The sequence below is a fragment of the Felis catus genome, chromosome D3, assembly GCF_018350175.1.
Source record: "Felis catus isolate Fca126 chromosome D3, F.catus_Fca126_mat1.0, whole genome shotgun sequence".
NCBI classification, from domain to species: Eukaryota; Metazoa; Chordata; class Mammalia; order Carnivora; family Felidae; genus Felis; species Felis catus.
This window is the reverse complement of record NC_058379.1, coordinates 60,407,154-60,522,213: the sequence shown is the minus strand read 5'-3', so window position 1 is coordinate 60,522,213 and position 115,060 is coordinate 60,407,154. Positions and strand designations below refer to the sequence as shown.

At 37.7% G+C, this 115,060-nt stretch overlaps 2 long non-coding RNA genes across 2 annotated transcripts; one reads left to right on the top strand and one right to left on the bottom strand.

The window, feature by feature from the left end:
* Nucleotides 1–14,418: 14,418 nt before the first annotated feature.
* On the bottom strand, nucleotides 14,419–35,643 carry LOC109493424. Its single transcript, XR_002147649.2, has 3 exons — nucleotides 35,068–35,643; nucleotides 25,153–27,521; nucleotides 14,419–15,536 (listed from the first exon to the last, which is right to left on the bottom strand). It is a non-coding gene; the product is annotated as an uncharacterized LOC109493424 (long non-coding RNA).
* Nucleotides 35,644–43,074: 7,431 nt separating this feature from the next.
* LOC111557326 lies at nucleotides 43,075–87,790 on the top strand. Its single transcript, XR_002737329.2, has 7 exons — nucleotides 43,075–46,522; nucleotides 71,191–71,271; nucleotides 74,842–76,541; nucleotides 77,000–77,109; nucleotides 80,840–80,985; nucleotides 81,860–81,943; nucleotides 87,665–87,790. It is a non-coding gene; the product is annotated as an uncharacterized LOC111557326 (long non-coding RNA).
* Nucleotides 87,791–115,060: the final 27,270 nt, after the last annotated feature.

Sequence of the window (115,060 nt, the reverse complement as noted above, 5' to 3'; positions counted from 1 at the left end):
ATGTGGTATGTGCAATATTATTCAGCCACGATAAAAAGGAAATATTGCCATTTGCAACAACTTGGATGAGCATTAAGGGCATTACACTAAGTGAAATAAGTCAGACAGAGAAAGACAAATACTATATGACATAAGTTATATGTGGAATTTAAAAAAGGCTGAACCCAGAGAAACAGAAGGCAGAATGATCCTTGCCAGGCACTGGGATAGAGGGACATGTGAAGATATTGCTCAAAGGGTACATAATTCTGGTTATAAAGTTATTAAATATAGCATGGTGATTATAGCTAGTAATACTGATTCATATATTTGACTGCTTCTAAGATAATAGATCTTAAATGTTCTCACCACAAAAAGAGAAATTCTAATTATATGATGGGATGGAGGTGTTAGCTAATGCTATAGTGGTAATCATTTTGCGAATACATAAGTTTATGAAATCAATATATTGTACACTTTAAACTTACATGATGTTATATGTCAATTATATCTCAATAAAGCAAGGGAGGAAGAAAAAGGGAATTTGAGCCAAGCATTCTCTTCACTCCCTTCAGTCCTTCCTAAAAATGGTCTTAAATGAGGTATATTATTTCCGAAGGCTCATTGCTGATCATGTTTTGCTATCCATGCTTGAAACAGATTTTTTTCTTTTTAATTTTGTGTTATTTTTTCCATATCTACCACACAGCTCTTCGCTTCTGAAAATACATTTCTTTTCTTTTTTGCCCACTGCAAAACCAATTCTAAACTCCGCCATTCTTTCCTAACATTCATTAAAAAGACTCACAAGAGGCCACCCTTATGCAAGCTTACACACACACACACACACACACACACACACACACACCTCTTCTCCAGAACACACATCTCTAACTCAATGTAGTGGTGCCTTCGCACTTCAGGCAGGGGTCCTGACACTCAATCTGCATAGCTCTTATCTGTCCTACACAGGAGGAGGCAAAGGGGTCTGGGGGCAATGAAGAGAGAATATTTGTTGCAGTTCAAAGCAAGCCGTCTTTTTCTTTCTTTCTCTCTCTCTCTCTCTCTCTCTCTCTCTCTCTCTCTCTCTTTCTCCTTCCAAGATAAATAGAAGTAGAAAGGACAAGCAGTTTTGATTAGCATTTAAAATGTTGTCAATTTTTAATGAAAGCGTAACCTCAAACCATCAACTTCACACAAGCTGGAGACAAGGTTGCAAACCGAATGCTAATATATTTGGCACACTTTCTCACACTTGTCCTTCCGTGAACTTTTCTTGTTGCTAATTTGTTATGTCAGCCCATATTAGTAGGTTTCAAAAGTCCAAACTGGCAAGTGTGGTGACCCAAAGAGAAGCAGTCTTCGGAAGATCTTTAAATCGCACAGGAGTTGGGCAGTTTATTAGCTGTGTACCTACAGTCCTGTAGACACGACTATTCGCTTGGAGGACTTGCCAAGTTTCAGGAGTCATCTTCAGAATCTTTCCAAATCTGTTTCTGAATGTGACATTTTTATTCAGGAAATAAATGCTTGCCAGTGAGTCAACAACATTCACTGCATGCAAATGATATATTTGTTCTACCTTTTATTAATAAAGCCCCAAACAGCAAAAGGAATGCAGGATACCAGGGCACCTGCGCGGCTCAATCAGTTAAGCGCCCAACTGTTGATTTTGATTCAGGTCATGATCTCATGGTTGGTGAGATTTAGCCCCGCGCTGGGCTCTGCGTTGACAGCATGGAGCGTGCTTGGGATTATCTTTCTTCCTCTCTCTCTCTTCATCACCCCCCCTTAAAAAATAAATAAGCAAACATTAAAAAAAATGCACGATACAATTATTTCCTTCAAGGAACTTACATTTAAAAAAAAAAAATTTTAACATTTGTTTATTTTTGAGAGACAGAGAGAGAGAGAGAGAGAGACAGAACATGATTGGGGGAGGAGCAGAAAGGGAGGGAGACACAGAATCTAAAGCAGTCTCCGGGCTCTGAGCTGTCAGCACAGAACCTGACGCAGGGCTGGAACTCAAGGATGGTGAGATCATGACCTGAGCTGAAGCCAGACACCTAACCAACTGAGCCACCCAGGTGCCCCAAGGAACTTACCTTTTTAATAGCAAAACAAGAAAAAAAAAGTATGAAAAGGACAGGAAAATACTGAGAAAAATATATAAATAAGTATGAAAAAATAAAGAACACACTTCTGAGGGGAATTAATAATGGCGCTATTAAGGTCCATATATAACTTAATGCATATTGGAATGTCTCTCTCAGAACAACCAGGGACTTCATGAGCTAGTACACACAGCCTATGTTCTCCCACCATTAATTTACTTAGAGGAAGCCTGGTAATAAAACAAATATATCAGGTTATCTCATAGCACAAAATGGAGAGGGGAAACAATGAGCCACATTACACAAAAAACATGAGATATTTGACCTTTGAGAGCTTTGCTCGGATCTTATTTAAAAGTCAAGAAGGCAGCTAAACTAGTTTCCACTTCAGAAAGATTAAAAAAAATGTATTTATTATTTAGGTCAACTCAGGTTTACTGTTCTCTCTCTCCCTTTTACTATTTCATTTTCTCTCTTTCTCTTTTAATTCACACTCTGCACAAACGAGGGCTGTTGTAGAGCCCACTTATAGCCAGCAGTATGTAAGTTCTACAAAATAGGTAGATTTAGTCAGAAAGTTTGTCAAACACAGGATGTTACTCATTCCAGTGTTTTCCTGGGGAAGTTCTCATTGCCCACTTTTCCCTGGAAATGGGGATTGAGGAATACTACTTTCCTTAGGTACAAGACATGATATTTTCTCTTGTTGATTCTGAGTAGACCTACAGATATCAGTTTATCTGATTTGCTTTGTGTTTGTGGATTTTAACTGGAATGTATGGGTCTTTCTGGGAAAATACATATATATCTACTTCCTTAGATGCTATTCTTTTCAAATTCTTCCACCATCTTTTGGGGACTCTTACACTCTGGAGAAAGCTTTTCCATTGTTGTCATGGGAGAGTTTTCTATTAGTGACTCATGCTAAAAGGAAAACATCTTGTCAAAAATAGAACTTAATGAGCTCTGCATTTTATTATGAATTGAAATATGCAAATCAGTAGAAAGCAAATCAAAGGTGGAGGCTCTTAACATTATAATGTGCCCCTAGCACACTTTAAAAATAACAGTCTCTTAAAAGTATACGGTCATGAAGGTAATATAGATAAACTTACAATAAAAATAAGTATATTTATATTGTCATTTCCTGGCTTCCGTATTTAACTCTAAAGTGTTAATGTTGTATTAAGTGTCTAGGTTGATTTAGGCAGAAACACACACACACACACACATACACACACATCTTTATTAAAAAGAGGAATTACACAAGAAGATTTGATGGAAGAATTAAAACTAAAGGTCATGAAATTTGATCATCTCCATATTTAAGGTTACTCTAAGTACTCTGCAAATAACAAGGTGCTTTAATGCCGTGCCTGCACTTTCGTCTCATTTAATATGAAACCCATGAAAGATTGTTCCTGAAGTCATTATCTTCAACTGTTGAGAGCATAGATCATGACTAAGTGACTGAAGTGCCGTGGGAACTCTCAATGGGATCCTGTTCAGGATCTGATATATGTCTCTTGGTATCCATCAAAATCAAATGATGTGCAAAAGAAAAGAAAGGCAGAACTTTAATTTTTTTTAAGTTTCCATCCTGCTTGCAAAATGCAGGACCAAGGTAAGTTGAGAAACTGATGCCCAAGAAAACTAAAATATAATTTTAAAACGTCATGTGAGAGGAGTGCCTGGGGGGCTCAGTCGGTTGAGCATATGACTCTTGATTTTGGCTCTGGTCATGGTCTCGTGGTTCCATTTGTGAGTTTGAGCCCTGTGTCGGGTTTTTGCTGACAGTGTGGAGTCTGCTTGGGATTCTCTCTCTCTCTCTCTCTCTCTCTCTCTCTCTTTCTCTCTTTCACTCCCTCTCTCTCTCTCTTTCCTTTTCTGTCTCTCTCTCTCGCAAAATAAATAAATAAACTTAAAAAATAAAAATAAATCAAAAAAATAAAAAGTCATGTGAGAGAATTTTTCAATATTCCCCTTGAGAAAATTACATCTGGCTTCTTCAAAACCGTAAACTGTGCAAACTTTTGACATAGTAAAGGTTCTGTGAATCATACCTTATTTGTTTCCTTCCTCTCTGCAAAAGAGAGCTGGACATAAAATAATTTTGACTTCAAGAAAAGGAGTAGCTGACTTGGGTGATCAGGGATGGCATCAAAGGTGAAAGAATTACATCAGTAAATCCACAAAAGGGGAGATGAGGAGGCTTGATTCTAATACAGGAGAAAATGGTGTGCAATTGAAAAAAGTTGAGGCTACTTTAGCTTGATGAAGATCTACCGAAGTGGACTCAGGCCCTTGGGAAGCCCACTGAGTGTTTTGAGGAAGAGAATGACACTAACCAAAGTAGTCTAGAAGAACGGCTGTAGTGGAAGTGAAATATGTGATAAATTAGAATGGGGAGACACTGGGGGCAGGGAAGTTCAAGAAAATAATTATAATATCTACTGTGGTGGATTTGAGAAAGACGAAAAGGAGAGCATAAAAAAAATCAAAGGAAGACTTTCTAGACAAGTGAGGGAAATTATGGACAATAGGGAAAGGTCTCTGTCAATGTTACTGCAGGTGCAAATATGGGTAATAATGAGAATGATGGATACTTATGTATCTCTCTGAAGAGAGGAAGGGGTCTCTGCGTTAAATTTAAAGCATTTTCAATTTGCTTTGAGCATATCATTTGAGTGGAGCTGAGCCAAAGCTATATGGAAAGTCAAGTTTGGATGTTAAATCTAAGACCTCCACTGGAGATTTAGAATACTGGACTCCCGAATAAAGAAGGCAATGGGACAGAAGATATTGTTACTGGACAGAGAGCCAGTTCCAAATTTGGGTTCAGCTGCTTGTGGCTCAAAAATCAATACTCAAGAGACAAGTGAGGGTGGGAAAGGAAAGTTGCTTTATTCTGGAAGCCAGGAACCTAAGAAGACGCTCTTCCCTGTCCAGGTGAAGTTGGAAGGTTTGAAAGGGGAAGGAGCAAGAAATGATAGGAGCTATGTGCAGGAGAAGCCTTGCTCAGGTGGTTAGTTGTAGGTCCTCGGGAACCTGAACATACTTGCTGGCATCAGCTGACTTTGAATGTGGTCAGGCCTTATCTGCTGGGCAAGTTTGGTCTTTCACTCCGCAAGGTCAGTGGTCTGCAAACCTTAAGGAAAGTTGGTTAGTTCTACTATAGAGCAGGAGACTTAGGTCAGCAAGCAGGGAGTGCAGAGGCTTGAAACAGGTTAACCCCCTAAGACCGGTTGGAGTGCTGTTACGATATTACCACAAAAGGGTAAACACAAAAGAGCTGAGAAAGCAGGGTGTGGTAGAGTGAATAATGCTCCCAAAGATAACCATGCCCTAGTCCTTGAAACCCATGGAAGTCACCTTCTATGGCAAAGGGGCTCTGTAGATTAGATTAAGTTTAAACTCTTGTGAAGGGGAGATTATCCTGGTGGGCTGTAAATGTAATCTCAAGTGTCCTTGGAAGAGGGAGGCAGAAGGAGATTTGCCTGCAGAAGAAAGGAGGCTAGAAATTGGGAGTGATGCAGCCACAGGGCAGGGAATGCTGGAGGCCTCTAGAACGTAGAAGAATCAAAGGATAGATTCCTTCCCAGAGCCTCCAGAAAGAAGGAGCCCTGCCCATACCTTGAATTCAGTCCTGTAAAAACTGTTTCAGACTTCTGGTCTCCAGAACTGTAAGAGAGTAAATCCCCATTGTTTTAAACCAAGTTTGTAATAAATTCCTAGCGCAGCAGTAGAAACCGAGTACACGGGGCGTGTATAAAATGTACAGTAAAAGCAGAAGGAAGAGTAAGAAGTAAGTCAGTAGGGTTCAATGAGTCACAGAAATTAAGGGAGGAGAGAATTTTAAACGAATTCCCAGTATTGAAAAGTACACAGAAATTCTGTATCTCCCAGATTGGAAGTTTAAGATGCAGAAGGGTGAAGGAAGTCAGATATAAGGATTTTAGACTGACTTGCGTTCCTTATGCAGATTCATACAGGTTTGAGCTTTCCGGTATGTGGTCCCAAGGCTAGCTCTGTTCTGTTCTCTAATGTTTAAGAGAAAATATTTTTCTATGTATCTCATTGAGCTTTAAGCTTTTTGTATGCATATTTGGAGGCAGAATATAATACAGTGGTGCTCTCGCTGGGAGATTTCCATGTGAGCTCCAGGAAGCTGGTGAGCTAGCAGGCTGAATTACTCAGATGAAATGCTAGTTTCTGACTCTCTTTCTTTGAAGTTCTAAGAAGTCAGAAATGCAAACATTTTTATACCTAACTGAATAATAATTTCTTTCCAAGCCTCTATATTTCATAAAATGGTGGTTGAGATGCATATGTGTGTATCTGTGTGTGTCTGTGTGTATGGTTCAGTAATGATATGACAATAGATGGATTTACATAAACTCAGGTTCACACGTCTGTGTATGAAATTGTCCTGGCTCCCTACCTGATCTGACCTTGAGACTAAAGAATGTTTACATCAGTGATGAGTCTATCAGTTCTTGATGAATCACAATGCTTGCTTATGTTTAATCATTGCTGATAGTACCAGCTGACAGCAAGACCTGAGGAGAGAAAGGGGAAAAACGGAAAGCAATTGAATTCTATTTAACGGAGGAGAAAAAAATTTTTTACAAATGACTGTTTTTGCATATGGATGGAGTGAACTGAAGGTTATTCTGTGTATTTATATAAAGTACATGAAATTACAGAGGATGCATTTATTTCCTTTTGAAAATAAACCCTGTAAATGTTTCCTGATAAGCCTTTTAAATTAAGATACCAGAATGGATTATCCTTTGACTTTTTAGTGTGAGAATTGCTTGTCCTAGCATTCCCAAGGAGTGAGAGATTCTCTCCCTCATAGATTGAAAACTGATTTTGATGGGATAGAAGATAGAGAAAAGAAGGCAATGGTGTCATTAATGGTCTTAACCATGGAAGGTGGGCAGGAACAAGCAGGTTTGGTTTAAGTAGCATGTGCGTCCCTCAACATACAAACCACTGGCCAAAGGGCATGTGCTGAGCTCTGCTAGACAAATACTTGGATTTCATAACAAGGGAAACCTTCCATTTCTGTGTATTCAACCAGAAAACGGTTGTCTTTGCCAACACAAAGCAGAGCCAAAGAACACTCCATCACCAGCCTGAACACACAAACGTTTTCTTCTCCATAAATGTCTTTAAGGTGCTATAGATTTGTCTGCAAACCAGTCTGATGGGTCACAGCTGAGGATGTTTTCAAAGGAATGAGACTGTGTTGATGCACTAGCTTTTGTGTAACCATGGTAACAACAAGCTTCTTCTCCAGTGTCTTCATTTGGGAGAGGGCAGGAAATATAGCAGGGGACCTGATAGGGACTCTTGTTTCCAGCTGGGAAGGGAAGAGGAAGCTATGGGCATGGTATGTCATTTGTCCTTTTCATACCACATGTTACAAGAGTGGACCTTGGACAGCTTCTGCATTTTCTCCAGTCTTTGTCATCCAGTGGCACTCAGAACCACAGATTCAGTTCTAAGTAATGCTTGAAAAGAATTCCAAGTGATGTTTCAATGCCCTCTGTGCTTCTCCACTGGCTTAAATGCATTGGAACTTGGAGTTATCCTCCCAGGCCCAGGCACAAAAGCCAAGGTCCCAGATGAAGCTGCTAGGGCCAATGTCTTACTCTTTCATATTTCCCATCTCTGTAGTGTCCCTCTCTCCCAAGTAAACATGTCCCAGTTCTCCTTTTGTGACAACCAGACTCTGGAAACCCTGAGTCTTTGTAAATCACATGCCATTAACAGTCACTCTATTTTGTGCTCAGTAATAAGGCTGGTTTTAGTTCTATTCCACACCTGCTTAGTCCTACCCCCATTTCTGAAAGTACCCCTCCCAACTAGGGATTGAACATATCCCTCTCCTGCACCCACAGAGAGATGTCTAGCAAGGCATGAGTGTAGCTAGATGGTGACTATCTTCCTGTTTCCCGAATATTGGCTGTTGCATGGTCCTACTGTGCTGAGTGTGTGTTTGGAAACAAGGTCTGATACAGATACAGTTGTGGATACAGTTGCCCTTGCCTGGAAGCCAGGTCACGCTGGTGGCCTGGTTAATGGGGTTTTCTGAAGATCTCAACTCCCTCCTGTTTCCTCAGATCATCAGGGCTGAGGCACCATAATGCCTTTTTCCTCAGAGACTACAGAAAGTAAATCAAAACTCAAAATAGCTTTTATTTAGTTTTGTGCTTAACCTATGCACTGCCCACCCTTTGCACCGAAGTGGGAGGGCTGCAGTCAGCATGTGATCTGCCCGTCTACACTGCACTTCCTTGGGCTCCACGGTAGGTCTCTTCTGAGACAGATGCTGCCGGGAAGCAAAGACAAACGGTGGCTGTTTAGGCCAAGGATATACTAGGAGGTAGGGAAAGGCTGCTCATTTTTTTTTTAATTTTAATTTGTATCACAATAACTTTGTTCAAGGGATGCTCACTTGGGATGGAGGAACAAAGAAGCTGAAGACACCATGAGCCTTGGGAAGCAGGGCTGGAGCTGGTGCTGGACCCGACCGTGGGTCTAGAGGACAAAGACACCACTGGGCTAGATGTCCACTCCAGCAAAGTTGCTGCCCCTTTAGGCGCTGGTATAAAAGGTTTCAGGGGGAGTTCAGCCCTAAATGCAACTAATGCATATGTACTCATCTGAAAGATTTCTGCATCATACCGACATCCTCTTGGTAGCCATTTTATCTAAAGTGGAATATTTCCAAGAGCTGATTATAAGCATGTGAAAGAAGTCTTAGTTGCTATTTTTTCAAACTTCAATCAGTTCACAGGGATGATTATATTCAACTATTGAGGGAAGCGTTGACGTAATCTATCCAAACGTGCTCCTGAGTCATCGCTGAAAATGTGTGTATCCACGGTCTGCTGTATCTAGCCTTGCCGCTTCTTTCACTTTTAATTAGCAATCTTTCCCTCTTGTGTGTGTGTGTGTGTGTGTGTGTGTTTTCTTTCCCATCCATTTAAGGTTTATAGCCTAGAAAAGATTCCTACCAACAGTAACCACTATTTGAATGGTGAAATCAACAGCACAGCAAAGGTGGTCCTTCGTGACGTGAGACCTGTTGCCTCCTCAGTCTCATGAGAACTATTTGCTCACATACATATTTTTAAATGTTAAAAAAGATTGTGTGAAAAAAGCATATTAACTTCACCTTTCACAGATTGGAAAGATTCTCGCAGCTCTGTGCCAACATATTTTTATTTATTTATTTTTGCAAGAATCACTTTTATAGTTATTTTCTCTTCTACTTGGTTGCTCTTGCTCCTTTATTTAGATTCTTTGCCATGCAAATATTATTTAAGCCTTACTCAGCCTATGTGATGATTCTGCAATGTTTTAATGTTTCATTTGACATTCCCACCAGTCCCATTTCTTATGCTGAACATGTATTAACTCCCATATCAATATATATGTATATACATTCTTCTCAGTCAAGGGTATAAAACGATATTTTCTGTCCATAATTAGAGAAGTTATTATAAGTAGAGGATAGAAGGAGAGAGGGAAAGGAGGGAGACAAAAAGAGCAAAGGAGAAAATGAGAAGAATATAAAGCAAAAGAAAATGGAAGTAAGACAGAATTTCAAAACATGGAAAGAACAAAAAAGATGGAAGAGTGAATTCCTAAAGATGGGAAAAGAATGAAGCAAACTCAGTGACAGGGAAAAATAAACAGCAATTTGAGTAATCACCAAATAAATTATTAGGGAAAAGAGGGAAAGATTCAGATTAGGGACTGACAGCAAATCACAAATGAAAACAGAAGAGAAATTATGCTATTGGTAATGGGTCATGTCAATTTAACTGAAATGCTCTGATTTTCTAGTTTTATCAAAAATGTTATTCCCCAAGTATTATTCTTATTAATGTTCTCTTCATTTCTGCAGGAGGCATAAAAATAACTGATGAGTGTGGGAACATAAGCCGTGTGGTTAGTGAGGCAGGGGTGATAATTAGAACATGCTGTACTACGCAGTAAACAAAGCTATTATGAACGAGAGAGTTCTTTATAGAGTGTTTAAAAAGAGGATGGAAATAATATACTTTCCCTTGACTGGCTTAAAAGCTCAGCTGGTTTTTACCCTGAGAAATTAAAAAAAAAAAAAAAAAAAGTGGTTGGAGTTAATCGGCCAGTGGATTTGGAATCTCGTTAAAGGCAACTATAAATATTATTGATAGGTGTTTTGTTTCATATTAATTTTTTCTTATGCAATACCTTTCTTATCCAAACTTCTAGTTTTTAAACAATTGCCAAAATTTCATAAAGCTAAGTCATTGAATGAAAAACTTCCATGATTTTTAAACCCATATTTTTTTTAATTTTTTTTTTAACGTTTATTTATTTTTGAGACAGAGAGAGACACAGCATGAACGGGGGAGGGGCAGAGAGAGAGGGAGACACAGAATCGGAAGCAGGCTCCAGGCTCTGAGCCATCAGCCCAGAGCCCGACGTGGGGCTTGAACTCGCGGACCTCGAGATCGTGACCTGAGCTGAAGTCGGACTCTTAACCGACTGAGCCACCCAGGCGCCCCTTTGAACCCATGTTTTAAGAGGTTTTTGGTCTGTTTGTTTTTACTGATTTTTAATAATTCTGATTTAGAGTTCTCAAAATGTGAAATACTATTTGTAACCTCTGATTTTACTTTGGACATCACTTGTCCCACTTCCACTTATCTAAATCAAATAATTCTGATTCTGGAACTATATCCATTCTCCAGTAAGTACAATATTTCCCCTTCATCCATGGAGAATATGTTCCAAGATCTCCTGTAGATTCCTGAAACCGTGGATAGTACTGAATCTTATACTTACTATTTTTCATATATATATATGCTTATGATAAAGTTTAACTTATAAATGATTCACAGTAAGAGATTAACAATAATAAAATAGAACAATTATAACAATATACTGTAATAAAAATAATGTGAATGTGGTCTCTCTCTCAAAATATCTTATTGTGCTGTACTCACTCTTCTTGTGATGATGTGTGATGATAAAATGCCTAGTGATGAGATGAAATGAGGTGAATGACATAGGCATTGTGACCTAGTGTTATGTTACTGTTGACTTTCTGATGATATGTCAGAAAGAGGATTATCTGCTTCCAGATCATGGGTGATGGTGGGTAACTAAAAACATGGAAAGTGAAACCACGAATAAGGGGAACTGCTTTAATACCAGTATGTCTATATTTGGAAGGGTTTTTTCCCAGCTATATCAAATTTATGAAATATCACACAGTGTGTTTCCTCTCTTCATCCTTTCATACTCCCAAAAACCTTAGTTATACTAAGAAGCCTTTGTTATACTTTTGCCTTTTCATCTAGGTAGTTTGACCATGTGCCCCCATTTTTTTTCAGAATACAAGTTCTTTCAGCTATTGTGAAACACTGCAGTGTTATTTGGCCATCAAAAATAGAAGAGAATTGTTTATTAAGGAACCCTAATTTGAAATTGTGCATAATGCTTCATTTCTACAATTCCTTTCCTTATAAACAGTGCTTAATTACTTATTTGGGTTAGTCACCACAGTCCGGAGATAAAGTGATGTGTAGATGTCTTTTCTAGGACCACAAACCCTAGAGAAGGCCAGCAAAAGAATAGTAATTACTGATAAGACAAACTATAAACAAAGTAAGAAAATGCTTTGGTAACACAGGTAAAGTTACGAATGGCTTCATAAGAGAAGGCACAGTTTACCTGATTTGTGAAAATAGAGAGACAGATGTGGAAAGGGGAGATAAACTCGAGGTGAATTTTTAGACAAAAAAATTAACATAACTGCCTTCAAATGCAGACCTTTAAGGCTGACACTTGTAGAGAAATTCGGCCTGACTTCATTTAAGTATGCATGTGCCCAACACTGCAGTTGGTTCTAGGGACAGGATGAAAAGTAAGTCATGGTCTTTGCCTCGACAGAGCTGATGGTCTATCAGAAGTGGTGGAGATGGGCTCATAAGTGACTAAGTTCACTGGAAATTACTGGGGTTATAGTAGGAGGATGTCCAGAGGAACATGGGCCTGGAGGTTGGCCAATAGATCACCAAAGATAAGGAGTCTGGGACATATTCACCCATGGCAGTGGTCTCTTATTTCCCTGCTTCTGCTTTTTCCCTTATGGTCTGTTCTCCACGGGGCAGCCACAGAGATCCCTTTGAAAACTTAATGCTAATGATACCATCAGTCTGTTCTGGATCTGGCAGTGGCTTTCATCTCACCTTGAACACAATCCACAGGCCTTACCCTGGTATCCATACTCCTGCCATCTGGTCCAACCTCATGTCTCTCTTGTCCATTTTTCACTAAGATCCTTCTGCTTCTCCTCCAACAGTTTATTCAGGGTGTTGGGACCACACTCTCCATTCCTAGTGCAACACTCGCTTTCCTCTCCCTTTCTTCAGGTGTCTGCACAACTCTCTCTTACTCAGAGCGGACCTCCCTGACGATACTCCCTCTATCTCCCCTTTTCTATTTCTAATATTGCTTTCTCTCCACATAATGTATCCTGGTGCTATATTATGTACTAGTGTCCTTGATTTGTTTGTTTCCACACAAAGATTGCAAGCTCAGTGACAGCACAGTGTTTGTCAGTCTTCTTCATTGAAATATCTCCAGTATCTGGAAGAGTGAAAAAAAAAAAAAGACTTTCAATAATTAAAAAAAAAAAGTAAGTAAAAGAATGGAAAGGAGAATCCTAAGAGAAATTTAAATCATTGATGTAAAGTAATCAGAAACTAAAATTTGTACTCAATCTGAATCACTTTCCAAAAATTAAAGCTTTCCTCCATTAGTTTTTTTGGCCTCATGAGGTAGGATTTTTGAAGATACTTAAGCAAAGTCTGAGTGCTCATGTGTTAAGAAGAATTCCTCCTACAGAAAAAATCCATGCAATTAGACGCAGGGTTGGATTAAATGAGCTCAAAGTCCTTCCAACACTAATGGTTCATGATTCTATAGACAAAAGTACCTAATCACAGGAGGCTGACGGTCTAATGCAGGGTTTTTAAAACTGTTTCAGAAAGTAGTAGTTTCTTGGGATCTGAATCTTTGTGATAAATAAAAAGTTGTGATTCAAATACATTTGAGAAATTTCACTGAAATACATTGAAATAAGCTTCTGATAGAATGAACTTAACTATGTGAATGGGTATTATTAATCTTCAAAGCAGGAGTATCATTTGCAGCTTTAACCAGATTTATTTGAACATGAATATATTTTGTTGTGGAGCAACCTACATACTTAGGGAAACACTTTTCTAACAAAACAAACAAGTTAATAGGACTTAGCAAATGTGTGAAGTGCTTGAAAGTTTGCTTTCTCTGTCCCACACCTCTTTCTTCTGAGTCCCTTTCCACCTTGCAGTGCCCTCCCGTCTGAAGTAACTCAGAATCTCAAACTTTTCTGAACTTCACCTATCACAAAAACCAATCAGTTTTCAGTGTCTTCATTTTTAAAAATAATCTAAAATACACCTTGAAGATTATCCCACCTAATAACAGTAATATTTCATTTTAAATGGTTTGAACCACAATAAAAAACAACCCTTTTTCCCATAGTTTTTAAACAATAAAGTTCAAAGCGATTTAATCTTTAACCTAGAAATAAACAGCACATGAGAATCTTCACTTTGCCAAGGAAAAATTTAAGACTCAGAGAGATAAAATGACTTGTTCTTGTCCAAGAACTACTAAAGGTGGAAACAAGACCTAGCTGTAAATATCTTTCTCCTTCCATTCAACACCATGAACTCCTAATGCCACACCACCAAACATTGTCGTATCAAGGTACACGGTGGCATCTGTTGAATGAGGACACACAGATTGTCTCAGGGCACTGTCTCAGTGCACCACAGTGAATCTTTAAATAGCAGGTACAATTAAACTTGTCCCCCCACTTCACCCCCCGACTATTATCTCTGTAGGACAGTGAGAAGGTGGGCTCAGCTTGGGGACAGAGAGAGGTAGTTCCGACTGATGGGAGAGGTCACCATTCCACCTGTCTTTGTTCCTTTGCACTGAGTTTGACTGCTGTGCTTCTCCTCCATTATTGCTAGCAACACCTGAAGTAGAGGAATTGTTTTCAGTAGTAAAGACACAATGAAACTTAAATTTGGGAGGCTTGCCAAACATCTCCTCTTTCTGAGCCTCCACTGAATTTTTTTGCTACCAGCCATAGAGAAGGTCAAGAGAGAAAGGCATGATGATAAACTCACTTGTAAAATTGTTCTAACAAAGCATCTGTGAGCTACTGCTTGATCAAAATGACAGACATCAATCAGAATAATAACTTCAAATATGAGATTTTCAATTAGTGAGTGAACATAAATAAACGTGTCTGGAAAATCAGCATAAGGGATTTTAGACAGAGACAGCCCATACATAACAAGAGAGAGGCAGGCATCAGGGAAAAGGTGTACTGTTCAATAAATGCAAAACAGCCCCCCAGAACCCAGGGTCAAAGAGGAGCTAGAGGAATTGGCTTGCACATAAAGACCTATGCACAATTATCCTTGAGTGATGCTTTTGAGCTCATGTGTACCTTGTTATAGATCTGTAAAGATGATTAGCCTCCATTTTATAAGGGGGCAGAATACACCTTCCTCTGCTACTCAACAGGGATTTCCAGATTTCCCCAGCGAAATGTAGCAGATTAGACAAACACTCAAAATAGAAAGTGTAGCACATGTGAGGAGATACACTTTAGGGATGGGGAAAGGGAAAGAGGAATGTTATAAAGGTCAGAGAGTTTTCCGAAATGTTGAGTCTGGCCTTTCAGCAAACTAAATAATCCAGAGTTTGGTCCACAGTGTCTGTCAGCATAGTAAAAAGTGATTAACACAACCAAGATGTACTGAGCACGGCAGGCTTACTTTTCAAGAATAAACAAGGAAGGAGAGAGAAGGAGATGCTTGGCTGGCGGTATGCCTCACAGACTATACAACTATTGTAATTATAACACCAACAATGACAACAAAATAAAACATTCAAAACTGTATGTATGTTCCACCTTTCATCAGAAAGCCACAAAGGTCTTTTCAAACAATAACTCATTAGTCTTTACAATACCCCTGTGAAAGAGTTGAGGATGTATATGTTATTAGCACTTCGCACTTCCATTGTACTTTCCCTCCAAGGAGATGGAAGTAGGATGGATTGAAATTGTAAAGTAGAAACCACTTCAAATTGATGGATGGATTTAAAGGAGGGCTTTGTCATGGCTGTGAATGTGCTCTTTCAGCAGGAAAAAATTATATAGTACTATGGAAGGGAAAGAAGGAGAAAGGAAATGAGTAGGCATCTGCCTTAATGATCCTTTGAAGGCTCTTTTCTCTCATACATCCGTACACAGTTCAGCCACGGAACACTTGGCCCCATTGAGGGGAGTTCAGTCCAGTGCCTCATCTGAAAGAAATAGAAATCTGACTTTTAGGCCCTCTTGTCTCATAATGAATCCAGTGTCCCTTTGTAGTTCTCTAGTTACTGTTCCAAAGAACCCTATCACAGTTCCAGAATCCTCTGCATTGTTCAAGTCACTCTGGATGCCTGTGCTCCAGTGTTGACTTTCTTACCTGGTAAAGTCAAATAAGGACCTGAAAGAGTTTAACTGTAACCATTGTAGAACTTCTGCTTTCAATCTAATCAAGATGCCCTTGTCTTAAACAATTGTGCATTGCTAGATGCTGAATTAAAGAGTCCTTTTGGACATGCAACTTCCCCAAGGAGTTTCTTAGTGCTTGTGATCTCCTCTCCTTAACAAAAGGGAAAGAGAACTGTTCAGAATAATGCCAGTGAAACTTCAGTTTGGTTATCTGATTGTATCTAGTCATCAGTAAGAACTCTTTAAACTTTACAATTTGGGAATGCAATGTAAGATATATAAAATAATGGCTACAGAGCAGAGAAGGATTATCATATGTACAGTAACCAATGAATATACTTTAAAAAATCATTATAATCAATGATATAAGCTAATATCATGGACTAATTGGAAAAATAATTTTTGAAATGTGCTAGTAAAATGCCATGCATCATGGGAGAGTCTTTTCTTTTGTGTTGCTGTTTCTGACTTGAGAAGTAGGGTCATTCTTTTATACTCCACAGATTTATGATTCCTTTTTTATTATGCGTCATGAAAATTTTAAAACATGAGAAACTGTGTTCTATTATCCAGATTTGTCAAAAGTGAAATTGTTTTGAGGAGTATAATGCTGCAAATTCAATTAAAATGACCTTTACCACTCCCTAACTCATTTTGCTCCTTCCTTTCCCTGGGGTAATTGATATTTCTTAATCCGATGAGCATCTTCATATTTGTATTATTATGCTTTTATTACATATGCTTATATCCACATGCAAAATATAGGATTGTGTTAAATTTAAAACTTATACAATAGGCCTTATACCATAGAAATGTTTTTTCTTTTTCTTTTTCTTTTTTTTTTTTTAATCTGGCTCTTTTAGCCAATATTATCCTTTTAAGATAATGTTGATGGTGCAGACATTTTGCTGTATTTGTTTTGCACTTCTCCCTCTCTCTCTCTCTCTCACTTTAATGCAAAGATATATGACTGATAGAACTAAATCCTCACCCTCCAGTCCTTTCCCTTCCTCACTTTCTAGATATAACCATCTTGAAGTTGGTGTGTGTCATTTCCGTGGATGTTATTATAATTTTATTATTTATGTGTTTCTCCATGGACGTTAATATACTTTTTGAATACTTACAAAATGTTATCATGTTGAACATGTTCTTCTCTTCAGCAATTTACTATGAAAAATTTCAAACATACAGCAGAGTTGGAAGAGTTTTATACTCAATACCTACACAACTACCACTTAGATTTCATCATTAACATTTTACTATACTTCCTTTATCATTAATCTCTCCCTCCATGTATTCATCTCTCTATGCATCCATTAATTCATATTAATTTTTAAATTCATTTCAAACTAAATTGCAGAAATCTTTTGCATGTTCTTTGCAATTGCATTTTCACTTAAAATTGCATTTAATTGATTCTTTTTAACTGTTGCAAACTATTCTGTTATAAGATTAACAGTAGTTTGTCCATTTTCCCTGAGTGATTGGCAATTGGGTAGATTGCAATTTTGTATGTACTGCTAAGTGGGTATCCAAGATAGCTTTGCAAACGTACGCTCCCATATGGCAATGTAAGAACTTACATTTGCCCTCTTCCATCCAAACACTTGAAATTATCAGGGTTTTTTTTTTTTTTTTTTTTTTTTTTTTGGGACAGAGAGAGACAGAGCATGAATGGGGGAGGGGCAGAGAGAGAGGGAGACACAGAATCGGAAACACGAAACAGGCTCCAGGCTCCGAGCCATCAGCCCAGAGCCTGACGCGGGGCTCGAACTCACGGACTGCGAGATCGTGACCTGGCTGAAGTCGGACGCTTAACCGACTGCGCCACCCAGGCGCCCCGAAATTATCAGGTTTTTGTGTTTTATCAATATGATGGCTGTCAAATACCACATTGTTCTAATTGACATTTTTCTGATAAGTAGTGAGGTTCAGCAAGTTTCCATGTTAGACACTTGTTTTTGCTCTTTGTGGAACTGTTTAGATCTTTTTCCATTTTTGTTGTTTATTTCTTTTTAGAAAGAGCATAAGTAAATGATGGGTAGAGAGAGGATCTCAAGCAGGCTCCACATTATTAGCACAGAGCCTGATGTGGGATCAGTCCCATGAACTGCAAGATCATGACCTGAGTCACCCAGGTGCCCCTCCATTATTTTATTGTACTATTTTTCTTCTTTTCTTCTGATCAATTTGCAGGTATAAATTACACATTATGCACAGTAGTCTATTGTCATGTCTATATTCACTGTCAGTATTTTTCCTAATAAGGTGGCTTTTCTTTTTATTTCATTGAAATATCTTTTACCATACAAAGCTGAATTTTATACATTTACAGTTGTATTTTTGTATTCTTGAAATTTTTACTATAATAAAGGTCTTTTCCTATATCTTCTAAATGTTCCCAAGATCAGCTTTTTGGATATAGGCTCTTTTTCATCTGAAACTAATCTGTCTTCTTTATAACTTAGGGGTCTATATTATCTATCTTATTTTCCCTGTGAACAGCTATTTTTCAAGCAATGTTTGTTACAGTGTCTCCCACTGGTTTTTAATACCTCTTTTGTCACCCATCAAGTTTTTACATACGAGTAAGTCTAATCTGGGTTGTCCATTTTCTTCCAGTTCTGTAATATGTCTGCACTACTCCACCAGAACAGTGTTTTAATAAATCTTGGTAAATAATATGACAAGTTCTTATTCTGCCTCCTCCTCTACTTTTCTTTTAGAATATTCTTTGTCCTTTAACTTTCCAGATGGTTCATGGGTCAAGTTCTTTGAAACACCCTGTGCGATGCTCTTTGTAATTGTATTAATTCATATAAAATTTTTGCTAAAAATCATCATGTTTATGCAATTTTCATACATCTCTAGTTAATGTGTCTTTATTTTATGTTCTTCACAACTGTTTGTAGCTTTTCCCTTAATTTCTTAGGTCTGTTATCACATCTTTTGTCGGATTTATATGTAAGTGCCTTTTCATTTCTTTCATTTTTAATGGTGTCTTTTGTTAGTAATTTTAGATTTATTACTGCTGATATGGAAGGTTGTAAAGAAATGTTAGATTTCAGAAGGTAGATCTGGTATATATAGTAAATTACTGAACCTTCTCATTAATTCTTAACAGATTGTAGACTCTCTTGTACTTCACAGATAATAAAGCTTTACCATTAAGTTTTAAGTCGTCTGTTTGCTGTACCTTATCATTAGATATTCTTCATTAGGTAAAGGACATGCTCTTCTATTCTTATGTTGCTATAGTTTTCTGTTTATCATCTATAAGTACTTTATTCAATTCTTCTCTACACCTACTTAAAATTTCATCTATCATTGTTCTTTGATTGGTTCAAGAGAACATCGATTTTCTGGCATTAAACCATCCTTGCATTGTGGTATAAACCCTAACTCATTTTTTTTTTGTGTGTGGTGCTAAATATAGTTTTGAAGATTTTTTTTTAAATTTTACATTGTGTTCATGAGTGATATTGGTCAATCACTGTATTTCCTTACATTGTTTTACCTTATTTTAATAAAAGTTATCCTAGACTTATAAAATACATTTGTTATTTTTCCTACTTTCTCTAAGACATATTATTCCAAGTGTCTCTAGGAATGATGTATATAAAATTGGGCAGAGAGAAAATGAAGAGAGAATGATTGCTCTTTCAGTTTCTGCAATACATAGTTTCTGTTTACTTTTTCTCCTTGATTTATTTTTGCAGTTTACATATTTCTGTCAGATTGCTCATTTACTTTATGTCTCCAAATTTTTTGGTATCAAATTGTTCACAGTGTTAAACTAAGGTATTTTAAACATTAACATAATTTCTGCAGTTATATCTCTTTTTGTTCAGAAACTTGTTTAGCTGAGCTACTTTTTATTTCTTAAACAGTATCACCAGTGTTTTTAAAACTTTTTCTTGTTAATCTTCTTTAGGAAACTTATAATTTTATTATTACATTTTTGTGTTATTTTTCTATTTCATTAGTACCTGCTTTTAAAAAAAAATTTTTTTTGATGTTTATTTTTGAGGGAGAGAGAGACAGTACATGAGCAGGGGAGGGGCAGAGAGAGAGAGATGCAGAATCTGAAGCAGGCTCCAGGCTCTGAGCTGTCAGCACAGAGCCTGATGTGGGACTTCAACCCAAACCACAAGATCATGACCTGAGCCGAAGTAGGACACTTAACCAACTGAGCCACCCAGATGCACCTCATTAGTACATGCTGTAATCATTATTATTTCTCCCTTTTCCTATTTGTTTGTATTAATTATGGTACATTTCTGGCTTTATCATTTGCAAGTTTACTTGTAATTTTTCAGTCTATTTTTGTAACAGATAATTTTTTATTTTTATACAGGTAATTATTTTTAAACAGATAATTTAGAACCATATATTTCTTTTTAAATGTTAATTTAAATACCATTTTATCTCATAAAATTTGATGTTTAATGGTTTATTTGCTAGTAACTTCTGATTATTGTTTTATTTCTATTTTACCTTTTACTCAAGAACTAATATAAGCATATACACTTCAAAAAAAATCCAAACTCTTTATTATTTAATTTTGCATTTGTTGCTGCTGAAATGTATTGAAATGCTGTTAGAAAATATGACATTGATTCTTTAAAATATATGGAGACTATTTTTTTCACTAGAACATAGGTTTTTAAAAAAATAAATGTTCCATGTATGTTTGAAAACAGTCTATTTTTAAGCATAGAGTTTTATACATAGTTATAAAAGAAGTATGCTTATTTCAATCATTTAGATGTTGACCTTTTCTGTCTCCTTGGTCTGATATGTATTAAAATAACCAGTATGACTTAACATTTGCTTTTCCTAATTATATTAAATTTTGCTTTATATATTTTAACATAATTATTTTAGGAATATACAATCTTCTGTTTGTTTTATATTGTTAGGGTTGTTCCTTTTATTACTATATTACTTCTGTTCATTAGATACTGTTTTCTGTATGACATAATGCTGTATGAGTTTAATATTGCTGTATCATAAAGCATTCTTTTGTTTAGTTTTTCCTTCCATGTTAAATCTTCCCTTCTCTCTTTCTCTCATTTTTTTTCTCATTTTTTAATCATTCTGCATCACTTTTCTTGCATATACTTTTTACAAGCAGCATAATGGATTTTAAAAATCTATATTACATTTTCTGGTATTAATAAGAAATCTTAATCTATTTACAATTATTACGTTTGTTGATATATTTGCCATTTGATCCTGTGTCAACCATTGTTAGTGTTTTCTTTCTTTCTTTCTTTCTTTCTTTCTTTCTTTATTTCTTTCTTCTTTCTTCTTTTTTAAGTTTATTTCTCTAGAGAGAGAGGGAAGGAGAGAGTGTGAGTTGGAAAGAGAAAGAGGAGAGCAAGAATCTCAAGCAGGCTCTGAGCTGTCAACACAGAGCACAACATGGGGCTCGATCTCATGCACTGTGCGATCATGACCTGAGCTGAAATCAAGAGTCTGACACTTAACTGAGTTACCCATTATAACACTTATAAATTTCTTTTTATAGTATGTTTCTTTGTCACCTTTTTGTTCTCCTCCCAGGTTTTGTTTGATTATCAGAATTTTCCTCATTGATGTTGTTTTTTTTTTTTTTTCAATTACTCTTCTGGTTTAGAAGAGCCACATTATATTTTTGTTCTTTCAGTTGCTTAATCATGTATCTACGCATATATATCATAATATTTATTAAAATATAAATTATTCATTGGTTTCTCTTTCAGAATATGATAAGGAAAATTTCTATTTTAATAACAGACTGAAAATAACCTTCCGAGCATTCTTATTATTTATTATTTAGAATTTTAGTGTTGCCTTTAAAAGACACAAAGTAGTCATTACTTATTTTTTACATTTGATCATTAAATAACTTACTAATGTGTTTTATCCATCATCCTATTTCAACCCTTGCTGAAGTTTCCTCCTTTACTTGAACTTTCCGTGAAGACCTGTGGTAGTTAACTCAGCATTTACATAAGAGAAAATATAGCTGTTTTGCTCACTTTTCCACTATGCTGGGCATAAAATTCTAGACTGAGGACTTATTTGCCAATCTATCTGACATTATTATCCACGTTCTTTAGTGACATCTCCTAGGGGTAAGGACAAGTTCTACTTTTAGTCCAATTGCTATCTCTTTGTAATATATCTTTCTCCCTCAGTTTTTCTAAATTTTAATATTTGTTATTTTTACTATTATCTGTCCAGGGGTGGATTCTTTTTTTGTATATCCCATATTTAAAACTTGGAGAGTGATAGGATAGATTTTTGGGGAGGGGAAGGAGAAGTCCAGAAAATATTTTTCTGAGCACATTGAAAACATCAATCTATTTAAGTATCAGAAGACTCCTATGAGGTATGTTATGACCACATTATAGAAAAGAAAATGGAGACATGACCTGCCCCCCCAAAAGTTTATTTAGAACTTTCACTTTTTAAATTTTGAACTTGAATGTTTTCAATTCAAAAAATAAAAATAAAAATAAAACAATTAGCCCCTGTGCTTTGAATATTGCTTGGTTTCAATCTCTTTGATCTTGCCTTTGAGAACCCTTATTTTAAGTCACTGTGTTCCAAGGCCATCCCCTGCAGTAAACACATGGCCATGGTATGGATGGTATTAAAGGGAGGTAAATAATGTAGGCATGGACTAACTTGCCCTCTGTATCCAAGTCTTTTTTCCTCTCTAGTATTGTTTCTCTCATCCTCTGGTTAGTGCAACAAGGTTTGTATGAAATATGACCCTCATTCCTTTATTTCATACATTTCCAATTGCTGTATCCAAGTGTGTACTTAAAAGAATACACATGCTGGGTTTGATTCTGATTCTTTTATTTGATGCATTGGAATACTCTGATCTGCAACACGATCCTGCAACAAAGGTGCTCTGATGAGTGTAGAGCAATGAATTAACCTGCCTAGGTTTGTCTCCATTTTCTCATCTGTGATATGGATTTAACATTAGTACCTAACAAATTGAACACTTGGTGATATGAAATAGGTTGATATTTTCAATGTGCTTAAAAGAATGTTTACCAGAACTATCCTCATCCTCCCCACTCAACTCCATCCTATTATTTTTCCAAGTCTTATTAACATTAGTTCCCAAATACCTCAGATCACCCCCCTGCTATCTATCCTGCTGCTGCCTTAGCTCATCTGGACTCTTGTAATAATTTCCTAAATAGCCTATGTGCCTCCAGCTTCATTTTACTCTAATCCATCTTCCACCATGCCACCAAAATGCCTTTCTAAAGAGCAAATCTGTTCACATCACTGCTGTTCAAATTCTAGTAGCTTTTAATTACTTTTATGCACCTTAACATGACTTGTTTCAGCCTCTAGCCCCAGCTGGTTTCTTCAGGCTTCTCTCAGTCCATGATTTTCCACTTACGTCTCCTTTTGGTTCTCCTGATCTGTGTTCAGTTCCTTAGTTGGCATGTTCTTTCTCCCTTCTGTCCTTATGCTCATGCTTTTGCCATTTATGATACCCTGTCCAACCCTGTCCACTTGGCTGGTCTTCGCTCATCTGTCTAAATCAATATCTCCTTCTCCTGGCAATGTTTCTTAATCCTAGTCCTCAGGCTGAGGTCTAGGCTCTTTGTCTATGTTGTTGAATACAGATACTTCACTCCTCCATATTGTGATTATTTATTTTGTTGTCTCTTTCACTGATTCTAAAATGAGCTCCTTGAGGGTAGGAGCCACACTCTGTTCATCTCTGCATCAGAAAAATAACTACCTGGTTATATTTGAGTGAGAAGGCCCAACAGATATTTCCTAAACTCATGAATAAATGACTTGCTAATTGAATTTCAATAAATGATTCACACTGAGGCCTGTAGAATAAAGATGGCTACTATTAACGAATTAGAGTTTCAAAGACTTATTTTTAATATTACCATTTAATTTACAGAATTAGGGGCGCCTGGGTGGCGCAGTCGGTTAAGCGTCCGACTTCAGCCAGGTCACGATCTCACGGTCCGTGAGTTCGAGCCCCGCGTCGGGCTCTGGGCTGATGGCTCAGAGCCTGGAGCCTGTTTCCGATTCTGTGTCTCCCTCTCTCTCTGCCCCTCCTCCGTTCATGCTCTGTCTCTCTCTGTCCCAAAAATAAAAAGAATAATAATAATAATAATAATTTACAGAATTAAACAAGAAGTGAGTGCCTACCTGGTGGACAGCCATTTGCTAACAACTATGAGCCCTATTAAAGAAGATTATTTGGTTCACAGGATGTTTGCATAAATATGAAAAGAAACAGTTTTCACATAGTATAACATAAGGTGTTATTTTGAGCCTTAGAATCAACAACGGTTTGGGGACATTGTGATTCTAGAACTTTAAAGACATTTTAATCTATCTACTCCGTGGAAGTAAATGCCTAATAAAATATCATGGCCGCCACCCTGCCGGCCCACCCATCTTCGTCGTCTGTACCTTCATGCCCTCTATGCAGTACGGCCACCCTTGGCCCCTTGGCTCATGTGCGCAATTCCTATTAATTTCAGAAAACGGCCACCGCCAAAGCAATAAGAGTGAATTTAATTTAAAAAGTGCAATCATGTTCTGCCTTGTGCAGAACCGGACTTGGAATTATTTGTGACTGTGATTTAGCATTATTTCTGGGGGGAGAGTCACCCTGTTTAATACTAATAGTCTTCCCAGGAAGTTTCATTAGAGTGAACTGCAATTTTTATTGCTCAGGATTTAACAAACTCCAATCTAAAGTCTCACTAGAGACCTCGCGCCTCTTCCCCCCTCATGAGCGCCTTTCTCCTGAAATTTCTCTGCTCAACACTCCTGACAACAACCTGTCTGCAGATGCACCAACAGCTGCTCCTGCTGAAAAATGGGCTTGTCTCTCTCACGGGGGCTATGATTTCTGGCATATGCATGCCTCCTACTGTCTCTTTGGTTTTAAAGCAATTTTCAGCACACCTGCTTGCTTGAACTTTACTGACAAGCCCTCTTAAGAGTTCACTGAAGAAAAAAATATTCGTTTCCTAGGTACTTCCCTGTAATTCTAAATTTCACTTTAAATCTCCCAGTAAAGTGTTTACCCCTGTGGATGGAGAGACAATCTGTGTTGAGACAGTCCCGCTGCCTCGGGCAGGATCTCATCAGCTCTCATATCACAGCAGATAGAGAAAGGGATGATCCATTAAGGCAATAAGGCCAACTTGTTCCTACCGCCAAAATTGTTCCTTAGAGTACATTTGCTACTGCCATGTCCATTCTGGGCTTAACCACCACCTAAGAGATTATATCTCACTCAAAAAAATTCTCCAAATGGATGGTTCTATTCTTTTGGTTTTGATCCTGCCAGACTTTCAATTTGAGTCAATCTCATGAAAACATTGCTCAGTTCATTGTTATTCTACTTCCTGGCCTTACCTTAAGGAAGTTCTCCATAAAGTTGTACTTTTGATTATGTCTCAGGAACACTTATGTGGCCACTGCCTTAAGAGTCACCATTTAGTCTATCCATGGGTCATGAAAAAGTGGATACTTAATCTGTACACAACTACCCAACAATTTAAAGACTGTCATTTTCTTCCTTTAGTTCACCGGCCTGATCTTAAGGTAATTGTCTCAATGCTTCAAATGCTTCAATGGAGTCATTGTATGACATGTTCAGTGTCAGAAACCACTTTGATTATGACTCCTGTGGAACTGGTAGGCACTCTCAACTGTGGCCAAGGTCATCAGACAGACCCATCTCAACCATTGTGAGACCAGTGAATTGGGAGTAAATGAAAGTTTCTAAAGCAGGCTCAAGTCAGCTAATCTATATCCAAAATAGTGAGAAACAGAGGTCTGAATGCAATGGAAGGTAATTAACATGAAAGTAATATGAGTATAGACTATTTAGACATTCTCAAAACCAAGACCAATAAGCATTCTAAAAGTAGGTGATGGACAGACATAGATGGACCTTTTGGGCTTAGAATGCAGTCACAATGTCCCAAAGTAACATAAAAATACAGGAGAAGAAGCAAGAAAGTCCACACGGGAACCCAAGCCAGCACTGTTAATCTTTGCATATGGAATTTGGTCAATGATATATGTAGGTACTAATCATTCATTGCTTAAATAAATATGAAGAACTCCTTTTTCTTTGCTTCAGATCAATTCTTTCTTCTAAGGAAATTCTCTGCTTCGAAACATTAAGAAATAGCTTTTCCTGGGGTGAGCTGAGTGGAAAGTTGAAATAATATTAGCTAAACAACTATTATGTATTATATTTACTTACAATAAACCCTGGACTTCACTACATGTTGTTGCAATGAATATTATCTCATTCCATGTCTGGTTAGGCTCAAAATCAAGGACAACAGAGCTAGTCAGTGTAGGGTCAGGATATGAACCCAATTGATCCTGATTCTAAAGTCAGTATTTTTTTCATGGTGTCCTACTGCTACCAAGGTTTCCGTCTCCAGCTGAAGCACAAAATATCTCAGTTACCAAAATCACATTGACTCTAGTCCATTTTGCACTTTCTCTTCATCTTATTTTATTGTGCCTAAGTCTGTACAAGAAGGCAGCCGCCATGAGGATGGGAAGGCCATGGTGCTGGAAGGAGGCCAACTCCATTTACACTCTAGCTCAGCTTCATACTAGCTCTATGAACCTACACTAGCAGAGTAACCTCTCTGAAACTCGGGTTTCTCATCTGTAATGTGGGAATATAAGTGTTTAAAACTGACTTGCTGGGAGGATCAAATACCTGGCAGACAATACATGTGTGGCAAATATTAACTCCCGTCTCTTTTACTGTCAATTTGTCAGCTGCAGATTGGATACAATCTTCCCGCTTTGACCTTCCCTCTCCCTTTTTACAAAATTCAATTCCATTCACTTAGCATCTGAACATAATTGACACTTAATGAATACACGTTGAGTGAATGAAAGATCTCTTCAAGACTCAGATCAAATGTCCTCAGGACTCTGAAGTCCCAGCCCCACCCTTGTGAAGATTGGTGACAGCCTTAAATCCCCATAGTATTGGTTTCGGTATCTTCATTTGTATTAGCATGTTGTCTTATAATTATTGGCTCTTGGATTTTCTCAATAAATGGTAACTTTTTCAAGACCAGAGACTATGTTTTACTTTTTCTTGTAAACTTTGTACTCAGCAAATGTCTTGGAATATTTATTTGACAAATTATTGTTTGAAAGATTTAACCTGAATACAAGTAGTTAGTATAGTTAATACTGATTAATCTTGTCCATGTTTCTCAAAGTATTTAAATAAAAAAGGAAGTTGAAGAAATTCCAATTATAACATAGCCAGAATATGAGTATGTTAGTTTATTAAGATTTACATCATAGTTTGATTCTATACTTTGGCCAGAGTTATAGTCTACAATCTCATGTTTAAAGATAGGGGTGAAAAAGTATTGGGTGTAGAGTATCTACAGAGCTCCATGACAGGTTGGTGTAAAAAATCAAAGAATTTTACAAAGTAAATAACTCCCCGAGTCAACTTATTTATTAAATAGTAAGTTTTCATAAAATAGGGTCCATCATAAATGAGAGATTCCTGTAATAGGTAATCTTGAACAAAGAAGCAAACAAAATTTCACACGTACACACACCCCACCATGGTACCCGTCCTCTGAAGTAACTCTCTCACAGTGAATTTAGTTTGATGGTGGTGGCTGTGATGTGACTAATTTGTTAGGTGAGCCCAGAAACATATGCCTCTGTGTTTCCTCAGGAATCTCCAGAAAAGGGTAAGTTCTGGTTACCATCATTGCATCCTGGAAGACATAAATTTAACTTTGAATAGGCATAGGGCTCAATTATCTGCTTTAAAGTAGGGACTGCCAATCTCATTTAATTGTTTCACAGAATTCTGGGAGTGGGAAAAGCATTCCATATATAGGAGAGACTCATTGTGATCTTGTAGGCTTTGACCTCAACTCAATCCTCTGTCTTTCAAAATCACCAGTAAACAGTTTCCCTTCAGTCATAAAAAAACATTAAAGGGACCTTTTAAGATTCTTGCTTTCTCACTTTCCCAACTTGATCCCATCATTCTGCCCTTTGTGGCTGAGAGCAACTTCTTTACTCACGGACCCTCTGTTCTAACCTGGCTGTCCACTAACCATGCCCTCAATGATACTTGATAATCACATAGTATCTCCACTAGTTTTCTCAGGCTTGTTTTCAGCTTTCAATTAATTATGGAAACTCCTCAAGTAGAATTTCGCATTGTAAATGTAGCTCCACTACCCTCAAATCTCCCCCTAGGAATGTAGCTGAATACCAGGCTTATTCAGAAACCCAGCCCTGCTGAAAGAATATCCCACCTCTGAGAGGACAGAGCTCTTCGGGCTGAGCCAGAGGGTGAGACCCAGCAGAAGTGAAGGCTGAGTTTGACTTCCCTTGGAAACATTAGTCAGAATGGGGAGGCTGCCCCATTAAGACAACTTGGGGCTTTTCAAGGGTGACTCACCCCTAGGAAAACCCATTACTTTCCCAGAACCCTGCTATATTCTCAATTTCTCCCTTTTTATGGCAAATATAAAGTGGTTAGAACTCCCACACTGTTCCTTCAGCATCTCTGAAAATTGTTCAGTCCTGTTCAGGGCTTCACCAGTGATAAAAAGCTTATTCTGCATATTCCCAGACGGTGAATGACACAGAACGCACCTAATGTGACTGCCCAGTGCATTGACATTCATATTTAGTACGCAAAGGCAAGTCGTTTCTGAGACAGGGAGTCCGGTTTGTCCTGTAATGCCCTGAGACAGTCCTGTACCTCTTGCTGCGGCTCCTGACAGATCTTATAAAAGATCGTAAATTACTATCTGTTGAAATATATGAATTTAATGGATTCCATTAATGCACACCTGCACAGAAGAGATTTCAGGAGCCCAAAGATATGATCAGTCAAACAGCTTTAATAGTTATTAATTACAGAAGCGGACTATTTATCCCCTGCTTACATAGAAATCTGCAAGTAGTGTAATACTCACACTTCAAGGCTTTCTGGATGGAAGAAGGAAATGGGCTTTGGTTGAAAGGATCAAACACTTATTTTAGCTAATGCATTTCCATGCTGGGATTTTTTTATTTATTTATGGGAGAAAGGTCACTACTTTTGTATGTGGATTTTAAGTAATTTAATGTCATGGAGAGTGTGGATTTTTTAAGAAGAATCATAAAAAATGCTTTGACCAGCATTTAATATAGGCCACTTCCTTTTACATCCAAGTGCTTGAAAATCAAAATGTTTAGATAAAAACCGAACCGAACCATTTAGGAAAGTCCAAGTCAAATTCTCATATGCGGTTTTGGTGATACTTTGCTTGAAGTGGTTGGGCAGGGTGGTATGCATGAGGTTTTCCTAAACAGCCTTGACCCAATTATCCATGCACTGGGGACAACGATCTCACCCTCTTTATCTGATAAGAATCATAATGATGACAGAAAATAATTTTTGCCACATCCTAGATGTCTCACAGCAACTCTGTGAGGCAGATACTATTGTTGTCTCAACTTTATAGATAAAGAAATTGGGGCACACGAGGTAAAGTGTCTTACCATTGGTCCCACACTTAGAGGTTGAATATGAGTTTCCTGTTGTCTGATTCTCTATGCCCTTAAGTGCTAGGCAATGCTGCCTCCCAACTGTTAGTGAAAACTTTCATGTGTGACCTTATTTCTATTCTGATAATGACGACTATGTAAAATTTATAACACCAACTAGATAGACACACATGCCCTAAAGGAGGGTAGACCCTTATCCAATACAGAGTGAGTCTCTAAGTCTGCAAAATCTGATGATGGAATCAAGTGGGACAAGAACCATGTCTAATGACTGAATTAACTAACACTCTCTTCTCCAGTTATATAACCAGAAATATGTCTGTAGTCTGGGAGACTGAGGTTGGTTCCCAACACTCCACAGCAGGACAGAGGTGGGCCACGATAGTGTATGCTACTGAATGCTGTGTCCCATATTTAGATATTTGATTACGGCTGTGCCTCTACTTAGGCCTTTTGAATTTGTTTTAAAATTATTTGCAATATGATTTATCTTCCTGGATTAGCTAGGTTCTGTGGACAGCAAACTCTGTGTCCTAGGCAGCTTTCCATTTCCCAAAGGGCCTACCACAGTGCTATAAATGTGAGTAATATTCTATATACATTTATTCAAGCATCATTAGAGACTCTCTATCTCTCTGAATAGTTTATTTATTATTAAAAGTCCTATTGCAGTGCTCCTTCTTCTATGCAACTTTTAAAGACAACAGGGGCGCCTGGGTGGCGCAGTCGGTTAAGCGTCCGACTTCAGCCAGGTCACGATCTCGCGGTCCATGAGTTCGAGCCCCGCGTCAGGCTCTGGGCTGATGGCTCAGAGCCTGGAGCCTGTTTCCGATTCTGTGTCTCCCTCTCTCTCTGCCCCTCCTCCGTTCATGCTCTGTCTCTCTCTGTCCCAAAAATAAAAAATAAACGTTGAAAAAAAATTAAAAAAAAATAAATAAATAAAGACAACAGTAGCTCACCCTAGCTCCTTTTTTAGGAAACACACACATTCATACCACTGATTGCCCTTCTTGGGGATGGGTCCCAAATTAGCAAACATTTACTAGGTGCCCAGCACTGTTCTAAATACTTTCAATGTATCTGCACATCGAACAGTCACAACAATCTTCTAAAGAGGTACCATTATTAATCCCATTTTACAGATGGTTTGATTGAGGTACAGAGAGATAAAATAAGTTACCCCAAGTCGTAAAGTTAGACATGGCAAAGCCAGGAACCATACCTGAGCTTTTCAACACAGAACCTGAGGCTTCTGGAGCCTTGTAATTAAGTGGGGAAGGTTAATTGGAGATGAGAACAATGGGAAAAGATACAAACTTAAGTCTAGCAGTGACATGGTGTGGGTAACTGAAAGTTTGTTTTGTTTGTTTTTAATTTTTGTTTTAATGTTTATTTGTTTTTGACAGAGAGAGAGAGAGAGAGAGAGGAAGCATGAGTGGGGAAGGGACAGAGAGAGAGGGACACAGAATCCAAATCAGGCTCCAGGCTCTGAGCTGGCAACACAGAGCCGGATATGGGGCTCAAACTCATGGACTGCAAGATCATGACCTGAGCTGAAGTCTGACGCTTAACCACTGAACCACCCAGGCACCCCAAAGTTTGTTTTGTTTTTAAGATGTGTAGTCCTTAAGCATTTTAAAATCTGATAGGTTAGAAGCAGGGCGGAGACTGGAGATAGAGGAATAACTAAGCAGAATGCAGCCCTTCACCCAGTTCACACTGTCTTGGCCCAGGAAGCCGTTCTCATTTATGTGGGCTGTGATGGGAGTCTCTCAACCAGTGTCCTACTGCCTATTTCCATTTCTTATATCACCAACCACCACAGCCCCTTTCTAAAATCAGAAACTGCTCATGTCACTCCCTGGCTAAAAATCTCCAATCTCATTTCTCACACGATAAAGTCTAAATTCCTCCATCTGACTCCACATATCCTCTGTGGTTCACCCTTGTACGCTCTGTCTTCACAGTTCACTCCATAAGTTGAACATCCCCTCCTCTGACCCATTCTATGCTGAGATACTTTTAGTTCCCCATTGTCTGTGGCTAAGGAAGCTATTCTCCCTGTTGTCTGCCTGTAAAATCACTCATATTTTAAGAACCACATCAAACACCACCTCCTTCATAAAGTCTTTTCTTTCTCCCCAGGCAGAATTAAACATTCCCTTTTGTGTCTCCCTGTGTATGCTGCATATACTTCTATCATAACAACTATAATGTTTTATTGCTCTGATTTGTTTGCGTGACTGGCTTTCCCTACTAAATGGAAAGGTGCTTGAGAACAAGGATGACTTGTTTGGCCTCAATATTCTCAATGTAACCAGCACATAGTAGGTGGCCGGGGATTAATTGTGAATGAATTAATAAATGAATGTGTATTCAAATAAATGTAGAAAATATCTTGTTGGATGATGTGGGGAGAGGAAAATATGATGAAGACATTTTTTTCCTCCTCTAAAGAGCTGAAATAATGTACCTGGTTTATAAACAAATCATTCTTCTTTCAAGAACATCCCGGTAACTGTCTCAATAAGTGAAGGACATATATTAGAAAGGTATTACACTTGCTGTTGACATTTCATTTCCTGTCTTTTTTTATGTGCCCATGCAGCTGCAATAACCTTGCTCTTACAATCCCGGTGTTTGGAAAAACCATTTCTATGCATAAAGTTCCTACGTGAACAAGTGTGGGGTAGACCAGGTGGGTGTAGGTGATATAGTTGATGGCCATCACTGTGAGTTCCCCTGTTTCACCATTCTTGGTTACGTATGCCACAGAAATCACTAAATGAGTTTCACGTTGCACCACGTAGCATTCCACTCATGGGAAGAGCTTATTCTTTGCATAAACATGGTGGAGCAGTTTGACGCTGTTTAATTTGACCAGGAATGTAATCCTCCAGTGGAGGAGGCCAATATTGTATTACTCTCCATTTCATGGCTGTGAAAGCCAAAAAGGTGGCTCATGAGGGAGCCAGAACAAGCATCTAGCAATTCTGACTTCCCCTTCTGTTTTCTTCAATATGCAGTACGACTTTCCAAATGGAAGCTGTATTGGAGGGAACACCACTAGCTAAATTATTTAAATAATAAATATCTCTTGCCTTAAGGGTGATAAAAAAAGATGTACTTATTTCTAAAGTGCTCATACCAGAATTATATGAGTTAGAACATTTCTGTATGACTGGCTACTCGAAAAAGTTGTCATTTTCACCATTGACATCACTGTCATCATCAAGTTTGCTGGCAATTTTACGCTATTTCATAATTCCTGCAATACTTTCATTTATATCATGTTTCCTGACCCTCACAAAAGATCTGTGTGGTAAATATTACAGTTACAGTACCCATTTTACACATGAAGAGCTCGAGTCTCAGATTTGTTAATAATTTCAGCTGGTAAGTGGCATGGCTTGATATTGATCTCAGATATTCTAACCTAAATTGCATGCTCAATGAATACCTGCTGTGCTTTCAGACTTTGCTATGAGAGTCGTATACTTCTTTTCTGGTATCCTCTCCATGGCATAAAGAGATCTCCATAAAGCTTAAATCATAGAATTGTAGCAACACCCTTTTGTTGAATATTTATTATAGGCAAATGTATATGCCGGTCACCATAAGAAATATCAAGACGAAGAGGAAACAATTCTTACACTAAAGACACTTATGTGTTGTTGGAAAAAATAAAAATGGAATAAAAAGAAAGATCCTCAAAATTAAAAACAAAAGCAATCATGGCAGGAAAGAGAGAAATCCCAGTGAGATGTATATAGCAAGGACTGTGGAAGTTGAAGGGAAGCAATAGTCCATTATTTCTCAGAGTCATGGAACTTTGGGAGTTGATGAGACGGTTACAAAATTGATTAAGTTTCTCAAGGGTTCCAGATCTTTCTATGGCTTCCCACTGCCTATATTATAAAATCCTCCAAACTCAAGGTTTCCACATCCTGGCTTCTCTCCTGTCCCAAATTCCTCTCACACTATAAGAAAGCTCTAGCTATAAAGCATTTCTTACATTTCCCTAATCAAAACACAGAAAACTTATTTTTTGTATTCAGTGCCATTGCATATTCTGTTTCCTTTTTCTATAATAGTCTGTTCTTGACCTTGTCTTTCTTAGAAGTCCCAGACTGAATGTGACCTTCTCAGAGATAACTTCTAGCAACCCCCAGAAGAATTTATGTTACTCTCTTTATGTGCCACTATACATCGTCTCTCCCTCTATCATAGAATTTTTGGTCATCTGTTTATTTCCTCTACTAGAATATGAGCTATCTGAGGTATTTGAAGTGAGGGACTAAAACTTCCTTGATCTTTATAAACATATCACTGAACTCAATACTGTTCATATGTATGTTGAATGAATAATGAATAGATCCTGTCAATAGTAGAGGGCAATTCTTTCATTAAACCAAACACAGTTTCAAATATAGAAATTTCTTCTACATTAGCCCTGAGAGACAGCCATTTCTCCTTTACTTTAATCCCTGCCAATGTACGAGTTGCTACTGCTCCAAAACAAACAAGAAGTCCGAATTATTTTGTAGTTTCTCCTTTACAATCATATGCATGACACCCTTTAAAACAACTAAAACCAGTAATCATGCTCTTTCTAAGTTCTTCTTCATCTTGAATCAACGGCCATTTTTCATTCAATTATTTCAGATATGACATAGCTACACACATTTTAGTTCCTCACTCTCTGGTCTAGGTGAAATTTGTCAGTGTTCCATTTCAAATGGATTTCCTGGAGTCTGCTTGTAACTCTCCTGAACACTTCGTAGAAACAAGGAGAAAAAAGTCAGAATTGGCCTGGAGCTCAGAGCTGCCTTAACATTGGGAAAGGCTCAGAGGAGTCTTCTAAAAGTGAGAAGGGTAGATTATTATATTGCATTATTAATATGCAATGGATATGCATTTATTCATGTATGGTTGGCTCTACCTTTTCAACATTAAATTACTTTCTACCTTATGAAAACTTAGTTCCAAATGCTTTTCTGAAGTGCAAATTGTCCAGGGAGAAAAGATGGTTCTATTAGGTTGGTATTCGACACCAGCCCTAGGAAAAATAGTGAAGCAGATGAAGATTTTTATTGGTATCTTTCCGTCCTAAATTAAAAAGAAAAGACCAAAAATAAAGAAAATTCACTTTGCTAAGGGATCTGTTGTGCATTGTTCCTATGACATCCTATATGCACCCCAACTATTACACATGCACCCGCTGCTTCATTTGGGGGTAAGGATGAGATAGGCATATGCACAGCAACAAGAGACTCCAGATTTCAGTGTCTTAATACACAACAATTTATTTCATGCTCATGCAAATCTGACATAAGCCCAACAGCTCCACAAGGCAGCTATCTTCCAAGAGGTAACTTAGCAACCCAGGCAGCTTCCATCTTTTTTTCTGCCATTCCAACACCCAGGCTCCACCATTACATCAAAGGGGAAGAGAGGCTGTGAGGTTGTCTACCAACAATTACATTCTTTTGCCTGGAAGGGAGATTTATCAGTTTTCACTCACAGACCCTTAACTAGAACCAGTCACCTGGCTATATCTAATTGTAAGAAGGCCAGGAAGTGTCATTGAATTCACAAATATTTGGTGAAAAGTAACTATCCGTGTCTTGCTCTTGAGCTCTAGCCCCTGCTAACACAGAGTGAAGCAGGAAGAAACATTAAAACAAATCTTATAAGTCACATGAAAACATGAATCGAATTGAAACTTAACTTACTTAAAACCAGACTTACAGAGTCTCCATTGTCTGAAATACAGAGAGGTGCTCTTATGGAGGGAAGAGAAGCTCCAACGTGGTTTCTGGCATACCACTTTCTCCTGCATTACACTTGCCAAAGCAAGGCACCTGGCTTGACCCAAATTCATAGGGGGCATATGAATTCCCTTTTCAAGAAGGAGAAAGACTAGAACATTTGAGCTCAGCTCTGGGACTACACTAGCATACCTTGTGATGGAGAGCATCAGGATGGAATGTCTGCACATTTGAAAGGTTACCAGAGAAGGTAATTTAGTGGTCCATTGACAATAGTCTTCTATTTGTTGGCAGCGTGATGTCATAGAAAGCACTCTGGGTCAGGTACATTCTACTTCGGCTAACCTTGCCCATCACTTATCTTCTTTCTAGACAAGTCTTTTAAAATTCCTAGGTCTTACTTTCCTCCCTTATTGAAAGATGGAACAGACACAGATGATCACTACAGCTCTTCTCCTCTTTAAAATTCTGAAATTTCATGGTTTTGTATTTGCTTACTGTTTAGTTATCAGTTTAACTTTTTTCCTTCCTTCCTTTCCAAATTTTTTTTATTCTAAAAGCGCATCCTGAATGTTACCACACATTGACCTGTAAATGAGATACATTGAAAGATAGAAAACTGCTCATACTTCACGATGCTTACTGCTCAAAAAAAAAAAAAAAAAAAAGAGGAAATGGATATGCACATGAATAATACCAGTGCTTACCTCAAAAAAGAGTATACAGTACATGCATACCATTTACTAGGGCTTCAGAGAGTAATAAATCTGCACTTAGCTAATCAGGAAAGAATCCATAGTGAAAATGCCAATATTTGAAAACAAGGTGAAGGCTCTCTTGATGGAGATACCCAAAACGCAAAGCAAGAAAGAGTCTCCATCAGAGGGCACCAAGAGATGGACCAAAACTTACTATAGAATGATGCCAGGCAGTAAGACTGAGAGGCTGAGTGGGCTCGGAGTGTGGGGAACCTGTGAATATTATCAGGAAGTGGTTTGGGGACCCTCACCAGTTTTATAAAGGAAATACCATGATGAAAAATGTGGAACCGCTATTGTAAGTATTTAAGAAAATAAAATAATAAAAATGTTAAGAATGAAATGAAGAAGGGAAAATCAGGGTCATTTAGAGAAGAAATATATGTGAAAGGATTTACAGTATATCATAGGCTGCTTCACGTTTATGTGTGTGTGTGTGTGTGTGTGTGTGTGTGTGTGTGCTATGATGGTTACCTTTCTGAGTCAACATGGCTAGGCTATGATGCTCTGCCATTTCATCAAACAGTAGTCTAGATATTGCTGTGAAGGCATTTTATAGATGTGATTAGCATTTACATCAGTTGACTTTAAGTAAAGGTAGTGTTTCTCAATAATGTGTGTGGGCCTCATCCAATCAGTTGGATGACTTACTAGTAAAACACTGAGATTTCTCAGTGAGGAATGAATTCTGCCTCAAGATTATAAAATAGAAATTCTGCTGAGTTTCCAGCCTCTTGGCCTGCTCTACATACTTCAACTTTGCAGGTCCACATAATCACATGATTTAATTCCTTAATCTCTCTCTCTCTCTGGTCCCCCTTCACCCTCATTGGTTCCGTTTTGTGTCTGTGAGTGTGTCAGTGGATTTTTTTTTCCTGGATAAACTTGACTGAAACAGGTGGGAAAGAAGAAGCAAAGGGGGAATCTTCCATCCACTGCCCTGAGAGCAAACCCAATTATGTCCTTACATCCCTTGCTAAGACTGACAGATATGATTTAAATTGTTCTTGGTAAGTGATGAAGATCGATTCCAGAAACATCATTTCTCACTGGAATTCCTCCTCTTTCACACAGCACTCTGCTGCAGCAAATATTTACTTTACTTTTCTTTGGTTGTCTTAAAGTGCTACAGGAATCTTTCATTATTTAAATGTTTACGTGTTTACATCCTGTCTCTCTCACTGTACTGCTGTGTCATGTACAAAGCTTCCTCCCCACCAACCCCGTTCTTAAAGACATGTGTTTTTTGCCGATTGGATTGAAGAAGAACACAACAGTTGGTCCAGAATCTGAACTCCTGGATTGTGGCTGGACCTCTCCGAGAGCAAAGCATGGTGTGGCACAGGTAGCGTTGCAGAGGGCTCTCCTTGCTCTTCCTGCAGTCTGTCTGCAGTAGTTGCTGAGGCAGTGAGGGCCTCTTCCTCACACGAGAGGAACACCCATCTGTCTAGGTGTAGTGCAGAACCACTTCTACTGTTTCCCATGAGTGCCCTCATCTCACTGTGCACCGCATAAGTGATATGACTGACAACCGAGAAGCTCGCCCAATCCATTTCCACAGACACTTCAATTTGGACTACAGTATAATCATACCCCAGATCAGATTGAACAGTTTCCTGTCTCTCAAATAGTGAATATTCAGACACAAAAACGATCAATTTAGCATATGTTCTTTGTCTGTCTTCGCCTTTGTTTGCAAACTTCTCAGAGGCAAATGTGTTAAGAAAATTTGTAGTAAAGGGTGCCTGGATCAGGAGATTAGAATTGTCTCTCTTTTTAAAAACAGGTTCTTCATTCCATGTGTTATAATGAAGGCATTGGGAACAGCAACATAACGAATTAAAAGATTTTTGTTTTCCAAAGCCTTGTGCGAGTTATCTCTAGGTGTTTCCTTAGGACCCATGTTGTTTCGAGCTCAAGTGCTGCTTCTATCCCATTGTAAGAACGTAGTCTCTGTGTTACAAAGCACCACAGTACCAGGAGAAGGGCATGTTCTTATTCAGCTTTGCTGAATTAGTGACAACTAATGGAGCAATGGAAAAAGTTTTGTTTGGGTGGAGTGTGGAAAGAAAAGGCTTGAGTGAGGTGTGTCCAGAAAGAATCTTTATTGCCTGCCACAGAAGATTTACTTCCAGATTCCTTATCAGGAGCAAGTTTAATCTTCCTGTTTGTCAAAGAGCAACAATAACAATAATATTTTCTTGGTTAAAAAAAAATGGGAGAAAAGAAGTCATATTTCTTTATGATTAGTTTATGCCTTATTTAGATCCCCACCAAGGATATAAAAGCTCCAAAGTCTGAAGCAGGTTTTTAATAAGACAATCTTATTTTTAAGGCATTCCATAGCACATAGAGGACAGAGTTAGCATAAAACATCCATCTAAGGGAATTGAGACATTTTGGAAAAAGTTATCAGAACTGAATTTGCCCACATGGTAAGATGACACTTGGCATGGAGGACACTGACAAGAAATACTGTGCCATGCTGAATCACTAAGTTTGGCTCTGATTCTGTCTACCCTCCCCTCACACCTTCCTCTCCATCTCTTCACATCTCCCCGCCCTTCAGTGGCCTGCTCATGTCTCCTCTGAGCACTTCAGTGACTAAACCCTTTGAAGAGGGTCATTTATTCATGTAGCAAATATTTGTTGAAGGCTTAGTATTAAATTCTGTCTTTTACAAATCCAGACTGCATTCCATTTTAGAGTGTAGGTGTTTTCTCGTTGTTGCTTATGTCTCCTTGGTACACATTCTCCATGGAGAGAGGGCATGTTTATCTGCAACTCTGAAACTTTATGGTAGAGTTCATTATCCTAGCTTATAGTTTTAATAATCCTGCCCCAGATGCTAGGACCACATGTGCTCTGGGAAAATTAGAAAGGGGCAAATGCCCACTGACTCCCAAGGAATCAACCCTGTTTGGATTTCAGTATCATTCAGTGAGTCATTAAGTCTCTACCTTGTTCCAGGCAGAAGAATAGAGTTGGACATACAGAAGGTGAAGACACATAGACAAATTTCTCATCCAGAGATCTCTAAATAGGTAGACAGAGAACTAAAGGCATGATTTAATATAATGTGGGAGGTGCTGGGGTAGCAAGGGGCTAGTCTCTAATCTCCATGGTAGTATGAGATTCAGAAATTGAGTCTGCTTAGAAAGTATTCATTTTTTTACTTCTGAACGCTAACGTAGCTGGGTCTTCATGCCGTCAGATACCATTGAAACTCCCTGACAGTCAAGATCCATACCAACTCTCGGTCTCTTGTTCCTCTCTTTTCTGCTTCTTCCACCTTCATCTTGTTTTATCGGTTTAGATCCTAAACTTGGCTTTCTATTAGCCAATGCTTTCTTTACGTAATTTAAATTTTCCCAGGTAGAATGATCTTGCGGTTCACACTCATGTTCCAATGTGCCTGTCAATTTCATGGCACATGCCTACTGGGTCTTTAATTTTTTTAAATCCATCATGATTCCAGGGATCATCCTACTGCTGCATGAGCCTGTAGTATTCCTTTGGCACTGGTGTGTATTAAATACAATATTTTTTGATATCTATTATTTTACAAAGTGGAAAGATAACCAGAATTTGAATCTTATGCTGCCTATCTCCTATTGCAATCCATATTTATATATTAGAAAATATGTGTAAAAAAGGACCCTTAAGGCAACCATATATTATTACTAGCTGGGATATTGGCCTCCAAACTCAAGTTAAACTTTCATCCTTTTGCAGCAGGTAGGCCCTCGAAGACATCATTTGCTTCTTAACTAAACTAAATGTAGGCCTAGGGGGTTACTGAATGTTTCAGTCCAAAGAAACCCCCATTCCTTCGTTCCATTTGATACCAAAGGGGTGAGAATAGCTAATGTAAGAGATACCACTGGATTCACTGTAACTCACTGATATCATGAGATTAAAGAAAGAGGAAAAAAAATGTAGGAAAAAAACCCCACAATGCACAAAGAATCAAATAAAAGGAAAATGTGTTCCTCTCTGATTCGGTTCATATCTTCCCATTAAAATGTTTACTTGAATATGGTTATTTGGGACACTTAAAGATAAATTTGTTAATGCATATCAGATTCTCCTGCACAAGAAGGCTGTGTGTGTAAGTAGGTGAGGAGGGAGGGATCTGTAGATGAAGGAAAGAGAGAATAAAGAAAACTGTGCTCTATCCAAACACATAACATTCCTCTCAAGGTTGACTCTTTGAACTGGCATGGCCACTGATGTTTCTCTTAGTGTGACACCACAGTTTCTAGAATATAACCAAGAACAGGACTACAGTGAGGACAGTCTCTAATAACCAACTCCTTGTAAATACCTAAAATCTACCTTCACAAGGTACCTTCACTCAAGGTCTATTTAAATCATTTACTCAGAAGTCAGAAAATACTACCTTTTATCCATCACTCCATTTTTTACTTTGAGAAAAATTTTACTTTGTGAAATATTTTAGAAAACTTCAAACCAAAATAGTTCAAAATATTTTGATACTTAAAAGAGTTAATCTTAGTTATCTGAACAACATTCATGACTGGAGGTTTTTTTTTTTTTAATATTGATTTAAAATTTTAAAAGATTGTACTGTATACATGTTGCCTTGTTTAATTCTATTACCGTAGTAATAAATATCTTTCATAACATGCATGAAATGCTAACTTCTTAGCCATCGGCTCATGGGGAAGAATTCAGCTGAAGCCAACACTACACAGGTCAGGAGATGAGGCACTAATTGGCATGGCCTAGTCATTGAGAGCTTGTATTTAGACCCCAAATCTGGCTCACTACATTTTTGGGTAAATTACCTAAGCATGCTTGGTCAGATTTACTTATGTATAAAAAAATGGTAATAATTATAGTATACATTTCTTGGGTTATTATAAAATTAAGTGGAATAATGTACCCAAAGTGTTTAGAGCAACACTTGGCACATCAGTAGTACTTAATAAATATTAGCATTTTTATTGGATTAGCTCCTGACGAGCCAGAAGCATCCATTGCAATGCTCCAAGATGCGTCATTATCTCAGGCTTGATTTAGGCCAATATCCGTATCTGAGGGTGTCCAGCCCTGCCTGCTGGGGCACATAGCGGGAGGTTTCAGGCAGAGGCCATAATGACAATCAGGTGGATGGCAGCACTGTTGTTCCAGATGGTCCTTTGGCAGAGGGTCACATCCATGGCTGGAAATAGAGGTGATGGGGTCCAACCCCCAGGGGATGATAATGAAATTCTGAATAGGAATCCAAAGTGAATACAATGGTATTTAGGTGAAGTCTGTAGCTTGGTAAACAAACAGATGTCTGAGGTTCACTCTCCATACACCAAGTACTGGGCCATTGGCGACTGAGGACAATCACACTCCCCATTGTGTCTTCATGATGATAATATAACGATCTCAATTTGGGGGGCCAAGACTGGCTCAAAAAATGGATTGGACTAGAACTGCAGTTTAAAGTATCTGCAGGTGAGTGATTTGGGGAAAAGCCATTTTAGATCATACGATGGTATTTCAAACATTGTCTCACATCTTTCTCGGTTTAAAAATGTCAAGGTTGAGATTCAGGATACTGTTTTCAAAACATGAAATTCATAAGTGATGGAGCCATGCATAGAACATTCCTCTTCTCTTTCAGGATGGTGAACTGCTTGTCCTTTTAGTAGTGGTTTCCCCACAACTATAGTTTTATGTATATTGAATATTCCAGTTGGAATGTAAAGTGGATGATGTATTGGGCTACTTGTACCCAGCCAAGATTGCTGCACAATAGTGCTCCATCAATGATTATTGATTAATTTATAGATTACTTTAGTATGGTCTAATTACCTCATATAACTGTGTCCACTTGTGCATGTAATAATTATTGCTTGAAGAGAATGGTGATATTTAAAATTTTTAAATTTAAAGATTAGGTTGTAGTTGTAGGGCAATAGAAGCAAAGTATACTTATAATAAAAAAAAAAAACACTCTCCAATCTTTTTCTTTAAATTCTTTGATTTAGTCCATATTTTATGGGTTTAAATGTATAAATTATTCTGTATGTCTCATTAAATTCTGATGGCATTATGGAAAGAAAACAGTCATATATTTACCTTTCTAGTAGGGAGTGTCATAAATTAAATCCCAAAGTAGGTAAAACAGGTACATGTTTAAGATTGCTTCAGATAAATTAATGTGTGATAGATCCACTGTAGAAGCTTATAGTAGACAAGGTTCTTATTGCAGACAACAGAATTCACTCTGGTTTAGGTAGAAAGAAATAGACTCTAAACTGACCTCCATGAATCCCACTTGAAGCACTTTACCTCTGTCAAGGGCAGGTAGTTTCTGAATCAGAAGCCAGAGTCAATGCCACTTCTTTCCCATCAACTCTGCTTTGATGCACCACAGCAAAACAGATTCTCTGTACACTTCTACTTTCCCCACCTAATTTAATTAAAAATCAGTTTTGTAAAGAAGCACCTGATTGGTGCAGAAACTAAAAATATTTCACTCCAGCTTCATCAAATCCAGAAAATACAGCCTTATGTATTTTTTACTATAATGCTGTACTGGAGGGGTGCCTCAGTCAGTTGGGTGTCTGACTTCGGCTCAGGTCATGACATCACAGTCTGTGAGTTCAGGCCTCACGTCAGGCTCTGTGCTGACAGCTCAGAGCTGGAGCCTGCTTCGGATTCTGTGTCTCCCTCTCTCTCTCTGCCCCTCCCCTGCTCATGCTCTGTCTCTCTCTGTCTCAAAAATAAATGAAAACATTAAAAGTTTTTTTATAATTCTGTACTGGAAAGTCAGAATTTGTACTACGTGGAAACAATCAAACTATTGAGTGGTATTTTGAATAATCTCAAATGTTGAACAGCTACTTCAGGTGTCAAGGAAATATATAGACATTAGGAATGTTTTATCATTATGTTTTATTTTATGCTCAACAGAACATCCTCTAGAAGTCAATTTCTGTCCGTATCGTGCATTGGACTGCATAGAATGTGTGTATCTAAAATCTTCATGGAAATTTTTGATGAAGGAAAATGAACTATAACAATGTTCTTTTGTTATTGAATGTTTCTAACAGTGCCCTGAGAGAATCAGGAATCTGGATGAGACTCACCTGCTTCTGAAACCATGTGGGGTCTGATTATGTCACCATTACATAATTCACAAACTTAACACCAGAATCTTGATTTTGAGTATAGTCAGGGAAGTATGGTAAGCTGAAAAGAACATATATATGCCAAGTCCTTTCCTATCTTTATTATTGAAAATATTCCCATATGTATACACAAAGCCATGTGGAAGCTCTTTCGTAATTTTGTTAATCTATCACTTACAAATTCTTCACACAATGTGATACAATACACATACAATGCAACAAAGAAAACAGAGCTGTAGCTTGATTAGTCAAATCTTATTTATTGCAGCCACACATCAGATACTATGTTTAGATTGGTGCCCATATTTTAGGCAAAATTATTTAGATCAGAGGTTCTCAAATAGGATGTCCACGATATGGAGCAGACTGGGAGATTATGCCATGGCATAATAATAATAATGGGATAAAAGCGAAACAAGAGTGGTCAAGGAAATGTAGGTAGTGAAACTAAAATGCGGATTATGTGATGATAACAGTATTGGTAGTAAATAGGAACAAATCTGGTTTTTCTGTGTTGTATCAATCCATGTGAAATGAAGAACAAAACCATGTTACTTAGAAAATTCGCAATGTTAGATACAATAGAGCTGATGGAAGTCCAGCATCAACAAGACTTGGCAGCTACACAGTGGTTGATCAGGAAAATCTATGAGGTCTCTGCACTATCAGCCAAAGATGGGATTTCCAAGGTTCCAGATATTGTAGCTATCTGTGTGACTTCTCCATTAGCAGCAAGTAGAAAAGTCCTCAGGCCCATGGGAGGGTGGATATGAATTCGGATAAAAAGGAGAAAGGGGGTCGTTCCTAAAGGCTGGGTCTGCCTGGAATGGAAGAAAGGGAGCAAACAGCAACAAGAGACAGACATCATTACTACTCCTCCACATGCTACCTGCCCTCTCTTTTCTTTCTTTGTATTCTTTCTACTACAAATCCAGAAATTCTAAAACAATGTCTATAGGAACACTGAGAAAATGCAAGATCTATCTGGGCAATATCTCTTACTTACCTGCCTTCATAGAGAAAGAGCAAGAAGAGGAATTCTGATTCAAGCTCTCTAAATGAATACCCTGCCATTTCCCTTTACACACCCTACCCCATTTCATCTGGCAAACATAGACAGCTGTTATTTTCTCTTTGCTCACAGGTTCCTGTCTTTTCCATTTATCCAAATCCCACCCAGCCTTCTTGACTCAGCTCACATCTCAGCAAATCTACCCTTTTTTTTTAAAAAATCCAGTTCACATGCTTGAGCTCTACCTCTCTGCCAAATTCTTAGATCATTTCAAGTCTGTAGCTTACAATTCAGTACTTAATATATCATCTATTCTTTGTTGTTGTTTCTTGTATCTTAATCCTCTTACTCTGCTTAACAAAATTGCAAATGATACAAAGCTGTTTGAGATAGCTAATCACAGAAAATACAAATTACAATAGGCAGGAGTAATGGGTACAAGTCACCAAGCCAAAATTTGATAGGAACAAATGAAGAGTCTGACCTTGGCCAATAACAATAGCATGCCGTGAACAGCCAAGCATGGTTAACTCTATTCTGTGGACTGTAGGTCCATTAAAAAAATAATAAAATGATAAAATTCTGTACATAGGATTGAAAATGGAGTTGCATGTATAGAATAGCAGTAACATATTACAAAATTGTTTCTATATAAGAAGGAACTAGGTCTTTCATTTATTCATTTATTTTTATGCACTCATTAAGCATTTATGATGACCTGAGATGTGCCTCACATTAAGCGAGGGTGGGGGGAAAGAAAAATGATCTGCCTTTCTCCTCAAGGATCTCACACATTGCTATGCAAACTGAAGACTGGTCTTCACTACGGGGAGCAAAAAATATGGGCATGTTCAAAATGCTGGATAAAAGCAAAAGCTCAGTATTAGTTATCAATATGCAAATTATAGCGGATAAGGGGTCCATGCAAACTGAGACTGATTCCAGGGTGCACAGTGTCTGGAAAGAACAAGGGAGAAGGTGATACCACAATCCTCATGCAGGCAGACCAGAAGAGGGATGCTGTTAGCTTCTCAATAACACATATTATGAAAAGGATTAGGAGATTACGGTGTACTTTGAAGAGGACCACAGAAACTTTAAAGATATGGGAAATGAGTCTTATAATTACAAATGACAAAAGAACAGAAGAAATAAAGAAGAGATAAAGATGATTATATTTAGACACTTGAAGGACCCACGTAGGGAAAAGGGATAGACTTGCTCTGAAAACATATAGAAGGCAAAATGGGATGTATGACAGAGTGGCAAAGAGGCAGATTTTGTCTAACTAACAAGGAGAATTTCCTAACAGTAAAAGCTGTCCAAAATGAAAACATGCTGCCTTGGGAAGGAGAGTCCTCAAGTAAATGACCCACTGTCCAGCAGAAATTTTATTGCGTCATGCTTAACATTCTTACAATATCTAATAATGATGAAGATTTTGATGATACTTATAATGAAACATTTACTTCCACACTACTTACTGAGAATCTATTATCTTCTAGGTACCATATTAGCTACCATATATTTAGCTAGAGTATTTTGCGATTGCTGAAACGGGACACTGGCATAACTGATGGAAAGATATCAATAGGCCAAGTTCAAGGATAGGCAAGTAGGCACATACTCCCAGAGGAAGTACGGGCTTTCTAGAAAACCTGAAGTTCCCCATAAGGGCATTGAGTTGCTGTTGATCCCACTGCAGTAAGTGAGAAATCAGACGCAAGAAGTTCTGTTAATTCTTGTAGAAGGTTTTGTAAGCTCCATTCTCTACTCCTCGGCTGCTGTAGAAAATCTGTAAGGTTAAACCGCCCACCAAGTGCAATGGAGTGGGGCAGAACAATCCTGGAGTTGGCTACATGAGAGTGTGTATCAAAGGGGGATTGCTCTAGAGTAGGCTGCCCTAAGTCAACCTTGGCTTCAGGCTTGGCAATTTTATAGGGAAAGTGGGCTGGGAGGTACAGATGGAATGGACAGTCTGTGACTAGATTCCAGCTCCTACAAAATCTCAAATTCTCAGAAGGGTTTTTTAAATCTTTCAAGTACAGGTACTTATGAATCAGACCAAGTACCAAAAATGGCTAATTTTCCCAATCTGTTAGGAATCAGATTCTGTATTTACGTACATAGAAAAATATCATAATTACGTATATCCACATTTTCTTTAATGAAAACATGTTGATTTGTAACTATTCCTTACATTCCTCCTTACATGGGCTGCATGCCATGGAAGGCGGTACCCCTTTCTTACCCATTTTTGCAGTGGACAACATTGGTACCCAGAGCATTGCAGACTGATGCTGTGTTCCTATCATAGTGTGCACAAGGTTCAGCAAAATGGAATTGCAAAGTGACAAAGGAGAAGCACCGCTCTCAGGGGCCCAGGAACCCCAGAAATAGTAAGAGAATGCTGGCCCCTGTATGAACACTATGAAACAGTTAAGAAACAAGATGATCAGTCTTCATTACTACTACAACATACCCAGGGTGCAGGAACCCGGAGCTACCAAGGTAAGACCTGGTTTCAAACTGATTCTGGATTATCTATAATGGAATTAAAATTACACCAATAGCCAAAGTGTCTGTAGCTACAATGGTTACAGGAGATAATGGAATTGCATCGTCAAAGAGCTGAAGTTTACCCCAAAGACACCAAAGACAAATCCTAAAGTAAGCTAATAGAATGTAAGAAAAGATATTTGAAAAAAAACAAATAAACAATAGAATAATATCTGTTGGGTAGAAGTTTACTAAACACACATTGTAGCTGAAGAAAAAATATTTGGCCAGCTTTGAATGCAAATATCATAGAATCAATTTCTTAGGTATAACATTAAGTCTGAGTTCTTGGCAAAATTAATGAGTGTGGCAATTTACTTACTGAGAATGTGAATGGTCAGCTTTAAAAGTTTGACATTATGGTGCAGGAACAATCAGTTCTCTGTACTATTGGATACTAACAGCTTCTCCAATGCACGAAAAGTGAGGTTTACTTGGAGCAGACATGTGATAACATCACTAAAATATTTACACACACCAGAACATAATTCAGGATAAAAAAAAAATCAGTAACATTTCTAGAAGGACGTTTTCTTTGAAGCTTGGGCATGTCTCAAAAACCTTTCAACTTCAGATGTTGAAAATCATCTCTAAAAATTATTTCAGGGATGCTTAAAATTTTGGTCTCCACAGTCTCAAAGGGGGATAAGGAACTGTCTTGTTAAAGTGTACTTTTAAAGAATGCTACTTTGAAGTTGTATGAGGGAGGAGAACATTTGTTTGAGCTATTTTATTCCTCTTCCACTCTTTCTTCTAGTCTTTATACTCTATATTTCCCACTATGTCGAGACCAGAAATGATTTATCTTGGATATTGTTGCACATGATTTTGCAGTTTTTCCTCCTCATGACATTTAGGGGTGGCAAAGTTGAAAATCTGCTTTTAATTCATCCTTACAAGATATCAAGTCTTCTCAAATAGGACTTTTTTTCCTTGAAAGATTCTTGGCCTAAGCTGAATTAAATAACTAAAAATTAAATATAGCTCTTAATGCTTCTAAAGATTAGCATTGTGATATAATCTAATTTCTATTATCCTGCCTTTTTATTAGCATTTAAATTTTTATAAACATTTGCTGGCTCAAAACGGATATTATGTTCTTGTTAATGTTATCTATCTAATGCACTCTCTCTTATTCATAATAACTACTAATATTGTTTAACTATTTGAAAGTTCTTAATAATTTTTGCACACCAAATTAACAGCTTTCAAAATCAACATTAATTATTCTAAGAATTTTATTATTGTAATAAATAAATATGCTTATATTTCAACTGCCTAAAGAAGCCTAGCTCATGAAGGTTTTCACTCCAAGTTGTATCTAGAAAGCTGGCCTAAATTTGAAAATGGATCTTAATGAATATTCAAATGTTAACAATCAATTCAAGGACCACACCTTGTTCATATCTACGATACCACTGAGCTGATTAGAGAAGATGGAAATGTGCGTGACTGCACTGCCACTGAGCAGGCAGGTGACCAAGGTGCCAGAAGGAGTTATTTTGTTACTTTGTCTTTCAAAGGCTGACGCTGAGGCTGAAACCAAGTATCATATTTTTTTCTGAATACTGAAGCCAAAGTTAAACTTCAGAGTATCCTTATTTAAAAAACAATTCCTAGATAAATTTACAAAGAAGAAAAACAATAGAAAAATGTAAATAATCCCTAAAGTGAAAGCTTGAATCATCAGTAAGCCTATGACAAGTTGTTTAACCCTGCCAGTAATTGGGTAATGAAGATTTAGACAGCAATGAGCTGCCATTTCATACCCATCAGGTTGGGAAAAAAGAAATTAACAGTGAACACCAAACGTTGGTGAGAATACATGTAAATGAAAAGCCACAAGCAATTTGTTAATACATGGTAAATGTAAAGTTTCATATACCTCACAATGAGCAAACTCATTTTTAGTGTGTATCATAGATAAATATTTGCACATGTACACCAGAGATCACATGAGAGTTGTGTTGTATCCAATAATGAAATACTATACAGTAATTGAAAAGAATAAATGGTATCCATTTTTATCAAATATAAAAATAAAATAAAAGCAAGCTAGAGAATGGCAATTGAAACAATACAATACTTAGGTCATATTTTAAAAGACGCCAAGCATGATTTTGTGGCTAGACACATAGTAAACATATAAAGAAAATTCTTGTGAAGGTGACATAATTTTTAGATGGTGATTACCTCAGAGAAGGGAGGCAAATACAGTTATTCTATTTTATTACTTCTGAAAGAGGTCTGAAAAATAAAATCTCTGGAAAGCAAATAATAGTACTGCCCACTTTTTACAGAAGGGGAAACTAAGGGACAGAGAAACAAAGTAACAGCCCCAAGATTGCACAAGTAATTAGGGGTAAAGCAGAGAGCTGAACCAAAACTATCTGGCTCCAGTGTCTGGGCTCTTAATTATTACATTGTGCTGTGCTGAATTGTCAAATATTTCACTAGATAGTGAACCGCCCCCCCCCCCCCCATCAACTATTTCCATTACTTGGCAGGGAGGCAATATGAACCCATTCCTAGCTGACTCAAAACACCTCAACTAATGGTATCCTCATGGTCCCAGAAATTTAACAGAAGACAAATATCCAAATATTTAGCTCAAATGGAGGAAGATACTCTTGCACAAGAATTAACAATTTACTGTGTGCCACAGAGTCTAAGCATCTTCCATATAACCCAGTCAACCCCTGAGATTTGGTTGCTCTGGTAATCAGTGTTTCTGTGTAGGAATCCCAGTCTGGCATTTCTCAGAACATTTATCTGACTTGTATTCCGAGAAAAATCCATTAATAATTTAGGAAAATAGGAAAAAGTATTGTAATTTTGTGAGATTTAAAATTTAACAATCAGCATTTAGACCTTACTAATATTATCCAAGGACTCTGCTAATGTCAATTCAAAACAAGAACTAGAACCAAAGGTACACACTAGAAGGATAATGTTGCCATCTCTGGGAGACAGGACAGGAGCACATAGGAGAGAAGTGGTCACAATATAATCAATCTTGTTTCTTGTAGCTGACACTGTCTTATAAGTATGTGTTTGTGGCCCTGTCTGCTATATACAATCAGTCATTCTTGCAAACAAAACACATATTAATACATTTACATGTATCTATATATTATAGAAATACTATAACTAATGTTCCAAGAAATAATTTGAGAAGCGAAATAAATCCTTAAATTGGCAAGTTTGACAGGTGAGTTTGCGTGGCATCCTTGATGATGCTAGGCTATTCATATGCTATGTTATGAAATGCCCAATCATGTTAGCTAGTATTTGAATATTTGCTACAACTACAGTTCTTTATAAAGTGTACCCAATGTTTTTATCATTAAAAAAGGAAATTAGCTTGTGGTAGGTAGCACAATAGAACCCCAAGATACTTGCATCCTAAGTGCAGAACCTGTGAATATGTTACCTTGTAGGGCAAACTGGAACTAGCAAATGTGATCAAATTAGAGATCTTGAGAAGGGGAGATTAACCTGCATTATACAAGTGGGCCCAACTTAATAACAGGAGTCTTTAAATATTGGAAGAGGGAGGCTGAAGGTCAGAGAGGAAAAGATTTGAAAATGCTGCCTGTGCTGCTCGCTTTAAAGATGATGAAAGGGACCACTAGCCGAAGAATGCAGATGTCCTCTAGAAGCTAAGGAAGGCTAAGGAAAGCATGTTCCCCCAAGAGCTTCCAGAAAGAATGCAACCCTATTGACACCTTAACCTTAGCCCAGTGACACTTTTGACCTACAAATTGTAAGGTAATAAACTTGTGTTGTATTAAGCCAGTAATTTTGTGGGAATTTATTACAGTGGCAATAGGAAACTAATCTAGGATTTGTATGAAATAATCTGAAGATGTTTTGACTTCACTCTTAATAATTAACTACAATGTCAATGATAAAAGGAGGGAAATTATCCACATCTGCAACACTTGTCACATGCAAAGATCAAGAATATGGAACAGGGAATTTTCCATGTTTTCATAATTTTAAGAGTAGCTTTTAAGTATTTGTGGTGACTTTCAATATTTCAGATTACTTTATTTGACCTTTATTTGGTATAAATAGTTGCTCCTTTTATTTATTTCTATTATCAAATGACAATATCAGATAGATAACATTGTATGAGTTACTAAAATATATATTTTTTCACTAGTTCAAGTATTACAAAACTGTGTACTGATTATTATATATTTTCCTTTTTTAGCAGAAAAGCTGTATATAACTCTGTCACAGAAAAATGATTCCTTTTTATTACTGTGGCTCACTATAATTTTAAATATGTAAATAACTATAAAAATATAGAATATCTTATGATTTCAAGAAATCTGGAGGATTCCTGGGAATTTTGATTTGCTGTTCCTGATTCCTGAACATAAATATGTATTTAGAATTTGACAGGACTAGTTAACAGTGTGTATATCTTAGGAATTACAAAACTAGTAACTCCTTTCTTGAGTGTATACATTCAAGGCTATGTCCGCTAAAAAAAATACAATCTATTAGACTTCTATGTAGTATCATCCAATCATCCCTGGCAGAAAATAAAGTTGAATGCTATAAATAACAAAGATGAATTGCTGGAAAACTATGATACACTAATGATTATAATCATACTAATTCTATTGCCACAGTATAAGAACAATGGTTGAAATGCTCCACATTTATGGTGCTATTAGGTAGAATCAGGAATAATTGGAATAGATCTAAGAGAGCTAACCTAATTGAATAGCTCTAACCCTGAGACAGATTTCACTGTCCTATCATTTGAGTCTCCGCATGCTACACATGGGAAAGCACAGACTTGGAGTGGCTAAGTTACTCTGACACAAATTCCCCCATTCCTACTTTATTTGATACTCTGAGCCATTCACAAAAGTCATCACCTAATGAGATGTGTACACAGTCTTTGAATTAAACATTTCTAGGATTGGAATTGTTCATTGTATTCTGTTTTATTTCTCAGAAGTGAATGTAATGTAAACCAATTACTGGCAGACGAAAACCTTGAAGGAACGACTTCTCCTATTATGTTTCTCATTTTTTGTGGCTACACAATCAGCGATCATACACAGGGGCAGAGATTTCAGAGACTTCCAGGAAAACGACAAACTAGACAAAACCTCATGGCTTGACACCTCCTTTGCCAGGGGCTGAGGTGATGCCTTTCATGTTGCAATGAAGTGTGCATTAGGCATGAGTGTTCTTCCGAAGCTGAGGCAAGTTTGAGGATCTCTGGGAATGGTTTCATGATAATTCCAGCTCAAACACAGAAAATAAACTTGTACTCCAATGTCCTAATTAAGACTTCTGAGACTGAGATAGCAAAGGAAGAAGCAGAATCCATTCTCTTTATTCAGACATTCTGACAGAGAACTGTAATGGAACATCTGTTGTGTGGTATGTTTAAAACAAAATCACAACCACAACAAACAAGTTTTTTCTGTACTACCTGAGGTAGAGTCTGCCTTTTTCGGACCTTGACTAGACTGACACCCCCAACTGCTCTACATTCTCTTGGCTGTGGCTGATGGGCTCTGTCCTTTCTCTTTCAATTTGAAGACCTTCCATATTCTAACTGCCCACTCCCCCCAGTCTCCCTTGGTTTCTCAAAAACAAACAAACAAAAAATGAATGAACGAATAAATAAATGTAATACCAATAAGACAAAGAGTATGTCTATTAATTAGAATAATTAAACTTTAGTCATGAGACATTTAAACTGGAAGAATTTTTAATGATTATCTGTTTTACCTACATTCATTTTTAGACTCACAAAATAAGATCAAAATGCTTTTGGTATTATTGCATATTTTAACCCAGAGTCCTTTGTACTTAACAGTAAATATCATGTCTACCCCTAGTTTCTGCCATTTTCTTTATTTTGCTATATTTCAGGATGTCAAAAAGCCTATATGGGCTTACAGCCACATTGCTAACTACCAAATTTTATTTGAAGCTACAATCAATCTGTAGAGGGAAAACAAAACCAAAACCAAACAACCCTTTCGGGTAGATCTTTAATTGCATATGAAATCAACAGTATGAAGCTTTTGTGAAGTTGTAATGGTTCAGTTTGTTACAAATCATCAAAAATATGTCAGGAGATACATTTCATGAAGTATATTTAATTGCAATAATAGACCTTTCTGAGGTATTCTATAGAGACTATTTTCAAATCCTTGTATGCATTTAAGTTACTGTATTCTTTTTTTTATTCTTTTTTTTTCTCCCAGAGTTCATTCTTCAATTACACGAAAGTTTGTGCACTAGTACCTTTATCCATTGCTAACCAGTGCAATGCATTTCTTCTTTATAGTATTTGTCAGTCTTGTGATAACACAATTATATGTGTACCTATTTCTTTAGGTACCTATGACTTGCATAAGTTTTATGCAGTCAGAGTGTAGTCTGAAATTGTTCATTTATTTTTGAATAATTAATGCAATGTGATGGAACTGAATCATAGGCATATAAGCTAAATTTTTTCCTCAATGGAAAGCCCTTTGATCTCCCTCACAGTCATAGATTTGGGAGATATGTTAGGACTAATTTCAGACTCTATTGCGTGAATCTGTTGCGTTAATGGAAGCAATGATAGTCATCATGAATTTATTGAGCACTGATTACATGCGAGATTTGGGGTTTCAAAGAGTTCTGACATTTTTTTTTTCAATTTAGCCATAAATTTGAAGGATGCAGCATAAAGCATATTTGAAGAATGCTATGGGTTGAATTTTGTTTCCCAAACAGATAAGTTGTAAACCTAACCCCCAGTACCTATGAATGTGACTATGCTTGGAAATAGGGTCTTTGCAACTGTAATCAAGTTCAGCTGAGGTCAGACTGGATTAGGATAGACCCTACTCCAATGCGACTGGTTTCTTTATAAAAGGAGGAGAGATACAGACACATATGAAAGAGAATGCTGTATGAAGACAGAGGCAGAGATCGGAGTTAGACATCCAGAAGACGAGAGACACCACAGATTACCTGCAACCATCAGAAGCAAGGAGAGAAGGAGGGAAAAAGATTCTCTCTCAGCCCCTCCAGTGGGAACCAACCCTGCTGTAACCTTGTTTTCAGACTTCTAGCCTCCCACATACATGAGAAAATAAATTTCCGTCTTTTTAAGCTGCCAAGTCTGGTACCTTGCTACAGCAACTCTAGGAAGCTAATGCAAAGAGCTGCTGTGGTGAGGTGGAATTTATACTTGAACAATAGACAGACGGGAATTTGCATTTTAACTCTTCAATTCAATGACTGTGTGACTGGGCAAGCTACCTAACCACTGCTAATTAATTTCTTCATTTGTAAGGTGAGGGCTGCTATACACACTTTAAAACTTGCGATGAGGATTAAGGATAAATTTAAAATATCTCATGTAATGTCTATTATTATAGACTAATGCAATAATACATATTCAATAAATTGCTATCATTCTTACTCATTGCCAAAAGTGTGTAACTATTCCTAACTTACATATTGCTTAAGATGAGAGGCACAATGGGTACTATTTCGCTTTTAGTTTATACCACCCAGTGTGCACATTTCAGGTACTCAAAAATACTTTTTTGACTGAGGTAATGGTTTTGAAAGCAATTGGAAAGGTGAATAGCAGATGTCTAAGCTGTCTCTTTTTTTTAATGAGGGAAAAGGATTGATCTGTCAGTATCAGTTTGCTTGAAATTCACAAAAATATGCAGCCCATTAAGAAGAGGATGGAAGGGTTTCCACTGAGCCTTGACCACTAAGCATATGATACGGAAGGCACCTTTTGAAAAGCGTTGTGCCCCCATTCTCATTGGCTGTTCCAGAAAGCAAGCAATGATTGTTCTGTGAAGCATCACGATTTGTCCATGGCGATTCAGCCTTGTCACTACGAAACTTAGAAAGGTGAATGAAATCGAACATTTGTTAGTGGTGTTTGCTCATTAGTTCATTTCCCTCTTTGTAAATATGATGTTTAATATTCATCAGGAGGATTCCTGTCCCATCTTGATGGATCACCTGTAAACTACTGGAGACAATTCCTGTTGGTGAATGAGAAACATAAACTCGTTTATCTTTATATCATATCTGTTGCAAATTAAAGTAAAAACGTAGAGTTTGCACACTAAAATGGTTCTACTGTGGAGCAATGTGGCTATAAAACAGCATGCTAACAAGCATGACATGATGAATGGAATACAATAAACTGCCATGATTTCCATTTTCCCCCCAGCTGATCAGAGAACTCACACCTATTGGGGATACAATAACAATACTCCAGGGAGCCCAGTAAACCACCTTGAGGGCAGTGATCCTCAGCTTGCCCAGGGTAGCTGTTCAGCCAAGTCAAGATGAGAGACACTGAGCCTCACATCATTTCCACACATCTCCTCCCACTGTATGTGAATGCACACGCTGACAACCACAAAATGTGCAATATTGATCAAGGGTGGGAACAATGTTAGAACAGGGAGGGCCTGGAAGTAATATTTTGCAAGTGGCAAAAGGAGCAAGGACTAGCAACTTCTTTAGACTTCATAAGATCAAAGGCTGAGGGTGAGCAACTTATCCCTTTCTTACCTTTCAAGGCACTGTTGTCATAAAGAACAGGGGAGTCATTATTTAGAGATATTCTAAGTTTGAAAGGAGTTCCCAACACTTATCAGAAACAATAAACCCTTTTTTTGGATTCCATCTATATACTATAGGGAATTGTGACTTGGGAAATGTGAAAGGCAGGGGGGTAAATCCACTTGCAAAGTACTTCACTGGACTATCGATTTTTTAATAATTTAGATCAAGTTCCAAGTTATGTGTACCCAGCAATACCGAAGTCTATCATTCACACTATGGCATATGCCTGTCTTTCCCACTTCCCTAGGCCTTTTATAGTCTAAACTCTCCATATCATATTTCTTCTCCTTCATCTCTAAGATGTTCACTTGTCTGGCCAATTTTTTTTCATTTTCCTAGAACATTAAAGGTATTTTTTTTAATTTGGGTAATACATTAGCCATTCATTTAATTTTGTTTTTGCCATTGACCTTATGTTAGTTTTTTCAAAAGAAGAAGGAAGGAGGAAGAAGGAAGGAAGGAAGGAAGGAAGGAAGGAAGGAAGGAAGAAGGGAGGAAGGAAGGAAGACAGGGGAGGGAAAGGAGAAAGGGAGGAAGGGAGGAAAAAAAAGAAAGCTTTATATCAACAGACACCAGCCTCATTGTCTGGTAGACTCCCAAGAAAGACTTCACCAAATCAATGGCAACCACAACAGCTTACTAGCAACCCAAATGAATATTCTGTTGATTTTATTTGTAAGCTAAGTGGTGTGACGGTTATCAAGAAGTCATGTCAAAAATGGTGTCACCTGCAGGCTTTCCCCTCTAGCTAGGATAAAGTGATAGCAACTAGGTTTCCCTTTCCACCTGAGGCAACTTAAAATATATAGAAAGTATATGAAACAATGGTTCTCAAGATGCTGAACATTCACTTACGAAGGAGAGCATGTTAAGAGTATAAGAATCAAGTGACATGAGCCCTCTGACTGTCCCCTGCCTCCTGCTAGGAGAGACTTTCCAAGCTGCAGCACAGATAGTGGGACTTTGGGAGCTGAGTGAACTTCTTGAGCACAAGAAATGAGCTGGAAGTCCCGGAAATCTCGGTGGCTAAAGTTTGCAGTCTAAATTATTTGAGAGGAGAGAACTATACAGCGGGACAACTCTGGGGCTCTGCACAGGGAGCCACCTGAGTGTTCAGCTGGGTGCTGATCAACACACGAATATGAGGAAACTTCCTAAAGTTGGGAAAAACTACTCCAAAGGATTAGAGAGGGAACAACACATAGAGTCCATACAGGGCTGGACATGGTTATTAACCTAACAGTCTGTGAAATTCCTTATAATAATTCACCAGGCGGGGTGCCTGGGTGGCTCAGTCGGTTGAGCGTCTGACTTCAGCTCAGGTCATGATCTCATACTCTGTGAGTTCGAGCCCTGCATCGGGCTCTGTGCTGAAGGCTCAGAGCCTGGAGCCTGCTTCAGATTCTGTGTCTCCCTCTCTCTCTCTGCCCCTCCCCTGCTCATGCTCTGTCTCTCTCTGTCTCAAAAATAAATAGAAACATTAAAAAAAAAAATTCACCAGGCATCAGGTAAAGAAGGGCTTTGCCTCAGCAGTAAATAAAAATGAACTCTAGACCAAATATATTTTTTGTTCTACCAAACAAAACTTTATAGCAAGATTTGCAAGGATCAAAATGTTTCCAAGTGACTTAACTGTATCTCAGAACAAAACTCAGTAATACAGGAATATAGGAGTACAAAAATACTCAGCACCCACCAAGTTAAAGTCTACACTGCCTGGTGATGAGGTTTTGGGGTGATGGTGGAGGATCCGGAGCCGACAATCAAGAAAGAATTCTTGAAGATGTTTCTGTTGCAAAAGGGTGATTTTATAGAAACTTAACAGGAACCCATGGGGGAGGGGAAGGAAAAAAAAAAGAGGTTAGAGTGGGAGGAAGCCAAAGCATAAGAGACTGTTAAAAACTGAGAACAAACTGAGGGTTGATGGGAGGCGGGAGGGAGGGGAGGGTGGGTGATGGGTATTGAGGAGGGCACCTTTTGGGATGAGCACTGGGTGTTGTATGGAAACCAATTTGTCAATAAATTTCATATATATAAAAATAAAAAAAAATAAAAAAAAAATAATAAAAAAAACCTGGGACTGGACCGGTGGGCAGAAAGAGCTGCCCTGGGACCATGAGGAGCCGCTGGTTATATACCATGGAGTTGGGGGAGGTAAAGCGCAGGGGAAGTTTCCAAGCAGATTTTCATATGCTAAAGAAGACTCACAGGATACTCGAGGCCTAGCTATTTTCAAGTTAAGGTTGCTTTTCCCTCTAGTAAAGCATTAACATTAAAACAGCAGGGAGTTCCTGGAGAAATGTTCTACTCTGCCAGCCTCAAGTATTGGTCAATGGGCTGCAGGTTATAAGGAAATTTAATTTTAATTGCCATTTCCTTCTGCCTTTGTTTCCCATATCTGGTATGTGATCTGGCAAGGGAATCTGACCAGAAATTACACAAATGCTGGAAGCAATAGAACAGGACACTAAAACAGTTACAGTTGTATCTCATATGTTTAAGGGGCAGGATGAAATATGCAACATTTTAAACAGACTGGAAAGATACAGACACAATCTGCAGACGCAATCTACCGGGAATTTGTAGAAATGAAAATTACAAAATCTACTAGGAAAAATATACTAGATGATATTAATGGCAGATTAAACATTGCAGAAGAGAGTTTAAAGTCATTGCAAGATAAACTTTCCAAAATGAAACAATGAAACAGAGAGAGAACCACGAGAAAAAAGGAAGTGGGGAATAAGTGAGCTGTTAGAATGCCTTAAGAAGCCAAAAAGAAACAAATACTCAGAGAAATAATGGTCATGTATTTTTCAAACTTGATAAAACCAAAACCCCACAATGAAAGCATATGTAAAAGTCATGCATATACAAAACTAAAGTCCACAAGATATGAAATTATATTATTGCAACATTTTTTAAAAAGTTTATGTATTTGAGAGAGAGCACAAGAGCATGAGCAGGGAAGGGATAGGGGTTGGGGAGAGAGAGAATCCCAAGCAGACTCTGCACTGTCAGCACAGAGCAGATGTGGGCCTCAATCCCACCAACCATGAGATCACAACCTGAGCCAAAATCAGGAGTCAGACAGACCCTCAACCGACTGAGCCACCCAGGCACCTCATGAAATATTTTTGTGTCATATACTATAATATCACTAGAAGGAAGACTATTTTAAGGTAAGCAATCTTAAACTGAACAACCACTAAAGTAACAGAGTGATAGCTAATAAGACACAAAAGACATGAAAAAGAATCCTAAACAAACATTCAGTTATTGCAAACGAAGGCAGAAAAAGAGGAAAGGGGGACAAAAAGCATATAAGCCATATGAAAATAGACAGCAAAATAGTAAAGTTATACCCAAGCATATCAATAATCTCATAAATAGAAATAGTCTGGGGCACCCGTGCGGCTCAGTCAGTTAAGCATCCAACTTTGGCTCAGGTCATGACCTCACAGCTTGTGGGTTCGTGTTCTGTGTTGGGCTCTGTGCTGACAGCTCGGACCCTGGAGCCTGCTTCAGATTCTGTGTCTCCCTCTCTCTCTGCCCCTCCCCGGGCTTGCACTGGGTCTCTCTCTGTCTCTCAAAAATAAATAAACGTTAAAAAGAAAAAGAAGAAGAAGAAGAAGAAAAATAGTCTGGACATCCCAATTAAAAGACACTGATAGTCCAACTAACAAGATACACAAAACTATGGGACACCTACAAGAGACCCAGTTTAACGATAATGACACAAACAAGTTAGACGTAAAAGAATGCACCACGATGTACCATGTTAAAGGTAGTCACTATCAACTATAAAGATACTTATTTCATAATAATAAAAGACTCAACTAATTAGGAGAAAATGGCAATTATAAACATTCCCAGAGTTAATTAAAAAGTCTCAAAATACGGAAAGCAAAGATTGATACAATACAATACAATGCAAAAGGAAATGGATACATCTATGCAAAGACCTGTACACAAATGTTCACAGCAGTTTGAGTTTTCCTAGCCAAGAACCAGGAATAGCCCAAATGTTCAGCTGGTAAAGAAACAAATCGTGATATGGCCATACAGTGGGAAACTATAAATTAATAAAGAGAATAAACTATCATGACATGTGGAAACATGAGTGAATCCCAAAATAATTATTCTGAGTGAAAGAAACCAGACAAGAAAGAGGACCTTCTGTATGAGTCCATTTATGTAAGATTCTGGAAAATTCCAACCAATCCATAGCGACATAAAACAGAGAAGTGGCCACCTAGGTGTTGCGGGGATGGGGTGGAGAAATGAACACTGGCAGATGGGAGAGAATACAAAGAGGCATGAGGAAACTTTAAAGTAATGCATACTTTCTTATCTTGATTGCAGTGATGGTTTCATGGAAGTTCACATATGTTTAAAAAAATCAACAGTTTAAATATATATCCTGTCTATCATATGCCAATTACATACTGTGATTGAAATTCACTGTTGATGTGGCTAAAATTAGTTGCTGTAAATGGCTATACTTATGGTCTCTGTTGATATAACCTAAAAATAATATGAACATGTATAGCAATCTTTGCATGGTTTCTGTTTCCTTTGTCTTACAATCATCTTCTGAATGAATGGTTTTTTATTTACTTTAAAATAGAAATAACTCTCCTAATTTGTTTTACTTTTTTTTTAATTTTTAATGTTTATTTATTTTTGAGAGAGAGCACAAGCAGGAGAGGGCCAGAAAGAGGGAGACAGAGGAACCCAAGCAGGCTCTGTGCAAATGAGCACAGAGCCTGACGTGGGGCTTGAACTCATAAACCGTGAGATCATGACCTGACCCGAAATCAAGAGTGGGGCACTTGACTGAGCCACTCAGATGCCCCACTTATTTTAAAATTATTTTAAATAAGGTGAATGTTCTAGGGCTGCAGTATCCAATAGAATAGCCACTAGCCACGTTTGGCTATTTACATTTAAATCAATTAAAATTTTAAGAAAAGTTAAAAATTGGTCCTGAGTCACATGACTCACATTTTAAATCCATAATGAGAAGTTGTGGCTGGTGGCCACCACCTTGAACAGTGCAGCTATGCAACATTTCTATCATCTCAACAAGTTATATTGTACAGTAGGTGCACACAATCAAAAGCATAAGTAATATGGCTGCTAGAGCTCTGCTTTGAGACTGAATAGGTCTTGTGTAAGTCAGTTTATCCAAGCTACCCTATTTTTTTTCATTAGTCAATTAATAGAATTGATCGTTTGTAAGGTGCCTTTCTATGCCCCGCATCTAAGATTGATTCGATGAGGTAACTCTATGTTATTGGGAAAATATCTGTGGGTGGGACACCAACATGTGTCTCTCACTCCATATCATGTGAACACATACCACTTCTTTAATGTAGTTTCTATTTAACATCTGCAGGATTGATGGGTAAATAACTTCACTGTGCCTTCCTTGCCCATCTATCTAAACCAGTACCCATCTTCGAGGTAGAATATTTTGAAGAGCAGAGAGAAAGTGAGTGGGTAAATGACAATTGAGACAAATGCATGCTAAGAGTTAGTGAGGAATTGCATTATCTTCTTCCTCAAGTTTACTGTCTCTTTTTAGAATGATCTTTCTCCACTAGGCTCTCCTACCACTCACTTTCTTCCTTACCAACCTGACTTTCACCAAGGTGGTTCCATTCGGCTTCAGTACCCAGCTCAATTATCATCTCCTCCAGTTTATAAGAGGACTTTACTGATGCTCTAGACTAATTCAGGTTCACTCTATCACTCCTTTTTTTTTTTTAAACAATCATCACAGTTCTGGTTAAATAACGTATATTTAACTGTCTTACATATGTTATTAGGTTGAAGAGGGCAGTGACATTGTTTTTCTTGAAACTCTTTATCTCTTAAGTCTGGCCCAGTACCTGGTACATAGTGAATATGTAATATGCATGTAATATATTGGTGTTGACTACCTGAAAATCAGAACTTCTATTTCACCGGGTATGGTGAAACACTCCTAAAGAGAACCACTGGGGTTGAAAGTCATCATAATATGCTTCTACACATTTTTGAGATTTAACATAGCTCTGCTGACATTGAGTCATTCTATCTTCTAGGCTCTCATGACCCATTGTCAATACCTCTATCATAGCACTTACTGCCCTGTATTGTAAATTGTTTGGCTAATGTCCAGCAATGTGAGCTTCTCAAAGGTTACCAATCATATCATTTTTTTTTTGCAGTCCCTTAGTTATGATGTGTAAAGTACATTAGAATCTCAATAAATGTTAGTTCATAACATTCATGAAATATGATGTGACTTGCCATTTCGAGTTTGAAAAGAAAAGCTCAGGAGAATTCAAAAAAGATCTCTGTGGTATACTTGACTTCAGAGGCTAACCAAAGAGCTTGCTTTCAGAAGCAAACCAAAGCACAAAAGCTCAGTTTTTCACACAGTTTTAAAGGTTGGCCAAAGGTGCCACAGATAGGTCAATTTCAGAAATTTACACTATTAAATTAAGCATCCAAAAAGGAATTTATGTGCCCCAGGGAACATAAAAAGCCATGAGTTACACATGGATTCTTCATGAACCGTCATTTCTTTTCAAAAAGTTTTCAAGAGAAAGTTAAACTTTTGCCCTTGGTCCAACAGTATATTTTTTGATGTGTGGTAACCTCTTCAGCTTTATTTTGAAACACTCTAAGTCATGTTATTAAATTTTGAAACTTAATCATATGATTTTTTTCTTCATTCATCTAGAGGTGAAGGTGAACATCACAGTGCAAAGATCTTTTATTACATAAAATTATTTCAAAACATCTTGATGAACTAGATAAGCCTCAAGGGCTTGAATGATGGGGTAAAATCTGGATCGATAGTCTTGATATGTTTCAGGAACATTTCTTAATTACAAAATATATTTGACACACTTTTGTACTGTCTCACATTAGAACTGATGTCATAGTTTTAAGTGTATAAAGCTGATCTTCCAAATTATTTGTGAACTCTTTATTTTTAAAGTGTATTTATTTATTTATTTTGAGAGACAGAGAGCATGAGCAGAGGAGGAGCAGAGAGAAGGAGAAAGAGAATCCCAAGCAGGCTCCGTACTATCAGCACAGAGCCTGATGCAGGGATCCAACTCATGAACCGCAAGATCACAAACTGAGCCTAAATCAAGAGTTGGATGTTTAACAGACTGAGCCACCCAGGTGCCTCTGTAAACTTTTTAAATGCCAGTTTCATGCCATTTCTTCTTTAATACTTCTTACAGTACCTAACACAGGCAGAGCATAGAGGAGGCATTTAGTGAATTATTTTTAAGCAGTATAGAGCACCTACCTTCCATCCATATCAGGATCCATTAGGACTGGACCTTCCGTGGAGCCTAAATTGTATCTTTGACTGTCTCAACCACGAGAGGTTGATATTCTAGAAAGATAAAATGTTTGGGGCACCCTGTATTTTGAGGCCCTTGGCAAATTTTGAACCAGGAGGAGATTCTGCATTTTTGGTCCACCAAACCAAATATTTGACTATCTCCTTTAATAATTCACTACATACATTGATATCACCAAGTTCAAAGGTTAGCCATCTATTGATCTACTCGTTAAATATTTTTGGAGTGCCTACCATGCGCCAGGCATTACAGAGGAACTGGGCATTCAAGGAAGAAATCTGTATCAGCAGCTAAAGGGAAGTGATAATTAGGAAACTGGGAAGGGGTAATAAGACAAATAAAATGATAATTCTAATTTCTTAGGGTTTTTGTGAGGACTATATGAGAGAATTATATAAAAATTACCACAGTGACTAGCGCATTATATGTATTTCACATCTGGTACCAACCATTACCAGGAACTAATTGGGCCAGGCTGGAAAATCATTTTTCGTTCTACATTTTTGTGACTCAGTATCACAGATTGGTATGTAGCTGGAGAGAGTTTTCCCCAGAGTTCAGCTTGCATTTTTATCTTTATTTTTACCTCTCTCGGGATAAAAATACCTTCTCTGCTCAGTTAAGCCCATTTGCTAGATTCTGAATCATTATGCAATCTCACATCCAACACTTATCCTTAAGGAAACAAATAGGATTCACATAAGCAATGTTTCCACTTAAAACCTTGTCTCCACTTAACCATTTTCAAAACCTGTGTGTGGAGGGAATAGTCTTGGGGGATCAGAGAAGATTGGAGAAGTGACTATAAGTAGGTGAGGTCAGTCCTGGGCAACTGCATGTCAAAAACCCTTAGGCACTGCTACCATCCAAAGCCACAAGGTTCTTGACGCATGCCAGCGAAGACTTGACTGTGTCTGCTAGTCTGGGAAGAGCATGCATTGCGTTCTGCTCTTCCCTTTGAGTGTAGGTCCTTAAAACAAAATTGAACCTTCTGATTAACCATACTTTAAACTGCCTACTCTGTAGGCATCCAGAGCTTTGTATGGCAGAGTAAAGAATAAGGAAGGGCAGCAGAGCATTTGAGCTTTGTCTCTGACATTACATTACCTGAGTTATCTTGAACAAGCCATTCATTTTGTATGAATCTCTGTTCCTTGAGGTGTCAGCAGGTGTCACCTTCCCTCCCCTTTCTACAGAGAAATGCTCTTAACCCCTAGTCTTAAGCCATGTAGTCATCTAGAAAAGGAACGTAGACCAGAATTCTCAGCCATTAAATATGCAGTTAGACTTATATAATACTAAATCTTATTTAAAACATAAGTCATTTCCCTAAAATATTAAGGGCACTGTATTTTTATTAGTAGCCTTTCTGTTTTATGCGCAAAGATGCTATAATCAGGCTGGCTTCAATTGGATAGGCATTGACCTATAAAGTATGATTTAAAAACAGACCTTGGCCAACACAATACTGAAGGACAACAAAATTGAAGGACTGACACTGTGAGACATCAAACATTTAAGACACCAAATTGGTGTGGAAATATTTGCAAAAGATGGGGCACCTGGGTGGCTCAGTCAGTAAAACATCCCGCCCTTGATGGGACATGATCTCACATTTCGTGAGTTTGAGCCCTGCATGGGGCTCCGCACTGATAGTGTGGAGTCTGCTTATGATCTTCTCCCTCTCCCTCTCTCTCTCTGCCTCTCTTGTGCATTCTTGCTCTCTCTCTCTCTCTCTCCTTCCCTCTCAAAATAAATAAACTTAAAAAAATATTTGCATAAGACATATCTAATAAAGTATAATATGTATTATCCAGTGTAAACATATATTGGATAACATACAAAAACTCTAAAAACTCAATAATAAGAAAACAAGCAACTCTATTAAAAAATAGGACAGACATTAGCAAACACTTTACCAAAGAAGATATATGATTGGCAAATAAACATATACACAGGTGGTCCACCTCATTCATCACCAGGAAAATGCAAATGAAATCAATAACGACATGCCACTACACACCTATCAGAATGGTCAAAGTCCAGAACACTGATGACACCAAATGCCAGCAAGGATGTGATGCAACAGGCACTATCATTGCTGACGGTTAGGAATGCAAAATGTTACAGCTACTTTGGAAGACAGTCTGGTGGCTTCTTACAGAACTAAGCATACTCTTACCATATGATCTAGCAATCATGCGCCTTAGTGTTTACCCCCAAAAGTTGGAAACTTATGTTCACATTAAACCTGCACACAGATGTTTATAGCAGCTTTAGTCATAATAGCCAAAACTTGGAGGTCACCAAGATGTCCTTCAGCAGGCAAATGGATAAGTAAAATGAGCTAGGATACCTTGAGACAAAGGAATATTATTCAGTGCTAAAAGGAAATGAGTTACCAGCCATGAAGAAGCATAGAGAAATTTCAGGTGCACATTTGCTAAGTAATACAAGACAATCTGAAAAGGCTACATATGGTGTGAATCCAGCTAAATGACATTCTGGAAAAGGCAAAATTATTGAGACAGTAAAAAGATCAATGTTTGACAGGAGTTGGCAGAGAGGGAGAAATGAATAAAGAGAGTGCAGAGGAATTTTAGGGCAATGAAACTACCCCATGTGATACTATAATGGTAGATACATGTTATTATATATTTATCCCAAACTATTGAATGTACAACACCAAGATGAACCCTAATGTAAACTATGGTCCTTGGGTGATAATGATGTGTCAATGCATCAACTGTAACAAATGTACCGCTCTGATGGGTGTTGTTGATAGTGGGAGAGGCTATGCATGTGTGGGGATAGGAAATATACGGGAGATCTCTGAATCTTTCTGCTCAGTATTACTGTGAACCTACAACTGCTCTAAAAAAAGAATTAAGTATATTTGAAACAAACAAACAGACAAAGAAAAACAGATCTTGGAGCATAGGTCCCATCAGCCCTGTCGTTGCTGTATAGCTTTTCTACAGGGCTTAGCCCTTCCTGCCAAGGATTTCATAATAAAATACTGTCAAGAAAGGTAACACATTAAGATTCAAATCAAGCATTCACTTTTATTATAATCTGCCCAAATGTGGATTACCTTGAGTCAATAGAAAGAACAAAGGAGGATAAGAGGCTCTGTTTATGAGAGGATGCCTGGGTTGGGCACTATAGTTGGAGTGGCCCTGTATTAGTCAGGGTTTTCCAGAAAAACAGAATTAATGAGATCGATTCATTTTAAGGAATTGGTTTACCTAACTGTGGAGGCCTGATGATACTAAAATCTGATGGAGGAGGCTATCCAGCTGAACACTCAAGAAAAGTTGCAGTTTAAGTCCAAAGGCAGTCTGCTTTAGAACCAGGAAGAGCCAATGTTGCAGACGAAGTCCAAAAGTATCCTCCTACAGAATTTCCTCTTGCTCAGGGTCGATCAGGCCTTCACCAGATTGGATGAGACCCACCCACAATTTGCTTTACTCAGAGTCCACAGATTTAAATATATATCTAATATAAAGTACCCTCAGAGAAACATCGAGAATAATATTTGTCCACACATCTAGGCACTGGCATCCAACTTGACGCATATAATTAACCATCACAGGCCCAAATAACAGGAAGCAATTGCAGAATTTGGTGAAGTCACCAATAATGGAATTGTCAAGAAATAGCATGGGCAATATACACTTTGTGGTTTTGTTAAATGCCAGGGATATTCATGGAAATAGGGTCTCTACAAGAACAGAGAAAGAAAATGAAATATTTTTTTCTAGCTAAATATTATGTGGAACGTATTTCTTGAGAGAGATGATACCAGTATCATCAGAAGTAAAGCATTTTTTCAATAGCTGAATATGAAACTTCAGCATGTATGGCTAGACATGGCTACTTCCTTCCTTTTCTTCCTATTCAATGTGTTCTTAGAAATGAATACATAGGGAGCTAGTAAGCAAATGAAAGGCTATAAGACAATAAATAAAATAGGTTAAACAACTTCTCCTTTTAACCTTTTGCATTTTTAAGTGTTACATATTTATCTGTACTTCTCCTAGACCTTTATACTGCTACTAATCTTTTTGCTCCCCAATAAAAAGGTGTACATGATGCTCTTTTGTTTACATTAGAGCAAATATCACTGATTCATACAATGTATTCCACAATCTCATCTACAGAAATGTACGGTGCCCCATGGCATGTAAGCTCCTGTGTGTCTCCTTCACTGACATACGTTCAGGCTCTGGAATAGCATCTGGAACACAGCAAATATACAACCTTCAGTGAAAATATAGAAATTTGAGTCTGGGGTCTAGTGAGATGTTTTCAGGCCACTTTGTGTAAAGATTTAGTCTCCAAATCTATCAATAAGTTTAGAAACAACTTTATGGAAAAATGAGAAGTTGTGCCTTTGAAAAAATTATCTCCAGCCAGTCCACTGCAGATGACACAGCATCAATTTATGAAAATAAAGGCTGAAATAGAGCTAATTCTCAAACCTTTCTCTTGGAGGTGAGAGAATAGCAGTCTAGAAAAGCTGAATAACTTTCGATAGGTTGGTTTGATGTAAAGATAACTTTACAAGTTCAGAGCGATTAACAATAGAAAGAGCTATCCTACTAATACGACTAAAACATTCTTAGAATAGCTTTTTCAAACCAGGTTCTGCATAACTTTATCCCACTCTAAGATTCCCAAAACAAAGCTCTGAGAACAAGAATTTAAAAATATGCTTAAAAAACCCTCTTCAATTTAAACCTGCTATACCTCTTGCCTTCCTTTTTTAAAGTAATGTCTACTAAACCACATGTACAATAATACACAATTTATTTAACCCTTTGATAGCTGACTTCCATTTTCTCAACTCTTAGATAGTTTACCCATAAAGAAAAAAAAAAGGATAATATCATTTGGCTTTGTTATGTAAGGGAATCAAATGAAATTGCAAGTGAAAGATTTTTAGAATTATGAAGCCTTTTGAAAATAATATAGTGTTTGGGGAAGGAAACACTATGAATCCAAAGAAAATATTATAAAATAGAGACCAGAGTCAGGATTTGGTTGGCCTTCCATATTACTAAAACATGGAACCCTGAAACACGAGGTAAAATTCTCAAAAAGATTCCATTTCTTTAGGTTATTTTGGAATTTTCTGCATTGATAGAGGATACAATCCCCATTTAAGGAAAATCCAGTCCAGTTTCACTCTAGGTAGCCAAGCTCCTTTTGCAGTCTGCATATTTCAGGGGACAAATGGAGAAACTGTTTGTTTGTTTTGCCCTGAGGAAGGCCATAACAATTTTCATGTATCAAATTCCTACAAGAATTTCAAGTTGTAAAAACGACTCATATGGGAATAAGGTTTTGAAATTACTTAATATGAAGGATGTTTGGCTAATAGAGTATTCAACTTTAAGAAGGCTTAGGGAGTTTTCAATGATTTCTACAAATACATAGAAGAGTGATTAGATTTATTCTGAATGCACCTGATGGTCGGAGAGCAGTCAGAAATAGGAACAATACCTGGACAATACAACAATTTGAGTGTAATGTAAGAGAGAAAATTTTAATAGATGGGGCTGCAGTTGGATGTCTCAGTATATTTAGTTGTCCATCCTTAGGAAGTTTAAAATAGACAAAATATGAATAGCATCAATATTGCAGCAGGTCAATCCCCAGGTGAGTACTTGAACCAAATAAGCTCCAGGCTTTCTTCTTAAATTGAGGTTTGATGAGTTCAAATGAGATTTTCCTACACTCCAGATGACTTTTGGGGCAAGACACCAACTCTGTGATTTGTATGTAAAGAATGGTTTTGTAGCCCCTCAAATTCCATCCCAACCAAAGTCCTAACATCCCCATTAGTTATAAAAACAAAAGCAAAAACAAAAACAAAAAAAAACTTGCCTGACTTGGGGCGCCTGGTTGGCTCAGTCAGTTGAGCATCCAACTTCAGATCAGGTCATGATCTTGAGGTTCCTGAGTTTGAGCATCAGGCTCCCTGATGTCAGCATAGAACCTCCTTCAGATCCTCTATCCCCCTCTTTCTCTGCCTCTCCACAGCTTGTGTTCTCTCTCAAAAATAAATAAACCTTAAACAAAATTGCCTGACTTATTTGTAGTATGTATAATCTATCCTTCTGATTTGATCAATATACCCAGAAGTGATCATTCATCACCTCCAAAGACACCTTCTTCCATTATTGGATTATTGCAGTTGTCAGACGTTGTTTTTCTTCCTTTGATGAATTTGGACAAGTGAGCCAACCTCCCTCAGCCTCAGTTTTCTCATCTATAAATGAGGTAGGTGTTTAGGTTATAGTTTCTGAGTGTCCAGTGTGGGTCTAGTCACCATCAAAGACGGGCCAACTATGTAAAGAAAACTGCCATAGGTCATTCAGACATCTGCTTAGGAATCCCTCTCAATGTCAGTGTGACATCTCATTAGGTAGGTTATGATCAAATATTGTTTTTAACCCAAAACCGCATTACCCAGTTTGATCATGCATCTTATTGACTAAACTTGGCTCTGAATAACTTTTAGCTATTTCCCCAAATCAGATCCCATCTGCAATAAACGAAGATTCACCACTATCAAGGTCTTTAAAAAAGTGCTACAGGCTTTGAAGAAAGTTCCAAAACAAGAGTTCAAACAGCCTCTGAGCTATAGCAGCATCATTAAAGTAATTGCATAATTGCTCAAGGGACAATATCATTTGAAGGTGTAAGTTTGGATTTGATAAAAAAAACAGTGACATAGCATATTTCATTCACAAAAATAGTAAGTAACAATATCAAGCAGAATGTAAGAAAGATGGAACATAATAAGCCTTACAAGTGTCCACAGAGGGAGGGTGATTACTATATACTGAATAGTCAAAGAAGGTTAAGTTGAAAAGATAAAATCTGTTCTACTTAGAAGAGTAGGCAGATTATTAGCATCTATTAGTATCTGTATAAAAATATATGTTTTACTTTATCAGAAGGAATTAATTGGTAATACTAGCCAGCTTTCACTCAGAAAGGAGTTGAAATATGAGAGACTAGAAGAAAAGACAATTAATCTTTGCCTTGGCAGGGGTCTGCAAGGGCCAACATCAGGAATCACAGTGACAGTGGAAGTGGGTAGAAGGGATGTTGCTCACTCTCTCCACCTCCCTGGAAACATGTTCAGTTCTTTTGCCTACGAAGGCCAGCATTTTCCTAGAGTAAAATCTCACCTACCACTAACCACCACTTCCACAGATGCCCATAAACATCAATAAGAAACCAAAGCAGGGTCTACCTTGTTTGTCTGCCATAAATAATTATTTGATTCTTAAGCCTTATTTATCTACCCAAAGTTACAGCTTTTGTTTTTTTTCCCCCCTAGAAAGATGCTACAGAAAGGATTCTCAATTCTGCCTTTAAAACCAGAATGGCTATAAAGTAACAAGATGTGACAAATAGAAGAATGACTGATATGTGACAAGATTATCAGGACATTAAAAAATATAGAGGGGCGCCTGGGTGGCGCAGTCGGTTAAGCGTCCGACTTCAGCCAGGTCACGATCTCGTGGTCCGTGGGTTCGAGCCCCGAGTCCGGCTCTGGGCTGATGGCTCAGAGCCTGGAGCCTGTTTCCGATTCTGTGCCTCCCTCTCTCTCTGCCCCTCCCCCGTTCATGCTCTGTCTCTCTCTATCCCAAAAATAAATAAAAAACGTTGAAAAAAAATTTAAAAAAAATATAGAAATGGGGGGTGGTGCCAAGGGTGGCTCAGTTGGTTAAGTGTCTGACTCTTGATTTCTGTTCAGGTTGTGGTCTCACGGTTCATGAGTTCCAGCCCTGCATCAGGCTCTTTGCTGACACCATGGAACCTGCTTGGGATTCTCTTTCTCCCTCCCTTTGCCCCTCCCCTGCTCATGCTCTCTCTCTCTCAAAATAAGTAAATGAAACTTAAAAAAATACATAGAAATGGGTTCACAAAAGGAGACCGGAGATGATGAAAATGATCTTTCCTCACTTAGAAGTGTCTCTCAAGTGAAATCTACTTGCTCTTTCTATGTTTCAAAGAGAGCAGGGATGGGGAATGTCAGTAAACCCGCGTGTCACATGCATGCAAATCTCTAAGTGTTCTAAAGGTCATTTGCAACCCACATGGCTTGGCATTTGCCTTCCAGAACACTAAAAGGAATAATTTAATTAACTCTTCCAAAGAAACATAATCAGACTTAATTGGAATTTATGCCGATCAAAATATTTGAGTCTGGGACCTGGATAACTGGAAAAGAAATGATACAAAAAATATTTGATAGCTGGTGTCACTAAATTAAGGTTGAGAAGCACTTGAAAAAGAAATCAGAATTTAACGTACAAGAGTTTGCACTTGATAAGAATTCAGTGTACCGCTTTGGTAATTTTTTTCTTAGCCCCCTTTCCCAAATTCTTAATCTCTAGAAAATGTATCAAAATGAGTCAATAGCAAAGCTTGCCTCTGAAACAGGAGACTTGACAACAAATACCACCCAACTGTCATTATTTAAGCTTATGAGCAATTGAATCTCATTATTTCAGCCAAATTATGTTTTACTGCAGTGAGAAGCCAAAAAAAAATATTTTAAACTGTTTTTTTTCTACACTTCAGATTTCAGTGATATGGACAAACATTGAGCTTTCAAGAAGGCAGGAATGTCCTTTTTAGCCAAGAGGAATCATCCCAGGAATGGTAACCAGATGTCTTTTTGACCTAAAACATGGGGGGGAAATAGCATTTTAGCCAGATTTTTATCAACCAATTTTAGAGTAGAAAAATGAACAATAGGTATTTCTAAAAGTTACGTTATTTCCAAGGGATGTTATAGCTTTTAGAAAATGTATCTTGGTAAATGACTAAGAAGTATCATTAATAATAATAAAACCACTATAAATCAAGTGAGGTAATATGCTAAGTTATTTGCATCAATTATCTTGTTTAAATTATCATGTTAAAAATACTGTGAGGTGTTTCCACAGATAAGAAAACTGAGTCTCAAAAAGGTAAATAATGTACTGAGGTTACCCAGCTAGTGAAGAGTTACACTGCCTTTATAATAAGTTGCAATACATTTCACACTTGCTTGGGGTAAAAAGATGAATGGGTTATTTCATGAATGTGAGCAGTCCAATGGCAGCTACACCCTCAGTATGGCAAAGATGTCATTGGGATTCAGTCTGTTTTCTCTATCCCTTGATCATTTTTCCTCTCTGTGTTCTTCATTCTCAGACAATATTCCTACATGATAGCAAAGAAAGTCACTAGCATACTAGGCTATATCTGTGGAGTTAGGCATTACATACTCTCAGAGATGCAAAGAAACAAAAGTATGTTGCATGTATAGCTGCTCTGGTTTTGTTCTGGAGTTTCCATTAATGCTAAAGGTGGCGCCTCTTCCCACCACCTATTAAACATAATACAGTCTTTAGTCAATGACATTACAATAGTGTTGTATGGTGACAGATGGTGGCTACACTTGTGGTGAGCATAGCATAATGTATAGAGATGTTGAATCACTATGTTGTACACCTGAAACTAATGTTAACATTGTGTGTCAACTATATTCAATTAACAAAACAAAACACAGTCTCTGCCACTTTACACTAGACTATTTTAGAGCATTTCAAGATGTTTCAGAAAACACGCAATCACATTTGAGATTCAAACAATTCTCTCCGCTCAGAAATTGGCCCATCTATTTTCTCTTACCCTAAATGGTGACTGGTTATAGGGAAAGCTCATGAACCCTTATGGAGAGTGGTGGCTGGTTTACATGCTATCTTCATTGGTCTTGGCATGTTCCTTGTCTGCTTGACCAAGGCTGTTGGCTCTCAATTCCCAAGACTGTTGGCTGTCTCACTCACCATAGTTTACTCCACATTATACAGAGTCTGGGGGTATAAACACGTGCAGTCTTGGGTCAACTCCCTTTTGCCAGAGATGTTCTTCCATTGTGCTACTTCCTATTCCATCTTGTTCCAGTGTTGGTTCGAAGCACTGTGTGAATCAGTCTCTTCCACCAATCTGAAATAGGAGGCAGGATACAAGTCCTCCCTGTTTTGGATTTTCCTCTCAAACTTCATATTTTTATCTTATAATTTTAATTTTATTTTTATGATGTTCATTTTAAGAGATAGAGCGGGAGGGCCAGAGAGAAGGACAGAGAGAATCCCAAGCAGGCTCTACACCATCAGTGTGGAGCCTGACATGGGGCTCTAACTAGCCAACTCGCAAAGTGTGAGATAATGACCTGAGAGGAAATGAAGAGTCAGATGCTGAACTGGCTGAGCCACCCAGGCGTCCCTCTCCTTTCTTTCTCAGATGAATTTCTTATATGTCATACCCTCTCCTTTCCAGTGGAACAGAATGTGTAATGCAGCAAAGAAAGTAACCACATTAGGAAGAAAGGAACATCAACAACACTGTAGTGAAGAAGATTCCTCTCTTTTGACGGCTTTTAGTAAAGTCATGAGCATGACTCATGGTGATACCATGTAGGTTCTATGTCCATTTTAAACCCATCATTATGGAAAGGAAATGGAACACCTTAATTGGCCAAGCCTGAGTTAAATGTTAATGTTAAAGAGGTAGTAGAAATGAGATACAGAGTGAGTTAGCTTCATCCAAACTGGATAGAATATCAGGGAAGAGAGTTTAGAAAGAAGGAAGAGATTTATAATAAGCTATGCACAGTTATGCTTAGTGTGCATTATGGATACAGTGGAATGACTAGTTTTACAATTAATTTACATTAATTTCCTTCTACATACTTGGAAAACCCAAGGTATAGAAACATATAAAACAAGATACCCTTATCTACCTCCCTCCCTTCCTCCCTCTCTCTCTCTCTCTTTCATCTATCTACACTTTTATTTATCCCAGAAACTTGGCCTTTATTATCCTAAGGAAATAAAATCCTCAGCCTTAAAAGAAAGTTAAAAAAAAAAAAAAAGATAATCCAGTACTTCTGAGTATCCAAGGTCTTGGGTTCCAATAATAGATTTCACTTTATGAGATGTTTTGTTTTGTTTTTTTTTCCAACTTATACATTAACTTTTCAGTCTAATTCCCAAGTAAATTATCCCCTCCACATCATATACCCTCCAATATATATGCATATATAAGAGGCCATTCTTCTGTGTTCGAAGCCTCATAATCAAGAAATGAGTTAAAACATCTATCCTAACCAGGTTCCTGGGTGGCTCAGTCTGTTAAGCTTTCCACTTCAGCTCAGGTGATGATCTAACAGTTCGGCTGGTGGGTTCAAGTCTCATATCGGGCTATGCACTGACAGCGTAAAACCTGTTTCACATCTGTGTCTCCCTCTCTCTCTGCCCCTCTCATGTGCACTCTCTCTCTTAAAACTAAATAAACATTAAAAAAACAAAAAAATCTACCCTAGTGACATTCTACCTTGAATTTTGGCAACAACTTCAAATCATGTTTTTTGTTTTTTGTTTGTTTGTTTTTTTTTGCTTTATTTTTGTACTTAAACTCTATTCTGTGGTACCTCATGAACACAAATGACTTTTACGCAATTTTATGCTCTCTATTGAGAGCATAGTCACTCTATTGTCCTGAAGATGGAAGCCAAAGTCCTGGGTCGAAGATGTAAGATTTTCACCACTTGAACCTAACATACATTTTGTATGGATTAAAAAAAAATGCAAAAGCCTAACAGCTCCATACATCAATAGTTCTAAAAATGTAGGAAGCCTAACATTTGTAGATTTTGCTAAAAATTGAGAATTCTAGGCTTTACCAGATCCAGATACTGATTCAAGAGGTTTGGCATATGGCCATCAAATCTATATTCTAAGTAAACATTTTTGTTAGTCAAGATAGGTTAGTTTCCATTGCAGTAACAGGCAAACCTCCAAAGTTGATATTCTACTTGACAAAACATACAAATAGGTCAGTTAGATACTCCTCTCTAGGACCAACGCAGAAATGTTACCATTCACTTCACCTGAGGAAAAGAGAATGTGTTGAACTGCTTACTAGCCCTTAAAACTTCCACCCAGAAATGTTTTTATTTTATTAGATGAAACAAGTTTTGTGGCAATATCTAAACTCAAAGTGATAAGGAACTATTTGGTGAACAGTATTTATGTAGCTATTCTGAGGACTTCATTTGAAGACACAGGTACCCTATTATTTATTCTGAAATAGCTTGTTCATTAAGTTTCAAAACCTGCCTTCAGTTTTCCTCAGTGCATTTGAATACCCATTGCTCATGCTGAATTTTTCTTCTGTTTCTAGGTGCACAAGAACTTCCAACTATACGTTTATCTTCTGCAACTAAGAAGTCAAAAGACATTTCATGCTCAATAATTTATTTGCTTTTATTGTATTTTTAATGCTCAACTTGTCAAAAATCATTAATATATCTATACCATAAAATATAATCTTATTTTTAAGAAAAAAAATCTTTCAGCAATCAATTCAGGGCAAAAGAGATATCAAGAAAAGTAGTCTTATCTGCTCAGTGGACTCCAACTATTAATAGATTATTTTCCAAAAATTTCTTTATAAATCAGTTGTTTGAAAATCTTTTAGATTTCTCCAGTGGGACAATATTATAGCGATTGAGATTTCTGGGAGAGTATTCCAATGCCTATTTAACTCCTTAGGCTATATGTTCAAAATGAAACACTGTGAAGTAAATTTGTATACTATAAAACGAAACACCTTTACAATGCTACTAATTCAATAAAACAAACAAAAAAAGTGCTAAAATGCAAAGAATATATTGTCTATATTTTAAGCTAATACTGAGACAAGCTTTTTTAATTAGGGGAGAATGAAAAGGTAGGTAGAGATTTTACAGATGTTTTGAAGGGAATTAGGAATATTTTCAAGGATTTATATGTTATTGGCAGTGGTTCTTGATTATTCCTAATTGCCACTTCAAATTATATGATGTTCTTGCCTTAAAACAGGTATGTCACTAACCACTAAAATTTCAAACAATGATTATCCCACTGTTTGAATCATGATTGCAATAATGAAGGTGAGAATAAAAAAGTTAATGAGGAAGGAAATAGAGAAAATACACCATACTAACTGGGAAAGAGTTTTAACAGATAAAGGAGAAAACAATAAAATGCAAGTGGATGTGTTATGTTGTGAAACATTATGTGAGGGGGGAATACCTGAGCTGGTACTGGTAAACTAAAGAGGAGAAAAGGAGCAGGATCCATTTGAGAGAAGAATAAAGTTAGTTGTGGTATAGAAACATTGGAGTCAGACACCTTAGAGCAGGAGACAAGGGAAGAGTAGAATTACTCTCTTGATGTTTAAAGTAATGAGTCTGAGTGGGACTTGAGCTTGTACAATGACGTACTGAGTGAGAAGCAGACAGAGGAATGAGATAAGAAGGGGCATAAAAGAGCTTTTCTTTAGTATTGAACAATGATACCAGGTATGTGTCATCTATTCAGCCTCTTGAAGTTGAGGCAGGCGTTCCCACAGCCCCACACCCTGTTAATGAGCCTAGCACAGAATCTATACCTGCTTTTCATTTGTCCATCCTTGAGGTCTGACAGCCTTCTGCGTGGTTAAGTTAGCTTTATGCTTCCACCTCCCCAGCCCTCCTATTTTACCTGAATCCCATTTCTGGGTGCAATCCTGGGAATTTTTCCGAGGAGATCATAAATTAGATTGGAACTAGGACTATTAACAAACACAAAACCAGGGAAAAACTGGATTTGCAACAATCCCTGGGGGCTGTGACTTTATTCAAATGAATCAAGTGTGTATTGAGTGCTGACTTCTGGATCAGATGCTATGCTATGAAATTTCACATTTATAATTTCTATTTAACATTTAATCAGTTTTTGGCGATTATATTCTCAGCAACCATATACAGGTGCTAGAGGGCTAACTGGCATAGATTCAGGTTCAAGTTAGAGAAGGCAGAAACCAGAGCAAGATCATGACAGCTGGGGACCACTGGAGAGGTAAGCCTGAGGGCAAACTCTGAGATCTGAAAGTGTACCTTTTGAGTCCCTGTCTTTTCCCACTCCTCCTACCTTGGATACCCCTCAAGGAACCATTGCATATCAAAACCAACTATTAGAACCTTCATCACATTGACATGTGAGTGAAACCCCCTTTAGGTACCAGCAGTCTAAGAACACCAAGCAATTTCTTTTGAATGAAAGCCTTGGGATAAATAAATCCACTCATTTACGTATTATTCAGTCATGTAATGAACACCTTCTACATGCCAAACACTAAAAAGCTAGTCTTTCTTTTTTATTTGCCAATAGAAGCTATGAATGGCACACTGCAATTCCAGATACTAGGTAAAAAACATAAGTTTGAAGGATGAAGATATCAAGGCCTCAGTCTCCTCTGAAATCAGATCATAATGCTCTATGTCATCAGTTTCCCTTTATCTTGATTACATGTCCAGGAACACTGACATTCTAACAACAAAATGGACAACTCCAGTGGACCAAAATAAGTTGACTATACCCGAAATGATGGAAGAAACGGCGCAAACATTAACCCTGAAGGGAGAAGGTAAGTACAGATACACACAAAAGCTTGAGGAGTCAGGGAAGCCACTTAGTCATGCAAATGCAGAAAGAACACATCCACATGGGTTAGAAGGAGTAAATCTAAGCTTCAAAACTATAAGAGATTGCCAGTAGGAAAACACACGATGGAATGCAGTGTGATGCAATGGTAAAAAATTCAAAACATTAGTTGTATTTTTTTAAAAAAGTATTATCTATCTATCTGGGAGACAATCACATAACACTTTAAACAGCACAATTTCCCAAGATACCCCAGTCCTTTCCTGGAGCATGGAGGTGTGTGTCTATTCTCCTCTGTGATAGGGCAGTGGGTTATAAGAGCCTCAAAAGTCCAGGTGTTGCTATACGGCAGCTCAAGGTCAGGATGGGAAGGGCGTCTGTCAGGTCTTCTCTGCCTAGAAATATCTCGCATCTTCTTCTGTCACTAAATTGTACCCCAAGCCATTCATTCTTTTCCTATTATCAGGACCCAGTGCTGTCACTTCTTTTGGAGACACACATATTTCCAGGAAGAGCAGGAAACTTCTAGAAGTCAGTTCAGTGTGCCTGGGTGGCTCAGTCGGTTAAGCGTCCAGCTTCAGTTCAGGTCACCATCTCACAGTTCATGAGTTCGAGGCCCCCGTTGGGCTCTGTGCTGACAGCTCAGAGCCTGGAGCCTGCTTCAGATTCTGTCTCTGTCTCTCTCTCTCTCTCTCTGTCTCTCTCTCTCCCCCTCCCCTGCTCACGCTCTCTCTCTCTCTGTCTCTGTCTCTCTCTCAAGAATAAATAAACATTAGAAAAAGTTTTGAAGTCAGTTCAAGGTTGTGAATTACATTATCAGAGAGCATCCTCCCACCTGCCAAGCTCACAACTTTACTGTAAGCAAGGGAACCAGGGAAAACCAGGCTTGACAGAAGCTCTTCTGTGAGGTCACTGTGCTCCCACTGGAGTTTGTGTGTGGGTTAGGCTAATATCTGAAGATAGCAGATAGATCACTAGTTCAGCAGTTCTCAAAGTGTGGCCCCCAGAGCAATGGCATCAGTATTGCTTCAGAATTTGGTAGAAATGCAAATTCTCAATCCCTGTCTCATGAATGCTGAATGAGGGACCCTGGGATTGGAGCCCAACAATATGCGTTTCCACAAGCCCTCTAGGTGTTTCTAATTCATGTTCAGGTTTAAGAAACGCTGACCCCTCTGGCAGCTCCACTGGGGATCTACTCTATATTGTGGATTCAGGTAATCACTGAAGAGTGAACGAGTTTCTGATGCTTTCCTGAAATCAGATTTTGATGTCATGGAGAAAGGGCTTGAATAAAAGCTTGCAGAGCCAGGAGATGGCAGTGGCAGCTGGTGGGGTGTAATGAGACAAAGGGCAAATGTGGATGGTGTGAAAGGAAGTTCAGGAACAAAAGAGCAGAAAAGGATGAGAGACTGCAGGAAGACACAAGCATTACCATTTTTTCTAGCTTAGTTCTAGCTTAACTTCAGTCTTTTCCATGATCGAACTTTACACTGGTGACTACTGGGTCACAGACCTGGATTAGGGCTGCACTGGGGACCATTTTACCCAGGGTTTTTATTTTTCTGTCTGTAAAGGCAGTAGCAGCAGGTTAAGCTGCCTCCCCGTTTGTGAGCTTTCTTCCACCCCAACTTGTGTTTTCCTTTCTTTTTGTAATGAATTCTGATGTACTTACATCTTTCCAGGGATTAGGCCTGACAGCAAGAGCCCACAATAAAGTGAGCACGAGGTCACACAACAATATATGGGGAAGAATGAACTACAATTAAGCCAGCATAATTGCATACAAGCAACACCCTCCAAAGTACCGAACAATAAATCTTTGGCTCCAAGTAATGAGGGATCGGGAGATGAGAACATTGGAACAGCTCACTCGAGCAGTCTTAAAACTCACACTGGAAGTAAAACACATAAGAAATTACCATGGATTCCCAAGCCTGAGAAATCAGGCTGACCCCCAAGATGTAAGACCTGGAGTTTCTAAGGTACATCATTTTTGCCAAGCACTTAATTTCCTCCTAGCTTCTTGTTGGATAACAACAGACTTGCATCTTAAATTTTTTAAATGTTTTATTTATTTTTAATATATATATATAGAGAGAGAAAGTGGCAGCAATGGAGGAGCAGAAAGAGACACAGAATCCAAAGCAGGCTTTAGGCTCTGAGCTGTCAGCACAGAGCCCAATGAGGGGCTTGAACTCACAAACTGTGAAATCATGACCTGAGCCAAAGTCAGACGCTCAACGGACTGAGCCACCAGGCGCCCCCAAACTTGCATCTTTATTACTGGAGCCAGCGTTCAATTACCAGGATAATGGAGAAGAGCCTTATCAAGAACGGCCCAAACATAAACCTAATCAGCGCAATATTCAATTTAAGTCACAGTTCATTCTGTGCATTAGTAATTTCATCCCAACAACAAACTGAGTCATATACTTTGCTTCAAATGATTTTTAAAAGTCTCCAGTCCCTCCAGAGTAGAAACAGTTTTCTGTTTAAGTATCTTTTTCTTACTGAAAGTCATCTAGAAAACCGACCTACTCCCAGAAAGGAGATGCAACCGTGAGGGGCTTGGAGGTCCATGATGAAATGAAGACAGTTATCACTTTTCATCTCTTCCTGGTGGAGGAGCAAAGAAGCCATCAGGTTACAAATATGGAAAAAGAACAGAGAGGGGGAGGGAAAAGGGAGCTTCCTTTTCCTTCAGAAATTAGTTGTCTATTTAGGACTCTAGAGCACAGTATGAAGCATCTCTGGCTTAGTTTATTTGTTCCTATATTACTTGTATCATAAAAACCTTCATAATTAGGACATTAGTGAACTAACAACTCAATCACTAAGATAATATGAGTTTTTAGTAGGCTCCTAAATGTGGCCTAGTCATTATCCAAATGGGTCACAGTTCTTCCCTTTCCCAAAGAATGTATATTCTATTGTAGGGGCGGGTTGGGTCAAGACTAAGAAACCTGACAAATCACAGACTAGTTAAGTGCCTACACTTTTTGCTATGAGCTATGGATTATAGAATAAAAGGGAGACATATAGAGAAACTACCACAGAACAGAGAAGCTGAAAATACTAAAATTGAGCTTGACTTGAAGTTAAACTCCTTTACTCTCTCCTCTTCCTGGTACTTTCCATGCAAACTTGGAACAGTAGGCTTCAAGTTTTAAGGCAAGTTCAAGGCCTGCTGGAACATTAATCTCACCAGGGGCTTTTTATTTTATTTTATTTTATTATTTTTTAAACATATTAGCTTTTTGTAGGATACACAAGAAATCATCTAACATTTAGTTCTTATCAAGAAACTGGGTAGAAAAAGTCACCAGACTAGTTGCAATCTTAAGAAACTGTGGCTTTTGAAAAATATCCTAAGTGAAGAAAAAGAAGAGACCGAGAGAAAAGCACAAAGAAACAGAGACAGAGATACAGAGAGAAAGGTTATAAATCAAAGAAGAAGAGAGGAGAAAAATAAGTTGAGAAGAAAAATTCAGGATATTTGAAATATTTCATTTTGCGTAAATGAGTTCTTATGTTTTAGAAGCATATTCTGTGTGCTTGTGTGTGTGTGTGTGTGTGTGTTTATGAGTGTGTATTGCCAGTTGTCTAGTTGATCTCTCACCTTATGTATGATTGGATTTATAACTGTTATTGGCCAGTTGTATTTGAAAACTGGTCTCACGTGTGAAAACCTTTTCTACTCACTATAACAGGAAGAGAAGAGTCATATGTCTTTTGGCTTCATTATGGTGACAAAGACAGTTCTGGACGCCTTGCCCATGCTTGGTACCTGCTAACCTATTGACTCGAATACATGCGGTCTATATACACGGGCTCTCCTTTGCTTATACAACCCAAAGTGAGTTGACTTTGAGGCCAGAAGCCATAGACTTGAAAGGTAAAGTCAGAGACAAATGAGGCTGAAGCTGTAAGGACAAAGGAAATTAGGGGACCCTTGCTTACCTCAGATACAAGCAGGTATGTGTTAGAAATGTTTGTGCTTACTAATTAAATACATTTCATTTCCTCTTACATCTTTTTTGCTTAACTAAGGAGAAAATGTGCATTATTTATAGGAACTAAACATAATGAAAACACAAAGAAAAGGAACCATTTTGATTCAAATCTTGGCAAATATCCAACTTGCAATAACTTGAAGATTTAATATTATTACGTGCACACACACACAAAAATAAAGCCTAATGCTCATCCAAGCATATTTCAATCAAAACTCTCTCTGGGAACCTTCCTACTGACAATACAATTTCGTGCAAAATAAACAATAAGATGCAAAAACTACAGTAAGCAGTTTAGGAAATTACATATCAAATATCTTCTTAAGAGCCTGGGGGTCTTACTGAGCAGAAATTTTGCCTAACAAGTCTCATTGCATATGCAGATTTAAATAATTCACTTGTTTAAGAAATCTCCTATTCTCTATTTACTCAAGCACTTCAGCGATGGGTTGTCGCCAGCAGTCATGCCAAGAGTCAAAGGGAAAAAAAAGGTTATTTTTCTAGTTTTGAAGGAAGCGATATGAAAATAAGTAGCAAAGCTAGGATTCTGCATTAAAGTCAGGTAACAATAGTATATTCAGTCAAAATCTGTTCTCCATAAGTCTGATTTCAGAAACCTGTATCATTCATATAGGTATATATACACTTACACTAAAAAATGGTGTGGGTATGATTAGCTATGTAGCCCACTGGTCTCCTATCTCTCCTAATATATAGGTGAGGATCCCAGAGAGAGATGTTGTCCAGGGTCACAAGACCAGTGAATATAAGCACTGGAATGAGACAATAGAACTTCCAAAGGTTGGTTCCTCTTTTCACTACTCAAAGATACCTCACAAAGCATCCTGCATATATGAATAATTCTACATAAAATCTTAAGTGTGTGTGTGTATATGTATGTATGTATTTTCATAGACTTCCAAGCTATTTAGACTTTGATTAAACTGAATACATCTTTAGTTCTCTCATGCACTCACAGAATTTCTCTGATGATTTAGCCAATAATAGAATAATAAAATAAAAAGACAACAACAATAAAGCAACCAGGTCTGTTCCAAAGGAGGAAATTAACAAAATCAATGTCTACAATACACAATGTACCGAGGTAGCTCTTCAAAAGTTTTTGGTCTGAAAGTCCAGATAAAAATGGTTTGATTACTAAAATTCTTAAACTTTCAAAACATGGATTTTTATTTCAGGCTAATTTTTTAAATGTCTGTTTGTTTTTGAGAGAGGAGAGACAGAGCACATGAGCAGGGGAGGGACAGAGATGGAGGGAGACAGAGAATCTGAAGCAGGCTCTGCGCTGACAAAAGAGAGCCCAATGTGGGGCTTGAACCCACCAACAGGAGATCATGACCTGAGCTGAAGTCATATGCTTAAATGACTGAGCCACCCAGGTGCCCTTTTAAGTCTAATTTTTAAAAGAATTTTTCAAGTAAACATGTATTGGAGGGAATATAAAAACACTGCTTTCACCACCTCTTTTTCAGATAAAAGTGGCCCACAGAGTCTAAAGCAATCGTTGATAATGAAAGTACACAATACATGTGGGCTTAGTTGGGTGTTTTATTCTAATTTCCAGACCCTATTTCACCCTTTCAGTTTTTCTCTGTGAAACTCTCACAGGCATTTGACATTGACTTTCTCTGAAAACAAAAACAAAAACAAAAACAAAAACAAAAACAAAAAAACAAAAACACTGTGCCTAGGACAGTGGGAAATCCAAAGTGGAAGGCATTGTCCTGCCTCTGGTGGAGTTCACATACTTGCTGGGAAAAGATGACCTTTTTAAATTGAAATGTTATTATCCAGTTCAAGGCCGTATCTCACTGAAGGGATTTGGAACAGGTCTCCGCAAAAAACGTGCCACTTTGTTATGTGGACTATTTTGAACTGAAAACAATTGAGTCTCTGCAGGCTCAAGGGAGACTTCTGCCCCTCCCTTAACTACCTAAAGAATCTAAACTGGGGGTCTTTCCCAGAATAAGAGCTATTATCAGAGATAAATTTTATCTCTGAGTGACCCATCGATATGGCAGGGCAAACATCTAATTATCAAACATTTGTTCTTTTTATTGCCCTGTGAATTGGTCTGTATTGAATTGCCTTCCTCCCCTTTAAAGCCCTAGGCCACTATTCTACTCCTTAGCTCAGCCTCAACTGAACCCACTTGTCTTTGGGACTCACATTTTCTTATGGGGCTCCTGTATATATGTGATTAAATTTGTTTTTCTCCTGTTAATACGTCTTATGTCAATTTAATTAATTGAATAGCCAAAAGAACCTAGAAGGGTAGAGAAAACATTTTTCCTCTCCTATACCAGTGAGATGATGCTATTTTACACAAGGCAAAGAAACATGACATTTGAGCAGCTTTTCCTCAGTTACTGAAAAAAAAGCTTTTTTTTTTTTTTTCATATTATAGATGACTCATGGACCTTTATTGCTTAGCCCTATAATTTTAAAGATCCATAATATAATTACTAACTAGGAGTATAATCTTTCCTCTCTGGTAGTTAATGTTGGAGGAGTATTGGAAAGGTGGACATGTCTGGTATTCAGCCCTTCAGGAAATGTCTAAGAGCTGGATCAAAGGATCAGTTGGAGCCTGCCTCTTGTATGCCTCAATTTCACAGAATACCTCTTCGAATTTTATAGTCTTTTCCTATCTCTCATTGCACTTAGTATAGAATTGCAAATTCCTATTGATTGATTAAACCAATTTAGACTGGTTCACTTGCAGATGGCCCAAAGGGAAAAACACAAAAACAAACAAAACAGAAAAAAAAGTCTAAGTCCTTTCACTTCCCAAGCCTTTGGGCTCTTTGTACTACAGAGAACAATGCTCTTCTCAGTTATTCCGTTTCTTTTTTCAAGAGTCCATATAGGTTGTTATTGTTTTTAACCCCACACGACAGGAGAATATAAAACAGGCAGTTGTTCTAGTAATTTTCAGTTTCAGACTGAGATCTTGATGCCTTTTTCCATGAGTTATTAATCACAGGATAATGGGGCAAAATCTCAAACACACACTACCTTCTGATGAATATAACTAATTTCAGTTTCAAGAAAAGACACAGCCAACTCTCATTTCTTTAGAACCTCATGAACTGTGCACACACCCAATACAACTGGGACTTGGAAAAGGACCCAGAGGGGATTTGGGAGGACAAGAACTGAAACTAATGTGTGACTTACACATGCACATATTCTGATTGACTCTGTTCAACAGGAAAAGGCAACTTCATTTAAAATTCATGTCATGCAGAAAAGGAAAATATCCGTTTTGGGTAAAAAACTGTGACCATGTTTTTACCCATGGTAATATTAATTTCTCAATTTCCAAGCAATCAGAAACATAGAAAATGTGTCTAAGTTGGCCACATGGTTCATTGAGTCGTGGACTATGACTCTGTCATACCCATGTTTCGGAAAATGATTGTTATTCTTGGCATCAGATTCAATGTTTGGAGGACTGTTATTATGGAGCTGTTCCTTGATGATCCATTTTACTATTATTATCTGCAAATACCTTATACAAAGTAATTATACACTCACTATTTACTTTATATCATCTCTTGGGATTATGAGATTCATCCCTCTATTTCCTAATGATCAAAGAGATTTTCTCCATATATTTTATTAATTTTCTAAATTCATAATAACTGAGAGGAGGATTTTATTTTTCAAGTGATATATTTCATTATAACATGGACATGCTCTAATTTCAACTAGTCAGTCTTTATGATTTAATAGAATTTTAAATGTCTATTCTTAAGTCTTTGATGAATGGTTTTTATTATTTATTTGTTTAAAAATTGTTTTCAATGTTTTATTTATTCTTGAGAGAGAGACAGAAAGCATGAACAGGGGAGGAACAGAGCAAGAGAGGGAGACACAGAATCTAAAGCGGGCTCCAGGCTCTGAGCTGTTAGCACAGAGCCAGATGTGGGGCTGGAACTCACAGACCATGAGATCATGACCTGAGCCGAGTTCAGATGCCCAACCGACCGAGCCGCCCAGGCGTCCCTATGAATGGTTTTTAAAGTGTGTTTCTAGATCCTTTTCCAGGGTCAAGGCTAAAAAGAGGAAGGAAGGGGGAATAAGTCCCTTCCTCCTAATCAGGGTACTCCTACTTTCACTTTCACACATTGGGCTACATATTTGAAAATGAAAGTTATATAACCACCAGTCAAGACTACAGAATTTTAGCTCCTTCATTAAGTAATATATTTATTATATATTTAGGTCATTTACATGTAAGGAAAGAATGTAAAATAATTATCCCTTCATCTCTGAGTCTCTCCCTTTCTAAATCATACCCTAAAGAGTGCCCTGTTTCTGCTCTCAACAGCTTGTTTACATGCCTGTTTGTCCTACTGCAATCATTTATTTCCTATCCTCCACATGACAACATGACTTTGTTGAGGGCATAGATTTTTCACACTCTTCTTTGTATACAGAATATCCAGCACTAAAGAAGAGCATAATAGATGTGTAAATCAAGGTGCCAATTGAATTTGCTCTAATCTGAGCAGAAAACCTAAAGAACTGATGTAAAATCCACTCAAAGTAAGTAATCACGTGGGAGAAATACTTCCCCAACAACACGGAGATTGTATACTCTCTCCACAAAAGACTGTGGGAAAGACAATAATCATATTGAAATAGTAACCCTCTGCCACTCAAGACTCAATCATCTGAGAGATGAATTGATTCTTTCCTTCATTCTTTCGTCAAATGCTCCTTACAAACCACCTATATACACAGAGCTGTGCTAGGAACCAAAGATGAAGATGTGCTGTACGTTCCTAAGGTCCTCATAATATAAATTGGGAAGTAAGGAGAATAGACCTACCTAGAGACAGAATTAAATTGTAGTTCAAGGCAGGATATACAGATAGCCAATTAGTTCTAAGGAGAGAATTGTACTCCAGGAAGTTTCAGAGGAAACATAGAATAGTTGGGAACAAGGGCTTTGATTATGGAATGGGGGAGGAAGGAGGCCTTTGCAAACGACTGAGAGAAGAAAACATGTCTGGGAGCATGCGTCCAAATGGAAGGAGGTGATAAAAGGCGAGACTGGAAGGGTGTGTGTGTGTGTGGGGGGGGGGGGGGGGCGGAGATGTAGAGTGCGGCAGCTCCAAATTAGCAAGAGACTACCAAAGCAATCCAAATAGCATGCCAGGAGCAAAGGTTCAGGTTCGATTGCTTAGTATTATTATAGTCCGCTATTATACTAGGCTTTGCTGGTGAGTTACCACCTCCTCCAAATACACTCACCAAAAAAACAAGACAAAACGAAACCATGTATATAGCGAATTCCCTGCACCTCTCCAAACAATTACAAAGAAAGCATGAGCACTATGCTTCTGCAGTAAAAATAAAACAAGAAAGAAACTGTAAAAAAGTATATGCAAGTCATTAAACATTGATATAGGTGAAGAGAGCAAGATATAAAATCTATCCTTTTTTGTTTGTTTGTTTTTGTTTTGGTCTGATTCTTACCTACCCAGCCTAGAAGCAAAGAAATTGGCCCTTTAAGGTTCTAAGTGATTCTAAGTTACTGCAACCCAAAAGCTGTGGCTCTTACCCCAGACATTTTGGGAGTAATACCCAAATTTAAACAGGAGGGCTAAACTGAGATTTGGGGTAAGTTCATTTTGTAAGGGAGGAATCTTAGAACCAGAGAGGAGCTTTCTCTGGTTTGAAGATTTGATATCCTCTCATTTGAGTCCATGGTCATGGGTGCTGATCCGTTTGCTCTATCCAAATGGCCAGCTACAGCGTTCTGGGCCTCCTTTGTGCTCCCCTCTTAGTCTGGAAACACAGGCCAATTTAGCAACTAGGTCCTGGAGTGTATGCCTGTGAAGAGAGAACCTGGGTGTTTGGGAACCCGGTAAGTCTTCTAGCTCCAGCTGTAGGAATTTTCAGGCTTCTTCACTCTGCTCTTTCTTATATGGGGGGTTTCTACCTGCGGACTAGAATTTCAATGAGCCCCCATCAGGAGAGAGTTGGTTAAACATACACATCCTTGAGAGGGCTGTCTACTCTCCACCCCTAATCTCTGCCTTGATAAATTTCCCCAGCCTGTTTGAAGAAAAAACAAAATGGAACAAAACAAAGCAGGAACCTACAATTTCTTTTTCACTCTTTTAATTTGAATACTAAAACGAACCCCTTCCTATAGGTTTGTATGTATTTCCTCTTTTGTTATCCCTTGATATTTATAAGCAGGGGTATCTGAATGGGATAAGAAGGGAAAGAAAATAAAAGGAGTACATTTCGCGCTTGGATGTTTCCATCATCTTTCTTCCCCATCTAAAAAGAAAAATCAGCTGATTATTCAAACTTAGATGTAAATGTTTAAAGTGTTAATCAGTCAGAGATTTTGCATTTTAAATACAGAGATCAAATCCTTAAAGAATAGAAACTTCCATGGGGCTTTATGAACATCACTGAATTTGTGCTCCACTGTTTCTGAAAGCAAACTGAGTGGGCAATCTGCTTGTCTTTCAGGTGGAAAAAAGTAATGCTTCCAAAACTCAGGCCAGGAACATGTATCCAGAGCAGAGAGGATTTGCCTAATTATCACCCTTGGAGACTCACTGGAGTAGCAGAAGGCTGGGTCTGCTTCTCACGAAGGCATGTTTTTATTTATTTATTTATTTATTTATTTATTTATTTATTTATTTGATTTACAGGTTAAAAAAATATGAAGAATCTGAAACTTTCAGACCAAACAAACAAAAACTCTTTACTTACAAAAAGAAAGGCTTAAATGGGGTAGAATTTAGGAAATCTCAACTTTTAAATTCTTCTTTCAAATCTAAATCTACTCATTTTTCTTTTTCCTCCTTAGATTTCCTCTCCCTCTTTTCTCTTTCTTCAGATATGCTCTTTTTTAAAACTTCTTTCTTTTTATCTTATAGTCTGTCTCTCCCAGGGGTGTGCTAATAATACAGCAACTAACTCTCTGGAAAACAAATGAACCATCCTGATTTGTGTTTGTGACAGTGCTGATTCCATGGTGTAAATACTCCCACTATGGCTTAGTTGGTTTTGGTTTCTCTGAGCAGGCTCCAGACCCCACTATTTCCCTCAGTTTCTCTCTTTCTCTGTCTGTCTGTCTCTGTCTCTCCTCTCTTTCTCTCTCTCTGTCTCTCTCTCTCTCTCTCTCTCTCTCACACACACACACATGTAAAAAGCTACCCATCAGAGGGATAAAGAGCTTATGAACAGAGAAGAAAACCCTGCAACCAAAAAAATATATTCAAGAATTCTTCCTCTTATTGAAGTGTCATTTTGGTCTCCTGGTATTTGAAGTTTGGGGCCAGCAATGTTCTACCTCTTTTTCTGTAGAGTTGGGGAGAAAATTCAGATCTCAGCTGGGTTCTCACATTTTTTCCTTCTAAGAAAAAATGAGCCCTAGGGAAGAGGAGAAATCTGAAGAGTTTATGTGTGTGTTTTCATTAGTTGCTTTGAGATTCAGAACTTTTGTTCTATTGCCACTTTAAAAAATATTTTTTTCTCTTTAAGTCAGCAGGGAACTGGAGATGATGAGCCCAGGACTTGGTTTCAGCCCTGGGGCACAACATCATAAGATTTAAATAATGTCTTATAGGTTTTCATACCTTTTTTTCCCAGGGAGTTCTAAGCATGTTGAAATGTGCAAGTTTTGCTCTCAGTATTCATTTCCCACTGGCTTTCTTTCCTTTCAACATTTCCTCTTCTCAAAGCCTTTTCTCTTTCTTTCCTTTTCCTTCTTTTCATTCCCTTTCCTCTTTCTAATTCCTTTTTTCTCTATGTCTTCTTTACGATCACCCTTTCCCTTTGCTTTTCTGCAGTCCTCTTTCTAATTTTCCTTTCACCTCTGACTTCACTGTTTTAAAAAATCTTTACCCAGACTTCTCTTACATAACAGCATCATGCAATAATTCCTTATTGCAATTACACGGAAACATTTTCCAGCAAGGAAAAGGTCATTAACATAAATCATGAGAATAGCCCAAATAGGAGTTGAAGCTAAGGAAGGAGACGGGGCATTCAGTCCAAACTTTAAACAAACACTGGGGGTCAAAGTCAATTAAAGTGTGGTTGTCACTAAGGCTGCTTGCCACATGGTTCTGCTTCTCCCTGGCACATGGCAGTATTGGGCTGCCCTTTCCCTTTAAGTTGGGTGTGACCATGGAACAGGCTTTGGCAGGTAAAATACGAGCTGTGGCAATATTACTTCAAGACAAATGTTTCAAGAGCTGATACCAGGAGCGTTTACGATGTTCAGGGTGGTGGATGCTCAGTCAGCATGGGTCTCAGAGTGAGGATAAAGCAGGACAAAACCTCCCGAAGACCTTGTGGTGGAAATGTAAAATGAGCAAGAAATAAAATTTGTTTTAAGACTCTGAGATTTGGAGGTTGTCGCACATACATACATGAGATAGCCTACTCTGAAGAGTGCCGTAACCAAGAGAAGAAAACATAACATAAGCTATTGGCTTTCAGAGATAAGAGTGTAGAGGCTCAAAAGAAAATGAAAAATGAGGTTAAATTATTGTCACTTCAAGGAAGATTTCCCCAAGAGTATAAAAGATGGCTGAAACTAATCCTATATTTTGGATGAATACAGAAAGTGCTAATTCCTGTTGTCCATGCACATGACATATTTAAGGGCCAACAAATACTTCAGAGCATTTGCAAATGTTGCTGTAGCTAGCCAAGAGGAAAATGTGCCTTGTCAAAAGTGTTTTCATCCAAGATCTGAAAATCACTGCTAGATCCAGCGCAAGGCCCATGCCAACCTAAGATGTAAGTGAGCCCATTGCTTTCTCACGTTATGGGATGGGCAATATTCGTTCACCATTTTTACACTGTATTCATTAAAAATTTATCAGATATCTGAGACTAAAGTAGACTTTAGAGTTTTAGTTTTGTTATAGTTAATGAAATATGCTGGGAAGAGTATCAAACAGGAAGTAAGAAAATTTGAGCACCTGCTCAAATTCTGCCACTAAAGAAATGTTTTAGGTAAATAAGCCTGAGCCTCAATTGTTCTTATTTGTAGAATGGGGGATGATCTCTAAGATTGTATCTATATTGAATCCCCTTGGTTGCATGTATAGAAGCCACAGTTTATAAGAAATACTAATAATTGATCCTCAAAATGACTGTGCTTTTCTGGAAGAAGACAGTCCTGTGCTATTCCATCAGAGACTGTCAGGCACTCTGAGAGAGATGTGATTTTACCCGATTTGCAAGCTAACAAGTTAGCCTGCCGTACCTTTATAGATATGGGCAGAAGACATGTCACTCCTGAGTCAGAGACAAAAGATTTTACTGCTCACAGAAATAGCAGCAATGAAAATATCAACAACTCTTGTGATGGTTCCTTAAGACTCAGTTCCCAAAGGATGATGTAAAGAGGACTGGTGACCTCTATACATGGAGTGGGTCACATTTTTGGAGGAAAACCCTTAGCTTACAGAAGCCAAGTCTTTTATAATGGACATTAAGCAAGTCTGCCCTTAGCCCCAGAGGGAGACATTATCTTTATTATACTGGGCAGGAAGCATGACTGCACTTTGCTTTGGAAGGAAACACTATCTCTGTCTTCCAAGGCAATAAGAAGACTTGTTCTTTGTTCTGGAGGGAGATACCACCTCTGTCTTCCAAAATAGTTCACTATACAGACATCCTTGAAAAGATAATCCAGAACAGAGGCACTCAGTGTGTTTGCTCATTACACATGCAGAAATATATGAGATAAATATGTAAGCAAATAAGTCTCCCCTAAATAGGTACCCCTTATTTTTATATCATCTTGGCTTTTGGAAAATCTTTCCATCAGAAGGCCACTCCATTGACCACTTTGAATAATCTGACAGAGGCTAGGGCCAAATCAGCTCAGTTCATGTCATACAGCATTTAATTCAGGAATCCAACAGGATCCCAGGCAGGACGATGGTGTCAGTCTGCAATATTTTACCCTGAACCATATCTCCAAGTTCTTATTCCCAACCAATTAAACACAGATCAGGCCATTAGAGTCTACCTTAGAAAGCCAGGTGACTTGCTCCTTAAGTTTCTGTATTAACTTTTCTACTTGGCCCAACGTGTTAATGTAGGTACAGCAGACTTATTAGTGGCTCAGATGCCACTTGGACTTGTAAAGAGAAATTGTATGCTAATTTTCTTATGCATAGTGATGGCCAACAAGTTGAGGCTGACCTGAATGCCTCCTAGGACCAAGGTAATGTCATTGATCACTTTGAGTAAAGTGAGGGACAAATTTTGCACCTCCTTTTCTTTAAAAAAATTTTTTAATGCTTATTTACTTTTGAGAGAGTGAGAGAGACAGAGAAAGAGCACAAGTGGGGGAGGGGCAGAGAGAGAGGGAGACATAGATCTGAAGCAGGCTCCAGGCTCTGAGCTGTTAGCACAGAGCTCAATGCGGGACTCGAACCCATCAGCCATGAGATCATGATCTGAGCCGAAGCTGGACGCTCAACCAACTGAGCCATCAAGGCGCCCCTGTATCTCCTTTTCTAATTAGACGATCCACATCATATATATAACACCCAGCAGATGCACATAAGCAATGAGATAGAGGATAGTTATCTCTCTATTTCACAGCCAAATATGAAAGATTTCAAATCATATCTGATTATGAAATTGCTAGAACAATGTCAAACTAGAAAATTAGAAATGAATATTTATTTACTGTCTAAATTTTATAATTTAAAGTTTCCTGCTGCTGAGGCTACTAAGTAAAATTCTTACTCCTTTGTAACTCCCAGGTTATTAAAAAAAAAAAAAAAAGGTGAGAATAAAAGTTCACAGAACATCATGTTGGACAAGTCCTATTTGTAGCCAGAGTAGATGTTTCCCCACATGTGTGCAGATAAGTATCTCTGATCTAAATACATTCCTTCCATGGGGTTCCTGGGTGGCTCAGTCAGTTAAGCGTCTGACATCAGCTCAAGTCATGATCTCATGGTTCGTGAGTTTGAGTCCCGCGTGGGGCTCTGTGCTGACAGCTCAGAGCTTGCAGCCTGCTTCAGATCCTGTGTCTCCCTCTCTCTCTGCCCCTTTCCCATTCATTCTCTCTCTCTCTTTCTCTCTCAAAAATAAAATAAACATTAAATTAAAAAAAATAGCTTCCTCCTGCTTGCATACCACTGTATCTGAAATTTCCACCATTAAATACAAATCTGTTTATATCTAAATCTAAGATATATATTCATATATATATAATTTGCTTATATCTGTATCTGTATAAGGGAGAGAATCTTGTTTAAAAACAATATCCTTAAGAAGAGAAATGGTCTCACGTCATTATCCACACATTTTTCAATTAATGTGAGACCTTTTCCACTGTGACAACACCTATTTCAAGGAAATTTCTTATGAAATGAGACCCTCAACAGGTCAGTTTTGGGATGGTTATGACAATGAAGAAAGGCATGGGGTGGGGAGGAAAATAGTGGAAGTTACAGGTTGAGAACACAAGTCACCAAGACACCCACAGAGGAAGGGAGGGGAGGTGGGAAGATACTGTGGAGACCAGACTGTGTCAACATCTCAGTTTTGTCTAATAATGCTCTTTTGAGATATAAGGGGTTGCTAAATGACTGAAGTGTGGAAGCCCTGCCTTTCCTGTGATGGGGTATACCAAAAAACCATGCTGGCTCCTTTTATTTCAAAACAATGTTGACCCATGTCCAGTGAGATTCATCCACAGCCCATCTCTACTGACTCATATAGCTATAAGGAAAGGTTCACAGATCAATTCAGAATAGCATAATGGCAAGGCGCACAAAGAAACAGAATTGAGAAATATCATGTAAGGTTTCTAGCACCCTTTAAAAAATGTTAAAGCAAGCCAAAAACAACAAACCAAAAAGGGTAAAGAAAAAGAAAAAAAAACAGTTTGGAAATCATTTTTAGGGGGAATCTGAGTGCAAGACCTCTACACCAGGTGCATAGTAGGAGAAAAACATAACCTTTTGTCTCTCAGAATGATAGATGGATAATCATGAAATTGTAGAATCTGGAAATGGTTTTTCCCACCACTGCCTGAATACCTGGCTCCTGCATCTCACATCCATAGCCCAGATTTCATACCTCAGAAGCTAAAGGGAGGCATGCGGGGCTCAGCTGTCAGCCTGTGTTGATACGATGCGGCAAAGGCTGTTCAAATGGACAGATTTTCACTGGGATTATGCCTAACTGAATCGTTAGTCACTCACCCTTCGTGGCTTATCTGCTTTAATTTGTTTATCTTGTTTGGTCATTAGTTTTGTCTAGATTTTATATTCATTATTCTGTATCGTATCTCTGACATTTCAGTTTAGGAGGTGATTGTTTACCATATACATTGATTCTCCCAGGCCCTCAAATATTCCACAATCGATGCTAACAAGATAGTAACTACGAATAGTCATTATTTGGCTATTTTGGGACACTCTCTCCTTCTCATTTTAATGCATTCTTATGTTTCCAGTCTCCAGGGGACTCTCACATATTCCTTTTGAACCTTTACTCTTTAATGCTACCCAGACAGAGCCTTTGTACCTCTTTGGAATGAATAAATACAGACTATCTCAGGTGATTTAAATCTCTCTCTCATGTGCCTTTAAAAATGCACACTTTGCTTTTATCAATCCCATATTTTGCACTTTCAAGAGAAAACACTGCAACTGGCATAGGTTCCCTTATCAGCCTGTATTATAGATGAGGGGACCAAGTAAGGACAGGCTTGTCTTCTAGGTTCCTAACAAGTCACAGACACAGTGAGAATGTATTATGGATGTTGCAGATCATTTGTCTGGCCTGTTTGCTATTGTAGTTTTTGTTGCTAGTTTATCTATTTACTGCACCTGGAGTTTCCATGTGGCCTTTAATTGGGACTGAGTAGGAAACAGGTACTCCTGGGGCCTAAGTGAATCTGCACAGTAATGGGTTTCCTGGGAGTTGGCTAAGCCTAGTGCAACCAACACCCCGGCCCTAAGGGAGAGACCGGTAGGAACAACTGCCCCTTTTACACTCCTTTCTGTCTTGACAATTTTGTTTTCATAGTGGAATTATCGCTGGTGTAGCTGTCATTGTTTGTGGTCAGAGAAGTCTGGGATATTGAAATACATCCCATATATTGGCAAAACTGATGCACAGAGCACCCTGTGTCTTCATGCTGCAACTTTCACATAATGATTATATGATATGATATATGATATGACGATATGATATGATATAACTTGATATGAATACAGACAAACCGGCTCTAGATGGCTATGGTTTCATGAGTAGACCTAAAACAGGTTCTGCACCACACTATTCAAAAAAGATCCTACCTATTTATGTCAAACTGCTGAGACATCCTAGCAAAACAATAAATGCAAAATGTGGCTGACTTCTGCAAGATGGTGTGAGCAGTCAAGCACTCTGGCCACCTGCCAGACCAACCAGCACAAGGCCTATTACATTGTGCTTCACTGCAGTCTGCCCCGAGATTTGCTTGGATAGAGACCGAAGATGGAAAAAAGAGGAGGGCAAAGCAAATCTTTCTCCCAAGCATCACATGAAGCCCATACACTGGTGGTTGAATTCTGAGCACAAATGTGACCCCCTATCCATAGCTAAGCTTGTTCGCAATATTCTGTTGTCATCTCTTCCCCAACCACCAAAAATACAAAAACACTTTGAAGGAGATGATAAACCCCAAAGTAGAATACAACGCAGCGTATGAGGAGTCCTGATTAACTCGGTTAGATGTCTAGTCCAGGGAACAAAATATTCAACCTTTAAATAAATACACAATAAAAATAGCACACTCTTACTACAGGGTTACTGGACTGTAGCAGTAAATGAACTGAATAAAATTTTATGGCTTCTTAACATGCTGAGGTTTTCGCAGTGTCTTCCATCTTGTAGCTTAACAACACTTTGCAGTCTGCTATCAGTGACACTAATAGTGCAGATGAAAATTTTATGAAAAATGGGAAATCTACATTGGTTTTATATTATGTCAGTGAAATGAATAAAGATCATATTTTGGCATTAACAGCTAATGGTGAGAAAAGAAGTGGGGGCAGGTTACTCCTTTTTTGGCCCCGGAATTGATGTTTTTTAAAGAGTCGGCTGTAATTATGATATTTGAATGTCATTATCATTAAACTGATGAATTATTTAGAAAGAAGGTGAACAAGGCAAAGAGTTCCTCGGTGTGTTCATGCATTTTAGTTGTATTTTGCCAGTTGAGGTGCTCCTTTCAGAGGGCGGTATTAATCACACGGATGGTGCAGATGTGTTATGTTATTATTTCTCTTAGCAAGGTCAAAGTTTTCTACTACGGAGCATATGGGGGATAAGAAGAGAGGAAAAGGGGAAGAGGAATTGCCAAATAATCACTCATATTGCAAATGTTGATAGGAAATAGTCCCCACTCTTTGAAATGGATTGTTTTATATCTTCCATGAGTTGTTGTAATGACCTCCTTATCAACTTTCTGGCCTCCCACCTTGATTGACTTCAAGAAAGCTTTTTGATAAGAAGGAAACATAATTTGAAAAAAAAAAGACTATTGCAATCTGGATGAGAAAAATATTCAGTTTAGGATACAAGCAAATTTGCCTGCAAACATTTTTCTTGACGCAAATGGCAAATTAATAATGGACAACCTTTATTTTCTCATTTTTCTCTCTCTCTCCAACTCCCTCTCTAGGAAATAACCTTTACATGTTTTTAGTGGTCCCATTTCTTAAGAGTCTGAGAAATAAACTTTTCTCTAGATTTATTTTAAAAATTAGGTTTTGGTGCGCCTGGGTGGCTCAGTTGGTGGAGCGTCCACCTTCCACTCAGGTCATGATCTCATGGTTCTGGAGTTCAAGTCCCACATGGGGTGTGCTGCTGTCAGCCTGTCAGCACAGAGCTTGCTTCAGATCCTCTGGCCTTTTCTGTCTGCCCCTCCCCTGATTGCGCTCTCCCTCCAAAAAAATAAATATTAAAAAAAAAGAAAAATAAATGAAAAATCATGTTTCATTTATCTGACTTAAATTAGTATGTCCTTGGGGCATCTGGGGGGCTCAGTTGGTTAAGCGTCTGACATGTGATTTTGCTCAGGTCATGATCTCACGGCTGGTGAGTTCGAGCCCCCTGTAGGGGCTCTCTGCTGACAACTCAGAGTCTGGAGCCTGCTTCAAATTCTGTGTCCCTCTCTCTCTGCTACTCCCTTGCTCCTGCTCTCTCTCTCCCCCTCTTTCTCTCTCAAATATACATAAGCATTAAAAAATAAATTAAAAAGAAAATTGGTACGTCCCTGCCTTCAAAAGAAACTTGCCATGTTAAGTCCTTCATGTCAGCCTTTGATTCTTATTGAGTGTCAAGGTGCATAATCTTGTGTGGCATGTAAGACAAAACAGATGAAGTTGTTTACTTTTGGATGCTGTAATTAACATCATACCATATTTTAACTTCATCCTAAAAAATACAAGTAGTTTTTTGTGTCCTACATATTTTTGTGCATTTTCATAGTTTATAACATGAATACTTTTAACCTATAGAGCATTCTAAATCCTCTTTCTTGGTCATAGATGTTTTTGCTTTCCTGAAGAACTTGTAGAATTCCATGATCCCAGTGATGTGACTTCTCCCATCTGTCCTTGTTTTTGTGATTTTTTTTTCCCTTCAGCTGGGGGCTGATATTATTTTCACTGGGTATTCTCTGTTGACTCACCTCCCACAGGAAAACAAACAAAAAGCTGCATATTTGGAGTGGACTTTGGGTACATGACTTTAGGTAACACTCTAAAGGGTAATTTTCTTCCATGTTTTCTCTGTTCAGTTTAATTCATCAAGGAAAGGTCCAAGAATACATGACCCAACAGCTGTTTAGTATAAAGAATATGCATTTGAATGGAGTATCTTTTCGACTCTAGATTAGAGAAAAATGGATATGGATCTATGGAGATAAGGAAACTCAATAGCCAAGTAAATTTTCAATCAATATGATGAGATTTAAACAGGGAAATGCAAGCCAAAATCACAATGAGATATCACCTCATACCTGTTATAATGGCTATTATTAAAAAGACAAAAAAAAAAAAAACACAAAGAAACAAGTGTTGGCAAGGATACAGAATAAACGAACCCTTTGTGCACTGTTGGTGGGAATGTTAATTGGTGCATCCTCTAAGGAAAGCAGTATGGAGTTTCTTTAAAAAATTAAAAATAGAACTACCATATGATCCAGCATACTGCTTCTGGGGTATTTGAAGATAATGAAAACCCTAATTCAAAAAGAATCTGTACCCCATTTTTATTGCAGCATTATTTACAATAACTAAGACATAGAAACACTCTAAATTTTCATTGACAAATGAATGAATACATTGTGGTACATATATACAACGGAATAGTATTCAGCCATAAAAATATCTTGCCATTTACAACACCATGGATGGACCTCGAGGGCATTAGGCTAAGTATGAAGTAAATCAGACAGAAAAGGACAAATATTGTATAATTTCATATGTGGAATCTAAAAAAACCAAACAAAATCAAAATGAAACAAAACAAAAAGACCCGAGCTTATGGATATAGAATACAGAGTGCTATTGTCTGGGGTGGAGGTGAGGCAGTGAAACCAAAAGGTACAAATATCCAGTTATAATATGAATAAGTCATGGGGATGAAATGTAGAACATGGTGACTATAGTTAATAATACCGTATGGCATATATGAAAGTAGTTATGAGAGTGGGTCTTAAAAGTTCTCTATATAAGAAAAAAAACAACGTTGTAAGTGCACATGGGTGGCTCAGTCAGTTGAGCATCCAACTCTTGATTTTGGCTCAGTTCATGATCTCAGGATCGTGGGATTGAGCCCTGCATAGGGCTCCGTGCTGAGTGTGGAGCCTGCTTGGGATTCTCTGTCTGTCTCTGTCTCTCTCTCTCTATGCCCCTCTCTCCTGCTCATGCTCTCTCCCTCTCTCTCTCAATTAAAAAAGAAAAATAAAGAAGAATAAAGAAAAGAAAAAAGTTTTCTAACTATGTATAGTGACGGATGTTAACTAAACTTACTGTAAGTTAGTAAGTTTAGTTAACATTTGGTAATTGATCAAATATATATACAAATATCAAATTACTACATAGTACACCTTACTATACCTTAATAAAAAACAAAACAAAGCAAACAGAATTGTTTTCTTTCACTAATTATAATGTGGATTTGTGTTTCTTCTTATATTTTTATCTAAAATATTTATGGCAAAGAAATGTAAGGAAATAATCTACAATGTACTTCTTTCACTGTTAGGAGAATTTATTTTTTAATGTTTATTTATTTATTTATTTATTTATTTATTTATTTTTATTTTGACATACAGCACCAGTGCAGGGAGGGGAAGATAGCAAGGAGAGACAGAATCCCAATCTCTGCACTGTCGGTGCAAAGCTAGACATGGGACTCCATCCCAGGAACCGCGAAATCATGACCTGAGCTGAAATCAAGAGTCAGACACTCAACCAGCTGAGCCACCCAGGCACCCCACGAGAATTTCTTGATTTTTAAAAAGCTTATTGTAGCAGGCTACTCTCTTTTATCTGTTTAACCAAGTTCTTTTTCCCCCCAGTGCTTCATATACTTTACATGTTCACATATACACAGTTCAACACAAATACACATAAATGCACACTTACACTCTCATCACAAGTGAATATCAAAGAGAAGCCAGTCAATATGAATTTATTCAGTGTTATTTACATTGAATGAATGAGATCTTATTTTCTCCAATAGTATTTACATTTTATACTGTTTAATTCATAATAAAGAGTAAGGATCAGCCACATATTTCATTCAGAGGTGAATCTTTAAGCACGGGAGCTTACACAAATTAACAAATGATTAGCCTTGACTAAATAGTAAAAGCTGAATATTAAGAAAGTGATAATATTTTGTTCTTTGCTACTGAACATGAATTCCTGTAAGATCTTTAACTCTTACCTGTCTCTTTTCTTTCTTGATTTTTTATTAATAAATGGTGTTTAGAAATTTTATAAGGCATTCAGGTTTGATTCTAGGCGTGACCTAAGGCTAGTTCTACCTGACCTTTTCAACAAAAGCACAAACACATACTATAATCTGAATACTACGTGCATGAGACGCTAACCATTTAGTGCTTATATATATATATCTCCTATGTTTACATTCCTCTGGAGAGTTAACTTTATGTAGTCAAGACTCCTATTGAGGGACTCCAAAAGCTTCCCAGGAAATAATGCATAATATTTTGATTCCACTGATATGGTTTGAGCTTATTTGTTTGCTATTCTTGCTTGTTTGTTGTTTTTATTCAATCCTACCTCGATGGATCAAACCACACCACTTTCTTTCTCAAGTTGTAAGAATTGACTATTTTAATTTGAGAAGGCTAAAAGAGGGTCCAAAATTTTTATTTACTTTTCACACCACTAGATATGGAGTAGGAAGGACGAAAACAGAGATCAAGTCTTTCCTTCTGGAGCATTTCAGAATCAGAGCTAGAAAAAGTATTTCCTTGGGATTTCATCAATCAATATTTACAAGAGTTCCATGAAATGGTTAGAACTGAGATGCCATGCTGAACAAGTCAAATGTGGCTGAAATTCACCCAGGGACGAATGTTGCAGGTATTAAATTATCCATGGGCTCCAGTCAAGCAATTCAATACTCAATCTGCTCAAAGCCCAAGGAAATAAAAATCACATAAGGAATTCCAGTTTGAAAGAATATTTTCTTTTTAATTTCTGACGTACAATGGCAGGCCATCTGACATCATGTCACATCAGCTTAACTCCCTGGCTGCAACAGACCTGTTGTGCCGTATCAGTGGGGGAAACGTACAAAGAGATTCTTGTCCTCAATCAGATTTCCCTGGTATCAGTCTGGACAGCAAGCAGTCAATCCCAATTGAGCGGGCAGATGGAGACAGAGCAGATTAATAAGTGGATCCTCTTTATCTGAAGAGCTGGCAGGCATCATGGTTCGCCAGGCACCTGAGTTATATTTTTAAATAGGTCAGCACATCGAGCGTTTACAAAGGGGAAATGGAGTTAGCTGGAAGATTGGCACCAGTGGGGAACACAATGTGGGAGGTGGAGCTCAAGGTGCACTTTGATGGAGTCTGAGGATTTGGGACAGTGGAGGATGGAAAATAAGGAGTAGCTCTCACTGTTTTACCACCTTGTTTAAAAACAATTGAATGTACTATGGAAAGCACATAAAACATATCTGGGTAATGTCTCTGAACCTGGTTAGGTATTTTTGTTTTAAAAACTTCCAACAACATCATCACTGCCACTCCACAATTATCATCAGGGCAAAAGTGAAGGGGTTTTGTTTGTTTTGCACCTTGCATAGTATAGGATCCTCTGGGAGCTACACAGAAAGGGGAGAAATTGGACCTTCACATAAAGCAGGGAGACATAATCTATTAGGTTCAATTATGAAAAAATAACAACCGTGTGTGTGTGTGTGTGTGTGTGTGTGTGTGTGTGTGTGTGAAAAATTAAACTGTCTTGAGGGGTGCCTGGGTGGCTCAGTTGGTTAAGCATCTGACTTCGGCTCAGTCAGGATCTTGCGGTACATGAGTTAGAGTCCTGCATTGGGCTCTATGTTGACAGCTCGGAGCCTGGAGCCCGCTTCAGATTCTGTGTCTCCTCTCTTTCTGCCCCTCTCCTGCTCACATTCTGTCTCTTTCTTTCAAAAATAAATAAACATTTAAAAAAAAACTGCCTTGAAATTAGGCCCCAAAGGAAATATAATTTTGTTTTGAACAGAGGCTACATATAAGCCAACATATAAGTAACACGTCTAAAATGATCCCTAAGATTTCCAAATAACGTTGCTTTGAAAACAGATTTTTTTCCTACCATAGTCAACAATGTGATCAACAACTTACGTTTGAATATTAGCCTATCTCAACCAGGAAGGTTTTGTCCCTTAAAGAATCAGAGAAACCTTGCTACCACATTTTCCAGGGTATGGATTTCTAGTGATGGAATTATAGGGAAGTCTGAGTTGAATTCTTAACAACAACAACAAAAAGGTAACCCACTTAAAATACCCTATTTCCAAATTTTAACCCTGATTTACCAAAGACTTCCAAGGAACATAAGCAAGGATTCACTATTTAGGTAATAGTTTATGTATGAACAAATAATGTGTAATTAAAAAAATAAACAAATTTTCCAACTTTTGAGAATTATACAATCTGTCTTTCACTCCTTTCTCTCTCTTGGTGGTAGGGGAGGTTTTGGGACGGTGCCACATTACCCAGATTGAACAAGGCAAGATGGAATGATTCGCGCTCACAGGGTTTGCCTCAACACTTGATTTGACAGCTGGAAGTCAGACTCCATTTGCTTGTGTTGTTTCCAAGGGTAGATAAAAAAGACATTTGAAAAGAATAATTTGGGACCTCTAGGGAGAATAGCGTATTGATTGAGATGAAGTGTGCAAGGCTAAAGGAGCAAATTTCTCCTAAAATGAGACTCAGGAAAATTAAGTAGCAAGAAAGCATTGAAGTAACAATAAATACTTAATTTGGAAAGGTTTTTAAAGTCTCCCAGAGTTCTTGAATTCTCTAATCTCAGTGTCTTAGATTTAGTCAGTGATTAAATGATTATCTGATATGACAGTACAGTGTGGTGGGAGTTTCCTCTAAAACTTCTGTGTGGGAACAATCATTTTCTTCCCTTGAATAATAGAGGAATAAGTATTGGTAATATATATCTAAGATAGATTGGGATGTAAAAGTAAATGATAGAACTCTGAATTTCTTCCAAGTCATTTGAAAAACAAAGAAGTAGAAACCAAGGAAGTAGAAACAGTCTCACATTGACAGCCAAGGCAGTCCTCAAACACAGAAAGGGGAAGTGGCCACTGGAAGACTACAGTGGCTATGGGGCAACCATCTTGGGTCAGGGAGATATGACAGAGCTGGAATGAGCATAAGGTGTGGGGATGAACTTGACAAATTGGTTCTGGCAAAGACTGGAAGGATCTCTAGATCTTTAAGTGTTTCTCATCTTTCTTTGTTGCTTTGTCTTTCTTCAGTTCTTCTCTGCCCATTGAAAAACCTTTCCAGTGGTTTTGGTTATCACCCACCTCTCCTTGTCTCACACTCTATTTCAGAAGCACAGTTGTAAAAATGTGGCCAAATGGGTCTTCCAAGGGAACAAAAACTGATCAATCCTTAGGTGACTTCCATATCCAAAAACTAATAAAAGATCATTTACATCTCTGAAAAAAACTTTCCCCTTTGACTTCTGGTGTAATACAAGTAAAGATACCAGCAAAGAAATCTAACCAGATAGCTTTTAACAGACTATGATAAAAAAATATAATAAAATCTAGAAGTAAAAGTAGATTACCAATATTGTAACATAACACCCTTCATTTCTTGCATTCTCAACTGTTCAATTTAGTCCAGTGTAACAAACATAGAGTCAGCCCTGTAAGATGGATAGAAAGATGAGTAAGACATCCCTGCCAACAAGAAATTTGAAATTTTATATGGGAGGAAAATATTCATCTATAATAACCATGCTGTTATAAGTGTTACTCTATTCATTTAAGAGACACTCTAAGGAAGAAAAGAAGTGTATATTTAAAAAAATTCTTACAGCTAAGAGCCTGGAGCCTGCTTTGAATTCTGTGTCTCCCTCTCTTTCTCTGTTTCTCCCCAACTTTCACTCTGTCTCTGTCTCTCTCTCAAAAATAAATAAGGATTAATTTTTTTTTTAATTCTTGTCCTAGATGAATAATATTTTTCATATTGTAACATGCACTTTAAATATGTTAATCTTGAGATTTGCATTGTGGGCCTATTCCATAATTTTCTTAGATATTTTCCTTTTTGTTGACTATAAAGATGTTTCCAATATTTTCATATTATAAATATAGTTGCAATAAATAATGTTAATATATTGTTTTCTCTTGTATTGTCTTTACACTCTACTTACCTGAGTATAGTTAGTATGTTAAAATATAAGCAAGCAGATATTAATACACTTTTTTTTCTTATGGAGAAACAAGTATAGATCCTTTAAAATTCATTTGGCATCTTTTGGTTCCTTTGAAAACACACCACACCCTTGTAATAACTGGCTGGTTGCTCATAAGGGAAACATGGGAGAACATTCTGGGGCATCTTTGACAGAGAATTCCAACATTGCTTAGATTTATTTTATGTGTTTGGATACCCTCAACTCTTGTACTTGACATGGTTTTGTTAGTTTTCTCTTTTTGTTTTGTCCTATATCCTTTCCAAGTTCTAGCTTCTCTTGGCTTTACTATTTAGTTAATGTTAACGCTTTCCCACTAGGGCTGTACTATGGTCTCCCTCTAAACAATTCTCAAAGCTTTCTCTGCTTATTCTATACATGGTAAATAGTAAAACACCTTTCAGCTTAGTCCAAACCTTATTCCCTTCCTCTCATAGCCAGCTACTCATACAAGCAAGACCATGGATAAGTCCAACAGTTAAAGGACCTAAATCTGGCTTTACAGTTGGCATTCAAGCTGCCTTATTCACAGGAAATATGTGATTGGCACATGAGAGGTCACTACATAATAAACCTGAGAAAACTTTCTAAGGGAATTGCTACACCTACCATTTTTGCTCAGCTGAAGGTGATACATCATCACTTTCCAGAAAAGGTCTTCAGATTGCACTCATCTTTCAATATTCCCTTCCCTATCTATTTACCTGGTCTTCCTTGTCATCTTCAGAGTGTGAGCACAATGACTGTACTAGAGTGGAAACCTCTATCAGATGGTATACCTTTATGCTGAAAAGATTTGTTACTCTTTATCAATTATGTGTTTATTATTATAAATACACAAATAAGTCAAATATACATAATTCATGCTGGCTTTAAGAAACAATAACATAGGGGCGCCTGGGTGGCGCAGTCGGTTAAGCGTCCGACTTCAGCCAGGTCACGATCTCGCGGTCCATGAGTTCGAGCCCCGCATCGGGCTCTGGGCTGATGGCTCAGAGCCTGGAGCCTGCTTCCGATTCTGTGTCTCCCTCTCTCTCTGCCCCTCCCCCGTTCATGCTCTGTCTCTCTCTGTCCCAAAAATAAATAAACGTTGAAAAAAAAATTAAAAAAAAAAAAGAAACAATAACATAAATAATAAAATCACCCAGAAAAACTGACTGGTTTCCTTCTCAGCCTCTTAAAACCACTTTTCGGGGCAGATGGGTGGTTCAGTCGGTTGAGCATCCGACTTCAGCTCAGGTCATGATCTCACAGTTGGTGGGTTTGAGCCCCGCATTGGCGTCTGTGCTGACACAGAGCCTGGAGTCTGCTTCAGATTCTGTGTCCCCTCTCTCTCTGCTCCTGCTTCTGCTTGTGCTCTCTCTCTCTCTCTCAAAAATGGATAAACATTTAAAAAAATAAAAAAAAAACACTTTTCAATATACTTTATTCATCTATAGATCTCATTATAACACTCAGGTCATTTTGTGTATATATATATATATATATATATGTGTGTGTGTGTGTATAATAAATGCATTAAACATATATAATATGTTAACATGAAATACATAAATATTAATATAATAATCTATAGTATAACATATATATTAGGCACATGCTTTCTCTTCTTAAAATTTTATAAGCTCCTGAGGACACAGATTGTGACTTGTATTTTCCTTGTATTTCCCTCAGTTATTAGAATAGTACTAAGTACAATAAATATTATTGGATTAATAATATTAATAATTCCTGATACTATTAATATTAACATTAATATTATTAATATTAATGGGTTGTTTGTTAAATGTTAGATATATTACCAAGGTAGACTTTAGTCTATTGTCACAAATGGCTTTTGAATTCTATTTTCTACTTATAGATTCCCTAATTATATTACTGTCATTCACAATCCATTGGATGACCACCAAGAAGAAGATGATGTGTTCACAGGAGCTAGTGTTAAAATTAGAGTTGCCAAAGAAGGTTGTCTTAAGAAATCAGAAAGACTTATGATGTGATTAAAATAAGCTTCCTGATACCAAAATAGGAAGAAACCAAAGTTTGAAAACAAGCCTAAGGCCCTCCTCTATTATATTTTAATCAGTATCTGTGGCACCCTCTCCTTCCTGATAACTATAGGTCTTTACCTTTTCCCCAGACGCCCCTTACTATTTTTCTTTTTCCCTTGATAAATGATTTAATTTTCCCCAACTTGGTTGGCAGAATGGCCAACATTAAATGTTCATTTGTTTAAACTAACAGAGTGTGGTCAGTTGATTCCCAAGGGAGGAGAGGAAGCCAAACAGGTCTAAAATGGCATCATTTAAGAACACAATCAATTCATTATCTTTTTCATAAAGTTCACATATGCACACATTAATCATCATGGCATGGCACTGGGCAGGAAGTTCTTACCTAAGCAAGTTCTACTTTACAATATATCTTTAGTGTTTAATGGCCTTTTGCAGCTTTGATTTTATTGTGTGCTCACTCATCTGTTGTTTTATGAGCCAGTCTGTGTCTTTGTGATGAACTGATTAAGCAACTGGTTTTGAAGTTAAATTCATAGGCAAGTCAACACTCCATCCATATCTAAAGATTTTGGCCATTAGGATCTCATCATTTCTCTAAAATATACAGTGTTGGTGGGGTAGGGGAGAGAAGTCTTCTCAAAGGACTTAAGGCTGCTTAATAAATTAAACAGTTGAAGAACTTTAGATGATGAGTAAGAAAAAAAAAAGAAAGAAAGAGAGTATTAAAGAAATACCCTGGTGGCTATCTTCACATACGCAAAGGGTTATGTATATTTAAAAAAAAAAAATCACTAGGTACTGCTCCAGAGAACAAACAACAGTCCTATGAAAAATAATTAGGATCAACATAAGAAAGAACTTTGTCAATGTGCAACATTGAAACAAATTAACTGAGAAGAAGTTGAAATTTTAACCAATGAAATGATTACCAAAAAATCGGTGGTTTTGTCAAGGTATTGAAGTGAATCACGCTGTGAGATTGGACATGGTGACCTTCCTAGTTAAGAGTCCATGATGTTAAGATTATTTGACATTTAACTGTCTTACCACTTACTAGCCAGTCTCATGTAATAACCCATTTATTTGTTTTCTCACTCTTTGTCTTTCTTCCTCCCTTCTTTCCTTTTTCTTTTTCTTTCTTTCTTCCTTCCTTCCTTCCTTCCTTCCTTCCTTCCTTCCTTCCTTCTTTTAATTTCTTTTCTTTCTTCTTTCTTTCTTCTTTATTTATTTTTATTTTAGACACAGAGAGAGCATGAATGTGGGAGAGGGGCAGAGGGAAAGATGAAAGAATGTTAAGCATGTTCCACACTCAGCATAAAGCCCCACATTGGGGTTGGTCCCACGATGATGGGATCATGACCTGAGGTGAAGTCAACAGTTGAACACTTAACTGAGTGAGCCACCCAGGCACCCCTGTCTCCTCCTTTTTTTCTATTTGTGTTTGGCAATTGTTTTTAGCTCAATTTAAGTCTTTTCATTTGGTTATCTATTTTATATAAAAGCTTAGTAACAGATTCAAATGTTCCCCTGGCACAAACAGAAAATTCAGGCCTGATTTGGTACCTAATTGGGTATCAAAGGGTATCTTTATTCCTTTCCATGTCCAGCTACTTTCCCTGGGTAGTATGACACCACTCTTCAAACTAACTGGCTCATATTATCAAAATTCAGAAGAGTTCACTTCATTTTTTTCTTGAATAAGGAAGTAAAAATTGCTTCATTCTTTATTTTAGAAGGAAGTTTATGCTTTTAAGTAATGTATGTTAATAAATAGGATCAAAGAAAAGAAAAAAAAAATGTCAAGGACATTTCCAATTCCAGATTTAGATTTAAAACCCACCTAGAGAAGAAGATTGTAGAATCACTTCAAAGTCTTTAAAAAAAAATGTCTAGGCTAAACAAAATCTCCTATTTCCTTAATCTAATTTGGGTTTCCTTGAATATGCAAAATAGTTTTTTTTCTTATAAAGATTTCTCCTATATTTGTAGATAGCAATTAAATCACCCCTTAGCCTTCACTTCTCTATATTAAATTAGAACTCTATCTCTTCCCCAACAGTTTTGTGCCAGCTCTTTAAAGATTTATGCTGCTTTCTGCTGAATTCTTACTCAAAAGTATGTCTATACAAAATTGGGCTGAATTCTTTACATGCTAAAGCTCGTACTGCCCTTCTAAGATTGATGTATATCATCATCTACATTTTGAAAGTTGAGGAAGAAGTTAAAGAGGAATTAGGCCTGTCATCATTAATAGATCCTGAATCATGGCTAGGATTAGAAATCAGAAGCTCACACCACAAATAATAGCGAGATGAACAGCAACTTCATCACTCACCAGTCACCTAACAGGTTGCCCTCCAATATCATCTTTATTTTATAGCACTATATTTCTTACCTCTGGGGATCTTTGTGAAATGGATGGGATGATCAGCTGGGCTGTGATGGATGAAACCATGCTGATTGCTTGTTTTCCAAGATTGAAGACTCTCTGAATGTTAAACCATACCCACTCTGTGGTGGACAGACTTTAAAGTGACCCCATAACCCCCACCTCCCAGTGTGCATGCTCTTGTATAATCTTCTCTCCTTGAGTGTGGATGTAATATGTTGACTTTATTCTAACCAGCTGAATGTGAAAAGGTGATGGGATATCATTCCTGTAATTATGTTATATACATTCTGCCTTGCTAGGGGACTTGCTCATACTCTTCTACTAGTCTAAAGAAACACACTACTATGTAGTGAACTGTCTGTGGAGAAAGCTACAAGGCAGGAGGAGCTGGGAATTGAGGATGGCTTCCAAGTGACAGCTAGTAAGAAGCTGGGTCTCTCAGTCCTATATAACCACAAGGCAATGAACTCTGCCAACAACAGAGTGAGTTTGGAAGTAGATTTTTCCTCAGTTAAACTGCCAGATGATAATGTAATCTGGCCAAAAGATATCTTGATTGCAACTTTGTGAAATGCAAGGAAAAGACCCAACTAAGCCATGGCCAGATTTCTGAGACACAATGACTGAGATAATAAGTGTGTGTTATTTTAAGCTCTTAAGTGTGCGGTAATTTTTTACACAGCATCTTTGCAGATGAGAAAAGTGAAGATGTTGATTATGATGAAGAAATTTCCCTGAAAAGCTTGATAAAGGGGCCATAACTCAGAACTGTGAGGATGATAAGAATTTTTTGTTTAAGCTTTAATGTAATGATATATCAAATGGAAGAAGATATGACACAAGATTAGACTTAAGGTTAGACTCTGCAGACTTAGAGTTTTATTCTCTTTCCTTTATACTCTTCAGACAGGTACTCTGGACAGTTACTATAAATGTAGGAAGAAGAGTCAGAGGATGACACAGAAATGCTGATGTAACTTTCAACATTGCAAAGGAGCTATGTATGGTTTTATTACAAGTCTCAAAGAAACTTTAAATTCTTACCAAGCGCATTAACCTACTTTTCAGATAGGTGTTTCCTTAAGACAAGAGAATCAAAACAAGAGTTATTTATACTTCATATATGAGAAAAATAAGAAAGAAACAAAAAGGAAGGAAGGAAGGAGGGAAAGAAGAAAGAAAAGAGGATAAGGGAGAGAGGGAACAAGGAGAAAGAAAGGGGAAAAAGATTGACACAAGGTAGTAATAACCCTATTCTGAGAATATATAAAATGCATTGTTTTTTAAGTGTATTTTTTTATAAACTTCTATAACAGATTAATTACTTTAAATGTATGTGAATATGGAATGAATAAAAAAAATTAAAAAATAGAAATGCCTTATTTTATGTTTTGAACATATTACAGATATAACTATAAATTTCTTTAAGATACTAAAAATTAATGACACTCACAGAGTTTTGAACACAATGTTCACAACTTCTGGATTCTTCTCGAATTTCAAGTTTCAGCTAATCTTCAATTGCTTGTAGAGTTGGTATTATCAATCACCCTCTTTGAATACTACCTTTTAGATTCAATATCTACAGACTCCCACCTCCTTATAACTCTTATATCTTATAAACTTAAAACTCTAGATACTCTCAAGACTGGTACCTATAGTCTTTCTTAATTGTATATGATTAACTCTGCTCACTTACAGAAAATTAGACAAGAAGGATCCATTTGTAGACTCTGACAAAGTCAGAGGTCTTCAAGACCTTCAGGGATAGAATCAAAATCTTTTGACAGAGTTGGGTAGTGATTTCTCAGGAAAAGTAGCATTCAGTCACTGATTCTATAACTTCCTATTATTGTTCAGATCCCATGGAAGGTTTATATCCCATGGTTCCCTACTTAGACATTTGGTGGCCCTCATGCATTTTTTGGATAGCCAAGGTTTCTAATTTTGGGTTTCCTTGTACATTATTATACCTTAAAGTGCTCTGACTCCTATAATTTCTCATCTTTGAACATTCACTAGAAGGAAATCCTTCTTCATATTGAATATTATTAGGTAATGCTTACTGTCATGTCTAGCTCTCTAACCATTATACAGGTCCAGATTTCCACTTAAGTGAATCCACTCAAACCAACCTTCTGCTTAGAATACCCTGCTTCTCAACACTTAATTCATGGTCTGTAGGCACCTGACTAAAGGATGCTGAATTGTAACTTCAAAAGAATGAGCAAATACCTTCCTATTCAAGGTCTGGACCAGACCTTTCTACTTCAGTTTCTTCTTTGCCAAACTCGATGATTCAGTCCTTAAAAATATTAATTAATTTAGAACTTTTAGGATCCATTTGCAAACTTCTCAAACATCACAATGAAAGCTATTGTTCTATTTATATTGTGTTTAGGCATCATTTGCATATATGCAAATGATTATTTTTACATTGAAAAGCGTTATTAAAAATGCTCAAAGTTTTCAGAGCTAGATGTGGAAAATGACTCCCCCCAAAAAAGTGGTGAAGAGAATGTTTTAAGGAGATAGGACCAGGTCCCTAGGAGGCCAATAAGGTTATGTTGCCTCAGCCTCATGATTCACTGTTTAGCAGGGAGATCATTTGAGTAACAAATGCAGGAGAACAGCTGCAGGTTTGCATGGGGTGAAGGTAAATTTAGGTGTGAAAGGAAGCTAATTGCCTTACTGTGTGCCAAACTTTTCAGGTGCTAACAAGATCCTGCTCAAGGACACTGGGGGAGCTGGAAGGGGAACCTGGAATGCACTTAAACTCAGCTATTGACTCCCATCTTAAAAATCAGTCACACATGCACACAAAAGAGAGGACAAGAATGAATGTTAATTTGTTAAATGTCAACGTATATAGATCAAATAAACTTAATTTAATTAATATATCTTCATTCTTTCAGGGGAAATGTAGAGTGAATCTCAATTAAATACTTTGATCAGGTGGAGATTTAGAACAAGATTTAGAGTTTCTAAAAATCTATGCTTATGTCAAGAAAATGTTAAATATGTCGTCCATAATTTCTACAATTTTGGGCAGAAGGTGACTCAAAGATCAGAAATCAAGTAAAAGTTATTTCAGTTCCTCATTGTGACTTTGTGAGTGTGTACGTGTGTATAAACTTTTCTGGATAAGAATCAGATCAAAAAGTCCTCAACGGTCAATTATATATATTTGACACTTACTTAAAAATCCTCCTATAATGCTCTGAAATGATAAAGAGAAAAAGCAAAGTAGTGAAGAAATCAACTACTTCCAAAAAAATTAGTTCAGTGCCATGGGAAAAAATGGGTTTGTTTTAAAAGTGATTAAGTTGTCCGATAACATCGGCCACCTGTTCCTATTTGTTTCATGGTGGGTCTATCCATATGGGACCTTCCTGCTCATGACATCACAGGGTGACTATAGGGAAGACCTAATTTTAGGATAGATAGATCCCTAAATCTGGAATCTTAGAAAAGTCATCTATTCACCATCCTTGCCAGCTTTAGATCTGGACTAGGCTCAGGCAGTAACACAGGTGTTATATTCTTCTCTTTGTCTCCTGTACAAATGATCCAGCACCATTTATGTCAGTTCTTTACTCTTAATTTATTCTGAGATTTTAAGTCAGGGCTAGAGGGCAACTATGAGGCTGAAATTTTAATAAGCTAACATTTGGGCCTGATTTCCTACAGGCTGATTTCTACAGGCTACATTCCTGATTTCCACAAAGCCTTAACTGGTACTTGAGGAATGGGTAAATGTATTTTGTTTACACTTAAATTATAACTCACCACCAATGTCATATTTTAGGACAATCTTGTCCTAATTTCTGTAGCTCTTACAATCATGAGCACTTTTCTTCTTCTCAGTTGCACTGAGATAGGCCTCTGTCACAGGATATAATTCCTAAGTGTGGGGGTTACCAAGTTCCCTGTCTCCTGACTTGCCTTTGGGAGAGGCAGTGGAAGTCCCTTAATTTTGAAGGCCTTACTCTCATCCTAATGATGCAATCAGTGATTCCCACTTTGTTTCCAAAGATGAATTATATTTTCATAAAACCCCCAACACAGCCTCTGCCTCAAACTGAGATACATACACCTGGGTTTCTTCATTCTCCTCTGAAGGGTTAAGCTCTTGAAGAGAAAGTATCAGGTCTTTTTTGAATCTATATTTTATATTTTACCATTCTATTAACACAACAGGTTTGCTGTATATTTACTCAATGATGTGATTTGGATATAAATAATATTACACAAAGATATGATATAATGTCCAAGGTTTCTCTTCTGTCCTGAGGAAACACTTGCAGCCAGAATGATCACAAATATCTCTTCTCTCTTAATCACACCACCATGCCCATCACAGAGAGTTCTTGCTCATTTCCTGAGTCTTAACATATTACCACATTTATTAGCCACGCACCATATTCTACCTCATAAGACTCAGGAAATGAGCAAGAACTCTCTGTGATGGGCATGGTGGTGTGGTTAAGAGAGAAGAGATATTTGTGATAGTTCTTCACTCTCACCATGGAGGGGTTTGAGTAATTTTAGGTTGTTTTCATATTCAGGAAGTTTCAGTATACCAGATGGACTGTAAGCATTTATTAACCAGTGTCTTATAGAAATGGTACATGCCATTGGGTGGCTTACTGAAGAGTTGGGAAGAAATACTATATACTAGGTTTAGCTCATGACAAATAATACACTTTCTAATAGATAAAACCTATAATGTCTTGGGAAGATTACAAAGTAAGACTATTAATATACATAGACTTTTCTGCTATATGCTAAAACCTAAGTGTCTGATGAAAGAAGGATAAAGCAATGCTCAGAGAAGGAGTAGAGTTAATTAGGGAAGGACTATTATACCCAGACCCACATCTTCCATTGAGTCAGTTTCCTGTTCTTTCCTCACTGGAGATGGAGAACAGCTGGTTTCTGTCTTCCACTTAATAGATCATCATATTTCAAACACAATTCTCAGAGCACCCTTTAGTCTCCTCTTTGCCAAGCTAAACAACATCACTTTCTTAAACTTTTCCTATGGGACCTACTTAGCCTTAAATCATAGTACACACACTTGAAGTATACTGTCTTCCATAATCCACAGTTTAAGTCTAATTATAGGGAAATTGCAAGAAAAAAAAGTATTTTGACAACTGTCATGTTCTGGTAATTATTCCATCAAGGAAAAAACAAACAAACAAACAAACAAAGAAACAAAACTTGCCCCATGGATGCTGGATGCACATCAAAGACAGTTTAACTTGATGGATTTGTATTAGGTTTCCTGTTCCAAACACAGCTTCAAAATATACTCATTGGATAATGCAAGTTATGGTTGACTTGTCCATCACAGTTGCATATATGGTTCCTAGTAATGGCCATGTGCAAATGTACCATGTGATGATCCATATGGATCAGCAAATAGGGATAGGACAGCCAATCTAGGGACTTAAAAAAAAATAACATTTTATTTTTTAGAGGAATTTTAGATTCGCAGAAATATTGACCAGGAAGTACACAGAGCTCCTATATACCCACTTCTTACCCTCACACATAGAGAGTTCCCCCCTATTATTAATATCTTACATTTACTGTGGTATACTTGTTATAATTTATGGGTTCGATTGACATTTTTTTTTACTTGGTTAGAAGCCATTTCCTATCACAAGGTTTGAATCTGAGCCTCTCAAGCCTTTCCTTTAAAGGAGCAGGGTTCAGCACAGTTTTCATCCCCTCTCCAAAGTGGACTGTTCGGCTATTTTGATGAGATGAGATGCTTCTGAGGCTGCTTGTATGCTCAGCAGGAGAGCAGGTAATCATTGATTCACAATGGCTGCCATACACACGGATAAAGAGAGTGGTAACATATATGATACCTATTTGTTGTATCGGAATACAAAAAAGATACTGTATTATAAATCAGAAGCTTGGATTCTAGGTCTCTCTAGAACAGTTTTATAACCTCAAGGAGCTTATCTAACCTTTCTGAACCTGAGGTGCAATAAAACAGAAATATTATTTTAACTTGTGGAAAGTAGCACACTGAACTAGAAAAAGTCCTGAAATCACTCACAGCTCTAAAACACACGATTCGAAGTGTCTTTGAAGAACACTGCTGAGTCAGTTTTCATCAACTCAACCAAGAGATGTACAGCTGGCATTTTACCACTTTTTCCATAATTGAATCCAATAATTTATTTCTGGCCCAACTAAATCCAAAATCATACACTAAAAATTCAAAAGCAGGGAAACAAGGTGGGAAAGAAAAATAACTAACATTTCTCATTTGATCATTACGCTCTATTTTGGTGGCTGTCAAAAACAATATCTAATTTACAGTATTTTATATTTAAGCATCTGGCAGTTTAATTAATTTGATTAATTAATTTCTTAGAATTCTATCAACTGTGCTGCACCAAAAGTTGTAGAAAGAAAAACTATGCAATAAAAAATAGCTTTAAAAGGAATTAAAGATGTCATTATTTGAGGTTTGATGTTACTAAGTTCTCATCTGGAAAAAGCAAAATAAGGTGAAATTAGAAAATTAAGGGAAAAAGAAAAAAATATATTTGCAAGGTAAACATATATTGCAAAGGCATGTAATAGGTGTTTTATTTTAAGGTGTTATATTTTATATATGTTCCTAAAAACACTAGATGATTGGTTTCTTTAAAAGAGTATTTGTTGAAAAATATATTCTTATATTTTGGGGTTACTCTTTGATTTCCAGTAAAAAATGAGACTACCTGGCACTTTGGATTCTGCCTTCTGTTTGGCACTCAAGTGTGTGAAGTCCAGCGCGATCCTCATGCAGAAAGTCTGTTCAAGTGCTGGGTCACCTCCTTGTGTCAAACATTTTCTTCCGGGGGGAGAAAATCAATCTATTTGCTGCACTAGTTGTTATGCAATCTGCTATCTGGACATCATACCGCTGATATGCTGAAAACATCTCTCAACTGACAGCTTTCTGAAACTGGCTTTCCCAGCTATCCAGCTGATGAGCTTACAGCCATCCCACATTCTCCTGACTGCTGCAATTTCGCAAGCAGGGCCTAGTGAGGTAATCACCTGACCTCAGCAAAACCATTGTATAAAGGGAATTTTGTTAACATTGTTGTCAGCGCAGCTGGATGGACTAACACTGCTTTCCTTTGCAGATTTGGAGTCTGTGAATTCCAGCAGCCCGCAATGGTGTTCCTGGGTTCTTGCTGGCATGTGTCTGCATCTGGCTCATGCTTCTTTATCAGGTGGTTAAGCAAACTGCCCATTTCTGGAAAAGTTCAGTGGCACAAAAGAAAATTTGCTTGTGGCTTCTCTTTGGTATGGCATTGCAGAATTGACCTATTATTTCACAATTGGGGTAGGAGAATATGCTGGTTGGCAAAAGTCACATATTCTTTCAATTCGTCTCAAGTGCCCACTTGCAGGTAGGTGTAAATGCTTGTTAGGTCTATGTGTGTACTTG